At 39.7% G+C, this 144,179-nt stretch overlaps 6 protein-coding genes across 12 annotated transcripts in view; 4 read left to right on the forward strand and 2 right to left on the reverse strand.

Annotated features, from left to right (window-relative positions):
* The first annotated feature begins 11,038 nt into the window (after positions 1-11,038).
* On the forward strand, positions 11,039-24,144 carry LOC139746877 (BTB/POZ domain-containing adapter for CUL3-mediated RhoA degradation protein 2). Of its 3 annotated transcripts, XM_071658527.1 has the most exons (8): positions 11,278-11,303; positions 13,375-13,404; positions 13,636-13,771; positions 15,753-15,897; positions 16,135-16,235; positions 16,528-16,739; positions 17,845-18,043; positions 22,516-24,144. In XM_071658527.1, the coding sequence occupies exons 1-8, from the start codon at positions 11,293-11,295 to the stop codon at positions 22,726-22,728; spliced, it is 1,047 nt and encodes a 348-aa protein (XP_071514628.1). In that variant the 5' UTR covers positions 11,278-11,292; the 3' UTR covers positions 22,729-24,144. The 3 variants fall into 3 exon arrangements, with proteins under 3 accessions (XP_071514631.1, XP_071514628.1, XP_071514629.1); XM_071658530.1 differs by lacking the exons at positions 11,278-11,303; positions 13,375-13,404 and adding an exon at positions 11,039-11,192; XM_071658528.1 differs by lacking the exon at positions 13,375-13,404.
* Positions 24,145-28,523: 4,379 nt separating this feature from the next.
* Slu7 (Pre-mRNA-splicing factor Slu7) lies at positions 28,524-32,925 on the reverse strand. The gene is made up of 2 exons (XM_071658526.1): positions 32,768-32,925; positions 28,524-31,747 (listed from the first exon to the last, which is right to left on the reverse strand). The coding sequence occupies exon 2, from the start codon at positions 31,734-31,736 to the stop codon at positions 30,003-30,005; it is 1,734 nt and encodes a 577-aa protein (XP_071514627.1). The 5' UTR covers positions 31,737-31,747; positions 32,768-32,925; the 3' UTR covers positions 28,524-30,002.
* Positions 32,926-33,481: 556 nt separating this feature from the next.
* Positions 33,482-41,133, forward strand: mRpL39 (mitochondrial ribosomal protein L39). 2 transcript variants are annotated; one of them, XM_071658532.1, is made up of 9 exons: positions 33,482-33,663; positions 34,157-34,351; positions 35,541-35,656; positions 36,033-36,156; positions 37,276-37,349; positions 37,523-37,682; positions 38,742-38,914; positions 39,780-39,827; positions 40,962-41,133. In XM_071658532.1, the coding sequence occupies exons 1-9, from the start codon at positions 33,606-33,608 to the stop codon at positions 41,028-41,030; spliced, it is 1,017 nt and encodes a 338-aa protein (XP_071514633.1). In that variant the 5' UTR covers positions 33,482-33,605; the 3' UTR covers positions 41,031-41,133. The 2 variants fall into 2 exon arrangements, with proteins under 2 accessions (XP_071514633.1, XP_071514634.1); XM_071658533.1 differs by having other exon boundaries at positions 37,276-37,337.
* On the reverse strand, positions 40,009-48,167 carry LOC139746878 (uncharacterized). The gene is made up of 6 exons (XM_071658531.1): positions 47,873-48,167; positions 46,761-47,009; positions 45,876-46,004; positions 44,319-44,438; positions 43,364-43,561; positions 40,009-42,789 (listed from the first exon to the last, which is right to left on the reverse strand). The coding sequence occupies exons 1-6, from the start codon at positions 47,966-47,968 to the stop codon at positions 42,559-42,561; spliced, it is 1,023 nt and encodes a 340-aa protein (XP_071514632.1). The 5' UTR covers positions 47,969-48,167; the 3' UTR covers positions 40,009-42,558.
* Positions 48,168-50,480: 2,313 nt separating this feature from the next.
* Positions 50,481-95,681, forward strand: Tbc1d15-17 (TBC1 domain family member 15/17). Of its 4 annotated transcripts, none has more exons than XM_071658522.1 (14): positions 50,481-50,619; positions 53,825-53,911; positions 55,439-55,550; positions 58,196-58,272; positions 58,515-58,639; positions 60,308-60,549; positions 61,696-61,794; positions 63,491-63,642; positions 64,834-65,032; positions 65,220-65,437; positions 66,199-66,386; positions 67,804-67,930; positions 68,251-68,415; positions 86,107-95,681. In XM_071658522.1, the coding sequence occupies exons 1-14, from the start codon at positions 50,521-50,523 to the stop codon at positions 86,329-86,331; spliced, it is 2,115 nt and encodes a 704-aa protein (XP_071514623.1). In that variant the 5' UTR covers positions 50,481-50,520; the 3' UTR covers positions 86,332-95,681. The 4 variants fall into 4 exon arrangements, with proteins under 4 accessions (XP_071514623.1, XP_071514626.1, XP_071514624.1 ...); XM_071658525.1 differs by lacking the exon at positions 86,107-95,681 and adding an exon at positions 81,926-82,089; XM_071658523.1 differs by lacking the exon at positions 50,481-50,619 and adding an exon at positions 51,243-51,330.
* Positions 95,682-120,436: 24,755 nt separating this feature from the next.
* Positions 120,437-144,179, forward strand: part of LOC139746816 (kin of IRRE-like protein 1) — a 668,931-nt gene continuing 645,188 nt past the window's right edge. The window contains exon 1 of the mRNA XM_071658392.1: positions 120,437-120,839. Within this exon, the coding sequence (XP_071514493.1) occupies positions 120,791-120,839 (49 nt within the window). The 5' untranslated portion in view covers positions 120,437-120,790. The remainder of the gene's footprint in view (positions 120,840-144,179) is intronic.

Raw genomic sequence — 144,179 nt, forward strand, 5'->3', positions numbered from 1 at the left:
CAGCGAGGTAGCGCCATGAAGATAAAAAAGCCTCAATCGCTGACTCTCTCTCTCTCTCTCTCTCTCTCTCTCTCTCTCTCTCTCTCTCTCTCTCTCTCTCTCTCTCTCTCTCTACACACACACACACACACAAACATGCATATATATATATATATATATATATATATATATATATATATATATATATATATATATATATATATATATATATATATATATATACATATATATATATATATATTCCCCGGGGATAGGGGAGAAAGAATACTTCCCACGTATTCCCTGCGTGTCGTAGAAGGCGACTAAAAGGGGAGGGAGCGGGGGGCTGGAAATCCTCCCCTCTCGTTTTTTTTTAATTTTCCAAAACAAGGAACAGAGAATTGGGTCAGGTAAAGGCCCAGTCCTCTGTTCTTAACGCTACCTCGCTGATGCGGGAAATGGCGAATAGTTTGAAAAAAAAAAAAGATATATATATATATATATATATATATATATATATATATATATATATATATATATATATATATATTATATACGCTACCTCGCTAATGCGGGAAATAGGGAATAGTATGAATATATATATATATATATATATATATATATATATATATATATATATATATATATATATATATATATATATATATGTTTATGTGTGTAAAACAATATAATGTGAAAGTTTGTACAGAAAATACCATTCTTAACCAATGTCTCCCCGGGCCGGTCTGGGTCGCTCCGGCTGGCCAGATTACTACAGGCTTGTAATGGAGGGGGTAAGGTTAGGTTAGGCAACCGTTTGATCAATCTGAATTTTTTTTACGTCATTTTATTTGTGAATGAGAGTTATTCTTCACTTACTAATTAGATTTTGAGTAAATATTATATTTCACCGATATTCGGAGTATATGATATTCCTATCTTTAAACACTATATCACGGACAATTTTAAACATATAATGAAAAATTATAATGAGTAAAGTTACATTTTGAATCAAAACTCGATATATTCTGAAGATAATTGGCCTCAATTCAAAATATTGCCTTTTTCTGCATGTTCCGTTCGATATGTAAAAAAGCAATTACTAATTGTATACTTTTCAGTGAAGGCAGTTGTTAAACATACAAACGGCACTATTGTGTAGTCTTTCTCGAACTTTAAGTTTGCTAGACAATATTTCGTTCAAATTTCATTTCATCATCTATTGATGAAGGTTTACGCTGTCAGGACACAGTTAAGTATGTAAATCAATTATATTTTAACTTATGTATGTGCTCAAACTGGACTCATGTTAAATGCTACAGTCCCAATCACATTATCTGTTTTATATAGATTTCTGTCAACTAATACTAATATTTCAACTCCATTCTTTCAAATGTTAATATATATGTGTGTGTATATATATATATATATATATATATATATATATATATATATATATATATATATATATATATATATATATATTTATATATATATATATATATATATATATATATATATATATATATATATATATATATATATATATATATATATATATATATATATAACGCCTAAACAAGAAAACATACATATACATATTAACATATACACACATAGACATGTACACATTCATACTTCCATTCATCCAACCCACAGGAAATAACATTGCTACTACTCCCTCCTCCAGCGAGGTAGCGCCATGAAGATAAAAAATCCTCAATCGCTGACACTCTCTCTCTCTACACCCACACACACACACAAACACACACACACACACACACACACACATATATATATATATATATATATATATATATATATATATATATATATATATATATATATATATATATATATATGTATGTTTATGTGTGTAAAACAATATAATGTGAAAGTTTGTACAGAAAATACCAGCCTTAGCCGATCTCTCCCCGGGCCGGCCTGGGTCGCTCCGGCTGGCCAGATTACTACAGGCTTGTAATGGAGGGGGTAAGGTTAGGTTAGGCAACCGTTTGATCAATCTGAATTTTTTTTACGTCATTTTATTTGTGAATGAGAGTTATTCTTCACTTACTAATTAGATTTTGAGTAAATATTATATTTCACCGATTGTCGGAGTATATGATATTCCTATCTTTAAACACTATATCACGGACAATTTTAAACATATAATGAAAAATTATAATGAGTAAAGTTACATTTTGAATCAAAACTCGATATATTTTGAAGGTAATTGGCCTTAGTTCAAAATATTGCCTTTTTGTGCATGTTCCGTTCGATATGTAAAAAAGCAATAACGAAATGTATACCTTTCACTGAAGGCAGTTGTTAAACATAGAAACGGCACTATTGTGTAGTCTTTGTCGAACTTTAAGTTTGCTCGACAATATTTCGTTCAAATTTCATTTCATCATCTATTGACGAAGGTTTACGCTGTCAGGACACAGTTAAGTATGTAAATTAATTATTTCTTAAGTATTATGTATGTGCTCAAACTGGACTCATGTTAAATGCTACCGTCCCAATCACATTATTTGTTTTATATAGATTTCTGTCAACTAATACTAATATTTCAACTCCATTCTTTCAAATGTTAATAGAGAGAGAGAGAGAGAGAGAGAGAGAGAGAGAGAGAGAGAGAGAGAGAGAGAGAGAGAGAGAGAGAGAGAGAGAGAAGAGGTAGTAAAAGCTTTACGGAAGATGAAAGCCGGCAAGACAGCAGGTTTGGATAGTATTGCAGTGGAATTTATTAAAAAAAGGGGGGTGACTGTATTGTTGACTGGCTGGTAAGGTTATTTAATGTATGTATGATTCATTGTGAGGTGCCTGAGGATTGGCATAGTGCCATTGTACAAAGGCAAAGGGGATAAGAGTGAGTGCTCAAATTACAGAGGTATAAGTTTGTTAGGTATTCCTGGTAAATTATATGGGAGGGTATTGATTGAGAGGGTGAAGGTATGTACAGAGAATCAGATTGGGGAAGAGCAGTGTGGTTTCAGAAGTGGTAGAGGATGTGTGGATCAGGTGTTTGCTTTGAAGAATGTATGTGAGAAATACTTAGAAAAACAAATGGATTTGTATGTAGCATTTATGGATCTGGAGAAGGCATATGATAGAGTTGATAGAGATGCTCTGTGGAAGGTTTTAAGAATATATGGTGTGGGAGGCAAGTTGTTAGAAGCAGTGAAAAGTTTTTATCGAGGATGTAAGGCATGTGTACGTGTAGGAAGAGCGGAAAGTGATTGGTTCTCAGTGAATGTAGGTTTGCGGCAGGGGTGTGTGATGTCTCCATGGTTGTTTAATTTGTTTATGGATTGGGTTGTTAGGGAGGTGAATGCAAGAGTTTTGGAAAGAGGGGCAAATATGCAGTCTGTTGTGGATGAGAGAGCTTAGGAAGTGAGTCAGTTGTTGTTCGCTGATGATACAGCGCTGGTGGCTGATTCATGTAAGAAACTGCAGAAGCTGGTGACTGAGTTTGGTAAAGTGTGTGAAAGAAGAAAGTTAAGAGTAAATGCGAATAAGAGCAAGGTTATTAGGTACAGTAGGGTTGAGGGTCAAGTCAATTGGGAGGTAAGTTTGAATGGAGAAAAACTGGAGGAAGTAAAGTGTTTTAGATATCTGGGAGTGGATCTGGCAGCGGATGGAACCATGGAAGCGGAAGTGAATCATAGGGTGAGGGAGGGGGCGAAAATCCTGGGAGCCTTGAAGAATGTGTGGAAGTCGAGAACATTATCTCCGAAAGCAAAAATGGCTATGTTTGAAGGAAAAGTGGTTCCAACAATGTTGTATGGTTGCGAGGCGTGGGCTATGGATAGAGTTGTGCGCAGGAGGGTGGATGTGCTGGAAATGAAATGTTTGAGGACAATATGTGGTGTGAGGTGGTTTGATCGAGTAAGTAATGTAAGGGTAAGAGAGATGTGTGGAAATAAGAAGAGCGTGGTTGAGAGAGCAGAAGAGGGTGTTTTGAAATGGTTTGGGCACATGGAGAGAATGAGTGAGGAAAGATTGACCAAGAGGATATATGTGTCGGAGGTGGAGGGAACGAGAAGTGGGAGACCAAATTGGAGGTGGAAAGATGGAGTGAAAAAGATTTTGAGTGATCGGGGCCTGAACATGCAGGAGGGTGAAAGGAGGGCAAGGAATAGAGTGAATTGGATCGATGTGGTATACCGGGGTCGACGTGCTGTCAATGGATTGGATCAGGGCATGTGAAGCGTCTGGGGTAAACCATGGAAATTTCTGTGGGGCCTGGATGTGGAAAGGGAGCTGTGGTTTCGGGCATTATTGCATGACAGCTAGAGACTGAGTGTGAATGAATGGGTCCTTTGTTGTCTTTTCCTAGCGCTACCTCGCACACATGAGGGGGGGAGGGGGATGTTATTCCATGTGTGGCGAGATGGCGATGGGAATGATAAAGGCAGTGTGAATTGTGTGCATGTGTATATATGTATATGTCTGTGTGTGTATATATATATGTGTACATTGAGATGTATGGGTATGTATATTTGCGTGTGGGGACGTGTATGTATATACATGTGTATGGGGGTGGGTTGGGCCATTTCTTTCGTCTGTTTCCTTGCGCTACCTCGCAAACGCGGGAGACAGCGACAAAGAAAATAAATAGATAAAATAAATAAGTATATATATATATATTATCCCTGGGGATAGGGGATTAAGAATACTTCCCACGTATTCCCTGCGTGTCGTAGAAGGCGACTAAAAGGGGAGGGAGCGGGGGGCTGGAAATCCTCCCCTCTCGTTTTTTTTTTTTAAATTTTCCAAAAGAAGGAACAGAGGGGGCCAGTTGAGGATATTCCAAAAAAGGCCCAGTCCTCTGTTCTTAGCGCTACCTCGCTAACGCGGGAAATGGCGAATAGTTTAAAAGAAAGAAAGAAAGAAAATATATATATATATATATATATATATATATATATATATATATATATATATATATATATATATACACATATGTATATATATATTCATACTATTTGCCATTTCCCGCGATAGCGAGGTAGCGTTAAGAACAGGGGACTGGGCCTTTGAGGGAATATCCTCACCTGGCCCCCTTCTCTGTTCCTTCTTTTGGAAAATGAAAAAAAAAAACGAGTGGGGAGGACTTCCAGCCCCCCGCTCCCTTCCCTTTTAGTCGTCTTCTACGACACGCAGGGAATACGTAGGAAGTATTCTTTCTCCCCTATCCCCAGGGATAATATATATATATATATATATATATATATATATATATATATATATATATATATATATATATATATATATATATAAAACGCGTTTATGTATATACATGTATATGTGGGTAGGTTGGGCCATTTCTTCGTATGTTTCCTTGCGCTGCCTGGCTAACGCGGGAGACCGACTAGGTATGATAAGAAAATAAAGTATTATACACATACACACACACACACACACACACACACACACACACACATATATATATATATATATATATATATATATATATATATATATATATATATATATATATATATATATATACGCACATATACATACATATACATGAACATTATTCATACTTTCCTTCTTCCGTTCTGTCCCTACCCCGCCCGACAGGAACTGCATTGCTACACCTCCCCCCACCCCTCCCACCAAGCCCCCACCCCCGCTTCAACGGGGTAGCGCCTGGAAAACAGACAAAAAGGCCACATTCGTTCATACTCAGCCTCTAGCTCTTGTGTCATGCACCGAAATCACAGCTCCCTATCCACATCTAGGCCATACAGACCTTTTCATGGTTTACCCTAAACGCTTCACATGAAAGCTGGCAAGGCGGCGGGTTTGGATGGTATTGCAGCGGAATTTATTAGAATAATAGGGTGACTGTTGTTGACTGGTTGGTGAGGATATTCAGTGTATGTATGGCTCATGGTGAAGTACCTGAGGACTGGCGGAATGCATGCATAGTGCCATAGTACAAAGGCAAAGGGGATAAAGATGAGTGTTCAAATTACAGAGGTATAAATAAGTCTGTTGAGTATTCCTGGGAAATTATATGGGAGGGTATTGATTGAGAGGGTGAAGGCATATACAGAGCATCAGATTGGGGAAGAGCAGTGTGGTTTCAGAAGTGGTAGAGGATGTGTTTGCTTTGAAGAATGAATGTGAGAAATACTTAGAAAAACAATATATATATATATATATATATATATATATATATATATATATATATATATATATATATATATATATATATATATCATAAATCACCAGGGTTTAGATGAACATCTATGGTATCGTAAGGTGTCATATCAGAGTCCAAGCCGTCAAACCCAAAACTTAAATGTCTTTTTCAAGGAGTGTACCGTCGCTTAAGGGTTGCAACGTCATGTTCAGTGGTTGTACAGTCGCTCTTAAGGGTCGTTGCTTCGTGCTAAAAAAAAAAAAATCAACGTCGTATCATATGTGTTAACCACTCGGGCACAACCGTATGACCTTTGAGCAACACAGTATGATGGCGTGACCTTTGCCCTGACCCTTAAGCTTCAGGTCAAATGCCAGATTATGAAACCTAAGGGTCGTGCCGAAGAGCTTGAGGGTTGGACTGTACCGTTGTGCTCAAAAGGGGTAAGTAGCCGGGTAAGCGCCAGCCCCCATTGTGACTCCAGCTACACCTCATCTGCCTTTGTAGCAGCGCCAGGGGAGGGTACTGTTTCGCTTCTCTCCCTGCTCAAGTGGCACCAACAGTAGCTACCCTTTGCTTAAAGTGTTGAGCTTTTTGCTCTAATCTCGTCGTCATTGTTGAGTTTGTTTTTATGTACTATAATAGTAATAATAATGATAATGATAATAATAATAATGATAATAATAATAATAATTATAATATGATAAATTATTATTATTATTATTATTATTATTATTATTATTATTATTATTATTATTATTATCATTATTATTATCATTATTATTATTATTACTATTATCATTATTACTATTATTATTAATATAATTATTATTATTATTATTATTACGTAATTTTCCGAAGGCTGGAAGTAAATGTTAATGTTTAGTAAGACTCACGTACGCATGCCATTAATTTTTCATTAACCGCTTGTTGTCATTTTTTTTAGTGTGGGTTACATATACTTAGATGCATCACATAGAATGTTCCACGGGCTCAATGTTCTCACGAGCCGCTGTTAATCATGGTGTTTGAACACGTAAGAGCTGATCAGTTGTTTGAACACGTTGTTGAAAGGGTGTTGACGGACTCCAATATAGCCCCTGCCAGTGTTACTCGAGGGAGACACACTTGGCCAGTCTCGTCACACCGTCCACTGGTGTGTGTCGTAGTGTGTCATAAAACCATGATCCAGAGTACTATAGATGTAGTTACTTATTTTTCTGATAAAACTGTTAAGGCCACCTGATGTTTATTGAGTACCACGGAACGAAGAAAGACTCGATCTCCTTCTTACCAACTCAACCGTACAAATGTATTAAAGGAATCTCAAACAAGTTCATCTTTCCTATTCAAAGACTTAAGTTATACATATAGTCTTTGTTCCTGTATAAGTATCAGGCAACGAGACTGCATATATCTTGAACTAAGATACTGTAGTTAAATGTTTCAACAGAGTTGAGAAAAGAGAAATATCTTGAATTTAAACCAATAAGAAAGACGAAGAACGAGGGTAGACAAATGTATTTTGAGATTCCATACGACATAGTATCGACGGAACTTGAACGTCAATCATGTGCATATGAAGAAGGCCAACTGAAATCTGTTAAAAGTTACTCCAGCAGAAGGGAAGAGAGAACGCATGAAAGGAATGTTTTCAAAATGAAGTGTTCACTGTAGTGACGGTGAGCCAAAGAGACCAAGACCCACCACCGCCTGGGGATGGCATCGATCTAATGGTGTCTGGTGGCCCCGCCAGGCTACTCCTCCAGCCTGGGGTAAGATCCTGTTTGCAGATAACTGGCTGTCGACGCCATGGAGGGGGTTATGTAGACGTGGCAGACAAAGCAGAGCTCACACGCATATATATCTTTTAGCCGTTCGTGCATTGAGCGATATCATGTTCCGAGTCAATTATTATATAGTTATTTGGTGAGGTTTTATTTAAAGATGCTTAATTCCTTGAACGCGAAGGTACGACCCAAGGCTGGGTATCATGGAAAAGGTCGGGAGTATCTAGCTACCTTGTCCTCAAGGTGGTTAGAATTTTTTTTTTTCTTTTTTTGAGGGATGACCTTGTCTCTCAGATGACCCTTCAAAGACTCGCCCTTATAATACGTGAGTCGCAAAGCTAAGGTTTGTGGTCATTTCACCATGATTAGATACTGCATCAATTGACTTCAGAAATAATCCGGTATCATCATTTCCGGGACATTATCTTAAAATCAATGGCGGCCATCTTAGAAAATGGCAGAACCAACGAGCCTCCTTTTTTTTTTTTTTTCTCGCTCTCTCGCTTAAGAGTCTGAGGAGCTCTCATAGAAATTTCGAGGCAGTATCACCATCAATGCCACAAAAGTATCCGAAAGGTTATGGACTATCGATGGCGCTAAAGCCTAGGTAGATATCAAGAAAAAGGTAGGAGTTATTGGCTCCTTCTCGAGATGGTCTCGAATACGAATTGGTCTGTATATATATATATATATATATATATATATATATATATATATATATCCCTGGGGATAGGGGAGAAAGAATACTTCCCATGTATTCCCTGCGTGTCGTAGAAGGCGACTAAAAGGGGAGGGAGCGGGTGGCTGGAAATCCTCCCCTCTCGTTTTTTTTTTTTTAATTTTCCAAAAGAAGGAACAGAGAAGGGGGCCAGGTGAGGATTTTCCCTCTAAGGCCCTGTCCTCTGTTCTTAACGCTACCTCGCAAACGCGGGAAATGGCGAATCGTATGAAAAAAAAAAAAAAATATATATATATATATATATATATATATATATATATATATATATATATATATATATATATATATATATATATATATATATATATATATATATATATATATGGCATTAAGGGTGTTGACAAAAAGATATGTTTGTCTTCTCGATTTTAGAATCAATATGAAGGAAGTAGTCAGCATTTGTAAGTCACCTTCACAACACCATGAGCAATATCATCGGCACGAATGTTGCCAAATGGGAAGTGTCATAATGTGCCTGTGAGGAGTCGAAAAGGTTAGGATGTACTTAATCATGGGGACTTTGAATGCAGAACTTTTTTTTTATCATCATTCAAGGGGGTCGTGTGGTATCCAGGTGGGGGCTGATGCCTCACATCAGAGCGGGTGTACCAGGAAATAACGTCAATTAGATTGAAAGCAAGTGTGAGTAAAGTACCTGAACAAATTTAAAGGTGTGGAAGGAAATGGGTGTATGGTTGTGGAGACTTACGGCGGGGATGAACCAGATTGAATGCCAACACAACTTCTACCAAGGAATACTGTAACCTTAGGTATTGTGTTGTCAGGGGAGACAAAAATAACGAATTACAAATAAACTTCTCTACCACAGACAAGGGTCGGGTGATCATACGCAAGTGTCAGGTCATGGAATAAGTCATATACTTGTACATCTTGAAAATTCTTGTGATTATGAAAGGATCTAATTCGTAAATTCCTAAGCTAATGATGTGATTATAATGAATGCTGAGTTTAGTAACGCTAGATTCCATGCTATGTCTGTCTGCAGCTAAATGACAAGGTACAGTTTTGTGAACGTTATTTCATTCAGTAGGGTGGTTGAAGTCTCGCTTGTGCAGGAATAGAGCACTTAATTCTTGTCCACCACGAACACTACATACTGAAGCTGCATCATTCTTAAATTCAGTTTTTTCCACTTCGTTCAAAGTGAACTTCATTATTGTAACTTTTGCATGGTATCTGGTAAACACACCTACCTGAATTTCCAGGCCTGTTCTTAAAAGGCAAGTTTCTTACTGCATTACTCTTCTTGAATACAATATTGACGTCAGATTCCGTAAGAAATAGGGCATTCCAAAGAAGCAGTCGTGTTTCAGTGGTACTAGAAGGTATTTAGTGCTATAAAGTACCAATACTCTCACGTTGAAAAATATTTTTCTGGCACTATACAAAGATTGTCATTAAAGGTATTGGGGTATGTTAACGATGATGCAAGTTCATAAATTTTGTTGATTTAATAAACAGGAAATTCTGGGGGGGAAATTTATAACGGAATAATTATTTTGTCTCGGTTCCTCTGTTCTATTCAGATGTCCTCCTATCGAAACAAATCTTTAAATTTCTTCCATATAATCATTAAGCTTACTTTATTAGTATACAAATATATTAGATTTCAATGCCTTTGAAATTCAATAGTGTAAAGCTGTTTCCCCATATTGCAGTCATATTACCTCGACATCTTCATTATTTTCCTTAGTTTTGAGTTGCCATATGTTGCAATTTTAGGAAACGGAACCTAATTTAGGTACACGTGTGCTTGCTTGTTTTTGTGCAATAATTGAAGATATAGTACCCTAATGATATACAGTGAAAATGTACAAATATTCACGTGTGATATTGAAAAATATGGAAACCTTTTGACGCCACCTTTAGAGTGCCTCCTACACAGGTTTAACAGTTGGGCACTTGAAAATTCGAATAAGTGTGATGCCTTTAATATCACGAGGTACAAAGCTATGTATTCTATCAACCGAATATTGAAAAAGACGATATCGATCCGCTCGTCATTTCCTAAGGCCTATGCAAGAACATATTGAGTACGTCACTTGGAATTCATTCGGTCGTAAGGCGCAACTGTCTTGTATTTTTTCTTCATACTGATGACCCATGAGAAATCAATTTTTAGTTTAACTTTATAATTGTTCTGGAAGAGAAGACTAACATGAAATAATTGGAATGTCTAATATTAGGGGAGTGTCATCATTCAGGGACGAAGCAGTATTAACTCTAAATCCAGATTATAAAAGATGTACCAAGCATTACATTCATAAATCAGCCCAACTATGCTCGAAAAATCATACGAAAACTTTTGGAAGATAAAAAGATTATATTTATTATATATAGTGTGTTTCATAAAGATAAATATATGTTAAATGTACTGATGAAGATGATATATATAATGTAAGCCTGGAGTAGCAGGAGCTTCACCAAGATGGTCGCTGGGAAGTAAAGGTGTCTGCTATCTGTCACAACGTACCTGCGCAATTGCTGCAAATATTTTCGGGCAAGTTTGATCGTAGATTCCACGTGATATATACGTTTGGCACAGTAGAGTAGTAGTAGTGAGTTTGACGTGGGAATGTGACAAGTATCGGTAATAAAGGATGAAAGAAAGGTGTGTGAGATGGCAGGTCTGTCCTGCCGCGGCCCTGGCGTTGTCCTACCTTGAGAATCATCTCCTCATGTTTGACTGTTTTAGGAAATAATTTTTATGGGTGAAATGTGTACATCGTGTTCCCTGAAGTGTAGGGGTGTTGATGGTTATTGTTTTTAGTCAGGAAACGTTGTATATCGCGAGAAATGAATTACTCCCCCTCTTGATAGGATGATTATTGTATGTCCCGAAATTTCCTTAAGTGGGATTGTTGAGGTCGTCCTCGACAAATTTTGTTTATTCACCCATTTTAGTCTCCAATTTTCCATTTGAATGACCGATTTGATAGGATTTAAGGGGAAGTAAGGTGAATTTTAGCTTTTAACTCATAACATGACGTTTATAGAAGACAGTGAAGGGTGTCCTCATCTTTATCGTGATGCATCCAGCGACATGGGAATAGCCCTTGGTAATTTATCATGTGGTTAAAGGCAACGTAGCTCTGCATTGCCTGTAGCTTTGGATGTTAAGTGATTTTCTAGAACAATAGTGAAATGCATAATGAACACAGAAATTATAAAGCAGGAACTTGACCGTTTTGGTTAATGATTTAGAATAGGGTGATGGTGATGAGGGTAATGTATACTTTGGAATATTGTGAGGTTGATTTTGTGAAAAATGGGTAAACTTATAAGAAAAAAATCGATAGAATCTTTGAACAATCTCACACAGCTTCTCTGTTAGTAAATAAAATATGTACTGTAATTGAATTATATCAACATGGCTTATCTTCTGTTAGGGATCACAAGGATACTAAATCAGTCATTCTTTGTTGACATTCAGCGGTACTTAAGTATGAGAGGGATGGATATATTTTGACTAGAATGTTGAATGTGAAGGTTCTGGTATTAGTTACAGTGTTAACGGATTGTACTGATATTTTACATATATATTTATATATTTATTATTCACACATTTCTGTGATACATAGAACCCTCAGGACTACATCTGTATTAGGTATTTGATAGAATATGATGCTCAAAATGATGCTTTGTATCTTGTGTGTTCAGTAAATGCATCACTATCATTGCAGAAAATAACTCGGTATGCAAAGCTCAAAGCGATGCAGGGCTAAAAAATATTTATGGCAGTTGGTTAGCTGTGCTTTAAAACTAGCTTTGTGAAATGAGCGATACTGCTCTGCAAAACTAGTTTAGTGTTTGGTTTTGAAAACAGGAAAGTGGTATTGATTGATCTTAATGTGGTCAGACTCTTGTGTGGAATCACCAGAACTTACAGATTCTTAAGCTTATCTGCCATATTAAGTTACTAGTAGTTTTAGTAGAAGTATATATAAGGTCCCATTGTTAATGTGGTCTACTTTAAGGGACTATGTGGAATGTTTGCTTGTGGGAAGTTTAGGTTGTGACATGAATAGGCACTTGATTTATAGTGTATTAGCTGACGTTCATTAGCAGTTAGCTTGATTCCCAGTCATGAGCATGTTTTACGTATTTTACTAAAGATTAAATAGAGACAAGTTTCTCTTACATAGAAGGTTAGGTTGAGCATTCATTGGTGGAATTGATTTTTTTTTATTCACCTTTTACAGTGCTTAGACTCCTTTTCTCAGACAAAACACTCAACATTGTACCTTCGAGAGTATAGAACAAAATGTATTGCTCCAAATCGAGCTCTGCAACTCACAATGTATTATCTGAACACTGCACAAGCATTGTATGACAATATTACTCAGCATTCAAAACTTGTTTCATTGTATAGTTAAACTAATAGATAAACCAATCTTAGATACAGTTTCAGTTTAGTGCCACCACAGAAATGGCTTTGGAATCCCTCATGTTTTGTTTGGTATTTTAGTGTGTGGATAATAAAATTTGTTGGAATGTGATTTTGAAATTTTTTTCAGTAATGATTTTGATAACAGCACTCTTGGGTCCAGTAGTATTAAGCTGTTGTTAATTCTAGCAGGGATTTGGTTAGTGAATGTATTCTTAGGAATGTATCCTAGGACATGTGATCAAATTTTATTGGAAAATATGTCTTGATATACAGTTATTTGCTCTACATTCAGGATTTCGAGAAGACAGTGCAGATGTTTAAGGTACGAGAGTACTCTTCTCTTCTCTGCACTATGAGTTTTTTCGTTATGCCTTTCAAATATTTATGTGCATCAAAGTAGTTTCATTTCCTGTATACTGCACAATGATAAGCATTTGAAAATTATTTTGAAACGAGAGTGCTAGGTTATGTATACATAGGAATTTGGGTTCATTGGAAAAGAGTACTGAAAGGTTATGGATTTCTGAGCTTTATAGAAATTCTGTGTCGGTAGGTGTGTAGGTAGCAGCTGTGGTGTCGTGGTGGCGGGGGTGAAGGACGTGACGCGGGACGTGACACTGGAGTCGACACGGACGGTGGTGGTGGCGCCACCCTCACCCACCTCAGACATGTCAGGAGATCATAAAAAGGTGAACAGTTAATGTGTGATTTCAATTTTAGTTTTATAGGAATAGAGTTTTACACTCATGTTGCCATGTCTTAACCACGGATGTATATACCATGTATTTACTCCTAACTTATATGCACACACACACACCAAGGTTATATCAGGTACTCATTCTATCTGTTAGCCCCTATGGGAGGATGAACGATGTGGTGGACTGTGTACTGGCTGCTACAACCAGGATTTGATCTTATGTGAGTTTGATCCCAGGCAACCCCTAATGCTAACTACTATACCATGGAATGTGCTGCATACCATACTCTGGATGTAATGTAGTATATGTTATGAATATTTTCACAAATATCTGTGCATATTAAGGCAATTTTGATATTTACACCATATTAGTAATTTACCACAATAATAGTTATCATGTCATGCTCTGGGTATAGGCTTAGTACTATTTCAGTCTCTTAAGAAGACTGCATTATCACCATTAGCACCTTTTGCTTGCTACTTAGTACTTCTCCATATGCCCTTTTCACTGATGCACCCTGTTGTTCTCTCCTTAAACTATTTACCACTTCCAGAACATTCTCTTGACCCCCCTGAACTTTGCTGATACTCACGGACCCCAACTCTCATTTGCTCATTTTTTAAGCCCTTACAACTTCCTCTTTTCATCCTGCTGTTTCCTTTTGTATACCTCTTGCATATTTCCCAGTATGTAATATCCATACAGCTCTCTTTCACTAACAACTTAATTTCCAAATCCCTCCACACAAACCTTTTCTCACATTTCCACATCCCACCTGCATGCTACTTACTTCTATCATGCATATAAGCACAGCTTCCCTTAATACCTTCTATTCTTTGCCCTCTCCTATAGTTTTTCCTTTCACCTTTTGCCATTTTTCACTCAAGTCTTCCCTGGTATCTCCTCACATTAGCGTCTTATCCAAGATCATTAGCTATCACTGTCTTTTTCCTAAAACCTCTGCAAACTTTCACTGTAGCCTTCACTAAAAGGTGATCAGACATCCCATCAGCTGCCCCTCTCAGCACACATATATATAAAAAAACGTCTCATTGGCACACATGCACACATCCCTCGATTCATGAGTGGATTGCATTCCTGGAAACTGTTCTCAGAAACTTTATGTATTGACACCCATTTCTTCATTGAATTCCAAAATGAAATGGATGTGTTTCTAATCATTAAAGCCTGATTCAGAATATTTTTGACATCAAGATGTGATGGAAATTAAATGTTTGAGGACATTATGTGGTGTGAGATGGTTTGATTGAGTAAGTAATAAAGGGTAACAGAGATGTGTGGAAATAAAAAAGAGTGTGGTTGAGAGAGCAGAAGAGGGTGTGTTGAAATGGTTTGGACATATGGAGAGAATGAGTGAGGAAAGATTGACAAAGAGGATATATGTTTCCGACTATGAGGGAAGAAGGAGAAGCGGGAGACCAGATTGGAGGTGGAAGGATGGAGTGAAAAAGATTTTGAGTGATTGGGGCCTGAACATACAGGGGGTTGAGAGGCATGCAAGGAATATAGTGAATTGGAACGATGTGGTTTACCGGGGTCGATGTGCTGTCAGTAGACTGAACCAGGGCATGTGAAAAGTCTGGGGTAAACCATGGAAAAGTCTGTAGGGCCTGGATGTGGATATATATATATGCGTGTGTGTGTGCGTGTGTGTGTGTGTGTGTGATTGGATGGGCCATTCTTCGTCTTTCCTGGCACTTCTTCACTGACACAGGAAACCGATTAAGTATGATAAACAAATGAATAATATAAGAGTATTTAAAGTTTCTGTAAGGAATACTTATAAGAGATTTATGTGATTTATGATTGAACTGAGAGGTTTTTTGCAGTATATTTACCTTGTGGAAATTGGAATGGAGTTAAGATGAAAAATGGGGTGAAAGGTATATTTATTTATGATAAATTCTTTTTTATTTATGAACTGAACAATAATACTTTAATACATTTTCAGGTTATTAAAGGGAGTCCATCGCAGTATGTGAAGCTAAATGTTGGTGGTTCTCTACATTACACAACAATTGGTACACTCACCAAACATGACAACATGTTAAGAGCAATGTTTTCTGGTCGCATGGAAGTACTTACAGACTCAGAAGGTTAGAATCTGCTACTTTATCATAAATATATATGATTTCTTGTGTTACACACCTGTTTGGCATTTGTTACTCGTAGACCTTGCTCCGTTTCAGGCATATCTCTTGGTTTTTTTATGCATGCTCTTTCCCTGTAAGTAAGATTGAGATCAGTAACCAATCAGAATTTTGAATTTGTGTTTGTCCTTAAGTATTTAAAAGGTCTCACATATTTGTCATCATTTATCTGTCTTCCTTTAGGATGGATTTTGATTGATCGATGTGGGAAACACTTTGGCACCATCCTTAATTACCTTCGTGATGAATGGATCCCAATACCAGAAAACCAACGAGAGTTGCAGGTGACAATCTTTATATGTTGAGGAGACTTGAGTATATCTTTTGTGGGATTTTTATCAAGTATTTCTTTTAAGTGCTCGTAGTAAAGAAGTATTTGACTTTTTAGTGATTCAGTATTGATAATCTTTGACAGAATCTGAGAGGATGATTTAAGGTAAATGTTCCTTCATGTTCTGCTGGAAGAAAGTTTACCTTTTTTTTTTTAATGCAGTTTTTGATTAAGAAATATTTTGGAAATTATTGGATATTGCTTGTGATTACACTGTTTTATGGTTCAATCTTGTATTCCACAAGGAATTACTGGCAGAAGCAAGATATTACTGTATGAGTGACCTAGTGGAAGTATGCGAAGGGGCAATTAAGCAACGAGAACCAGAGAAAGACCCAGTTTGTAGAGTGCCACTCATTACATCACAGAGAGAAGAACAAATGCTCATACAGTCTACCAGTAAACCTGTGGTTAAACTTTTAGTGAACCGCCATAATAACAAATACTCTTATACCAGGTAAAATTATCAGAATGTGTTTGTTACTACCTTATAACATGTATTGATAGTATTTCAAGGATGCATAGTAGATCATCTTTTTCTGTCAGAATAACTGGACACAGAATACAGAATGCCAAACTACTTTCCATTTCTTGAACAACTCATGCTTTGGCGGCCAGTCATTCACAACAGTGAACTCTCATACTTTGTGGTTATTCACCACTTACCTTAAGGCAACTAAATTCACAACATAAAACCAGCTTGCTGTCTTTTGAAAATCAACTTTAAAGTTTTTGTAATACATTTATCATTATAGTGCAATTAAAATGCTATGATGTATTTTTCTTTCTCAGAAAGTACCAACGAGAGACATGCTTGATAGCTGTTGTGCATTGATATTGGTATACTAACATATCTTACTATTAGGCAAAGTTTGTCTTGCCATAACTATGAGATGAGTTGATAAAAAAACATTTGTTTCAGTTTGTCTGAAAAGCTGTATGTTATGAGTGGAAGGAAAAAGCTATTGGGAAGGAGGTGGAGGATTTACAAGGAGAGTGTATGTTAGTACATTTAATGGGGCTGGTGTTAGAAGAAGGCCACCTCTGGCATAGGGAAATAGATTGGAAGAATACTGGAGGAGAGAAATTGAGGATGAATGCATGGAATAGTGCATGAGAGAGACATGCAAGGACAGGGATACGTGGAGACCCTTTTGCTATGGCCACCCCCTTGGTGGGAGTTCCCAGAGGGAAATAGGCATCATAGATATAGATATAGTTAGATACTTTTAGTGGTGGAAGATATGATGAACAGACTGACTGTAAATGGGGGAATTGACAGGATACTGATGATGAGAACTGAAACATTAAGTAGTGCTTTTGGGTTTAGACAAGTGAGATGTAATGGGCTGATTTTACAAGACTGACCCTAAAACTATCTTTAAAATAAGAAGGGCAGTGTCAAGTATCTTCAACGTGTGATGATGTGTGAAGGGACATTGTCAAATTTTGTTGATGTTTTTGGCCATTGTTATTGTGCTGGACTAGTGGCTTACATATAATTCATGAAAAATTGTTTTTTGTGAAAACAAGGTTTAACACAGATTTTTCTTGATTTACAGCACATCCGATGATAATTTGTTGAAGAATATTGAACTCTTTGATCGCTTATCTCTAAGGTTCAGTCGACGAGTATTGTTCATAAAGGATGTAATTGGGTCAAATGAGATATGCCTTTGGGCCTTTTATGGACACGGTAAAAAGTTGGCTGAAGTCTGTTGTACATCGATAGTGTATGCAACAGATAGAAAACATACAAAGGTAAGAATTTATCTAACTTTTCAACCCCAGTGACTTTTTTTTGTTTTTAATACATCTGTTACTAGGATGATTGGCAGGTTTATAGGAATTCATGTTTTTTGGGTGTTGTTGAGGCTGTATTTGATATTCTGTATGACAGTTCTACAAAACTGGTATGGTGTGACATGAGTCATCAGCAATCCAAAACTGCCTCAGGAAGAAAAGTCCAGTGAAAATCACCCAAAGCATGGTAAGGCTTGGCATCTCCGACGAGTCTTCAGTTGGGTTGTATAATGATCAACCTACCTGCTGACCCGTGGTGGAAGCCATGTCGAATGATCTACACATAGAACAACAGTGCAAAGTTCTGCTGGAAATATATAATGCATGATTTCATCATCAAAGGTAATGTTAAGTTTGAAAATTTGTAATGAGTAAACAGATCTCTGAGTAGATAATGTTGTCTAATTAAAAATTTTGATGTCAGTTCTTCTAAAAACTGTTTTGTGACACTGTCTTATTTAGATTGTATGATATGACATGAAATGAACATGTCCATCTTCTGTTGTAATTTTAATAGTTATAAAGAATATTGTGGAGTTATTGGTTTGTCATTATACACACTGGACATAGATTAAGAATTGCATAAGTGAACTGAGAGGCTTTATGTACTTGATTCATCACAGTTGAATGGAAATGGTTAAAGAAAAATTGAATGTTTTATTTGGAAGCATACTTGTCATCCTAATTTATAGTGGTAAGATATGTGGGATGTAATGTAGCTGCTGGTATTAGAAGAAAGAATTACAAGACTGTATTATTGAATTTGTACCATAAGTGAAAAATCACCTTTAGTGTGTCTGTATCATTGGGAGTATTGTCTCATCAAAGAACTTTCTGACTTCAAAGGAGTCCACATATACCAGCTCCTGGAAGTAACTAGGCTGCAAGAGGCTTTAGAAAGTGGTCCTGGGTAACACCAGGAGTCTTTTTTAGAAAGAGGTATTAGGGTACATGAAAGAAAAAACATCCATATTTGAGAAGCGCTAGGAAATTTATTTACTGGCTCAGAGGGTAAATGATTTGCATTTACAATATTTTATAACTTTCATGTCCTTTCAGCTCTTAAAGTGTTTGCTTAAGATTTGTATTTTGAATGTAGTTTATATGATATTGATGATTGTGTTATATAAATGATAAAGTGTTGAGGGAGAACAAATGGGTTAAGATATAAATGGATACTTGAATTGGTTTTGAAATTGGTTTTATAGGTACTTTGAGATACATATGTATAAAAATTATAGTAATTGAAGGGAGGAAAGAGATTATTTAAGTAATGAAACTTTGCTGAAAAGCTATATATAATGATTTTAAATGTACTTTTTAATGCCTTTTTATTATAAGCAAGATGGTGCATGCACAGTCATCTCCAGATGTTTTTGGCATTGAATCTCAAATCATCATTTGTTGAAGACCTGATGTATTTGCTTTTATGAAAATGATTAAGGTGCTGCATTCATTATTATATGAGATGTGAAATGAGTTAGTTAAGAACAGATGACAAAGCCTTAGAGATAGTGAAATGGAATTACAAGAAGGGAAGGGTTTCCAGCCCCAGCTCCTGCTCCTTTTAGTCACCTACAACACTTGGGGGAATACATGGGAAGTATTCTTTCTTCCCTATCTCCAGGGATAAGGGAAACAGAAGAAGGAGTCGAGGAGGAAGCACTCATCATCCTCAAAGGCTCTGATTGTGATGTCTGAATGTGTGTGGATGTAACCAAGATGAGAAGAGAGAGATAGGTATTATGTTTGAGGAAAGAAACCTGGATGTTTTGGCTCTGAGCTTCAGGTATTATGTTTGAGGGAAGAAACCTGGATGTTCTGGCTCTGATTGAAATGAAGCTCAAGGGTAAAGGGGAAGAAAGTTTTTGAAATGTCAAGGGAGTGAAGTTGGGTTGGTGAGAGGACAAGAGCTAAGGAAGGAGTAGCACTTTGCCAGAAGCAGGAGTTGTGGGAGTGTGTGATTGTTTTAGGAAATTCTAGATTGATGTGGGTAAAGTTGAATGTGGATGGGTTGGTGCTTATGCACCTGGTCATAAGAAGAAAGATCTTAAGAGGCAAGTTTGTTTGGGAGCAGCTGAGTAAGTGTGACAGCAGTTTTGGTGCACGAGTCTGGGTATTATTGGTGGGTGATTCGAATGTGAAGGTGAGTAATGTGGCAGTTGAGGGTATAATTCGTGCACATGGGGGGTATTCAGTGTTGTGAATGGAAATGGTGAAGAGCTCGTGGATTTGTGTGCTGAAATCTTAAAAAAGATATACACAAGTATACATATGTGAGTAAGAGATGGTCACTGGGTATTATTATATTATGTATTAATTGATATGTGTGTTAGAGATTTTTGGCCGTAAATGTTCTGAGAGGGGCAGCTGGTGGGATGCCGTATCACTATCTTCTTGAGGCAAAGGTGAAGGTTTGTAGAGGTTTTTCAAGAAAGAAGAGAGAATGTCAGGGAGAAGAGAGTGGTGAGAGTAAGTGAGCTTGGAAAGGAGACTTGTCGAAGAAATACCAGGAGAGATTGAGTGTAGAATGGCAAAAGGTGAGAGCTAATGAAGTGGGGGGGGGAGTGGGTAAGGAAAGGGATGTATTTAGGGAAGCAGTGATGGCATGTGCAAAAGATGCATATTGTATGAGAAAGGTGGGAGGTCTTCAGATTAGAAAGGGTAGTGAGTGGTGGGCTGAAGAAGTAAGGTTGTTAGTGAAAGAGAAAAGAGGGGTGTTTGGATGATACGAAGAAGGAGTGTAGATGACTGGGATATGTATATAAGAGAAAATTGCAAGTGGTCAAAAGGAAGGTGCAAGGGTTGAAAAAGTGGGCAGATGAAAGTTGGGGTGAGAGAGTATCATTAAACTTGAGGGAGAATGAAACAATGTTTTGGAAGGAGGTAAATAATATGCGTAAGACAAGAGAACAAATGGGAATATCGGTGAAGGAGGGAAGTGATAACAGGTTGTGATGAAGTGAGGAGGAGATGGAGTGAGTATTGTGAAGGATTGGTGAATGTGTTTGATTATAGAGTGGCAGATGTAGGGTGTTTTGGTCAGGGTGGTGCATGAAGTGAGAGTCAGGTGGTGTAGTTTAGTGAAGAGAGAAGAGGTGGTGAAAACCTTGCAAAAGATGAAACCCGGCAAGGCGGCAGGATTGGATGGTATTGCAGTTGAATTTATTAAGAAAGGGGGTTACTGTTTTGTTAATTGGAGAAAGGGGGTTACTCTTTTGTTGATTGGTTGGTAAGGATATTCAGTATATGTATGGATCATTGTGAAGTGCCTGATGATTGGCAGAAAGCATGTATTGTGCCATTGTAGAAAGGCAAAGGGGATAAAGGTGAGTGTTCAAACTACTGAGGCACAAGTTTGTTGAGTATTCTTGGAAAATTGTATGGGATGGTATTGATTGAGAGGGTGAAGGCATATACAGAGTATCAGATTGGGGAGGAGCATTGTGGTTTTAGAAGTGGTAGAGGATATGTGGATCAGATCTTTACCCTGAAGAATGTACATGACAGATAATTAGAAAAACAGATGGATTTGTATGTAGCATTTATGGATCTGGAGAAGGCATGCAATAGGGTTGATATTAAGGATGTAAGTCATGTGTAGGAAGAGAGGAGAGTGATTGGTTCCCAGTGAAGGTCAGTCTGCAGCAGGGGTGTGTAATGTCCCCATGGTTGTTTAATTTGTTTATGGATGGGGTGGTTAGGGAGGTAATTGCAAGAGTTTTGGAGAGAGGGGTGAGTATGCAGTCTGTAGGGGATGAGAGGGCCTAGGAAGTGAGTCAGCAGCTGTTTATTGATGATACAGCACTGGTGGCTGATTAAAGTGAGAAACTGCAGAAGTTGATGACTGAGTTTAGAGAAGTGTGGGAAAGGAGAAATTTGAGAGTACATGTGAATTAGAGCAATGTTATTAGGTTCAGTAGGGTTGAGGGACAAGTTAGTTGGAATGTAATTGCTGTGGCCTTGCGTTGGTGATGTACCACTAGGAACAGATGAAGAAATGCTGCATCTGCTAACATCATACAAGTTGTATCAATTTCACTCAAAGAAATGCAGAATAACCATTTGGTGTTGCTTTACAAATTCATGAGAATCAGTTCAAATATCTCTATAAATATTTGAAACATTATTGATTGCCCAGAGCAGAGATTCAGAAGCTGAATGCTTAAATTATATATATCCATGAATATGCAACAAGCCAAGTTGTGATATGTAAGCCTACAAGAACACAACCTGACTGATCAGTTTAGCAACACTATAGCTTTGTTTTAGGACTACTACCATCTAAAACCAAGTAAGTATTCATAAGTCTTAAGTAAGGTAAAGCCTGGAGAAAATGAAGCATTGAAATGAAACAGGGTGGATTTGTTTAACTTTAAAAACATTCTTTTATATTTTACAGACAAACTGAATCGTGATTTTCCTTTCAGGTTGAGTTTCCAGAAGCAAGAATATATGAAGAAACTTTAAATGTTTTGTTGTACGAGAATCGCACAGGGCCAGATGCTGAACTAATGCAAGCCACTTCCACTCGAGGAGCTGTTGCACCTGTTGTTTGCACCTCTGATGATGAGGAAGAAAGGAGAGGTGGCGCTTGTTCCCAGTCGGGGTTGGGGAGATTACGCTCGAACAAGAATAATTAGTTGAATACAAGAAAGGAGGTACAGAGTTTGGCTGAATTAGAACTCTATTTGCATCCATCATCTAGCCACCAAAACCAAAGTTTTCAGAATTATGGAGGCTAGAGGTAAGTTCATTGTAGCCCTAGAGGCTTTGCTCAAACAAACAAACATTTGAAGCTGCCAGTGATAGTGGAAATTTTTTTATACTCTTTTTGTATTTGGCTTCGGCGGCTCTTTGACAATAATTGCTGTCATCAATCTGTGTACAAGCTCGTATAGTTATTTACAAAAGTCTCTCTCTTTTTTTTTTAGGGTTACAGTTAAACTTACGAATGAGTATAGAGTTAAACATATAAATGAACATAGAGTTTGAACACTGTCAGATGGAATTTTTTTTTAAGGTTTTTAGGTATCTCCAGTAATTACTATCTCAGTACTGAGAAATTTTATTCCACTTTCATAAATTACCTTTTGGCACAGTTTTAGGTAATAAAGATAATACTTCAGGTGTTATTTATAACTAAAAGCTTTGTATTCTGTAATGATCACAATAAGTATGTTGCTTTTTCTGTTTGAGATTTATACATCCTCAAAGTTGAGAAATATATTTTCCTTCGGATTTTATGATATTGGGTTCTTAAACCAAGTAAATCTCCTAATTGAATATGCACAGATGTGCTTTTTTTTTTTTTTTTTTTTTTTGGATATGAGCAAATGTGAATCTCAGCAAGTTCTATATTTGAATTTATAGCTCATGTCAGCACTTTAATTATGGAGTGCCTTGGTTTGGAACTGCAGCCCAAAAGTTTTCCAAGAAGCGCTTCTGTGATGAATTTTAGTGTAGATTGTTTATAATCAGGGACACTGCAACGTAGCCAGGAGTGTTCTTGTCCGACACCCATGGGTTATTGTAGAGGTAATTTTTTTTTTTTTCATGTAACTCATCCAATAATCTGCCCATTTTATGCAAGTGCTCTTGCTTGACCAGTGTGATGTATATAGGCAAAATACATGTAGAGACTTTATAAATCGACAGTTACTTCCAGGCATTCTCACTTGGTCTTTGTTTACATAGTTCTTGGTCCTAACAAATAATGTTCTCATACAGGAGAGGTAAACCATTTTAACTGGAAGTATACTGTTTGTATGATTATAAATGAATGTAAAAGTCTTAATTTTTAGGGGACTAGATGTCCATTTTGTTTCCAAAATAATTTGTTCCTTTATGAAAAATGTCCAGATGCCAAAGTTTAAGTTTTTCATCACAAATGTCATTGACATGGCCCTTGTATTCATAATTTTTGTGTATCATTGCTATGGTAGCTAATGTTGAACTGAAACTTGTATCCATACATAGTGTATTTGGTTTGTAAGGGCTAGTCTTCAAATACCTTTTTTATATGATGTGATGTATATAAAAAGATTTACATATATAAATTGATTATTATCCTTTAGGTATACATATTGGACTCCAGTGCAGGGAGGTCCTTGACAAGATTTTACACCATATCTAAGGGTTATATTTTTCACAGTATAGAATATTGCTTACATATTTGGGATGTCTTTTCCTCAACTCTTTATTATCCAGAGGGGAATCAAAAACTCAATTTTTCTTTAATTATTCAGTCATGTCCTCTCCAACCATTGCTCTATCTGCCATGATGATGCTGTCCTTACCCAGTTCTGTGATCTGTGTACATTACCCTGCTGTCAAGGATTTGATTCATGACTTGCATCTGGTTGTTACTTCCTTTATTTTGTGGAGACCAACCACATGAGAATAGACATGAAGGTTTTCCCTTGACCACTGAAAGACATGGAACTCTCCTCTCTTATTTTTCATCCAACCCTTTCTATTTTTAATGCTTAAACAGCAAACATGGTCCACAAATTCTATCCCACTGCACTGAAAAATTAGAATATTTCTCCTATGAAATGATGAATTCCCATTTAATAACAACGGAATCGCAGAGTTTTTATCTTTGAAAAGGCATAGTCCTGCACTATGTGAGCCCCTAGAGGGGTGTGGATGATGTATTTGACAACTGATCACAGGAAGATGTGGCAGATATGTTTCTGCTGAGTTTGTCTCTGTTGTACTCACATTATATAGTTAGAGTTTTTAAGACCAAATTTATAGGCAAAAAATTGGGGGTTGACCTATGTGCATAATAGCTTTGTTAGGTTGAAATCTGTACATGATGGGAAGGGCTAGGAGCTACTTTTAGCTTCAGACATGAAAAATATTTACCATTTATTGCCAGTAAACAATGGAGATTTAATATATGTACCAGTTAGTACTGAAATGCTTTGCAGTGCCTTCAGCAGATGAAGCTCACCAACTTACAGTAGGCTAACTTGCAACTTGGTTTCAGTAGTCTATGTCGAAGTTTTTAGATCAGATTAGCTTGTCATATCATATACAGTATCATAGTATGGCACCCATAGATCTACAAAAAATACTGGTAATAACCTTTTCGATATTTCACCCTAACAAATGAAATTCAATAAACCTTGTCAAGTTCTTGTGAAAAACGCTGTGATATTTTCATTTTCCATCTCGGTAAAAATAATTTCTTTTCTTAAATTTTGTGCACCAACCATGGCTTGCCTTAAAATCTGTGGTGCATAATTTCCTTGCTAGTTTCAAGGCAAAGATTCTTGGGAAACACCATATCCATTCTGTCAGTTTTCACTGATATACTTTGCCACTTCAACTTCTAACTGTTGCCACTCGTTACACTTTCCTCAGTTAGCACATTTGTTTTACTGCATATGCTTAAATTGCGCAGAAAGCTTTCTCCAGTCTCTATTATTTTTTCAGATACCTTAAATCCCAGTGCTACTGCACAATTGTTAGTCTATTCTGCATATTCAGTCACTTGGATCATGAACTTGCCAAAGAGTATATGAGTCAAGTGTGTTTGGTCTTTTTTGGCAGGAGAGTCACGCAATTACCCATACTGGTATATGTTTGGTGTCTTCTGTATTTTCAAAAATGAATACTTGTAAATTAAAAGTACCATACCATTGTATTATATACAAACGTCAGATTTCTGGGAAATAGCAAGACAATAAGATTATAAATACAATTTCAGTGTACAGTATTATTAAAAGGCTGCTTAGGAAGGACTGATGCAAAGGTAAAGCCTCTGCAATATGGGCTCTGATGTATCAGTTAGATGGTACGTTTTTTCTAATCACTTGCAGTTGAAAATCTGTTATGTCAAGTATATTTTACCTGAACAAATATTTTATCAGAAATAGATATTAATTTTGCTGAAATGTGATGTATTTTGATGTAAAATAGGATGAAATACATGAAAACAAGAGACTTTACCAAACCTTCTGATGTTCAAGAGATGTTACTAGTTTTTTAATAGTTTCCTGTTATATAACAATGATATTCTATTCATAAAGTGCTTGATATAATACATTCATGGAAATGTAATATTTTTGCTGAAGTGATGTATGTTTTACCGTGGAAAGTAGGATAAAATCATGATGAGAACATTCAACTCTCATTTTTCAAAAAAGTGTTACCATAATTGTTTTTTTAGATGATTTTCAGTTAAAAACTGTTTTATTACAATAATATTCTATCCTAATTGACTTAGGTGGCGGGTTTGCATGGTATTGCAGTTGAAGTTATTAAGAAAGGGGGTGACCGTCCTGTTGATTGGTTGCTTAGGATATTCATTGTATGTATGGACCATGGTGAAGTGCCTGAGGATTGGCAGAATGCATGCATAATGCCATTGTACAAAGGCAAAGGGGATAAAAGTGAGTGTCCAAACTACAGAGGCATAAGTTTGTTGAGTATTCCTGGGAAATTGTATGAGAGGGTATTGATTGAGAGGGTGAAGGCATGTACAGAGCATCAGGCTGGGGAGGAGCAGTGTGGTTTCAGAAGTGGTTGAGGATGTGTGGATTAGGTGTTTGCTTTGAAGAATGTGTGTAAGTAATACTTTAGAAAAAGATGGATTTGTATGTAGCATTTATGGATCTGGAGAAGGCATATGATAGGGTTGATGAGATGCTTTGTGGAAGGTCTTAAGAGTATATGGTGTGGGAGGAAGCTGCTAGAAGCAGTGAAAATTTTTTATCAAGGATGGAAAGGCATGTGTATGAGTAGGAAGAGAGGAGAGTGATTGGTTCCTAGGGAAGGTTGGTCTGTGGCAGGGGTGTGTAATGTCCCCATGATTTAATATGTTTATGAATGGAGTGGTTAGGGAGGTAAATGCAACAGTTTTGGATAAAGGAGCGAGTATGCAGCCTGTTAGGTATGAAAGGGCCTGGGAAGTGACAGTTGTTGTTCACCGATGATACAGCACTGGTGGCTGATTCGAGTAAGAAACTGCAAAAGTTGGTGACTGAGTTCAGAAAAGTGTGAAAGAAGAAAGTTGAGAATAAACGTGAATAAGAGCAAGGTTATTAGGTACAGTAGGGTTGAGGGACAAGTTCTTTGAATGGAGAAAAATTGGAGGCAGTGTGTTTTAGATATGTGGGAGTGGGCTTAGCAGCAAATGGAACCACGGAAGCAGAAGTGTCAAAGGGTGGGGGAGGGGTCAAAGGTTCTGGGAGTGATGAAAAATGTGTGGAAGCGTGGAAGGAAAGAACATTATCTTAGCAAAAATGGGTATGTTTGAAGGAATATTAGTTCCAACAATATTATATGGTTGCGAGGCGTGGGCTATAGGTAGGGTTGTATGGAGGAGGGTGGATATGTTGAAAATTAAATGTTTTAGGGCATATGGAGAGAATGAGAGGAAAGGTTGACAAAGAGGATATGTGTGTCATAGGTGGAGGGAACTAGAGAGGAAGACCAAACCAGAGGTGGAAGGATGGAGTGAAAAAGATTTTGAGTGATCGGGGCCTGAACATACAGGAGTGTGAGAAGCATGCAAGGAATAGAGTGAATTGGAATGCTGTGGTATACTGGAATCGACGTGCTGTCAGTGGACTGAACCAGGGCATGTGAAACATCTGGTGCAAACCATGGAGAGGTATTTTGGGCCGGGATGTGGAGAGGGAGCTGAGGTGTCAGCATATTACACGACAGCTAGAGACTGAGTGTGAACAGATGTGGCTTTTTTTGTCTTTTCCTGGCACGGCACTACCTTGCTGAAGCAGGGGGTAGCGATGCTATTTCATGTGTGGCGGGGTAGCTCCGGGAATGGATGAAGGCAAGCATGAATATGTACGTGTATATATGTATATGTCTCCATTCTTATATGTGCGTGTATGGGCATTTATACATGTATATGAGTGGATGGGCCATTCTTTGTCAGTTTCCTGGCGATACCTCACTGATGTGGGAAACAGCGATCAAGTATTATAAATAATTAGCATAGTTGTCCCAATGTTGTTTGGATGCAAGGCATGGGCTTAGGGTAAGGATGTGTGGAGGAGAGTTATTGCCCTCCCAGATAATGACCTTTTTGTATATACATATTATTTATACAAACTTATCTCCTATCCTAAGATTCCATTCTTTAGAGCTCCTGCAGCACTTGGAAAATCAGCCATTTCCACTGGGTTGGTTAACAGTTCAAGAAGTATGGTGAAGTAGAACAGACATCACCTAAGATGCTACGCCTGAAGAGGGATGTGAAAAAGCCCTTCCTTTCACCATTAGAGTAGAGGTCAAGTAGAATAAGCTTGCCAAAGATGATACATATGCAAACAGAACTGGAAAATTCAAGTCAGTAGGATAGAAATGTGAGGTTGAAATATACCCTATGGCTTTAGATCCCTCACCAGTTTGCACATATAGGTAGTGACATATACATAGGTCTGGGAAATGAAAGTAAATGCAAATGTAAGCTTTATTAAAGTTTAAAGATAATATTTCTGTTCACCCCTACTCTCCCCCTTGTTCCTCAAAACTTATAGAACTTAGACTGAAATTCTCTTATATAGCTTTTGCAGAATAATTATGGGACTCATCTCTTACATTTGTACAATTTTCTTTACATCTTACCCTATCTTTCTGCACACATCATGAATGCTTTTAAATCCTAAATCCTGTCTTAACAGCAACAGTAAATTAGTATAAGAATACCACACACTGTATATGACTAAATCTATGCAAAAGCTTCACATTTTTTTTTTTTTTCATATATAATTACCCCAATGTCAATGAAAGAGTCCTGATGCTACGCAGGATCTTTTTAAACACTCCTGCAGTCCAAGACCACACTACTTCCAGTAGCCAGGAATTGTAGACTCCTTTGGAGTGAATTTTTTTAGGAGATTCTACTCCCAAAGTTACAGCTTCAATAAAGGTGACTTTTCACTCATAACCTCAAAAGGTTGTATATGAAGGCCTGGGAAGTGAGTCATTTATTGTTTGCTGATGATACAGCTCTGGTGGCAGATTCAACTGAGAAACTGCAGAAGTTAATGAATGAATCTGGAGGAGTGTGGGAAAGGAGCAAGTTGAGAGTAAATGTGAATAAAAGCATGGTTATTAGGTTTAGCAGGGTTGAAGGACTAGTTAGTTGGTTGAGAAAGAGGATATTTCAGAAGTTGGGGACAGTGAGGAGGAGACCACATTGGAGATGGAAAGATGGAGCAAAAATTTTTTGCGCAATCATGACCTGAACATGCAGGAGGGTGAAAGAAGTGCATGGGTTATAGTGAATCAGATCAATGTGGTATATAGGGGTTGATGTACTTGCCATTGGACTGAACCAGGGCATGTGAAGCAGTCAGGGTAAACTATGGAAAGGTCTGTGGGGGACGGGGAGCAGGGATTTCAATGCTTTGCACCTGACAGTGATAGAACATGACATCCAGGCCCCACAAAACTTTCCATGTTTTACCCCAGACGTTTCACATGCCCTGGATCATTCCATTGATAGCACATCAACCCCGGTATATCACATCATTCCAATTCACTCTATTCCTTGCATGCCTTTCACCCTGCTGTATGTTCAGGCCCCGATCGCTCAAAATCTTTTTTCACTCCATTTAAGTATTAGCAAGATAAGTCCAGGAACAGACAAAGAAAGGCCACATCTGATCACATCCATTCTTAAGCCATCATGTGTAATGCACTGAAACCACAGCTCCTTATCCATAACCAAGCCTCACAGACCTTTCCATTATATACCTTGGATGCTTCATATTCTGTGGTTCAGTCCATTGACCCCTGGATACATCATTCACATTCCCTCTATCCTGTGCATGCCTTTCAATTTCCTGGATAAATGGGTGGGTTTTCTGTAGATTTTAAACATACAAGAGGATACTGGACTCCAGTGAAACTAATATATCATGAATATTACTCTTCATTTTCCAAGGAATGCAGCCATAGGATCATCCTCCCTCTGCCTTCTTATTTGATAAGCTTCAATCTCCTCCTCGGTAGGTGCCTTGAAATTGTACATGGAGTTGTAGCTTCTCTCACGTTCATCCAACTTCATCATTTCACGAGCCTCATCTTCTTCCATCTTGGCACGAATTAATGCCTCACGTAATTTCTTCCTGCGTTTCTCTTCCATTTCTTCTTCATTTTCTGATTCACTGCTAGAATCACTACCACTGCTACTATTGTTCTTCTTTCTTTTCTTCTTTTTCTTCATTTTCTTCTCTCTATGAATTTCAAGTAGGGTTTTTGCACATTTCTCCTCATTTTCTTCAGAATTATCCTTGCTGAATGTGCTTTGTGCAACTATAGGTAATCCATCAGGTAATAATAATTCTGATTTTGCTTGTTTTCCAGCTTCACCTGTACAATATGAAATCTTGACAAAAGAGTGGCAGCAACTATATCCCCACATGCCATCTCGCCAGTAGCTACCCCAAACACTTGTGTGATTTCCATGATATATATCTTCATCATACTTTGATCGAACAACCTGTTTCTCGGCACCTTTGATGATCTTACCATGCCGTGAGTACTCAACATAATTTTCTGTTTGGGAAAGTAAGAGTTCAGGTGGTGGGGCATCCAGATGTTCTTTTCCACCATATTTTTCTAAAAGATCATCTGATACCTTTTTCTTGAACTCTTCTTTCTTGCCCATGAACTGGTTTTGTAGTAATTCAAGTTTTGTTGGTTCAGCTTGAAGACTAACATCTACACCTTTTTCATAAGCATCCCAAGCAAAGAGCTGAGCCTTAGCTTGGGTAACAGTGTCTCCAGTAAATCTTACAAAGTTTTCTCCAGCAAAATCAACTTCTTCTTCTTTCCTTCCTGTACCTTTATATGGATTATCCCTCATGGAACGTGTCTTTGGATCATAATATGCTGAATTGGGGTCCAAATTTCTCAAGTACTTAGCAGTGTCTTCACGTATACGCAAGTTACGTACTGTAATTCTCTGCTTGCTGTCTACTTTGGTACCTGGCATGTCAACACTTTCAGCATATTTATCTTCATCTTCATCATCATCATCTGGTTCACCATCACTCATCTCTTCTCCTTCCTTAAGTTTTTTGGCCTTTATCTGTCTCTTAAAGTCTTCAATTTTTTTATGTTCTTCAACAACAGCTGTATAATCTGCTGGGTCAAACCCATTCCATCTATCTCTCTTTCCATCAAAATCAAGCTTTAGTGTGGGAAGTAATATATCATCTGCTGCAATATTACTGGCATCATATTTAGCACCAACCTTGCGAGGCCTCTCAAAACAATCCTTCTTTTTGTGACCAAAAGCCCCACAGTTTTCACAAGCACCTTTTCTATAACGGATGGCTGTGTTACCTTTTTGTCCCCTAACGTAGTGCTCATTGAGATGAGTAAATGAGAGGATTTTTTCTGGTTGTGGACGTTGATGTTTTAAGGTTGGACCACCTGCACCAAAATACCAAGGTGCTGTAGCTATATACTGGGGGATATGAGGATTAATGTCTTTACCCTCTTCATCAACAGCAGCTGGGACAGTCCCTGCTTTTCGGGCTTCTTCAAGTTCCTTTGCCTTCTTCCATTCTTCGCGTGTTTTCTTCTTTGGTTCATCACCTTCAGCTTCTTCATGTTTAGTCCTTAATACAGAGGACAGAGGTAGACTTGGTGTGCTCATATTTAGGAATTCTGAAAGTAAAATACAATATTCAATAAATAAATAAAACAAGAATTGCTCAAAGAACCAAATGAAAAGATGTCAACTCATACTGTACCAGCCAAAAGAGAAATGGACACAAATGGATCATAAAATATTTACTTTCCCTATGAGCGAAAGAAGTACAGTTCTAAGATAGTTATGCAACTACAGTTGGGAATGCCAGCTTTTGCTTGGGTAGGAAAGGGAAAATCTTGTTTGGTTAAGTATAGCTGGGTTGCAATGGGTAGTAATACTATGACTGAAAGAAAGTTGGCAAAGCAAAAGTGATCTCAGCTGTTGAACAATGGAAGTGGGTTTTATTGGGTTATGCAAATACTGATATTATACTATTTTGCAATAGGTAATATTATACTGTATTACATCTGGATGTATGACTGCAATATGCAAACACTGATATCATACTATTTGAAGAAAAAGTACAATGGTTTGCAGTTATCCTGCAGCAAGTGAAGCAGGTTAATTTCAAAAACTAACATGAATGAATATATGTGCAGTCTGTCTTATCATTATATGATCTTCATTTTATAAGAAAAATAATTTACAATTTCCGTAATTATATTACATTTCTTTTTAAATATATTGATCTGGTGAAAGGATCAGGACCAAATGATATTTTTCTTCTGAAAATACAGCTCTTCTTTTCTTTATATCAAACTTTGTTCTGCCAGTCCATTTAAACATACCCTGGACAATGGGAATTCTGGTATATGTCGGCATAAATTAGAATTTTATATTGATGTCTAACCTCCACCCCTTACGTGCCCGCCTGAACTTAAAACATATATGAACGACTTCGATTATATTAAAGGTTAGGCCTCATACATCCAGAAAAAACAAGTTTGGCGGAACACTATGTGACCCATCTGTCGGCAAAATAACCATTTCCTATATGTTAAGATCCTGCAGGGTCATAATATACATATATCGATATAAAATTACTCCTTTTTGACATTAACACAGTATACCTAAACATTCGGTAGTATACTCACTGTTCTTGTGTTCAATTAATTCCTCTTGAATTTATGCATTCTTCTGTTTTGTTGTGCAACAGAAGCCCAGTTCTTTTACGCAGATTGTTTTGGAGATTTCGTTTTCATAGTAAGACATAACACTAGTGGCCAGTAGTGAGTATTTGATGATAACACAGCCAAACACTACCGCCATCTATTGATTAAAGTTTAAACGATTTTCTTTTTCTCCTCTACTGTATTTCGTAACTATTTCTCTTACATACTCCTTCATGATCTAATGTATCTCATATGATAAATGTGTAGTATTTTGTACCTCTTGCGTCTTGCTAATCTGACCAGAAGAGGCCGATAGAAGAGTAGTTTAATACGGCATCTGCTGCTTCCATGATTATGAAAATGGATTTTTTTTTATCGTCTGCATATGCTGCTAACTTATGGGGACGGGATAGGTATACAGGGAAGAATGTTAGTTTGTGTTGAATTCTTTATGCTTTCCATAGAGTTTTTACAGCTTTGCAATAGCCAACAGTATCGTCGTAGTGTCATTAATCATACCATACCCTTCGTATTATTTCATTCATTGATGAAATTATTAGCTAGGTAATAAATACTTTATATCATCACTGCAGGAAATACGATATGACGGTGTTTAGGTAACACAATTTAAAATTTCTAGTATATAGAATGCGAATGTAATGTCGTATATTTTCTGAACATTTTGTGCGTCAGTGAATGTATGTTCCATGTTGTTGTTGACGCCGACCATCATAAATGGTTGTAGACAAACGTTGTTATTTCCCAAGTTGCTTTGTTTTGTCTTGTAGTTTAGGCACGCATTTAGGACATAGTCATCAATATGCAGTCTACTAGGAAGCAATTACTGGCATTGTTACCAATCCGTAATGCTAATGGAGGTAAGTTGGTTTGTTAGGTATTTATAGTTAATTAGCTAGTTGAGCTTCAGACTCACTAGTATGATCACCGATTGGTGTCCATAGTAAAGCTGCGTGACACTGAAGGGCTCAGGAAAGTCTGATGCGTAGTTCATGTAAAGCAGTGTTTATGAGTTGATGGCATCACAGACTTGCCCTTCTTCCATGGCAAATGACATGTTATCAGTAGCTGCCGTCTGGGGGTCGGGACTGTAAAACTGTTAATTACTGGCTCTCTGACCTTCATACTGTTAAGTACTAGCTCTCTGACCTTCATGCTGTTAAGTACTGGCTCTCTGACCTTCATACTGTAGCGATGATTGTCCTGGAGGTATTCCAGTTGTCGGCCAACCACTTGCGGAAACTCTAGTCCCATAGTATTAGTTAGTAGTAGTACTGAAAATTTTGAACGATTTTATAAGCTCACACATAGAATGGACAGTTTTACTCAGTTATTTTTAACCTTCCCTTCCAGGTTTTTTCCATAAGAGAGCTCTCACTAATGCTGCGATCCAGAAGAAACGAACAGAACTTTTTACAAAGGAGGCTAAACGCCAAGCTGCTCTCATTACCGATGTTGAAAAAATTGAGGTTAAATATTATGGACATCCAGATGAATGTACCTTGATAATGAATAAAAATATGTCTACGCCGTATAATTGTGCACAGCGTAAGTATAGTTTCTTGTATGGGATAAATAGGAAGATGATATTAACCTGAAGCTTTATGAAGGTATATGTTGCATAGAGAAGAATAAGATATGATTGTTATTTTAGCCATCAAGACACTGTATGTAGATGTAGGAACAACCATATATTCAACAGCTAGGCCCTGTGAATCAGTAGAGTTATAAGGCTCTCTGAATTTTGATCTAGTATTATCCCAAAGGTTAGGGGAGAAACAAAGGTACTCGCATATCTCCCCTGTGTCTTAGAAGGTGACTAAGAAGGGTGGGAGTGGGGTGTTGGAAATTGTCCCATCCTTTACATCACATATTCTAAAAGTAAAAGGACAATCAAGGGAGCAGGTTTTTCAAAGATTTTGTTGCTTGTTCCTTACGCTTCCTTACTAAGGCAGAGAGAGGTGAACAGATGAAAGAAATCCAGGATGAATTTGCATTTGTGAATGAGATATAGTGGAGTTGCATATTATGGGTTTGTCATTAGAATCATTACAAGTATATACAATGAAGCCATGAGACAAAACATTTGTACCTTGAGTAGGTACAGCACTGGCCTTAAGGCTTTGTGTAATATTAGAAATAAACAATCATATAAAACTAGATTAACAGGAGTTCGTTGATGCCTGAATACCTTAGTTGTGTAAACGCTTATGAAAATTCATGCTGTATATATGCACAAGAGAATGTTTGTGAAAAAGATGTCAGTTAAGGTAACCTAACAGTAAAAACAGTATCTGTAAGATATATGTAGCTTAATCATAGTTGTTTCATCAGAGAATAGCTAAAGCTCAGCCATACAGTCACTATTATGGATTCCCAAGCTTTTTTTATTTTCTTGTCATTGGCTTTGCTATACTGTGTTATTTGTGATTGAGTGTGGTAAGACTGATAATTGTACAAGTCCTAATCGTGGGTTTCAAGGTGAAACAGACATGTGTGTACCTACTCTTCCATGTACACTGCATAGTACCTGCATCTACAGTAGTTTTTCCTGACCACTGACTAGATTTTTTCTTTATCTTACATGTTCAGATTAACATTCTTTGGTAAAATACAATGGCAGGGGCAAACAGTTCATTCCAAAGTGGCTTATATGTTTAAGAATATTTTTATAAATGATGTGACTAATATGATTTATATTGAGCTCAAATTATATTTTATGCTCTTTTCTTATCAGATTTAAACCAAGTACTTGTAGAACAGTCTGTGATAGCTGAAGTAGATGGTCACGTATGGGACATGCATCGTCCACTTGAGGATAACTGTTCTCTCCGCTTTTTACACTTCAGACAGGTGAGGACCATATGACTGTACATCTCCAACTTTCTTATAAGTGGATGAGCCTGTTGAGTCTTATAGACAGGTTTATGGGTAGTGAGAGGCCAGTGCTAAGAAATGCATGTGTTTATGGGTAGACATTTTTTTCTTGTTCAGTTACACTAATGAGTAGTTGCACATATAATTGTTAAGTAATTGTGCATTTAATGAAATTATATACGATGACTTAAAAATTGTAGACAACAGCTTTTTAAGAATATGCTGGGTTTTCTGGAGGGTTTTTAGCATACCCCCATGTAAGTGAAAAGTAATGTTCAGAGTGAATTAAGTTAACACTGTTCTGTTATAACTCTTCACCGTCTAATTTCACGTTCTTATTATTTCTCCACAGCAAGATCCGTATTATGCCAATAAGGCATTCTGGCGGTCTGCTTCAGTTATGCTTGGTGCAGTACTGGAATCTGCATTCAAAGACAACATATATGTTGAACTCTGCTCCTTTCCTTCTCCTACTGGTATGTTAATTTTGATAAAGGTTTAGAGTTAGCTTTTTTAAGAATGGTTTTTGTAACATACTGGATGCTTGTGAAGTTCTGTCATATTGTGTATGCAGACAAAAGCTGCAGGACTTTACCTGTTGATTTTAATTACTGACCATCTCCGTATCCTTTGCTGTTGAAAACCATGAAGTAATGCTTGAAATAGTTACTTGGCAATTTTTCATGTTGTGATTCTCATGTGATTTTCATTGATGTCTTCAGAAAACAGAATATTTGAAAAGATGGGATTATTTTTAGGGGAGGGTTAAATGTTCATTAAGAGAAACTATCATAAAACTTATACTGTTCAATGTTCTTTAACCAGCATTAGAAAATCAAAAAAGAATGAATACATTTCTGTTTCCTTTTCTGAATAGCTCACAAGGTTGCAAAAAAGCACATGCAACCTTTCTGGTTTGAAGAGTTGTGTCCTGTCACCAATTCAAGTGCACATTGAGAACAAAATTAAATTTTCTAGGAGTGTGCAAAGATTTAATGTCTTTACGGGACAAAAGAGTGGTATTACAAATGAACAGATTGTTACAACATTAAACATAGATAATTTAAAGATATACCACATAAGTTGTCTGAATATCTGATTCAGTGGGCTAAGAAAAATCTCTAGAATCCCATGGCTTGGAGAGCCTGTAGATCCACCGAAGGATTGAACAGATGCCTCAAACACCAGCTGAGGCCTCTATTCATGAGAGAGGCCTTTTTCTAATGGATAAGATGACAGTTGTTCAGTGTTTAATTCAGAGGTTCATTTGCATTTACTTCCTCTCCTAGAGACAACCAATTTTTTTTCAGTAGTGTCTGATTCTTTTCTGACCTGTATTAGGCAACACTGTTTGAGTTTTGTATAAATATTTGCTCCTCTTTGATAAGTGCTTTTCCATGGAATAACATGCTTCCTGATATTGATTTGTTGTTGCACATGGAAGTTTCATTACAAATCCCACATAATATTTTTTTCACTTATCAGTTACATTTGTTTGCAGTTTTCTTAATCAGCTGATTGTATGATGCTAACGTAAATGGGTTTCTATCTTTGAAGGACAACTCAAGATTATTTTGTGATTCTTTCTTTCACAGTACGAAGTGGCAGTTTTGTCTATGATGTTGACCTGAAGATCCCCCAGTGGGAACCTACCAAAGTAAGAAGTGATGTGAGTTTGCTTAACTATGCATGTTTTGGATTTTTGCAAGTTAGGAGGTACTAATTATAATTATATATGGTCAAATAGTTTTGCTAAAGCAGTATAATCCCAAGTTGTAATCTGCATAGTGTAGTTTTAATTTTACCTTGCTTGTATTAATGTTTCTGTGTTTCAATTTACAGGAAGAACTTCGTGTATTATCTGGGGGAATGGTGAAACTTTCCATGGCCAGTCATCGTTTTGAAAGACTAGAAGTAGATGCTAGCTTAGCTTTCAAGATGTTTTCTGATAATAGTTACAAAAGGACCCAGATTCCTCAGATTGCAGCTCAAAGCTCCTCAGGTAATAGTACCTATTGTATAATGAAAATGTAGGGTTGAAAATTCTGAGCTGGACAACTATATATGTTACATTATTTGATCAGGTTAATTTTTGTTAAATAGCAGGATGACTTGGGAAGGTAGAACTTAACCTTCCTGCATGTTTATGCTTAGAGCATTTGAATGTCATTCATTCCATCCGTCCTTTTCCAATTAGGTCTCCCTCATCTTCTTGTTCTCTCCACTTTTGATACATATATCCTCTTTGTCGACCTCTTTTAACTCACTCTTTCCTTGTGTCCCAACCATTTCAGTATGCCCTCTTTAGGTCTCTCAACAATACTTTTCTTATTAGCACACATTTTTATTAACCTGTTGTTTCTTACTCAGTCAATCTTCTGCACACCACATTGTCGTCATTTATTTCATTTCTAACACATTCACCCTCTTTCATATACTATCACTGGCTCATGCCTTGCACCCATAGAGCTATATCAGTACTACTATACCTTCAAGCATACTCATCTTCACCCTCCCAGATTGTGACTTCTCTTTCCACCCTTTGTACATGTTGTATAGTTTATTATATATTTTTGTACCAGGCCTATTTCTACCCATTTCAACCATATCTTTGACTTGGTGGTGGAATCTGAACCCATGCTTCCTGGTTCACCCCAGTCAAACTTACAATTGAATTCTCATGTATCATCCTCCAGCTTCACTTCATTACTTTAGGTTTCATTCACTCTTAACTTTCACCTTTCAAACGCCATCCTAAACTCTGTCACGAGCTTCTGGGTGTTTCTTTGGAGTCTGCTACTAGAACTGTGTCATGCAGGCAAACAACTGGTTGACCTCCCATACTCCCTGATCCCTAGTATACTGAAGCTCTACCCATCACCGTAAGACCCTTGCAGTTACCATCTTACCAACCTGTTTAACCAATTAATTTTTAATAGTATGACAAATATGGATATTTGTTGGTAGACTTGGAGATACTGAGTTTCTTTCAAAATGATAAGCAGCTTGTTGGAAATCAGTGTAGATGGACATTCCCTTTAATGAAAATATCATCTTGCAGGTAATAAGGTGGTGATGTACAGAATGGGGAATTTTGTGGAAATAAGTTGTGGGCCAATGATTAGCAATACATATCACCTAGGAAAAGTTTCTGTGGTAGCAGTGCACCCTATCCAGACCAATAAGGGACACCTTTTTCGAGTACAAGGAGTGGCCCTCCCCAAAGGAATATTGGTGAGTAGTAAACATAGTCTTTGATATAATTCAATCTTTTTTCTTTCTTTCATACTTAATTGTCATTTCTCATCATTAGTGAGGTAGCATCTCGAGCATATTAAGGAAGACTGCTTTCATTCATGTCCATACTCTATCCACAGCCAGGCCCCACAAACCTTTCCTTGGTTTACTCTGGCTGCTTCAGATACCCCCAATTCAGTCCAGTGGCAACATGTTGACCTTTGTATTCCACTTTGTTCAAATTCACTCAATCCTGTGCATGCCTTTCATTCTCCTTCATGTTCAGGCCCCGATCACTCAAAATCTTTCTCACTCCTTCCTTGTTTAATATTTTCCTTTTCTATAGAATTCCTAAGGCAGCTCTGATTCTTTTCAGTCTTAATTTTGAATGTAGATGTTTAGCATTGGCAGAAATGATATAATAACCAAATTAATTCACTGCAAATGTTTTTAGCATTACTGTTGATTCAGAGATAGGTTGTAGAGATGGTGAAAAATTTACCTCTAGTAATGATTTATGTAACATTTTTCATTAAATGTAAGCAGAAACTTGAAATGTAGAAAGAAAGAAATTTTATATATTTTTTTTCCGAGGTTTATACTTAGATGACATAGTATTCATCACTGCTTTACTGGTGTGAATTTCAGGCCAAAAATGCAAAAGAATGGAAGAGGGAGGATGTGTTGGAAATAAAATGCTTGAAGACAGTATGTGGTGTGAGGAGGGTTAATCATGTAAGAATGACAGGACAAGAAAGATGTTTGGTAGTAAGAAGAGTATGATAAAGAAGGCTGGATAGGGTGTGCTTGAAATATTTTGAAAAGTCTCAAGTTGCAGTAATTTTTTTCTTTTTTGTCTCAGCTGAACCACTTCTCCTATGGGCTGCTGGAGAAGAGAGCACAGGTCCTGGTGAGTAGTCTACTAAAAACTTTCTGGATGTGATAATAGATGTACTCTTTCATTGCATTTTCTGTTGAGCAGTGTATGATTGTTTTCCTAGTATCATGTGGATATAATCAGGTGTTTTTGTACATCATGTGACAATTAATGTTTTCCATAGCTGTAGAATATTATTCAGAACAATCACACCTAAAGTAAGATTTCATTTATTTTAACTTCATTACACATTGATGGAAGGAAAATTACAGTAGGTCTTCAACATATCACGAAACTAATCAAAAATTAACACTTTGCATGTATGTCTGCATTTGTATGCGAGAATCTCTATTATTAGAATTGATAGAAAGCCTGTGTATCAGCATTTTGATAAAAGCTTTTTTATTATTTCTAATTTATATTCTTTTTTTCTCACTTGTAAACCTATCAGTGAGAACAGTTGTATTCTGATAGGCTAAAATATCGCATTTCCCTCTAAGTTAGTTGTATCCATGAAAATTCACTCTTGTGACTGACATAAAACATGTCCTCTTTCTTTATCTTTGGGATTCTTGAGAATGTAGGTTTTGAAGGATGAAAAACTTTCTCTGCTGTAGGCATTACCCTATGAGCATCCATATATTTTCCCTTCCCTTGTCTTTTTTCCTTATCAGAAAACCAGTTCTTGATTCTGTACAGTATCAGGTCTGAAGCACAATCACCAGCAGTCACTGAATAAATATGGGTGAGAGGTCACCCAGCCTTACCACTCCTACACCCTGATGTAATAGATCTGGAAGGTGCTGGCTTGTATGGTGAGTGAGTATATGTTAGCCTCATATGTTTTATGATGGTTGAAAGGGTTAAATTCTCATGGATACACCTCTTTTTGGTTGTAAAATAGTTTATACCTCTCAATGAGTAACTTCTCCCTCAGATACTTCTACGACACAGCATACAGTAGAGAAGTGGATTTCCATTCTTCAAAACACGTAGTTTTTGATATTTCCACCTTTCTGTTTTGCATAGTGATTTGTTGTGTATTTAATCGTAGGTAAATTTCACAATTTACTTAAAAGTTTTGTACAGGTAACTATGTACTGAAGATAGGGGTTTTGAAAAAATCAGTTTTGTAATCTAATGATACTCTTGTCTTGTGTGTTTCAGAACTCTGGACGTATACCAGTCGTACCCTCACCTGAGGCTTTGCCGGAGCAGCAGATTTCTGCAGCATAGTTGGGGAATAGTTCTGTGATGTGTCTCGATATGTAGAGTTTGTTATATTGTGTTATTGTGTATTTTATTGTTATGTGTAAATAAATCTTATGCCCTTAATTATTATGTTGATTTTTTTTTATTTTAAGAGATGCATATGCTTACTGTAACATTACCATTATACAAAAGGAAAAGTTTGACATTTTTGTGAGCACCGAAAGGAATTAGTTCACTGAATGAAAATCATAAAACAATTAAAGAAAAGTAATGATGAGAGCAATACAAAAATCTGAGATACAGTTGAAGAGATATGAGTGTCTTTTTTATACCCAGTTGCTTCCCTGTCCCTAGTGAGGAAGCATCAGAAACAAATTAATAATGGCCTCATAAAAACATCTACTCAGTAGCTGTCATTTATGATATAGTAAAACCAGAGTCTACAATGTACAGCAAAGCCCTTTTTCAGTGGAAAAGAGGTCACCAAAGACAGTGACATGGCGAAAGTTGAGTTCCATGGCATGCGAGAGGATATCATGCTGAAAACAGACCAGGATTCTGACCAGGCAACCACGTGGCAAAGATGATGGTGAGTACATGGAGTAAATAGCATTTAAGTTGACCAGTGGGTTGGTCAGTATATAGTTTGAGTATTGGAGAAAATAGTGACTGTTAACTTTTCAACTTCACTCACTTTCATCCCTCATTTAGAGTTAACCTTAGAAATCCAACATTTCACAGACAGCAAAATCTGCCCTAAAACTTTTTCATGTTCAAATACTGAAGCATACTCTCTTTTAAGCAGTCACTCTGTTTTCACGGAGTATTGATCAGTCCTTGTATGTAATACTGTTCATATAGTTTTAAGCATTGGGTGAACACATCTTACACAGTTCTTATACAGTCTGGCTTATCAACTCACCCATTCTTATCTCAAAATTCACTCAGTTTCCTTTTGCCACACAGTTAGTTCTCTTTCACATTTTATTACTTTGATTTTTATTCCTGAGAGTTGGGTGCTTGCAAGACTCAACCATTAGCTAAAATCTTTTCACAGCCAAAAGTGTGCTGTTATCATGTTTCTTTCCTAACACTTTGGAACTCTTTACTGTTTTCAATTTTTTTTAGCAACTCCAACTTGACCCTTTTTAAATGGTAAACTTTCCAAACAACTTCAACCTGACCCTTTTTAAATGTTAAATTGTCCATCTCAAAGCCTTTTTCACTAGTTTTTTTCAATTTTCCTAAATCTATTGTCTATTGTTTTTCTGTGTCCTGGCTTTAAGTGGTACAAAAGTCCATGAATGATATCTTTAATGTACAGAGAAAAGGTAGTATTACAGAGAAACTTTACTGTACAGTGTTGACTTGTGCTCTTTCCAAGTAAGTTTTAGTGATGGATTATCTGCAGTTTATTACATGTTATGATGATTTTGAACTAGATAATAGGTAATGTTACAGTTTAAAGTGTGTGTTTAATGTCTCTAACAAAACAGAAAGACTACTTTCATGGCTGTGGTAGTAATGAGCATATTTATGATTTATCAAAAAATTATATAAAACCCTTTTTAACAAATATGTAATCTCCAATGTTATCTTTATCAATATGGTAATCATATAAGTCATATCCTCTGGCCTCAATGCTTTCAACAAATTTTTGGTCCTTTTTTCTGATAGCTCCATGGTTCTCCAACAACAGAATTGATATGTTAATATCATCCCAAGGTAGAGTGTCTAGGATCTTCTGTTCTGCACCTTCTACATCTAGTGAAAGGAGGTCAATCTGTGAACAAGAGAATGCAGATGTTGACACTAATACAGTACATCCTACATTCTGTTAACAGTATCTTTGTTTGCAATTTATTATTCTACTGTTAATGGAATTACTTCCTACATGCGAAAACAAACTGAAATTACATTTCTTCAAATTTAATATTTCAGTGACTAACTTGTTAGCTTTAGTCTAAACAAGTAGAAAAGCAATTGTAAACTAAACTTTTTGATCAGAACAAGGTTTTCCAGTGTCTCTTTTGATTATTCAGATATTGCCAGAGACTAATGGATTTTTTTAAGAACCCCCAAGCTGAGCAGACAGCAAGGCCCATATCTGCTTATTACTCTGTATGTGTTGAAGTTCTGCACTGCTGGCAAGGTGATATTGCATAATACTATTCATGAATTGTAATCACTACACACCTCTCATTTGCTAACAGTAAACCCAACATTCATCTCAAAATACATCCAGTCAAACTTTCAAATATTTTTATAAAGAGTTTTTGAATCTGGATTTTATCATTACCTGCCACCAAATAAGGAAATTATTTTAATCAACATACATATGTGAAGGAGGCACTGACCTTCGTTACATTGAGTGCTCTGAGGTAAGTAATGAGAGGAAAGCACTGCACAACAGCAAAGGTAGTCTCATAGTGATTGGCCTGATAACGTTGGTCTGGTCCACCAGCCTCTGTCAGGAAGGAGCTTCCTCTGATCACCCAGAGGGCCTGAGATGTGTCTGTATGCTCATGTGTATCCACCATTTCCAGAAGCATCTCCTTAGAAATGAGATATTTCACTAAATTAATTAATGCCCAGATATATTTCTTTACTAACCTCGTCCATCTCCACTCTCCCCCTAAGCCATACAAATACTGCTTGAAGCGATGGTTACCAACTCTGCACCACAGCCATGACAGGCCTTGTCAGGCAACGTCTTGTAATTCAGCTCAAGTTTACCCATAAGTGTCCACTTCAAGGGGCATGGCCCTCACTGACAGGCCATTGAGCCTGACAAGCATTGGTACTGACTTTTTAGTTGGGTTCCTTCAAACATTGGAGATGAGTTCATTTTAGATAATTCCAGTGACCTCAGTATTACTGAGGAGTCTACTGTGAATATTATAATTGGATGAATTTTCCTTTTACAGTGTCGATGATTTTTTCATGCATACTACAGGTATCAGGGATTTGCCCATCTTTCTGTAGATGAATAACACATTACAGATGAATTTTCCCTATGCAATTCAGATGATATAAACTAGAGAGATGATTTTCCTGTACACATGATTTTCAGTAAACACTTCAAATGACAAATTACTTTTTGTTATACAAGAGTTTCCCCTGCTTATTGTAGATGGGTTTTACCTTCATAGATATGTTTGCTTTTACCTGTGGGTGATTTAACCCAATATAGCATATATGCTTTTCCCCTAAATGTTTTACATGACTATCCACAACACAGATGAATATCTCTTAAACATTCTGCATCAATTCTACCAACACATTACAGATGAGTTTCCCCTGTATGGTTACCTTTGGGTAGGATGTGATTGCCAGGCATGTATTGGAGGACCAAACATGCCGATTCTTCTTTAGGAGTTGTCTATAAGAGCTTGGGTTAGCCTCGACCAGCAGTCCTTGCCATCCGTACTCCTAGACAAACCAATAGTTTTGTATTAACATAAGTTTAGGAACCCCATCATGAAGAATACAGGTTTAGATACACCTTGGGCTGCCAGCAAGGGAGTGCAGTACAGTAGTAGCCCATCAATACTCCTATGGATATCAGCAATAGGGTGTTGGACATGATTACCCATAGGGTTCCCAGCAAGAAGGCAATTAGGTGTGGATACTTAGGTGGGTTCCAGCAAGAAAATCTTAGGACATGGATGTACCATGGATGCCACTGAGAAAATCTTAGGACATGGATACACCTCAGGTTGTCAGCTAGGAAATAACAGGGAATGGATGATTGTTGGGATAACTGAAGGAAGTCTTTTGCTTTAGGTACACTTTAGGATGCAATTGAAATATCAGACCACAGATACATGCAATATCTGCAAGATCACAAAAACCACAGTGCACAAAATTATAAGTTATCTAGAGAATAAAAATCATGGCAGTTTTTCCACGTCTTAGGTGATAAATGGGTACATATCTAAATAAGAGAGGGGTACCTCCTGGTAGTCTAGTATTAATTGCAAGTCTCAAAGGAAAGAGCCTTTTCAGAAAGCATTGAAAAAATCATCCTGTCTCTCCCTCACATACAGCACTGACAAGGGAAAAGCTGCACTAGAGCTTATGAACCAAAGGAGGAAGTAATACTTTTGAAACTCACTGTAATCATGGATACCTAGAAGAATAAAGTGCTGTAGTATATTTTCACAGACATACACTGTTTTAGAGTGTGCCCATTTCTCTGTCCACAAACTATACAATTCATATTAACATCAGATGAGCTAAAGTGCCTGGTCTTACAACAGCAATGACTATCTTGTAGTATCATCGTCTAGTTACTTCTCCTTACACACATTTCACATGATACATTTTGAGATGGAAAGTGGCTCTAATTGGTAATCATTTGCACCTGTCGATTTCCTTAAATCTGTTAAGTTTTAGTTCCTCCCTTATTACAGTTTTAAGACTTGTAAATAATTCCCCAATATGTTCAAGTGCCTCTTTATCAGTACAAATTTGATTAAAGCATCAGCTATGTAATATTTGACCCTTGCAGTAATCACAGGCTTCTCTACATAGCAGATTTAATTAGAGGAATTACCAACTTTCTGCAGAGCTCATTAGGAAATGTAAGTACCATTGATAAGGGGAACAGACATAATTATAGAAATTCAGCCTTTCAAACAATTTATCAAGGAAATTTCAGATAATTTATAATAGGCTAAGGGAAAATATAAGCCTGGCGATTGAGAATCATAACTTTGGAACATATTAAGGTACAACAGTTTGTGACCAGGATTTGCCCCATTAAGTTTGACACAGATCAGACAGTTTTGACAGTATACCACGGTATGTAACAACAAGAAACCATTACATTGAAATGTGACAATACAGTGAGAAAGGAACACTAACCTTCTCCAGATGGAGTGTGTTTGAGAGATACTCGCCATCAAGGGCTCCGGCCTCAATGAAGAACCCAGGAGAGGAGTGTTCTAAGAGCCTTACCACCCTCTCGTGTAGAAATTTCCATGATTCCATGTCCTGTAAGAATCACGTGGCTTGTTCAGATTTTATATATGTATATGTATATATTTTTTTCTTTTCTCCAAAAGAAGGAACTGAGAAGGGGGCCAGGTGAGGACATTCCCTCAAAGGCCCAGTCCTGTTCTTAGCGCTACCTTGCTAACGCAGGAAGTGGCAAATAGTATGAAAGAAATATATATATATATATATATATATATATATATATATATATATGGATTTCCAGCCGCTCGCTCCCTCCCCTTTAGTCGCCTTCTACGACACGCAGGGAATACGTGGGAAGTATTTTTCTACCCTATCTCCAGGGATAATATAGGAATATACATTTATGTATTCGTAAGAGTGGAAACTCTGAGACCCTTTACTGGAGTTCCTGCATCTTCGAGTTGATCTACTGGAAAAGAGGCAGTGGTGAGACATGATTACAGCCTTCAAGCATTAAACCATAAAGTGTTTTGAAATGTTAGTGAGGCAGAGATTTGTCCAAGGGGAAGCTTATTGGTGATGGTCCTTGTAATTCGTCTGCAGCAGTAGTCAGGTGAAAGTGAGCATCCATAAATTTCTTGTTTAGTAAAAAGGCAGTCCAGTAGTGAGTTATAGGAGCAAATGTCCCATAAAAACATATAGGTAGTAGTATGAATGGTCTATTACTAGCAGCGGTCTAAATGTAGCAGAAGCTCAGCAGCAGTGTCAATATCAACTGTCCATTAGTGCTAGTGGCCAACTGGTGGTTCAGAAAGGACCATATTTGTGTACCTTGTAGTTGAGCCTGTTGGAGTAATTGTCGAGGTTATAGAGCCCAGTACCAGGAGGATGTAGGTAGTGATCACGAAGGGCCCCCACCACACGAGGGTCTTCAGCCTCCAGGGGCCCACGAAGGCGCTCTCTCCAACCCTCAGAGGTTCCTATGTGCACCTCCTGTCCCTCTGTATGCACAGTGCCTATACCCAAGTGCATGCGGCCTGCATCACTCTTCACATGCACTCGTTTACTGCAGAACAGCACCTAGGAGCAAGGACAGTTATGTCTCAAATAAGCATGAAACATGTATGATCTGTGCAGATACTTCAAAGAAATATTGATCCATGTTGATATATATATATATATATATATATATATATATATATATATATATATATATATATATATATATATATATATATTACACACTATGGGCTCACTACAGAAACTGGTATGCTCTGTGAATTAAACATAGATGAAATCTTTGTTACTGGGGCTGGCATTCACTTAAAGATTTATCAAAGGAATCACCGGACCTAAACTTACAATTAAAAAAATCTGTTTACCTATTATCTGTCCTAATTTCTCTCTCTCTCTCTCTCTCTCTCTCTCTCTCTCTCTCTCTCTCTCTCTCTCTCTCTCTCTCTCTCTCTCTCGACCTTTGACCTAAACCATATGGGTTGTATCATCGTACTCGTGCTGTAACATAAGGGACGAACCGTCGTGTGCAAGGGTTAAATAAAATAATATATGAAATCGAAATGATAGGCAGTTTATGTGTCATTAAATAATAGACAGGCATCATAATTTCTTATAGTGAGAGTGAATACTAAGGATATGTTACACACATGCACTGACGTAATAATGAGTTTCAATTTGAGAGTCATGAAAAGTAATTTACATAAAAGATTAAAAGTCGGCCTTGAAATAGCTAATATACTAGTACGATAGGTTCATTTCAAGAATAGAAAAAGCAATGGTTCCCATTAGCAGTTAAAGATAGCGTTCGTCCTCGGAAAATATTAAGAAACCGACCAGACTGATTAATGGTAAATCACAGGAACAATTAAGTTGTTTCATGTCAATGGCTCAAGTCATCGTAAACGAAAAGTTACGTTCCAACTCACCATTAAACAAAATGTAGTGAAAATCATGAAATTTTTCACTATTTTTCTCAGTCTTCTGTTTAGCTGGAACCAAGAACGCAGGTGCCAACTACCCATGACGTAAACAAACTACAGACGCGTCCAGAGAATGAGTATTCTTTTTTCCCTCGGTTAAATTGTGCAATTATAGAGGAACCTTTTTGTACCTTCGAAGGAAACGGGTGTCCGAAGTCTCAGAGGAACCATATATTGCACAAGAATAAAAGTTAGGAAGAAAATTGGCGGATTAATGTGACTGATTATGGTTCGCTTTGAGGACTGCACACCAACTCACCTGCGCGATATTTACGGACATTTTTTTCCTGGTAAGTTTTCCTCCTGCCGTAATCATACGGGCTCCACTGTTTTAAATATCTCACGTAAAATGTAGAATTGAAAAAATGGGTTTCTCTTTACACAAATGACAGGTTGAACACCAATGGTGTACTGGACTTGAAACATCCTTAGATCTCACTTCTTTAGGTCTGCCTTAGTATTTCTACTTTTTCCTTAATGAGTTAAGTCTATAAACCAAACAAATATGGCACAAGATGTTTCGTCCTTTGACGACCGTGACACAGATGAGCTAACCTGGTGGTTATTAAAGCCTGTGCACTGATCCATATATGCCCGTGCCCAGATTCTGAAGTGAAATTGTTTAGCTTCTGTTCATAAAGGTATCTTTGCCATTATGTATTGGTTACACCAATTAGTTGCATATATATATATATATATATATATATATATATATATATATATATATATATATATATATATATATATACATATATAAGAAAGTTAAGAGTAAATGTGAATAAGAGCAAGGTTATTAGGTACAGTAGGGTTGAGGGTCAAGTCAATTGGGAGGTGAGTTTGAATGGAGAAAAACTGGAGGAAGTGAGGTGTTTTAGATATCTGGGAGTGGATCTGTCAGCGGATGGAACCATGGAAGCGGAAGTGGATCATAGGGTGGGGGAGGGGGCGAAAATTTTGGGAGCCTTGAAAAATGTGTGGAAGTCGAGAACAGTATCTCGGAAAGCAAAAATGGGTATGTTTGAAGGAATAGTGGTTCCAACAATGTTGTATGGTTGCGAGGCGTGGGCTATGGATAGAGTTGTGCGCAGGAGGATGGATGTGCTGGAAATGAGATGTTTGAGGACAATGTGTGGTGTGAGGTGGTTTGATCGAGTAAGTAACGTAAGGCTAAGAGAGATGTGTGGAAATAAAAAGAGCGTGGTTGAGAGAGCAGAAGAGGGTGTTTTGAAATGGTTTGGTCACATGGAGAGAATGAGTGAGGAAAGATTGACCAAGAGGATATATGTGTCGGAGGTGGAGGGAACGAGGAGAAGAGGGAGACCAAATTGGAGGTGGAAAGATGGAGTGAAAAAGATTTTGTGTGATCGGGGCCTGAACATGCAGGAGGGTGTAAGGAGGGCAAGGAATAGAGTGAATTGGAGCGATGTGGTATACAGGGGTTGACGTGCTGTCAGTGGAGTGAATCAGGGCATGTGAAGCGTCTGGGGTAAACCATGGAAAGGTGTGTAGGTATGTATATTTGCGTGTGTGGACGTGTGTATGTACATGTGTATGGGGGGGGGGGTTGGGCCATTTCTTTCGTCTGTTTCCTTGCGCTACCTCGCAAACGCGGGAGACAGCGACAAAGTATAAAAAAAAAAAAAAAAAAAAAAAAAAAAAAAAAAATATATATATATATATATAGAGAGAGAGAGAGAGAGAGAGAGAGAGAGAGAGAGAGAGAGAAAAGGCCGCTCCTTCATGTAAGTTTAGGGCCGCAAAAGAGGTTAGGAACGGCCTTGGGAACAGAAAGTAAATTGTGAGAAGCTTAATTCCTACAGTGTTGAAATAGAAAAAATTCGTGTATGAAAATTCTGGAGTAGTTACGTGGTAACTTGCGTTGTTTGTCGTGTGTCACATGACTGATAAAATGAGTTAAGATAACGTTAACTCGTGTTGCATGCTGGAGATAACTGATACAAATTCACATGACTCCCAGAGTTTTGTGGTGGGAAAAGAGAGGCTAGACTACAATTGCTACTGTTAAGGAGAAAGTTATAGAATGATATTAAAAGTGGGAAGCTTCATGGCTACAAAAATATGTGAAAGGTTTGCTAAGCTAGGCTATACCATAAATGTAAAAGAAGAAAGGCTAGAGTATACCAATGGGTCCTCGGAACATATCCTATGTAGGATGTTTTTCCTTGTGAGTACAATATCTTTGTAGGATGTATCCACACGTGTGAATACAACCCCTTTGTAGGACTGTCTACTCATGTGGGTACTACACATCTGTAGGAATGTCTACAGGTGTAGCTAAAGCACCTTTACATGACAATTTACATGTGTGGGTACAACAGAGTATGAAGTGTCTGTACGTGTGGGTAAAATGGACTTGTCTAGACAATGGTCAGCTTTGGCTACACCTGTGAGCTGTAGATGCATCTAGCCATAGGCAGGTGTCTGTGCGAGATCATGTGATAAAATAATGAGACGTCTTCACGTGATGTGATGCAGCACGTTGAAGTTACGTGTCTACAAGTGTGGGCACAATGTTGTGTTGGTGATAAGGGTCATTGGCGTGTGTGTCGTGGAGCTAACGAGACTGAGAGGTGATGAGGTGCCGGAGGAAGAAGCAATGGGTTTGGGCTATCTACTGGTTGAAGCCGAGTACAACGATCATCCGCCCCCTTCCCACAGACTACATCCATATAGTAACTTGGCTCTGCTTCTCTCTATGTTATTCATAGGATAGTCAGTTACTTTGCTTAGAGGACTAAGATGTGTTTTTTTTTTTCTTGGTGAAGTTTATAGGCAATTAGTTTTTATTAGATTTTAGAATTAAGTAAAATATTCTAATATCTTTCTTTTTGCGTATTCTCGTTTAATGTCTTTGGAAAGAGCAGCCAATTTAATAATTCTCCGATATATTGCTTAAGTTAGGAATACAGATGATCATTAAGACCTTGAAATACATCAGTTATGTACAAAACTATGCTGGAAGACATTCACATAGAATGGGGTGAATGCTGCGGTTTTTGCGTAATGTCCTTGATGACTGTCTACCGTTGGAGAAATTTCTCTCCCTCTCGCAACCTTGGTGTAATCATGGCCGAGGTATATGTGTACGTTACACAGCGGGTGTTCTTGTACAGAGCGTGTCTTGACGCAGGTCCATTAGGATTTACGGGACTGATGCAACAGACTGCTACTTGCTAATCCAAATACCGAAAGTAGTTGTGAAATGCGATAGGGTTTGAGATAATGACGTTTCAGCGATATTATGATAGGTTATACCATATCCTCAGTTCCCACGCACATGCAGCTTGCAAGTGTCTACGAACGTCAGCGTTAGGACCTTTTAGTCACTTTATTTCGTACAACACAGAGAGGGAATGCTGTCTTTCTTCTCACGCCGTTTATCGGTATGTACTACACGGCCTGTGAATCCTTTGACATGACTTATCAGCCTCCTGGTATGTAATTCACTTGATGAAAGTGAGTAGGATCGCGGAGACCTATTTACGGTCCATTTTAAAACAAGCTGTTAGCTTAAAGGTGCTGAAGGACAAGCAGGCAAGACGTAGGAGTTCCCTATGTCAAAACTGGTGTTAATTAGCAGGCTGAGATACCCTTTAGCAGAGAAGCCCAGTTCAAAGAATATATGAATTTATGTACATAGATATACACACATTTGCGATTTTTTTCACGTAAAGTTTCATAGGGTAAAGCGTGATATATCAATGACTAATTCGTATATAGATAGCCACAAAAAATATCATTAGTGGCGGAATTTATGCGACCATATACTTATTAAAGACTGATGACATGAGCCTCACCACATAAACCGACCTTAATCACATACAGGTTACGATTATGATTATATATATATATATATATATATATATATATATATATATATATATATATATATATATATATATATATATATATATATTTATATATATATATATATATATATATATATATATATATATATATATATATATATATATATATATATATATATATATATATATATCACTGTAGATATAGCATACACCCTAAACGCTTAAGAAGAAAAAAGACCTGGAATTTTCTGCGAATTATATTTTTCCTGTGTAAGACTGACTATTAGCACACTCACAACTCTAGATTTATATAAGATGAAGGAAGTGAGAGAATTCCACATGACTCAGGAACCTCATCAGGAACATTACCTGTTGAGCCACAAGGTCACACTTCTCTTCCTGTCCTTAACCACATACACAGAGAAATATTTCAAGATGTTGGCGATGGGGATTTGCATTCACCAGATCCACTGTTTGTCTTGAAGGGAAAGAAAAACATATAAACAAATAGTTGGGCGTGATCTACGTAGTTTTTCCTGGTAACTACGAGGAAAAATGAAACGTGAAAACTTCTCGTACAATGTCGTGTGGTTAGTATAGTGTCATAATAGATATGAGAATCATTACTGTATCTCCCCTGATGATGTATCAATCACACAAAAGTGCACTTGGGACTTATTGTGTTTTACTCTTCCTCTTGGAAATGAGCACATACATACATACACGTATATACTACATTTATAGTGTGTTTCAAGGAGAGAGTTTTACACTCATGTGCGTTACAGTCAACGCTCGCACAGATGCTCTATATATAGTTTATTCATGGTGTTGAGAGACCGGAGAGGGACAAAAGCTTCAAAGCAATAGATTTCAAGCATCTAATGTGGTGGAATTACAATATAATCCCGCGGGCTCTCTTGGGTATGTTTGGGTCTGGTTTGGGTGGTGTTTCCCTCTCGGCCAATCACATCATAGGATGTGGTGTGCTGGATTGTGATTGGTTAAATTCGCTCAAGTCACAACAACGTTAGTCATCACCTGTAGAACGTAAACAAAGATGGACGAAGAGCTTGTGAGTAGACTGTTTAAGTTCTTTTTGCACGGTAATATTAGGAAAAATTACTTTTTGAGGCACAGAGGAGCTATATTGAAGCACATTACTTCCTTAGGTGTAAATAAGAGCAATAAACCACCTTTCCTTTTGTTGTAATGGAGCATCCACTGCTCGGGACGTCTGCTGTGTCAGATTTGATATCTTTGTGACGCAGATATTATGGTAGGTGGTAGAGTATCTCCAGTGGTTCATGGAATACTGGATTTCCAAGGCATGACGATTGCATGCTGAACTTTCACTAGATGTTTTGATTCATAGTTTTGGATAGTGTTTTTGTTACTTTTGCATGATACATATGTGCTCAGAAAACGAAGTTTGCCCTCTGATTTCAGTGTTTTATAGTTTTAGAATTTAAATGTTTAAATCAGTGGGAGTAATTTATCAGAAAATTGACTCATGGTGCGAATAATAACACCATGCAGTGCTACTCTCTGTCATCAGACAATTTGAATGTATCATTAGACCACAATAGAAGTAGATATATATTTTGCATATACCTAATGTGACAGCTTACGTAAAGCACGAAGATATCTTGAATGTCCTTGTATTTTGCCAAATTATACATAGGCTCACTTTTGACTATTTGCATTGCATTAATATTAACCTTATATTTCCCCTCATCTTCATAACACACCTCGTTATTAGGTTACCATCGAAAGATGAGTATTCAAGCTAATGAAAAGCTTACTCCTGCTGTTGTTTTACCTGTTGCCAAATGAAAAAAAGATAATGATACTCAAAAAAACCACATTCATAATTCATTATTTGTATACGACTCATCAGTTCTGTAAGAGTATAAGGAAGAACTCAAAGCTAAAATACATGTCCAAGTTTTCCTCATTCCCAAAGTTCCAGACACTGATGAACCCTTTATAAGATTTATTGACATATATCTGTACTTCATCTTTTGCTTATTTTTAGTTTTGTAAATAACAACAGGAATTTTTCACACAGCTTGTATATGAGCAGGATGAAGTTTACACACTTCCTACATCACAAGATGAGCTGTCAGTCAGTGGAAAATTACGCATTATAGAAAGAGTGAGTATGTTTGGCTTTTTTCAGTACTGTTTACTTTTCATTTGAATATGGCAGTACATTTTGATTTTTTAAATTTTTGATATTTGAGATTCTGTTGTGTTAGTCCTTTTATTGCAACCTAAGCGTTTTACATGGAGGTTGATATATAGTCAGAGCCTATATCCATATCTAGAAAGATATATGTGAATATATCACGGCTCAGATTCAAGCAGTGAGAGGGGTGCCTTACCTTGATCGCATGGAGGTGAAAAGACAGCCTCTAGAGGATTAGTTTTTTTGTGCTGTGTCCCAGCCGCAACTCAGTTGGGGCAACATGGACTTTGATTTAATGTACCCCCGATGGTGTGACATATATTTATAGGAAGACAAATGTTTATACACCATAGGTTGTATGTGAAACCTAGGATGTATGTTTTTCTACCTTGGCCACCTTGAGGTTAAAAGACAGATTTTAAGGAACTTGTGTTTTTGTGCTATGTCCCAGCCTCAGTTCAGTAGGGGTAACATGTACTTCAGTGTAATGCATTACAGATGATGTTGCAAATGTATCTTGTTCTATAGTGGCAGTCTTTTAACCTCCATGTAGCCAAAGTAACTAGACACCCCTCTCAGGGTTTGAATGTGACTCATGGTTTATATACATTTGTCAAGGCCTATTGTAGACATGTTGGTAGAAGTAGTGGGTAGGAGTATTAGGTAGAAATAGTAGGTTGGAATGAAGGTAGAAACATATGGTAGAAGTATTAGATAGAAACATTAGGTAGGAGCCTCTGAAAACACTGCTCTAGAGTTGCCCTCTGCCAGTGGCCTGTTAAGGGTGAGACACTAAATGCTAAAAAGTGTCATTGGGTTGTGCCAGTTATGGAGACTCATGCTGTGGTCACCTTCTTGTGGGAGTTCCTAAAAGGAATAGGCATCAGAGACACAAATTGATTAAAGTGATGCATGGATTTTGACACTCATAAAAGTGCATGTTTCTTTTTCACTTTACATGATATTTGATTCTTCAAGTGAAATCAGTGTCTTTATCTGTACTACCTCCATATATAATGTGCTTTCATTGCACATTATCCTCACTTGTCAAATATTTTCATCGAGAATATCATTTGCCAAAACAAGTTCTGTCACTACATTTATCCATGTTCTCTCTCTTGTATATCTCTCCTTCTAGTAATTCTATCATCAGCCATGTGTTGTACTTACCATCTTAAGAGACTTGCATACATTTGCCTTTTCAATGACTTCTTCCCACCATGCAACCTTCTTACATCTTCATTTTTCATTTTGTCTGACCTGTAGGTTCAAATTATATTGCACTAGTTGTTCTTTTTAAAGTGACTGTAGGAGTGTTGCTTTTGTCCAAGGCCACAAATAATTTTTCTTAGGAATAATTGCTAGCAAAAATGGCTGGATGTCTGATTTGCAGAGGTATAATTACAATCCGCTACTGTTTAGATATATGATATATATATGGTTAGATTTATGTTGTTTTTGTCTTAATTCACATCACTGTTATTTTTACATCAGAGGCATGGAGTGGTTGTGGAGTGGCGTTGTTCTGATGATGAAACTTGGGCAGACAGCGAATGGGCTGTTATCAACTCTGCTGCTGTTACATTCACTCATCACAATGTGTCAGGTTTGTATATATTTTTTTTTCATTATTTGTGGCCATCTGTTGCTTGAGTGAGTTCAAGAAAGAGAATTGCTTTTGGTAGTTCTTTCAGGAAATAAAACATTCAAGGAACATTATCTTTGAAAGTTTGACATTTACAAAATTATGATTTTTTAAGAGGTGGATATACTGGTTGATAAACAAATAATACTTGAATGAACAATAGAAATCTATAATTAGAAAAGTCATCCCATTGAAGTTTAGTACCAGAGGTTGAGAGTGTGACAAGTGTATACAATTGTTACATCGTTTTGTATGTTTATCGCATGTTTGCTTAACATTCATCCCCCACGCCCAGATTTGCAACATTCTTCCAATGCTTTTAGATGTTTTGTCTTGTATTATTCTCAACTATGTGTTGTTCATCTCACTTATACAAACAAAATTTTTCATGATTTGCTCATGTTTCATTTTTAACTGCTTCATCACTCCCATTTACTTTTTCAGTGTCTTGTTTTACTGCTACTGTGCCTCCACATGTCACCAAAACCCTTAATTCAAGAAATTTTATGTAAGTGTTATTCACAACCTTCCGCCTATCTACTGTCCCCCTCTCATCTCTCTTCTGTGTCTTACTCTCTTCTTCAGCAACACATATTTTTGTTTTGTTTCTTTTCAGATTACTGTTTCATTGGTTCTTGTCAATGGGGCTGACAGAATGCGTCTGGAATGTGTATAAAAGAAACTTTAATGAAAATGTTTTGAATCCTCATATTATCCTTTATTTGTTGAGGATGTAGATTTCAGTGCTAGCAAGGTTTTTTAGTTTATGAATATGGGAGAAATTAAATGAAATGTGAAGTCAAGTAGATAAAGAGATGAAACTTTTGATGAAAGTTGATTATACTCTAGTTACTCAATGTTATTATTTCCATTGGGTTTAGTCAGAAGGAAAATTTGTCCTTTAATGGATATCTTTCAGATTTTGTTTCCAATTTTTGGTTACTTTCAGAATTATCTGTCCTTTTATAATCTGCCTACAACCATTACTTGATCCTGTTTGTGTTGTTTTGCTGCTCTAGGTGAAGTAGGTAGATCAAGGAGTTTCTAACAAACTATAAATAGAAGTAGCAGTGGAACTACTGTTAAAGAAGTTTTGTTAAGTGTACCATAGGTAACAATATTAGCCTCAGTTCTGTGTATGATTATCATGTCAGACATAGACAAACTGATAACATGAAGTTTAATAAGGTGTTTTTGCAAATAACATCAGAGTGAGATGAGATCAGAAGACAGAGAAAATGCAAAACTGTGTAAGCTTAAATGATGGATGACTTACAAAAAGTTCATCATGACATGGACATAAAACCAGGTCTTCAGAATTTCCCTCACATTTAAGATGAAAGAAATACATGTGAAAGTAAAGGATATGTTAGTGAGCTAACACATCTTGTATATTTGTGGCATATATCTGAAGTAACACACAAATTCACATGGGAGTGTCATCCATTTACCTGTTTTCCATTAGAAATTTAGTAGAAATAGATGTAAAAGCAAAAGACATTTAGAGAAAAGTGAGCTTACATATTTTATGTCTGTGATATAATGCTGGTTAATGTGTAGATCTCCCAAGGAGAGTGTTGCAAGAAGGGTTTTGGAGGGTGTGCATCATTCACATTTTCTGTTTCCTGTTATAAAAGCTGCACATGAATGAGTAAAAGGTATGTACAAAAAAGTGAGCTAACATAATTCATATATGAAAAGCTGGAGTTTGGAGGTCACCCTAGAGAAGTTGATTTTGTGAGATGAGTATTACATGGTGTGATAAGTTTCTTTGCGAATCGGTGGAAAACTGATGATGGAACTGTTCATTCCATTAATAAGCTGAATTGAATGCTGTTCTGTTTTATATGGTCACCAGAAAAACGAGCCAAAATTGATAAAGTAAAGAGAATTCAGAAGTAATTTACTTGTAAAAATGAGGGAATTGGACATATGAATTATCATGAAAAGTTGAACACACGTAAAAGTATAACCCTGAAAGAGTTGAGGATGTATGATTATTTTTGCATGACATCAATTCAGGTATCAAAAGAAAACACAGTTGGACCAAAGAATTCACAGTATGAGAGAAGCAGAATCCCAGGAATATCTAAAAGGTACTGAGCAAAAAGAAATACTGGTATTTATTATGCATGACTGTGGAGAATGACAGTATGGTAAAACAAGTGGCAAAAGCTCATCATAGGTACTCATAGGAAGAGAGGTACTTCTTCTTAATACAGACTGATTTGTTAGGTATTTAGTTATGGTAAATTAATCAAAATTGAGACCTCTACTTTTTGTTTAGTATATGTTAGTTAACTGTTTAGAGCAGCTTCATTATTTTTCAGATGTATTCAGAATTTCCATTGTGTATGTAGTTGGGACCCACTTTTTAAGTAGCCAAACCATTTTTTTTATGAGAATGCTTCCAGCAGTGGTGGTTGGTTGACATGGAGATCTTCATATCCCCCAGTTTTCTTTGTGGGAATTAGTATACAAATGAATTAATACATTGATGTAATATATTGGTTTCATATAATATATTGATACATTTTTGACTCATGATCATATAGTTTAGCTTAACAGGTCTGTCTGTAATGGGCACTTCGTTTTATTCTTTACAGATTCGGTGGAGATTGCTACACCTCGGCGTAATGTTCGGCCCATTTCTATAGAGCTGGTTGATCTCCGTAGCTATAGGGTATGAATCTCCTCTTGTGTTATTATATTGATAGTACTGTATAACTGACTTACTGGAATATGAGAATCTTTCATTGTTTTTGTAAGTTTTTGAAATGTTTGTTTAATGATGAAAACTTAAAGTACTGTAAGGCATATTTGCTTATGGATAAGTTAATTGTTTGTTATATGTAACTGTTTCATGAGATTTTTGTTATCTCTTCACTTGCATCAAAAATGTAAATGAAAAATTATTGCTTTCAGCTTGGGAAGGATGGCTCTCTTGTGCTGATCCAGCGAGATGGTACAACTCATCCAGCTTTAAAATTCCATTCAGGATCAGTCTCAAATTTTGTTGAGGTCCTTCATAGATATGTAGCTGTCAGAAAGTTAGTGTTATGTGTATTGTAATTTTATTTTGATAATTTGATTTTTATGTAATATATATTGTTAGGGATACAGAGGATGCCAAAGTTGTAAGGGAAGATGTGCAATTCCCAGGAAGCTCTTGAGAAAGTTCCAGAGGGATGTTAAAGAACTGATCTGTCATTGTGAAATAACTTCGTGAGAAGTTTCATGGCACTCTACCCATGCAGTTTTGTGTCCTAGTTAGAGGCCCTTGACAGTGGGAAAGTCTGGCATAAGCAATGTATGAAAATGTGGGGATTTTATTCATTCCTTCCTGAGTGTGTATTCATTACTACAAGTGAAATAAGATGTATCAAGCCATAAGGAGCTTGTTAGAGCAAAATCATCAGAGCTTACATTACTTCTGGATTTGTGATCACCATTTAACCTTCTCTTTTCTGAGCCAAATGAATTGTAGTTGTTTTGTCACCTACCAATTTGGGTAGGTTGTGTAAAGGGAAAAAGTTGAAAGTAGAAATGAACAAAGGCGCAATAATTGGGTTAGACATGATTGTTTGATTGTTTAAGTATGGTGACTTGAGGAAGACTGACGAAGTGTTATTTTTAAGGTACCTTGGAGTGGACATGTTAGCAGATAAAACTATAGGACTGAAATTGATTCCAGAATGGAAGAGGGGGTTTAGTTTTGTGGGTGCATTAAGGAATATGTGGAAGGAAAGGTCAGTTTCTAAGGGCAAAGATGGATTTGTATGAAGGTTTACTTTTAGCCCTGCATTTTGGCAAAATAGATTGAAGTAGTAGGTTGTAACATTAGGGATGAGAGTACAGTATTTATGATTTAACGTGCATGTAAATGATTATCTTTTTTTAATTGGAGTGATGCATGAAAGTATGCTGCCAGAGAGAGAATTAGAATCTTTTTATTTTGCATATAGTTTTACCCATCTTCATGATTAACAAGTAAAACTCAGGGAATTATATGCCTGTGCTCTATTGCCAGCCTTTAGTGCTGGGCTTGGGTCATTGAGTTCAGCAAAATTGGTAGCCACAATAGGTGCCTTCTTATATGCACTTATTCAAATCTTCATGATAGGAGTAGTTTTTAAAATGATAGAGTGAACAGTGATCTTTGAGCATTTTTAATTGTGAAAGATCAAGTCTGCATTGTTGCACAATGTTTTGACTGAAAGGTGAGTGATGCTAGTTTTAATGTATCTATAGTGCAAATGGTTCTCTTTTGTAATTAGTTTACAGAGCAAGTATGACTCTGGGGAAGTGATGGCTAGTGATTGCTTCATCTTTTTCTTGGTGTCAAATGACTGGGAACCTAGACTTTCACATACAAACAAAAGAGTTGCATCATGTACATTCATAAAGCAGTCTTTTCACTAGGGCTCTCAAGTAACCTCCAACTTACCATTATGCTGTAACTTGATGCTTGATCTTTATTTCTACATTTTCATGTTTGCTGAAAGTCTTTCCAGAATGTTTAGCATAGAATTTTTTTTAACACGTCAACAGAGGTAGAGTTATGTTGATAATAGCTGTATTAAGTACATTTGATGACAGATACCATGTTATGGTAATTAAGACTTTCCATTAACAGGATTCCAAGCTTGTTTCCTTGAAATATCTTTAGATAAAGTGCAAAAAATGAATATGTAGTGTAAAGCTTTTTATTCTTACAGGTCAGAGAAAGATAATAACCTGTATTTGGTGAGTGACAAGCGACAGGCAGCTATGGATGATGAACTGTCAGCTATGAACTTGGTTCCTGCACGTCGTGGCATTGGTGGAGGATGGGGAGGAGGGACTGGTCATGTGCCATGGGCTAACACGCAACAACGAGTTTGGGGCTTCTTCAATATTTTAAAACGAGATCCATACACAACTACTGTCAATGCTCTCTCCAAATTTTATGATGCAGTTTGTAAGTTTGGCAACCAGTTAGTACCACGTAAACAGCATCATAATGCAAAGTAGTTTCTTTGTTGTTATAGCACCAGTACTGAAATGATGATTGTATGTATCATTCTTTCATTTGATTTCTTTACTTTTCTTTCAATTTCTAATTGTGTTATAACTGCAGTGTTGAGAACATATGAACATTAACAAGCCAGGATGATGAATTGTGAATGTTCTCAGTGATTCTTTCTTATTGTAGATATGATTCTTCACTGCAGTCCTTATCATCCTTTCAGCTAAAGTTAAAAGATGAGATGAAATTGACATGCATTAGAAATTATGTTGTATGGAGAACTATTTAGTTGAATTTCAGGACCTGTAAAGGATCTTTCTTTTTGATACATATGAACACCATTTTCCATTCTGAAAGCTGAGTAACTGATGAAGAATTTTCCCCAAGCACTTCATTTATCATATACCTTTAAATCTTTACAATAAGAATTCACATGCTTTTCACATAAGATGATAGGTAATAGTTGCCTTTTCACATAATTCAATTCTGCAAATTTGTTTTGTTTTTCAGTTTGTCTTAATGTACTTATGTCTTTTATATGTTTCAGATACTTTAGAATTTTATCTATCTCAGTCATTCCCTCACAACACCAACCTCTGATTAGTTTCTGCAGTGTTCCGTATATCTATGTTTCTTAGGTCTATGAATTAGAATTGGACGTCAAGTGTTACAATTCATTGTAAAATGACGAGGTTTATTTTGTGCATGTCCTTGATATGTATAACGTATGCATCCTTTTTTTTTGTGTATTTTTTGCCTTTTTTTACATTCAGAGCAGATTTGATACAAGACCATACATTTCAGAACATTAAAGTGTCAAAGGTCATAAAGAATAAAACAAATTTGTGAAAGATGTAGCTTGTTTGTCAGCCTTATACTGTAGATATTTATGATGTGGAAAGCAGGTACATTACTGCTTTTGATTTGAATATCGTAGATATTTACAATAGTGATTTAGTTTTAGTTATGTTTAGTGATGTTATTTACTCAGACTTAGATACATTATTTGAATTATAAAACATTCATTCCTCCTGCTCGGAAGAAAATAACTGAATAAGAAATAAACTCAAAAATCTCATTCTTGTTGTTTACAAACAGTATACACAGGGGTTGAAGGGTACGTCCGAGAGAGTGATGGTGAGGAAGATGTGGCAGAACTCTTCAACAGCCTTAATGTCCTTGAAGATCTTGAGCCCGGTAAGTATTGTATGAATTTTAAATGGGTGCAATATGAATATGTATCCAGTCTTTCAAAAGAACTTGTAATAAAATTACATACCATATAAGTTAGAACTCTCAGAACAATCACTGGTTGTTAAGAAATCACAAGCACTCAACATCTGCATAAAGAAGCAAATATATTTCCAATGCAATCCCACCTCAATATGCTTAGCACCTAATTATTTGCATCAGCACATTATCCCTACCACCCTAAGCATTTCTTAACCAACCTCCATTCTCCAGACAGACATAGAAAGTTAACCATTGGTTCACCATGTAGCAGCCTGTAGTTGTTGACCCCTACCTCCCCAATAGACACAACAGTGACAACAAGCAAAAAGGGACCACTTCTTCATTGCAGTCTTAAACTCCTCTCCTTTCTTTTTTTGTATTTGTTCACTGTTTCATGCCATACCGAGGTAGCTCGAGGCATAGACAAAAGAATGGCCTCATCTGCTCACATCACTTTCTTGATGTCATACATAATGCACTTATATCAGACACCACTCTCCACAAACAGAACCTTTACATCTTTTCTTGGTATCCCCTAACTGCTTCATATGCCCAGGTTTACCCCATTGACAGTATTTCATTGTCAAACATTTCTAGTAATGTCAGCTCTCGTCATATCATATATTATCCTCAAACATTTGATTTCCAGTACTTCCACCCTTATTTTGGCATCTAGGGTAGTAATCTTACACCCATACAACACTGGTGGGTCCACTATATCATCCGACATACCCATCTTTTCCCACATGTTCCACAGTGTGCCCAGGCTCTTTTCCCCCTCCCACCTTACAGAACAGTTCAGCTCCCATGGTTCCATTCACTGTCGTATCCACTTGCGAGTATCTAAAACTCTGCATTTCATCCATGTTCTCTGTGTTCAAACTCTTACACCAACAAACCTAACTCCCTTAACTGCTAAACCTAAAAACTTTGTCTTTATTCACATTTACTCTTGACTCTCTCCTCTCACATGCACTCGTAGACTCAGAAATCAGTCTGCAGTTTCTCACTAGGATCTGCCACCAGTGCCATATCAATACCAAACTTGTCCCTCCATCTCTTACAACCTGCCACTCTTTCCAAGACCCTCACATTCATTTCCTTCATCACCCCATCCATAAACATTGGTAACATAACACACTCCTGCTGCAGACCTACTTTCAGCAAACTATACTTACATATCCCCTTCCCCAACAAAATATGACAGATAAAATATGTATCCACTGAAATGACAGATGCAAGAAATGACCGCCCTCATAATCCAATTGTAAACATTACTACACCAGATATACGCCCATCTGAAACCATACTCCATAGCCATGCATATGTCCCCCTTTCTCATCTGCATTCTGGATGCAACGTATTACAAGACCTTTTTTGTCCAGTATGATATCTCCACCCTAAAGACTGATAACTTACACCTCAGATGTCCCAGACATTGCCCTCAAAGACACACACAGTGCTGCCACATTTAATGAAATGTGGTTCTGCCTGGTGGATGTAGCCAGCTTCCTAAGTAATGCAGGAAGGGTATCCTTGGGTAAGAAGTTAAAGATATATATATTTGAGTTTTTTTGTATCTGTATGTAACTTTATATTTGAAATGAATGCATAGAGACTCTATTTAGCAGTTGCTTATTAAACTTTCTCTTTTTTGTAGGTTATGAGCTGTTGACTAAGAAGGGCACACTTTCTGAGAGACCAGAGGTGGAAAGATTAGCTCCTCTTACACATGATGAATTCCAACAGTTTGTAGATGATGATGGCCGTATTTTAGATGTTGGACCACTAAAGAAACGGATATTCAGAGGGGTAAATGATTATTGTAAATAGAAAATTATTTTCCTTAGCTGTCTATATGCTCTCTGTTAAAGAATATAGAATTCATATTTGTGTTTTAGGGTATGTAGTATGAACTGATCTGTGTGCTTGCTCAAGTGGTTCATTTATATACCAGTGACTGGACAACTACATATATTTTCTCCAACTTTTACATATATCATGGAACTTATTGACGAAGAGTGTTGTAGTAGAGAATACCTGCTATGCTATTGATTGTTCTGACGCATATCTTGAGTTTTAGGTGGCTGAACTATGTAATATTTTTCATTCGCAAACATAAATTTATGAACTTGAGACTATGTTGATATGATTATTATATGCTTATTGGCCTTTATGAATGTATAAATATTTAGGTATTTAGTTAACATGAATTCTTAATGAATCTATTGTTTGTGTTTCTGTATGTTTATCTATTATCATTACACCATTCCAAGTTTAATAGGTTGGATCAGAAGCTTGCTGCCTCTGGAACATTTTTCACACACCCTCAACCTGTGCCCAGTGTTTATGTGAAACCTGAACTTACTTATGAAATTACCTTTTACAGTTTCACTATTCAGACTCAGTTGATTAGTTGAGTTAGACTAATGTCCTCATTGATAGTACCTTCATATACAAAATACTTCCATTGCATTAAATCCCCAGTTATTTGTTTTATATCTTTCATCTGAAATATCCTTAGCCTCAATCAGTTCTATCACGACTTTTATCCATCCATTTGTATTACAGAGTACCTCTCAATCTTGCACCTCCTGCAGTAACACTGTATGTTTTCCAGACCGGTTTATTATCTGCCATGTGTTCTAATTGAATTTATAGACATAAAATAGTATCATTCATGTGTCTTTAATTACCTCTTCACACTGCTTGACCTTCTCATCTTCCTTCTTCATTCTCTGTCCTCATAATTCCAACTGAATTATGCAGATCATCTTTCTCTTGTACTTATGTTTTTTGAACAATTCTGACCTTTATACATTTAAGTTTCATAGCAATACATCAGCAGTGGGTCAGGTATTCCATCCAACCTTCTTGCACTTTCTCATGTTTGAATCTTTTTCATTTGCTAGAGCTTTTATTGCACCTCCCACTTTTTTTCCCACTGCAGGTCACCCTTTTCATTCACACAAGTTATTCATAATATATGTCTTTATTTCACAGGGCATTCATCCTAATCTTCGCCGAGAACTTTGGTGTTTTTTACTTGGTCATAACATTTGGAATTCAACTTATATCCAACGGGAAGAGAGACGGCAAGAAAGAGAAAATCTCTATTATACCATGAAGCAGCAGTGGAAAACCATCACTGAGGATCAAGAAAGTCGTTTTAGTGGTTTCAAGGAACGAAGAAGCCTCATAGGTGTGTGACTAGGAAAGCTAGTATATGGAGTAAATTAAGCAACATTAGGGGTGACTTTCTTGTGAGATCAGTGATTTAACTCATTTTTAAAGACAGCTTTAGCGAATTGATTTTGATAATGACTTAGGAATACTTTAGTTATTTTCTTAAGTGAATATCAGTGTTGCTTAATACTTTCTTCTTACAGAGAAAGACGTAAATCGAACAGATCGAAATCATCCTTTCTTTGAGGGAGAGCATAATACCAATGTGACTCTCCTTCATGATGTTCTTATGACATATGTGATGTACAACTTTGACTTGGGCTATGTTCAGGGTATGAGTGACCTTCTCGCCCCCATCCTCTATGTAACACAGAATGAAGCAACAGCATTTTGGTGCTTTGCAGGATACATGGATATGGTGGTAAGCATTTTGTATGAGTATGTGATTTTAGATTTGTAAATCTGATTTCTTTTTTTTAGTTTGTCAAAGCAAGTTTCAAAAGATTGATAGTGATGTTCCTAATACTTTGGCAACATATCATTATAAAACTGAAGTACTTTTTGTTTTGCTACTTAGTTTTTCAGAGCAACTGATCAATGACAGTATATACCTTAGAACAACTAATCAACAGTGATATATACCTCTTGTGTGGATTGGCCCTTGTTGCTGTGAATCTGAGCACTTTTGTATGTGCAAGCCTCACTGCTGTCATCTACATACTCTTACTCTTCCCTGAAGTGTATCCTCTACTGCTTCTTTTGTATTCTATCTTCAAACATTTTTTCCTCTTGTTTTTTCATCAGATCATCGAAATTTTCTGTAGATCACTGCTTTTAATCACTTCTCTGAAATTTTCCCCCTTTATTCCCATCTCCCATCTGTTTTCTTTTTCTTTTCATAATTTTTTATGCCTAAGAATAGTTTGAGTACTTTATTTTGTGTGGTTTGAAATAGAATATAAGATTTTTAGTAAAACAAAAATGATGAACTTTGGAAAGTAAACAAATGTGAATGATTCTGTACTAGAAATTACAGCCATACATTGAACAAAAATTCCAGATAGCTCTAGACTTTAGAGAAGGGGAAAGAGAGAGAGAGATTTTTGAGGAAAAGGTTGTTTCCACCCATACAGTTAGTTTTTATCTTTATACTATTATTAATGGATTATTTTTTATCACCAGTACCGAAATTTTGACGTAGATCAATCTGGAATGAAGCAACAGTTGAAGGATATGCACCAAATTGTACGTCTTGTTGACCCAGAACTTATGTCATATCTGGAAGTACGGGACTCTGCCAACTTCTACTTTTGTTTCCGTTGGCTTCTAGTTCGTTTCAAGAGGGAACTCAATTACGCAAGTACTTTAAGGTAAGTATTTGGTTTCTTATCATTACTAAGTGTAATTTAGATGTGAAAGACTATAGAATTTTTTCTTAATTGCTACACAAACAATTAATGGATTATTTTCATTGGCATTTTTTGTAATCATTTCTGTATAAGTGTATTATAGTGTATCATTAAGATATTATTTTGGATTTTTGTAGCTCATCCATCTCTTAGATATTTACTTTTTCAGTATACAAATGTTCCTAAGTGATATACATGGGTGAGTGAACTTTTAGTGATAAATTACGGACTAGCAGTTCATGAATTTTCCTACCATGGTGCTTGATTGTTATAACACACGATTCATCTTTTTAACTATACTTCTGCCTCCTGTTCCCTGCAGGAAATCCCATCAAGTGTGTGGCTGCAGTTACAGATTCTCCTCATATATCTAACCTTACATGCCTCTTTTAGAACAGTATAGGGTATAGGGGCCATTGGGTCCCATAATAGAATATTGAAGGGTAGAGGTGTAAGTATGAAAGTAAAGAAAGGATGAAGGACAGCATAGTCCTGATTCTGATTTATGCAGCTGAAACATGGACATGGGATGAGTCACAGAGGTCAAGAATCCAGGCTGTGGAAATGAGTTATTAGAGAGGAGCTTTTTGTATGACTAGATGGAATGAAGAAAGTAATGAGGGGTATATGAGAGACTTGGTATGGCAGGGAATGCAAAGGGAATGGTGGAGGTGTATAGTGGGTGAATCGTAATACTTTGAGGTGGTCAAGGCATGGTGAAAGAGTGCTAGATGTGGAGTTTACTAGGAATTGTATAATAGTTTGCTTAAAAGGGTTGGTGTAAGAGGAAGACCACCTGTATCATGGGGAATAGAATGGAAGAGTACTGGTGGGTGAGAAATAGTGGAAGTGTGCATGGAATGGTGTATGTGAGGGAAGGATGCTAGGACAGGGATAGATGGAGACTTCTCTGTGGCCATTTCCACACTCCTTGATGGAAGTTTCCAAAAGAAACTGGTGTCAGACATATAGATAGATTGACAGATAATGTATTATCAACAATAAAGCTCCATGACATAGCATATAAATTTAACACGTTGACTGTTAAAAACCCAGAATTACCTCTCAGCATTTGTTGTTGCTCATTGTTGAGATATTTTTGATAGAGTAGGGCATATAGTTTAATTTTGTTTACATTAATATCCCAAATTTCCATATGATTGGAAAATGAAATTGGAGATATATGTAAGTGTTAACATTAGAATTTATTCTACAGTGATTGTATTGTAATTAATTTGTTTTAGCACAAGTTTTTGTGTATGGATTAGATTTGTTAGAATATAATTTGTATGCTAGTTCACTGATGTGAGTACAGGAATTGGCAAGCTTATTTTAAAACAGAAGTAGTTGATATTAAGAGGTAAATTTGTTGACCTAGATTATGGGAGGTGCTGTGGACGGGTCATCCTTGCCCCAACTTTCATCTGTTAGTGGCAGTTGCTCTCCTTGACACAGAGAAGAATACAATTATGGAGAACAAATTTGGATTCACCGAAATCTTAAAAGTTTGTAATTTGTTAATTTGTGATAACTCAATTGTTATACTAGTATATTAGGTGATATTTATTTCTTGGTAACCTCTATACTGACATTTTATAATATCATAGTTTCTGTTGTTTTTTCTAGTGTTAGAATTATCTTGTGTTTGTTCTCTACTGATTTCATTTGCTGTACTTTTTTAGCTGATGTACAGCACATTAATCATCAGTACTGATTTCTGGTAATCATTCCATATATTGATCCTTTTTAGTTTGCATTGTATTGTCATTACTCTTACATCATGATTTCTAAGAGATTGAATAATTACATTGTATATAATTTTCAGCATATCAATGACATTTCACTTCGTATTGACTTGGATGCCACCTTGAGAAAAGCGGAAGCAATACACCTGCAAATTGCATCTTCACCTAACGTACCTGACTCTGTACGGATAGTGTTGGGCCTTCCTGTGCAGGAGCCTTTGTCTTCTCCCCACAGCACTTGTAAGGTGAAGTGACCAAATTATACTACATATCCTTCATCAGTTTGCATATTTGATATATTTCTGTAGAAGGTTCCTTACAATATGTGTCACAATTCATACTGGGTATCTTTTATTATAGTACTTCCACTTGTGCCTTATTTAAATGTTTGGTTATGATATTTGTGAATTTTTAGTTGTTTATCAAACTGGTGTAGTTAATTGGAAAGAGAGTTGTTTCGGAAAAGGCATTATCATATGCATGACACAAAGGAAAATTTAAAGTACTTGCTTTAGTTTTCATTTTGGTGGTATTTTAGAAAATTTTTAGTATCTGTTGCTGTCTTATTTAAGAATTTCATTTGGCAGTAGAAGTTACTTTCTGGGTATTATATTTTTCTTTAGTGATATATGCATTTATCAAATGTTTTAGAATGTTAGTCAGAATAGATGTGTAAGCAATATCTGTCTTTCTGTTTGTTCAGCCAGTAGCAAGCTTTAAACTTTTCTTATATTTACTTTTATGTTTATTTATAATATTAGGAGACATTATGTTTGAGTAACTTTTATATTTGATTGTTGATCAGTGATATGAGATGGAGATAATGCCTTTGGATTGTAGTAGGGATTCTTGTTGCATTACAGCAATAAGAATTGTGTTTTGCACCAAAGGTCCATAATCACTATTGAAAATATATTTAGTTATAAGCTGTTCAGTATTCCATTTTCATTATCGTCATCAGGCAGTGATCTCTGAGTGAGAAATGTAGTCTTGAGACTATATATGTGTAGTGATGTAGAATACTTTTGTTTTAAGGGTGGTTGTACAGATATTTTTTGAAAATGAAATCATATGTCTGTGAATAAAGTGTGTATAGTTGTACATAATAAATCTAAGGTTTTCTAGGTAATTCCTATGGGGATATAGGGATGATATTCTTGAATGAGTCATGAATTCAGATATCTGTACTTAAAGCTTAAACAAAAAATGCTTTGCAAACTGCTGAAATAAGGCAGCTAGATGAACAAAATGATAAACCAAATTAAGCCACCAGGTCATTTGCCATCTCCAGACAGCTACTTAGTATAGATTAGCTAACTCAGGTTTAGGAATGCCAAACCACTTCTCACAGCAACCGTACCAATCACGTTTAAAGATTAGATAGTTTATACTTGAGGGGAGGATTTCCGACCCCCTTCTGGTTTTGTCCCCACCCATAATTATCTTGTGTAACACATAGGAGATACATGGATGATATTTGACTACTGTATCCATGTCTGTTGAATTAGGATAATCTGTCATGACCCAAGAGTTAGATGAATGATCAGTTACTTCATTCCCAAAACAGACGGCAGTGAAATACATTTGTGCCAGTTCGAAGTACGCAGACTCAGTTAACAGTAATTACAATGGCACCTGTGAAACTGATATAAAGGAGAATGGATTATGTTTTTTTTCTCAACTTTGCTAAGGCATTTGACAAAGTAAACCATAGAATTTTATGAGAAATAGTGAAACAGAACATTGAAGGTAGAATAAGGAGGTGGGCTGAGGAATTTTGAACCATGTTTGAAGAACTGTTGGATGTACCACAGTGAATAATACTAACTCCAGTGTTATAGGAATGATATATGACATGGAAATTGAATTAAAGTGACTTTTAACCTAGTAGGTTTGGGTGTTACAACAACTCATGCTTCATTGGGTTATCAATTGCTTTACTGGTCTTCCTTGGTTGACCAGACCCAGCTTTTCTGCAGGGGGGTGGGGGAGATGATGTTACAAATAAGAGAGAAAAAAAGTGTCCAGTTGGTGAACTTGGCCTTGCCAGTATGTCATGAAATCTTGCTTTAAGACATGTCTGTTCTTCCAAGCAAGAATACAGGCCTTTTCTTTCTAGGGACCACTTAAGTTCCATAGTTACTTACTGGTAGAATAAAATTATCACCCAGATCAGAAATTGTGAAAACAGGGACAATATGCTCAAGTTGCATCTCTCCACAGGGTAGCTGTGGTAAATCTTTTTATCTGACTTGTTGCTGGACGTACAATATTCCTGCCATAAGTGAACAATAAGATTTGTTCCACAAATAAAACATGATGCAGGGGAGCCTTATTTTAAAAAGTTATATCAGATTTTATTTGCAGAGACTTCCATGGACTTCCAATGAAATGTTTGTCAGATCTATTTTTAATCATATTCAGGTTATTGTTTTGAAGTTCTCTGTTTCTTTAGTTATTTTGTATGAACAGTAATTTTGGAGAAAAAGGAATTTGCCTCGTTTGAAATAAGTCATTCTCGTACAAGCTTGCTTGTTACTATGTATGAAATCGATTGATATGTGTTATGAAAATAGCTGTTTCAATCATGGCTCAGAATCTTTGATGATGTGGATTGCCTGTGTTGAATTGCTTCAGATCATCTGTTTTAGGTTAGGTAGATAAAGGTTGCTGTGCAGTTGGTTCTTTTAGAATTCAATGCTCAGTCTTGGAATCATCTTGCCAGCTTGCCATTGTGCTCAGTCTATTCCTTCTGTATTTTTTTAAGGTAGGGTGACCAATACTAAACTCAGTATCTGTATTGACAGTGGATATTCAGCAGTGAATTGTAAAGAATAATGGTTTTTCTCAGACTTTTATTTGGATATGCTGAATACAAAGCCAAGAATTTTGTTTATCTTTTTTGTGCATCTGTGCACTGCTTACATGGCTTTTTAGGTCAAGAGATTAAATGCATATGCCTCTCTAATCAGTATTATGGTATTCAACTGTTCATGGTTTATTTTTTTATTGCTGTTATGTAAAACTTTGCATTTGTCAGTATTAAGATTTATTTTTTTTCTTGGGAGCCTAGTTTAATCTATCTGATGATGTTTTCCACTAAAGATGTTCAGATATTGTTATGGCTTTATTTTCAAGTTAATTGTCATCATTGAATGACAAAGCAAAAAAAAAAAAAAAAAAAAAAAAAAATATATATATATATATATATATATATATATATATATATATATATATATATATATATATATATATATATATACATTTCTCCCCTATTCCCTGGGGATAGGGGAGAAAGAATACTTCCCACGTACTCCCTGTGTGTCGTAGAAGGCGACTAAAAGGGGAGGGAGCAGGGGGCTGGAAATCCTTCCCTCTCGTTTTTTTTTTAATTTTCCAAAAGAAGGAACAGAGAATTGGGCCAGGTGAGGGTATTCCCTCAAAGGCCCAGTCCTCTGTTCTTAACGCTACCTCGCTAATGCGGGAAATGGCGAATAGTTTGAAAGAAAAGAAAGAAAGAATTTTTATATCTTCGATATTTACGTATCAGAAAGAGAGTAGGACTCAAGACAGCACTTGTGATTCCCAGTCATCCAGGGGCTTGACCATAGATCATTACTGTTTACAACGAGTCAGCCTGTTACTGTCCACCAAAATACCATGTGACAACTTGTGTTGATTTTCTTGGTTTCCAGACTTTTATCAAATGCAGTCTGAAAATCTACAAATGTCTGCAAAAAACCTTGTCCATCACCCCCATACATTTTCAGAGGTGATGTCACATACTGTAGTACTTTGTCATCACTCCTTTGGCTTGCATTGTAGTATTTCGTTATCACTCCTTTTCCTTGATTACCATCTGGTGACATCTGGGGAGAGAATTGGCAAGGTTCCTGAAGTAGTGTAGGTCCATGTTTTGGGTCCATAGGATTTTGATACCTGAATGAGGTAAGGCATTGATGAGATATTGCAAGAAGCAATCGTCTTATTGTGCATTAGGAGCTTCCACTGTGCATAAAAATCTCGTGTACACGCATTTTATGCTTCCAGGCAAGAATTTGGGCTTTTCCCTCCTTAGAAACTTAAGAGCCAGCCATCATGAAGCACAGGTAGAAGGCATGCAGTGCCCAGAATCAAATTCCCAAAATTAATTGGCAGCCAGGAAAGGTACAGAAAGAACATCCTTACCTTAAGATAGCCAGAGGCACACTAAGGTGGGTTGCTGATGCTTGCACAGTTAGAAAGCATCGTATGCTTGTACACGTAATTAACTGTACCCGTGTATTGCCTTTGAAAATATGTGTGGTTAGAATTTTTTTATTGACACTGTAATAAATGGAGTCACCATCTTTACTTTCATCATACATGTTAATTACATTAAGCAGATTTGTCAGAGATGGATGATTTCATCAATAACCATGCCGCATTTTGTTAACTAGATGATGATTCTTTAGACGATTTACATTTTTTTGAGTGATGGTTTTATCAAGTTTGCCATTTTTGGTTGTTTGGCTAATTTGGCAAAACTTTTTAGGCAAGGACTTAACTTTTATGAATATTACTGTTACATTAGCAAACTTCAAATTCTGAGGAACGTTCCCTGTAAGAAGTGACTTAACAAAAATAGATGTCATTGGCCTTACTGTGTCATTTTTAGCTTTTTTCTTTGTTCTGAAAAATATTACTTGGTCATAGATTTATTTGATATATGCTATCGCGGGAAATGGCGAATAGTATGAAAAAAAAAAATTCTTTTTAATGTAAATAATGTAAGTGGACTTAGTTTTATTTGATCTCTTTCATTCTTTTTCATGTAAATAATGTATGTGGCAAAGTGTTATTAGTTGGCAATGGCACTGTAGTGGGAACACAATATGTGCCTTTTGAGGTAAATTAGTATGAAGAAAAAAGTTATTCAGATTTTTGCGATATTTTTATTATCATGAACTAAGTTGTGTTTCAGAAATAACGAGCCAGTTTTTTGGGTAATGATTCTCTTTTAGGGGTAACTTTATAATTCTTTAGGATTTAGCTAATTCTTGGCCAGTAATAGTCTGGCTTGTAACAAATAGTTGGGGATGGCAAATATGTTTTTGAGGTAATTTAGCTTGCTGCTTTATGGCTCAGTTGCCTTGATTGAGCATTTTGCAAAGCACGTGTTGTCAAGTACAGAGTACAAAGAAGGATGCCTATTTGATTTTCATTGTTAAGAACTGTTATGTATTGAATTTGTCTTTCATGTGTGATGTTTGTTTGCAAGCACATGACATTGGTTGTGAATAATAAGAACCCATGACGGTATATTTTCCAAGAAAATGTTAGACACACTCCATAGTGCTCCACTCATGGAAAGTTGTATAATGATCATGGGATTATTATATTGAAATATTTTAGTATGCCAGTCCTTGATTCTTAATGGTTAAAGATGATTGAAATGATATCCATTATTGAGATGACAATAAGGATGCCCTATGGGATTTGAATAAGGGTTACATTCAGAGGGTGAAGTTTTGATAGACAGATACTGGTTGATGATAATTGCAGTAGCCATGTTAGAAGAGATTGATACCACACATAACTTTAGATTCCTGCTTCTCTATCTGTCAGCCTATCAATTGTTTTGTCTTTAATTTCATTCCCATTTACACAGGTTGGATCAAGTACTTATAGGCCTGCATTTTCACTCACACGAGAGTTATCAGACTCTTCTTGTATGTGGCAACACCCTGAGAGAAAAGTCATCTCTGGTGATGTATCATTATCAATAGGACAAAATGGAGTATTGTATTGTCTAGGAATTTGTTATTCCAAAGGATTCTCTCATATCTCTGCTCCTGATTGAAGCACAGCCTTTAAGCTATGGGAACCCCGTAAAAGAGGTCCTGGGATTGTATAATGAGTTAAATTAGTTTCACACATATTGTGAACTCTCATGGTGCCCAGGTGAAATGTTTTTATTATTAGTACTCTTGTGTTTTCACTTTGTTTACTGAGTTCAGTCATCAAGTGAGTGTTACGAGAATCCACCTGCTTGAGGCTGTATCATGGGCACAGTCTTGTCAAAGAACTTCTCACTCCAAACGAGTCTACATTTCCATGCTACTGGAAGTAATGCAGCCCTGTGCTGCAGGAGATTGGATTCTTTCTGAGACATTGGTCGTTGGGTAAAAAAAAAAATCACGTTAGATTAAAATTTCCATTCATACCTCCACTTCTTCGCACAAATCATCTCTGTTACACATAATGGAAAATCACTTATTTGTTATCCTCATCTAAAATACCCAGTGTCCTTGTCAGTTTACTGACTGCATCTTCCTGTCCCTTCCACAGTGAACCTGATCTTGTTCCTTTGGTTTTACTACCACATATCATGACCATCGTATCATTTGCCATGCTGTCTCCATGTCAAAACCATTTTAGAATACTTTATTCCTGCTTAGATATAACAGTTTAATGACTCTTCTTGCCCAAGATGCAACTTTCATGCTGAGCACTTGCTCCACAGTTACCTTGCATTTACTCAGCAGAGACATGCATCACCCACTTTATGAACTTGTGGTTCCATGTGTTGGATGGACCCTGTTTCCTGAGTGCTGTGTAAGCTTCATGGAAGTGACTCATGGGGCAGAAAGGTAAGGTAGGGTATACCATATGTATTAATAGACTCTTGACTCTGAGCAAGATCCCATCTACAAGGCTGTATCATTATCTCTGGGTAGAAAGGAGTACAGCACAGTCTCGGTGAGGGCCTTCTCTTCTGAGGAGTTGATCATCTTCTTGCAATGTGGAATGTGCAAGAGACCTGTTAAAGGTGTCCTGGGGTTGTAAATACATTGATAATGATAATTCTGTTAGTTCCTGAGGGGTAGGGGGGAAAGATCAATGCCCACATATCTCCTGCATTGCATAGGAGGCAACTGAAATGTGAGATGGGTATGTGCAGGGGACTGGAATTCCCCATTCCTGTGTAACTGATTCTAAATGCTTTTACAAAAGAAGAAAAATGAGGATCTTTCATGGAAGGCAGTTCCTTTGCTGTATTGTTAAATCAGGGAAGGTGGGTGCATTTGAAAAATTAAGTACATTAGTAAGTGAAATACATGCATTGTACATGCTACCTCACTCCCGCAGGAAATGGTGAATATGTAAGAAAAAGATATAATAAAGATCATTAATGCACTTGGTTAAATAGTAAGTGATGAATAGTTACAGTAATGCACATAAGTTGACATACCACAAGGACCAATTAACATAAAACTGAGTTGTTCTCTTGCATAGCTATGCACTTCTTCACAAACTGTTTATGATGGTCACAAAAATAGGTGTAGGACTGTTCATATATCTGTCATAAAAGGTGGCTAAAAGGGGAGGGAGGAGGGGGTTGGAAATCCTCCCCTGCCATTTTTGATTTCCAAAAGAAGGAACAGAGAAAGGGACTGAGTGAGGATATTTCCTCTAAGGCTCAGTCCTCTTTTCTTACTGCTACCTTGCTAATGCGGGAAATGGCAAATCTGTTTAATAAAAAATATATATATCCTCTATTCCCCAGGGATAGGGGAGAAAGAATACTTCCCATGTTTTCCGTGCTGGTCGTAAAAGGCGACTAAATTGGGAGGGAGTGGGGAGCTGGAAACCCCCTCCCGTCTTTTAATTTTACAAATGAAGGAACAGATTAGGGAGCCAAGTGAGGATATTCCCTAAGGCTCAGTCCTCTGGTCTTGGCACTACCTCGCTGATGTGGGAAGTGGTGAATATGTATAAAAGAATATATATATATATATATATATTGGAGGAAACAGTGATTAAGTATGATATATATGTATGTATATATTTAGCATTAATGAAGTGGTATTGATAAAGGTGTTCGGTTTCCTGTTCCATTTCAGATGAAAAAAAAGTCATAGGGAAAAAAGTTTGTTTAAAGGCCACTGAGGTAATTATGTATGAAATTTCATGCAATTATAACTTTGTAGATATTTTTCTTGTGTTTGTATGTTATATTGATTAGTAGCATTTCAAATGTATTATAAATTCATGGTTAAAGTGATAAAGTCTGATTACTTGATGTTCAGCATTGGTTTTGCTGAAAGTGTTACCTCATTTCCATACATATTTGTAACCATTTTGTTTGTAACCCTTTCACTACATATGTATGAGTACTATATATCTTCATTCTCCACCTTTTTATAATTTTGTATACATTAGACAAGGAAAAAATGTATGACGAAGTGACATGGTTGAGCTAGGTAATGTTTAGGACACAACATTCTTATGACCTCAGTACATACATTGTCCCAATATGTTGATAAAGTTTCCCTTTTATAATTAATTAATATCTACTTTTGTTTTCAGGCATTTTTTCTTTGTAAATTTTTTAAATGAGCCTTTTGAAAGTTGAATTATGCTGTAACGTGATTTATATCTGAAATATGTTTGCCCATGCCACATCCTTTTTAAAGGTGCCTTGTTTTTGAATGATCAGTATTACCTCTGTTTTTTATTTTCACCTGAAAATGTTTTGTTTCACATTTGTTTTTATCATTTATTCCATTCATAATAAATACTTGATGTTTTATATTGTCTTGATTTTCTGTTCAGTCATAGAAAGAAAAGTTCATACATCTACATCCTGCACATATTCTGCTCGCACTTTGAAGACTTCAAAGTTGTGATTCTTCCTGTCTATCACCATTACTCCAGTCCCAAGTTCACTGAGTGTATGAATTGCATACACTACCTCTGATGCTCATACATATCTTCATCCCTGTCCCAGGGTGTAAAAGTGAAGACATGGATATCCACACTTATGAAAGTACTTCTTACTTTTTTGCACTTGCACCTAAAGTTGATTCATGAAATTAGGAGACCTAAAGTCTCCATTTATACCACCATTGTGCACAAAATGCTTCCATAACATCTGGCCCCAATCATTCCTGCAGCATCTAAAAACCTTATCAAAAACATAGCTGGTCTGTTTCCCCTTTAAATATTGATAAGTTTAATGGTTTTTTGCTTTTACACCTAAAGCTTATTCGTAAAGTCAGGAGACCTAAGTTTCCATTTATACCACCATCATACACAAAATGCTTCCATTTCATTAAATCCCCAAACATTCCTCTAGCTATGATATCTGAAATCTTATCAAAAATATAGCAGGTCTGTTTCCCATTTAAAGGTTGATAACTTTTTTCTGTTTTGAAAAATCATATAGCATCCTTGAATTTTTTTATCATTGAACTCATAGATTTGATTTTATTTTCTATCCTTTTACTGTATTTGTTTTCTTTATTTTTCACTTTATAAACCTGCTTGCCTTTCCCATCTTCAGGAGGTAGTGTCAGGAACAGAAAACAGTATTTAAGGAAAAATTATCCCATAGCTCCATGTTTAGTTCCGTTCTCCTGATCCCCTTACTTGCCTTTTCTGACATGCAGGTGATACGTGGGTAGTACAGTGTTCTTTCTTCCCTGTCTCCAGGTATGTTAGATTTTGTACATTCTTGAAAGAAAAGGAAAATTTACATACATATATCATTTACAAAATTCACATTGAAAATCATAGTGTTTTACAACAATAAAGCGTATGTTATCCCTGGGGATAGGGGAGAAAGAATATCTTCCATATATTCCCTGCGTATCGTAAAAGGCAACTAAAACGGGAGGGAGTGGGGTGCTGGAAATCCTTCCCTCCAGTTTTTACTTTTCCAAGAGAGGGAACAGAGAAGGGGGCCAAGTGAGTATTTTCCCTCCAAGGCTCAGTCCTCTGTTCTTAACACTACCTAGCTAATGCGGGAAATGGCTAATATGTATGAAAATGAAATGAGATAAAGTGTATGTGCTTTTAGAACGTATCCATTTAAACTAAATGATTCCATTTCCTATGTAAACCATAGATGAATCATCCTAGCATGCTTTTTGTTGCACAAATGAAATGAAATGATGTTTAGCTCCAATTATTCAATCAAGTTGTTCATGTTGAATTTTCTCAAGCTCTCTGGTTTGACTTTAGAAGTCAGAAATTGCTCTCTTCTGCTAAACTTTTCCTTTATGATATGTTTATGATTAAAAGTCATTTCTACTTTTATCTTAACTGATGATCGATAATTATTTTTTTTTATAGCATCTTTTTCTTTATTTAGAGGGTCTTCTTTAGCTGAAGTTGCTGATGGTTTTAAGAATTGTTGATCTTGTGTTATTGCAAACTTAAGTCTTTTTCCATGTCTAACTTTGTTTTAATATTCAAATTATGTTGATTGCACTATAATCAGATTGGAATTTGAAAGAGTTTTGCAGTAAACTTTTTTTGGCGTTATAGCTAATGAAACTTCCAGTTTCAATAAATGAAACTAGTCTGAAAACAGATTACTCTGTTTTGCATTTTTAAATGGTATGATTTTTAATATAACAAATGAATGTAATAGCCATTATTATTTATTTTTTCTAGCCTGCTGGGTCCATTAAGGCCCATCATCATCTCTTCCTGAGATATATAGTATAAACAGTATTATAGATCAATAAGTATGTAAGTAAGTAAGTAAAGCAATCATTTGTGAGCAAATTTATTTTTTGAAGCAATATAAGCCCAAAAACATCATAGATAAATTGTTGTTGTGTACATGATTGAGGTAGCTGAGGGACTGGGTGTGACATTTTTTGCTGCATGATGAAGTTATTGTATTTACTGTTTGGTGTATAGACTTCTCATTTACAACCAAAGTATGTAAAAGTGTAAGATTTATTATTATCATTCACAATTACATGCCTGCTGAGGGATTAGGTTTGACATGTGTAGAGCTGCTGATTAACTTTTTCTTTTTCTTTTACTCTTTTTCCCTTGACCCTAAATGGATTTTGACGGGCACATTTTTTTCCATGCCATGTTGGTCACCATAAGAAAAAAGTGAAATTATGTCTAAAGCACTTTCCTATGTATCATATGCCTTTTCAAAGTCCATATAGGACTTTGAAAAGGATGCATAAATTTTCTCATCCAGTTTCTTCAGAAATATCTGCACTGCTTGCTAAAGAACAAGAATCTGGTCTGCACATCCTTTTTCCTTCTTAATCCACTGTGTTTTTTACCTATGCGGAAACTAATCTTTTAATTGGGATCACTTATCACGTGACTGTATACCTGACCAGCTATTCTTAGTGCACTGATTTAGTTATCTGTTTGTTGCCAGTGGGAACCATATTTTCTTCTGACCCTTAAAACTTATACTGTATGTTCACAAACTTAAAAGTTAATTTTTCACAGTATATTTATCTAGTTATTTTAGTGAATTAACCCTTGGGATATAGAAAAAAGAAGAGTAAGAGGGTTGTTTGGCAGGCTTGAAATCATTTATCATTTGCCTTTTGTTACCTTTTTCTAAAAGTAGAAATAGAAGGATGAACAAAGGATGTTAAAGGTGAGTATGTATAAAAAGAAGTGGATAGTGTTATTTAGGGTACTCACCTGCTTCTAATTACTGGTTAGTCTTGCTTTGACTGGCCTTGTTGTCATGAATTTTTGGCACAATTACTGGTTAGGATGTATTTGTCTGACTTTGCCTCATGAATATGTAGTACTTTGTGCTTTCAATTTGTTTTCAAACAACAAATTGACTCTGCAGTGAATAGTTATCATGTATGAGATTTACAGTATTTTTGTGTATGGTTAAAAATGTTTTGTTTGTTTATATGTTTATTGATACTATGAAGTTTTTCGAGAAGCAAGAAGACAGTATATTTTTTATAACCGCCATTTTCTGCACTAGTGAGGTATCATCAAGACAGATGACTGAGCCTGCATGGAGTGAGATTGTGTTATTTGGGTACACATGCATTGAACTTTGTCCAGAAGAGTCCCTCCTTTCCCTGCAGCTGATTGTAGCATAGCTTTCAAGCTGTAGGAGCTCCTGGAGAAGCAGTTCTAGGGTTACATAATGATAATAGTATTAGTTTAGTATCAATGATAGTAATAGATGTATGAAGCTGACAAAACCAAGTTTACTGCAGATTATCAGAGAAGCTGCTCATCATGTTCTTCTTTCCCTATTTTGTTTTTGAGTTGCCGTGTGCTTGTGGGGGCTTGCTAATAGATCTGTAAATGTTAATTTTGATTTTAGGTATCTTTCATGGGCACATATTTGGAAAATCGGTGATATATTATGGGTTGTTTAAAATAAGCTAAATTGAAGTATTAACTAATATATATTCTCACTTATTTAGTCAGTAGTCATCATATTGGTGAGCTGGCTGTTTCTGAAAGCAGTGATGAGTTAATGAAAGTAGAAACTACAACCAGAAACATGCTTGGTTTAATGTAATTCAAATGATGCACTGTTCAACATTTTATGATGTTAATTCAGAGGTTATAGATATTCCTCATCCTTATTGCTCTGCCTTAGTCTGGCTCATTAGTTATACATAGTGGTATAGTGGTAGAAGGGGAATCTGTACAGTAAATGAGATGGATAAGATTTTACAGTAATCATGGTAATGATCCTCAGACTGGAATAGTTAGAATAACAAATGTTTTGAATTTATTTTCAGAACCAGAATACATATTTTGAAGCAATTACATAGCATTTCATGGTAAAATTTACTCTTACTTTTTATACTAAGATAATATACATTACTTTTTACCAAGCAGTACAAGGTAACTGTGCATTGCCACTTGATTTTCACTTTTGGCCTCCATATTATGACTCTTGAGGGCCAGCTGGCTCATAAAAATAGTTCCTAATTTTGAGCCGACCATTTTCCAGGAGCTTCTTCAGCTCCAGGGCTACTACTTTCACTGTCAGGGAGATGGTGGAGTCTGCTCCTTAGAGTGAGAAGTCCCATGTCAAGAGTGGATTCCTAATGATACAACCTCACCAAAGGTGGCTTTTACATGCAGTGTAACTTCATGAAGGCAAAGTTCAATAACAGTTGCCCAGTGTAAAGAAAAGATGCTGATGTGCTTGGAATGATTTTTACTCTATCATTGCATTCATCTAGTCATTATTTATTCGATATGAAAGCATAATGGTTTAGAAGGGAATTACTAAACATGATGCAGTATTTTTTACACTAAATTGCTTTTTCCACCTTGATAAGGTAGTATTAGGAGTAGAGGAGTAAAACGGTCTTTGCATACTTTGTCTCTTGCTGTCTTGAGCTTATCAACAAATCCAGAGTATGTATTATACTGCAGTTCCAAAGCATTTCATGGTATACTTTACCATTGATTTTGATGCTACAGCAGTCTACAGTATTACTGATTATACATTACAAGGTAACTGTGCACTGGTCCCAGGTTTTGATGTAAGGCCTCCAGATGATTCATGAAGGCTTACTAGCTCATAATGAAAAATTCTCATTTCTTTTCCAGTGCTGAGAAAATAAGCTCATCTTTTATTTTCGTAATAATATTTTTTTTTTTTTGTACTCTGTCATTGCCTTCATCCAGTCGTCTCATGCTAAATATGACAGCATAATGTTAAAGTGGGTAATGTGCATGATGTAGCAATTTCTTTGACACCAAATTGCTTTTCCCATCTTGGTGAGTTAGTGTCAGGAACAAAGGAACAAAGTGGTCTCCATTGCAGACATCCAGTTTCTTGCTGTCTTGTGTAATGTACTAAAATCGAAGTCTGTTATTATTATGATTTTTATTATTATTATTATTACTATTACTATTATTATTATTATTATTATTATTATTATTATTATCATTATTATTATTATTATTATTATTATTATTATTATTATTGTTATTTAATCACAGGATCCCCTTCAATCTGAAGAGGCTTCTGCAACCATAATAATCTCTTAGTTAAAGAAGCGTCCCTGCATGTGGAAATGATTCCTTGTGAATGGACCCTGCATGTGGAAATGATTCCTTAAAAGTACTTGTAATAATAGCTGTCTGCATTAAAATGACTAACAGATTTTCTCTTTTTCCTTTTCCCATGCCATGAATGTATGTTTATGTTACAGTATGCAAAACATCTCCAAATTAATTGCTTTTACTAAGAATATCCATAAAAGCATCTCCCTAATGACTGATTTAGAGAATGAGTGAATTTATGAAACAGAGATGACACTGGCTAGTCTGAACCCAATCTAAATCCAAATATTCAACAGTTGAGGTTCAGATTCAGATTTGCACTGGTTTATTTGGTTTGGAATTGTACTGACTACTCATACGTTGGGTTCCTGCAGTTTCAGGTTGAAACTCAAAGTAATCTAATAAACAATGGAGAAAACTGGTCACTTTGCATGTCTCCTGTTTTTACCAGTAATACTCTCTGTATGTACCTATCACTCTTGTGTGTTTGTCTGTCTATTTATATATCTGTCAGTCTCCCCCCCCCTCTCTCTACATACATATATATTATTTTTTATGATTATACTTGATCACCGTTTTCCGCATCAGCAAGGTAGTGCCAGGAAACAGACGAAGAATGGCCCATCTGCTCATATACACATATATGTATACATAAATGCCCATACATGCACATATACATACATAAAAGCAAGGTTATTAGGTTTAGCAAGGTAGAGGGACAGGTTAGTTGGGGTGTGAGTTTAAATGGAGAAAAACTGGGAGAAGCGAAGTGTTTTAAATATCTGGAGTGGACATGGTGGCAAATGGGAGTGAGAGAGAGTTATAAGCTGGTTGAGGGAATTAAGGTTTTGAGATCATTGAAGAATGTGTAGAAAGAGGTCATTATCTGGATGGCAAAGTGGGTATTTTTGAACATATAGCAGTCCAACAATGTTGCATGGATGTGAGGCATGAGCAATAGACGAGGATGGGCAGAGGAAGGTGGTGTTGGAAACGAAATGCTTGAGGACTGTGTTTGGTGTGAAGTGGTTTGATTCAGTAAGTAATCAAAGGGTAAGAGAGGGGTGCCTGGTAATAAAAAGACTGTGGATGAGAGAACTGAAGAGGGTGTGCTGAAATGGATTGGTATGTGGAGAGAATGAGTGAGGAGGGGTTGACAAAGAGGATATGTGTGTTAGAAGTGGAGGGAGCAAGGAGAAGGGGTAGACCAGATTGGAGATAGAAGAAGGGAGTGAAAAAGATTTAGAGTGATTGAGGCCTATAACAGTTGGTAAGAGTAATGCGCAGGATAGAGTGAATTGGAACATTGTGGTATACAGGGGCTGACATGCTGTCAGTGGACTGAACCAGGGCATGTGAAGCTGCTGGAGAAAACAATGGAAAGATATGAAAGGCCTGGTTGTAATTAAGTGGCTATGATTTCGGTGCATTACATATGACAGCTAGAGAATAGAAGTAAGTGACTGTGGCCTTTCTTTCTTTCCTGGCACTACTTCACTAACATGGAAAACAGCTATCATATCTGTCTAATTATCTGTTTCTTTGTCTATAAATCCATTGACTCCATGAGCGTTAAATTACCCCCTTCCCAACCTTGTCTTGAATTCCAATTCACCAGACTTATTCCCATTTGAAACTGTATTCCCCAGGCATGTTCAAGTTATGTTCTCTCATTTGTATTATGGACATTACCCACATCTTAAGCAGTACAGATGCTAGTTCAACACAACATAAGACTCATCATGCCCAAGAGGTAATGGCCTCTTTTTTTTTTCTACAGTATTATTACATAACAACAGCTACTTCAGAGCTAACACAGTACAATAATAGTGCAAGTTGGTCATGTTAGTAGCGATGATGATTAAGGAGTAATAGAGGTAGAAAACTTTTGCCCTTGAAAATATCTCGGTTCAGGATGAAAGTATTGGAAAACTCTGTTTAACGTAGTTGTACTTAACCGTTTCTGGGACTGTGTTTAGTATATTAAGCAAGGAATGCTAGTATTCTGACGTAGGCTTTGGACATATGGAATTGCCATATTAAGAAGGGAATGCCTGTATTCTGATGCAGGCTTTAGACCATGAGGCTGCTTTGTTCCCTGTTCATACTCTGGTTAGACTGATAGTTTTAGCTGATTGGCTTTGAGTTTCTGGCTGACTTGTATGCTGAGAGAGGTGTGTTCCTGAAAAATTATTAGTTTCATCTTAAGTTAATTTGTTTATTTATGCATAGAAAGGAGACTAGGAAGGATTTGACCCAAAAGGCATTGATTGTTGATGGAGTAAGAGATGAAGAATCAGGATGAAAGTGCTGGATGTGAAATTAGTAATTGAAATGTTGAATTCAGATCATTATTTGATAAGTGCAAAAGTGAAGATTGAAATAATAGAAACATAACTCTATAGGGTAAACGATAAGATGATAGAGAGAATGAGTGAACAGTCAGGAAATGAGGCTTAAGTACTGGAATACTGTAGAGGAGAAAATGACAAGAGTAGAGATGGTGGGGTATGTGGAAGCCACAAAGTACTTGATAAAGGAAAGTATTATAAAGGCTTCACAGGCTGTGTACCATGAAAGCAAAATGGGGAGGAGGGAGACCTGGCTGTATGTTGTGAAATGGTGAGGCAAAGAATGCAGTTAAAAAGAATATGGAGCATATATGGAAACCTTCAAAAGAATTTGCAAGTAATCAAGAACTGGGTGAAATAAGAATAAAAGGAGTGTAATAAAGCAGTAAAAAGGGTGGTATGCAAGAGAAAGAAAAAAGATGAAGATGAGTAGAAAGCTAAGAGAAGTTTAAAGACCTGATGGCATCAATGGGTGGAAGTGATATCATTAATTAGATTGGAGAGATGGTAGGGAAAATTCAGATACAGGAAATTGTGTTCGTGTATGAAATAAGTCAGCTATAAGCTGGTTAGAAATAGGAAAAACCCCTAGAGTGAATGAGATAACAGCAGAAATGTTTAACAAAGATGTAATAAGATGGATGCAATACTACATGTGCATGTGGAATATTGAAAGGATGACTGGACAGGGACAGTAATAGTCTCTTTGCAAAGGAAAAGATGAGGGTGAGAGTAAAAGCTTTGGAGGAAACAGCTTATTATACACACCTGGGAAGGTGCGCAGGAAACAGCTTATTAACCACATCACAGAGGATGTCAAGAAAACAGCTCAGCCACACCAGGAAGGGTGTATGGAAATCTTATTGTTGAAAAGGTGAAGACAACAAAGTGCAGAACGACTGAAGAGCAGGGAGGCTGAAGAAAAGGTAGAGGATATGTAGATCAAATTATCTTTGTGAGGATGGTTGCAGAAGAGTATACAGCAAAAAAGATTGTTCAGTGCAAATTTCATGGACTGGAGATGCTAGCAGAAAAGTATATAGCAATAACAAGAAGGTTCTGTGCCAATTTTATAGGCCTTGAGAAGGCATATGGTAAAGAACGTGAATGAATTGTGTGAGATAATGAAACTATGGCATGTATGTGGGAAAGCCAATTAACAGAAAACCTAATGGTGTACAATGAGGTTATCAGCTGGAGGACTGCAGCAGTATCATAAATTCTAAATCTGTATACATTTACAAGATGAAAAAGCTCCTTCCTGCTGCAGCTTCCTCTGCCGTATTAACCAGTACAAAATTGTATATCTCAGACCTGACATCCTTGCAACTCCCTTCCCACCCACCTATTTATTCACTTTCTAGGGACAAGCATTCCAAATCTTTAGGGAGCATAACCTAAGATAGAAATGTTATCACTGATAATTTTTGCTACTGAGAAATATCTTTGTGTATCCTGTGAAGAGCTACATATCATTAATCATTTTTTGCCATGATTTGACAACACTGTGCAGTTATTTTTTGGGCTTACCATATGATATGTAACCAAAAACAATGTGTAGACAAGACATGAAAGCTGCTGTACCCTAAGCTTGTGTCATGGTTCAGGAATATATTTTTGATCTGAAGACTTTTCAGGTTATCAGGAAGAGTATTACACACATAAGTATTGTCTTTGTACATAGCTGGGGTACTCCAGCCACTGGCAATTAATCTGCATTATTGTTAATAGTTATTGGATTTTAATGATCTCTCTTTGTGATTACAGGATATTGTGAGTGATGATAGAATATCAAATGGTGTGGATGTAACAAGTGATGAAGGCTTGGTTGGCACCGTTGGGCTGGTAGGAGTGGTAAGCAGCATGATTGGGTCAGCTGTGCGGCATTTGAGTGGTGATGATTTGATTGATGCTCCACTTGAAACTGTGCCAACACAGGAGCAAGAGGAAGAAAAGTGTTTTGAAACAGCTCTCAGTCATCAGTTTGTATAGCATATCCCACCGAGGGCATTAGCAGACAGACTTCATAGTTATAGGTAATTTTGTACTGTATACTGTATGTACCATTGATATACACATTACATAGTATGGAATCATATGAAATACGGGTGGTTGTAGAAATCATTTAATGCAAAATTGATTACAAACAGGTTGGAATGAGACTCCACTTGGTGTCAAATTGAATTCATGATAATTTGATAAAATCATATATTGGAAAAGCTGAGACATGTATTGCTAAGAGTTGTTTTTGGATAGTACATGTACTCTTCACTCCTATAAAAAATTTTGCAGTGTGTTGTGTAGGCTTTCTTTTGTAAGGTGAAGGATCTGAAGCTATGTTTTCTGTTGTATTTTTGATTGAGTGTTTTTTATGGCTTGACTCGGTAATTTGATGTAAAGATAATTTTATGTTTCTGATCACATTAGTTTTTCAATAATTTTTTTTATAGTAGATGATTATCTTTTTAAGATGAGGTACAGAATTAAGGTGGCAGAGAGGAATGATTCTGCCTTAGTGTCCATAAGAAAATAAATTTTATAAAGTGTTTAACCATACACTTCTATTTTGAAAATTTGTAAAGTGCACAATTTCTGGATTTCATGATAATTGTAATCTAGGTTACTAATCTGAATAGAGCAATTTTGTATTTGTGCTCTTTCCTGTCATTCTGCTTGTTTGGATGAGGGTGGTTACTTTGAGAAGATTTGCAAGATCAGAGTTCATTTGAATTGGCCCTGTAAAAGTGTCTGTAAATGTAGTTGGATTTTAACAGACATTTGTGGTTCAGAGTACAGTAAATTTGTATTATATGAAATTACATATGAAGATGAGATAACCATTCAATTGCTCAAGGCTTGGTGACATCATTGGTGATTAGGAATATATATCATATTTTGTGTGGCTACTAAGATAAAGGTGTGCATGGTACAGAAATGTTTAGTGAAGCAAGAATATGTTTGACCCTTGTGTTTGAAATTATATAAAGAAACAAATTTCAGTAGGTTAATGACAGCATGGTCATATTAAATGTATCTGATGTGTGTGTGAGTAGTTAAGGATTAGATTGACCAGTACTTGGTTACTGGCAGTTGCCTATATTCATGGTGCTTTACAACTGGTTTTGGATGGTTCAGGTATGCCTTACACATCATTAATTTTCACAGAGTCATAAATACAGTGGAAATTGTCATAGACATTGGATCTTTGTTCATGTGCTGTGGTTGTTCTTTTGTATACTCTAAATCTTAAAACGAAATGATGAAAAGCCAGTTTTGTCAAGTACACAGTTCTCTGAGTAGGTATGGAGTTATGTGTCAAAAGAAAATGAGTGCATGTGCACTGTTAGCTTCATTTCTTGTTTCAAAAAGAAAATCTACTGACTTATTGAATTGTATCCTACAAAAGTTGTGAATATCCCTGATATTTTAAGACTACTTAGAAAGAGATATAACTTAAAAATTGAATTGTATAGGTCATACCACCGAAGTATGGTAATTTTGAAAATTGAATTGTATAGGTCATACCACTGAAGTATGGTAATTTTAATGGTACTTAAGGAATTGATGAAATAAGTATTTTTGTTATATCATACCTGAGGTTCTTTTCATTATTTCTCATCATTATAGTCTTAAAGGATTTGATGGATTTTGAGACTGAAAATTTTCTATGTGCCACAGTATGTTGTGAGTAAGTCTTAGCTAGTTTTGTAAGTAGTGGTGTACATAGGTCATATATGTATATAGCAAGAGAAATTCTTTGTGCTCTCAAACACGTTTTTCTATTATTTGTATTACTTTGCTGTACTGCTGAGTGGTTCTTACCAGTCATATTGTTATATGTCTTTTACTTTGGTGTCTATGAGGATTTTATATCCATTTCTCTGCATGTCATGCAGATAGACATTATTATAGCTTTCAGTATCATGTCAGCTTTTCCGTTTGGAACTGGATGGCATGTTTTATTCATGTATATTCTTTTTCTGTTAATTGGGAAACATTTTCATTTCAGTTTTTTGTTACCAGCTGTTTCTCCATCATACAGTTATCCATACATTTCAATTTTGCATCACTTGATACTTTTTTCACACTTTATTCTTACAAATACAGTTAATTGAATAATTACTGTTTTTATGGTACACCTTTCCCTTCTGTGCATAGGCTCAGTAAGCACAGTTTCACTCTTGCATGTTTCATTATTTAGCACAATTTTCAGAAAACAAGGTGTGGGTTTCATTCATAAATGATGAGTCTTTGGATGGGTGGAGTGCATTGCCAAAGCCTGGCCCATGGCAGGGCCTCAGAAGAACCATCTCGGGCCGTGGTGCTACTTTTGATTTCAGGCCTTTTAATTATCTCCCCTTTAGCATGCCTTATTATGGAATATTTTCGTCATGTCAAAATGTTTCAGTCAATTTTTCTTGCCTTCACTTTGACTGCTATTTCAGCATTTCCTAATGTCTGCTATTCTGGTGAGGCACCCAACAATGTAGTCAAAATGTTTGAGCTCACTTTGTATTTCCTTCATGGGTTCTACCATGGGAATAACTTATAAGGCAAAAGTGTATTCATGATTGGAAAAAAGGTTTTCCATGAGTGAATATAGCTAGTTAGATATCAAAGCTTATGGAAAATGTGAAAATACTTCTTTTTCTAACAAATTTCATGATTTCTTTTTTTCTTAGGATGTTTATGAAATCTGACGTGTAATGGTAGAATTCAGACAGGAAAAGAAAGTATTTGGTGTAGACAAAGATCAGGAAAAAGATTGATTTATTGCTATGGTATGGTGTTCATTGAATTATGTTCTCAACGTTATAACAAAGCACAACTTGTCCCCTCCTTTAGGGTGTTGCATATGCATAGTTCAAGAAAGTATAAATGATGTAGACATGAAAAGATTGAAGATGTTTAAAAACCTGCATGAGGCAATAGCAGATTGCCCTGATCAGTATTTTTTGTTTGCTCGTAAATGACAGCATTCACTAAGGCAGGCATTCTGACATTTGTGGCTGTTGAGTGTGGTGGTGATACAACCTGCATTTCTACATTGTGAAATTGTGCATCACCCTCAAATCTCTAACTCTAAAGGAGTCCATCATAACTGCATCTGTATGGAGTGCAGCCCTAGAGCTGTTGGAGCCCCATAAAGGGGTCCTGGGGTTGAATGATTATACAGTTATAATTACTAATATCATCAAAGATGTTATTATTTTTTTCATACTTGATCGCCATTTCTTACGTTAGCAAAGCAGTGCCAGGAACAGATTAAGAGAGGCCATAGTATTATTATTTTTAAGTTATTATTATAGTTATTATTATTATTATACTTGATTGCTGTTTCCCACATCAGCAAGGTTGTGCTGGGAAACAGATTAAGAATGGCCCATCCACTCATATACACATATGTATATAAAGCCCATACATGCACATATACATACATATACATATCAACATATATACATACATATACATATACATGCACAGACATATACATATATACATATTCATACTTCCTTGCTTTCATCCATTCCTGGTACTACCCTGCCCCACAGGAAACAGCATTGCTACTCCCTGCTTCAGTGGGGTAGCACAAGGATAACAGACAAAAAAAGACCACATTCTTTCACACTCAGTCTATAGCTGTCATGTGTAATGCACCGAAACCACAGCTCCCTACCCACATCCAAGCACCACAGACCTTTCCATGGTTTACCCAAGACGATTCAAATTCCCTGGTTTCAATTCACTCTATTCCATATTATTATTGTTATTATTATTATTGTTATTATTATCATTATTATTATTATTATTATTATTATTATTATTATTATTATTATTATTATTATTATTATTATTGTTGTTGTTGTTGCTGTTGTTATTATTATTATCATTATTATTATGCAACCCTAGGACCTTTTTGGGGGGCTCCTTCTGCTTTAATTTGCACTCCATGTTGGAGCATGATAAGGTGGTTTATTTTCAGGTAAGAAGATTCTCAATGATGTGCTACTTTTTTTTTCTTTATTGACAGTGATACTGTGGCCTGAATGATAGTTGTGAAGGAAACTAAAAGCTTTAACTAGACTGCAGTGAAACTCATACGTGTTACATAAAGTATGATACAACATACAGTAATGGTATATTCATGGCCATTCACCAGTACAGAATGACAGAACATCCAAAGTAGTTGTTGTAGGGAGAAAGTTGGAGCACTGCATAATATGAGGAAATGGTGGTGAAGGGACATATGGGTCAAATTGAATCTCACTAGAGGTGAGCAATTATATGGGCTGGAGTGTGATTTAAGCTGCACATTTCTTGTTCAGTGCACATTGCAAAGGCAGTGCTGACATGAGATTTGTGAGGTGTCACTCTTCTTGTGAAATGTAGGTAAACATGTGAACAAATTAATGAGTGAAAGTTAAAGGAATTTATATCACAGACATTATGTGGGTGCTGTTGCCATGGGTGCTATGTCACTTGTGGCATGTTTTGAAAATCATGTTATGCCAGTTTTATCTTGATTTTGAGTCATTTCATAGGTATTTTATCTTTTATGTGAATTATGTACATATAAGTGTGTTATTGTCCATAAGTACAAATGTATCCTTACAAACTGTAGTTTCCTTTGCTTGTCATCTACTTGTTGTTTACTTGCCTTATACTTGTTTATGGTATCAACTTTTATCATTCTATTGGTATTTAAAAACCTGCCCCTGATGTGCATTACAAAAATGTACAGATTAGGTTGTGGTCTTTCACTATCAGTATTTATGATACTGCTTCCACTCAGCTTTTGCTAGCTGTTGTAACTTTAACAAATTTATTTGATTATTGATTTTAAGTTAATGGTTATCTTGTATACAAATGCTCAGCATCCCAGTTTTATTCTCATGACAGTAATTTACTTTGAATTCCTAATAGTAAATAAATCACAAACATTTTCTTTTTTTTTAACAATCTTCTGATGTTATATTTTTAAGTAACCATTTCATTGTCATGATGTTTTGAAAGCAACTGTAGCATTACAGTGCTCTGAGGACATTATTGCAGCATAATGATGTTTTGGTAGCGTCCTCACATATAAAAGTTGCCTGCATGGTATTGGTGTGTTTTGTTGACATGCAAAGAGTTCCTTGATAACTAGAATTCAGCGATGAATATTTTTCATGTTACTGACAGTAATGTTATCATGGGTGTTATGGGACTTAACCATTTTCTGACAGATGTGATTGTTCTTCAGCTTCATTAATTCTGCAGAAACACCAATGTTGTGTACTTGTCTCCTTCATATGTGAGCTTGTGAGCCTTTGAGAGAATCTGTAAGATCCTTCAGGGTTAGAAATCTTAGTACCCCAGCCCTTTGATGAGGTAATAGCCTCTCACCCCTTACTCATCATCATTTTGTGGCTAATGGCCTGCTGGTTTAGCCAAGAACTTTCCACTGACCCAGCACCCCCACATGGCAGTGATAGTGTATCATTGTCCCACTGCAGCCACATAATTCACTGGATTCTGGTTGTGTGCAGATGTCTTACTCCAGCATTTTGATTTTTAACAAAGGGTCCATAAGGTCCATAAGGTCCATCAATTGTCCCTTGTCCTCTTGTATGTTCCATAGTAAACCTCAAAGATGAGGTCATAGCCTCTGCCTCACCCAAGAGTTAGGGCTTCACTACTTCTTTCCTTACTTGTCAAGCTTGTGAAGTTGCCATACAATCTTTACCCAAGGAGAGGTGCTAGTGTCATGAAGAATCTTAGACATGTTAATAAAATGCTCTATGACTGTGCAAACCCTGACAAAACAATCAGCATTTTTGTTGGATGTATGAAAAAATTGCTCATACCTGTTGTAAGGCATGGTTGTAGGTATGAAAAAACTGCTCATACCTTTTGGAAGGCATGGTTATGCCAAAGAAGGGCATAGGGAATGTCTCATCCTTTCACCAGTACTGCCTGATGGTATGCATTTTGCAATAGTCATGACACAAAAATGGCACCAGAGATATAATTGCAGATATGCAAGGAGAGGTTAGAGATTATAGATTTGCCTATAATAGAAAAGAAGGGGAGACTTAGCTGTAACCATCATGCCTCTTACTCAAATTGACGAAGTTGATAGTGAACAGTTCTTTGAAACGTGCAGAGAAATGGCAGAGGTCATAGGAAGATATAAGCAACAATCATGGTAGAAAAGATTTAAAAAGATGTTGAAATAGTACTGGGGTTGTGAATGTGTGAAGCACGATAAGTGACAAAACTGAATATTTGAAAGTATAGAAATTCTAAGAGATTTTGCTCCCCAAGTGTGGAATCCCCCCCCATCCCCTCATGTATTGTTTAAGTAGGTCATTACATCATTAAGGTAATTTGTGGCTTTATAGCAACCTTTGGAACTTCATTGTAGTTCTTTTATGTTTTTTTATGTGGCTATTTCATTACAATTGCAAGCTGGTACTATTTCTTCATACAGGTCAGTTCTTGTTCTACCACATAAGTTATACTTTAACTAGAAGTCTTCTTTTAAGATGAACTAAATAATTTTTCAGTGAGATCATACCCTGTCAAAGAAGAAGCCTATTTTATGTGTTTACAGTGTCCTAAAGTTTTTGCAAACCCAGAGGTTTTGTATTAATCTGTCCTGAGGAGGTGTAGTGTTGCAGATCTAGTTCTGGGAAGGGATGGCTACTGGAACTAGGGTCAGTGAGTTGGTTTCCCTCAAGAGAGAGGAAACTTCTCCAACCTTTGGTAGGAATGGATCATTTTTGAAGTTTACATGAACCCATATCTTTGCTAAGAATGAAACTGCAAAATTTCAATATCGCCTTCTAGGGAAGGGCATGGAAGCTTTCTTGAGGGAGAAGTCATTGCTTTTCCCAGTTTATACAGATCAGCAGTGCTTGTACTATCCTACGTATATGACAGCTGAAAATTTTTTTTTAATCAAAGTCTCATGTTCACAGTTGCTGAGCAGAGCTAGTCCAGTTACTGACCGGTGAGTTGATATAAGCACAAGGCTTAGAAAAAGTCTTCCTCAAACTGAGTCTTTTTGTTGTCCTATGAAGTGATCTGACAACAAAGGTTTTGGAGGTCCAATAGATCTTTACTTTTATGATTTTGTTCCCATGCTTTCCTTATTTGTGAAGAGATGCAGCTTTGGAAAGGTTGAGCTTTATCTAGACTGCAGCTAGAGCAGTGTCTGGAGTGATCCTCTTTAGGGGAAAATGAACATGGATATGTTGTTCTACTCTTGAAGCATTTAGTTATTTTTCTTGCTGTGTAGACATTCCTTCTCTGTAGACTATTTTGGTAAGGGAAAGTGAGGGTTAAGCTTTAAAAGTTGGCTTGAATTAGTAAAGAATATGCTTTTAGGCTAGACTTTTCATTTTCCCTGTGGAGGTTGTGCATTCTTCTGAAGACCTTTAGTATCAGAAAGTGGGCTGTAGTGACAGCTTAATATCTTGGCTATTTGCTCAAGATGGTTTAAGCAGTAATTGGTGAGTAAAACATTGTTTTTAGGTATTTTTGGCCAACTCTCAAGTCTTTAAAACAAATTCTTTCAACAATCAAGCATTATTTCTCTTGTGATTTCAGTCATGTATTGGCCTTAACTACTTGTGGGATGACCAAAAGTTGTAAGGTAGGGTAAACAAGTAGTCAAGCCTAAAAACATGCTCTTCATGGGCTTAAAGTTGACATTTTTAGGACCCTTAAGTTTAAGTTAGCTAGCATTCCTAACCATTTTTTTCCCAATTTTGAAAAGCTGGATTTTCAGTGTTATAATGTCTGAAATTTTAGCAATACCTCCATTACCCTTGTCTGCAAACTTTTATTTTAGATTTAACATTGCTAAATACTGTAGGTTTTTGCATAAAAAGCATAAAGTGACACAAATGATGGTGTACAAAAAAAAACACACAAAAAAAGCACTATGTTATCAGTTAAAGAAAAGACAAATTTTACTTTAGTAGTTAGAGTAGGGGTCTACAGACACTGTAAATAGTACAGATTGAAGTAGCTTTTATGATTAATTGGCTTAGAAATTATAGATGTTTTGTATTAAATAGTTTGTAAATAGTCTCTATTTTAATAAGAAATTGTTGTAACTGGATGGATTTTTATGCTTATTTCCATTTATACCAGATTCATTACGTCATTGGTCATTAGACTGAGTTTATGCATGAAACATAAAGTATCAAATAAGAGTCATGGGAAGGCTGACAAGTAATTGGTCTGCTGTAAAACCTGAATGTTGCAGTGAACAGTCAGTCAGTCATTGAACAAAATTAGAAGTTTTGTTTTTTGTGTTTAGATTAAGAGATATTAGATTTTTTTTATTCATTAGGTCTACCAAATATGATTATATTTGCGAAGAAAAGAGAAAAGGAAAGATTACTATATATGAATGTATGAGAGTTTATTGATCATATGTAAATTATTTTGTTAATGACAGAAACTACTAAGCTATATTACAGTCTGAGTGCTATGGACTCAGGCATTACATTATTGTTCGGAAGCTGCTTCATGTTTTGCTAGAGATAGAAACAGTTTTCTTTTTCTTTGTACTGTACAGCTATCTTGAAAATTTTGGTTGTAATTTGGATATGTTTTTCTGTATATTCCTATTTTTTATAAGCACTCGTGTTGTCAAAGTGACTCACATTTCTTCAGAATTTTTCATACACTTTTCTCAGACTAAACTAATGCAAACTTATAAGAAGCAGTATTAGCCTTGAGTTGGTTTCATTTTTCCATTTATCATGTTGATGAATTAATAGTTTCAGAAATGAAGTATGAGTATAAACTGATTTGACTTAAGATGGTTGTGCTGTGTATTTGATTTGTATGTCAGTTGAACACAGCTTCTTAACAACAACCTTTTCTTAGACTTTAGGACAGTTTGATATGGTATATGAAGTTACATAACTGGATAATCCTTTTCAGTTGATGGTAACTTGAATTACATATTCGTGTCTATACTGTACTCTGACACATAGGTTTTGAAATATAGTTTAATAAGGTTAGCATGTTATTTGGTATACAGAGATGTTCTTTAGTGAAGTAATTTAAGTATTGTATTAATATATTCTCAGAAACTTGAAGCACAATATTGAGTAAAACTACAGATGGCAGCCAATCATCTTATCAAGAAAGAATTAAGATTTTAGAACGTTAAACTGTAAATAAGTCATCCAAAGACTAATATTTGTGTACCCAATTCCTTTAATTAGTTATGTGTTACATAATATTATCTGTTACAGTTGTCTTTTTTAGTTTGTATGTCAAATATCTTACGAAGGTTGAACTCCTGCCATTGAAGAAATAAATGGTTTATACTTCCATTTACCCTTTTGGAACCTAAATCTCTTTTGATGTCATGCTCCAAAACAGAATAAAGAAATTGTAAGGAACTATGTGAAATGTTCTTCATGTTTAAGAAAACTGTGCTGCCTCATGTGGATTGCAGTGATCCAGGAACTAAGGGAGACTAATATGTTTATGACAGGTTTATTTAGAGGAGGAGGCACACCACACTGTCAGGCTATAGTCCTTTATTGGAGGTGTTAATTCATTTAAGGAAACAATAAGAGGTATTCAACAGCAAGGAGCAACAATATAAGAACTGAATAAAGCAGGAAAATATCCTGATGAATGTCAAGAAACTATTGTCAATTTCATTTAAATCACAGTGGTAGTTTTGCAATTAAGTAGAAATATTCAGAGGGAAAGTGAATACGAATGTGCTTTTGGAGTAATGCTAAAAGATAAATTGGAATAACTGTAGTGGAGATTGATTTAGTACTGTATGTGCTTGCCAGATAATGAGGTATTTTGAATGAGTCCTTGTATAAGGGCAAAATTTTATAAAGCAAAGACATGACCAGTAAGGGAGGGAAAAGAATAAGAAGGGAGAAATGAGAGGAAGGGTAAAGGATAGAAGAAGGAGGAAAGGAAAGAGGAAGAGAGGGTGGGGAAGAAATGATTTATATAATGCTGCACAAGTAAGTTGATGTTATGAAGTCCCTATAAAAGCTCTGAATTGAAAGTAGCCAAAATTATGGATTGGTGCACATTTGTTGGGTCTAGGTACATGGTAAACCTCCTCCTCTGATCCAGTGAGTGTAATTGGTCCTTAATGAGTTGACTTTCCATCTCCATTTCTTGGAACAGTGATGTTTCATGGAATGCATAAGAAGATCGTGTTTGAACCATGTGCTCTGTGATGTGGCACGTTTTAGGGTAACATATAATTCATGTGCCAGGGCGTTGATATTTCACATAAAAGTGCATGGTCATATTTTAGTATCGTTTAAATATAGTACCCATAGCATTTGCAGATAGTCTAAGGTGATTATCAATTGCATAATTGCAAGAACTTGAAGCTTCACCTGGTGTCAGATATTTTTTTCCCCACAATACCAGAAAGCGAAAGGTTTTGGCTTTATTTTCCTTTAATGTATTAAGAGAAGGAACTACTTGTTTCACATATTGTATTAACTTTATCAATTTGCCATAATATATATATATATATATATATATATATATATATATATATATATATATATATATATATATATATATATATATATATATATATATATATTTCTTTATTATACGTTGTCGCTGTCTCCCCCGTTAGCGAGATAGCGTAAGGAAACAGACGAAAGAATGGCCCAACCCACCCACATACACATGTATATGTACATGTATATAGATGGCAGTAAACGGCGAACTAAGTTAAAAATTATACCAAGTGAACAAGTTAATGAGGAAAACTAATTCTTTTTGACATTACTAACAAGCAAAGCGTATCGTGGAATAGTTTGTTCGGGAAAACTATATATTTTGAATCCGTTTTCTACATAACGAGCATTGACCTCGCTCATTTCGCATGACCGAATTCTTTTGTTTTGCACACGATCATTGGCCTTAAAATTTACGAAGAGTAACCTTTCACTTGTGTGGCTGCGACAATGCTGTATTTTGCATAAGAAAAAAACCCTCGAGAAACAAGATATGATATTAGTGTTGTGGAACTGAACTTCTGGATTAGAAATATCCCCACCTGAAGTCATCTAGCCGCAGGTATTGTTTAATATACGTCTTTCTTAGTGCCAACAGCGCCATTGTGGAAAGTTTCTTTGATGTAACTTTAGCTAAAACTTTTCGTGTGTGTGTGTGTGTGTGCAGACTGAGTTTAAACTTTGAACGGTATGGATTTTTGTTAGTGTAAGGCTGAAACTGAAGCGTATATAAGATAACTAGTGTAAATGGAGAACACTGTGCCAGTTTGTAAACGTAAACATTGTTAGTCACTTCGAGGAAAGACTTTTTTTGTTTTGCCGTGCTTGTAGACTTGTTTCACTTTTCACAATGTAAGATTACTAAATTTGGTTCAGAATGGTATATTCTTATATTGGTTTGACATACTAACCTTTAACTTGATGTTGGTTTGAACAAGATTCGACTTTTTTGGGAAGTTTCACAACATTAACAGGATCCGACGTGGAAACTTCTAGAACATTAACCCATTCGCACTGAGTTAAGTATGAAATGGTCCCCATCTGCGGTTATCTTTACGTTTTCCCCCCATCTTCCAGTTTTATTCTGTTCTTTTCTTATTTTATTTTGTGTTCTTATTTTGCAAAACTAAGCATCCAAAATAATGTTTACGAAATCTCAAAATACAAAGAAACCGGAAAGAATAGATTTTTCTATATTTTCTTTCTCGCGATTCAGACGCTCATTATTATTATTATTATTATTATTATTATTATTGTTATTATTATTATTATTATTATTATTAATGTCATTATTATTATTATTATTATTATTATTATTATTGTTGTTATTATCATTATCATTATTATTAGTCATTATTTTATTATTATTATTATATTATTATTATTATTATTATTATTATTATTATTATTATTACTTTGTGTGTTAACGAATACCACATGATTAATGCGACACCATAAATTGCCCATTATCGGAGTAAAACCTTCGTGTTTTTTTGCTTTGTACTATTCATTTAATAAAACTTTTAACTGATAGATGATAATAAGACTCAGGTAGTGCGTCGCTAAAGAGGCATTCCACTCGAGAATGAGACCAACCCAAACTGACTTGTCACAATTTTAGCAAATAAGAAAAACAAAAAAAGTCTCCAGCTCTTTCCCCGCCAGCTGTGATCATGTTGGCTTTGCTTGGAAATGCTGAGGTGAAAGTTCAATAAATACTAAGGTACGAGGTCCTATTTATAACCACCATTCTTTGGAAACAAAGTTGTAAGTCCTGCTTCTCAGGGAGTCGTTTATGCAGGAAGAGAACTCGATATTTTATTGTTCTTGACGAGTGAGTGATGTCGCTCCTGAATGAAAGGATTCCATTGTTTTTGCCAAATTTATTGGTTTCCAAAGTTCGGTAGAATAATCTTTAGATCTAATGTGGCTACGGGAAATTAGTATTGTCTTCTAAGGAAACAAGATATAGAAATATCCACTTACATAATTTAGCATTATTATTATTATTATTTTATTATTATTATTATTATTATATGTAATTAATGTGACATCATAGGATAGTCCATGAAGTACAAGTTAAAAAGCTCGCTTAATCCAGTGTACATATGTAACAAGATTTTTAACCGTGAAAACTAGAATATAACTTAGGTTAAATGTGAATCAGTTCGCCATATTTCACCTTATTTGTCAGTCTTTTATAAGATCGTAAAAATTATCCGGGTGTATTTATTACGTTGTGGCATTGTCCCCGGTGTTTGCAAACAACTGGTCTCTGTGCTAATTGTACGTTGACCAGTTATTTGAGATTTTTGGTCAATTTATACCCGTACCAATATTTAATAAACTTTGCTTTCGTTTAATAGTATTGTCATGGCAAGGGAGTCCTCGTACGTAAACAGTGTCGTTTTCTTTTGGTTCGTACCTAATTGGTTTTCTTGTATGAATATCAGTTTGCCGAGAAAGTGTATGCAGTTTTAGGACTTTTTTTTATGTTGGAGACTCCATCCATGGACAAAATTCCACTTTGAAGTCAGGCTTGGAAAGAAGAGGAAAAAACCCAAGGTTTTGAATTAGAATCAAAATTCAAAGTTTAATTTTGGGGGTTCTGGATAAAGGAGCGAAAAAAGGGTCAAGTTTGGAAGTTTATGAGAAGCATATGGTTGCAACAACAAATGACTTCTATGAATATAGAAGTGATAGTAATAAGGATCGTAACCTTATCTGGTTAGAAATAAGGGACGAAATAAAGGCTGGATTTCGAACATACACAAAATTAAAGTTGCTGTATATGATTTGACCGCTGTGGCCGTTTTAACTTCCCATAGACAAATTATCTCGCATTACAAATAAGTAGCCTGCAATAATTTCACTTTGTAGTAGCTACTGGCCATGTTAAGCAATGCATCCTTGATCTAAACATTTACCTTAACATTTAAAGTATTTGCCATGTCATGTATTGCGTAAAGCAAAATTCGAACCGTGGTCAGTGGATTGTACACAATATTTTTACTTGATTTTTGATGAGTTTTTTTTTCATTCGACTGTTTTATCATGTTTTTTGCTTTTTCAGTGTCAAATATAATGCTTACTAGTTGGTCAAGTTTGTGTATTTTTCGTCTTATTTTGAAATAAGACGTGGATTAAGTAAAACGTCATCATATGTATATGGCCCACGCTCAGGGGAGGCCAATGTGTTTGCTTTTCATAACGTGCCTGCACAGGCATGATTTATTTTGTCCTGCGCTATTTATATAAGGATTTCGTTTTTATTGTTGTATGTTAAATGCTTGTAAAATGAATGCTTCATAATTTTGTAAGTTATTACTTCACGGTATCCATGGAATTGATATTTTTTGTCATTGTTTACTATCCAGCAGGAACTCATATTTGTGTAATTTACTGTTACTGTGCGAATATATATATATATATATATATATATATATATATATATATATATATATATATATATATATATATATATATATATATATATATATATATATATATATATATATATATATATATATATATATATATATATATATATATATTCGCTCTCCATCGACGAAGAAAGTTTTCAGTAAGAAAAGTTGTCTTGTTTCAGTGACAAACCTTTGATAGGACAAGCGTCGCTACAAGTTTACCGGATGATGTAAAAAGACGTGACATCGCGCACCTTAAAGACGGGTATCTCTACGAGAATATATGTATATATATATATATATATATATATATATATATATATATATATATATATATATATATATATATATATATATTCTCGTAGAGATACCCGTCTTTAAGGTGCGCGATGTCACGTCTTTTTACATATATATATATATATATATATATATATATACATACATACATACATACATATATATCGGAGAGAATGAGTGAGGAAAGATTGACAAAGAGGATATATGTGTCAGAGGTGGAGGGAACGAGAAGTGGGAGACCAAATTGTTGGTGGAAAGATGGAGTGAAAAAAATTTTGAGTGGTCGGGGCATGAACATGCAGGAGGGTGAAAGGCGTGCAAGGAATAGAGTGAATTGGAACGATGTGGTATACCGGGGTCGACTTGCTGTCAATGGATTGAACCAGGGCATGTGAAGCGTCTGGGGTAAACCATGGAAAGTTCTGTGGGGCCTGGATGTGGAAAGGGAGCTGTGGTTTCGGTGCATTATACATGACAGCTAGAGACTGAGTATGAACGAATGGGGCCTTTGTTGTCTTTTCCTAGAGCTACCTCGTGCTCATGCGGGGGGGGGAAGGGGTTGTTATTTCATGTGTGGCGGGGTGGCGACGGAATGAATAAGGGCAGACAGTATGAATTATGTACATGTGTATATACGTATATGTCTGTGTGTGTATGTATATGTATACGTTGAGATGTATAGGTATGTATATGTACGTGTGTGGACGTGTATGTATATACATGTGTATGTTGGTGGGTTGGGCCATTCTTTCGTCTGTTTCCTTGCGCTACCTCGCTAACGCGGGAGACAGCGACATAGTATAATGAATGAATAAATATATATATATATCGGAGGTTCGTTAAGCCACCGACAAAATAAGATTAATTCTTTTTAAAAAGTCCTTGAGTTAGAACTGGCCCAGCGGTTCGTACGTGTCAAACTACTGGTGTCAATAGTGGTGGTTGGAAGGTAATTCCTGTACCCGCTCGTCAGACCAGGCCTGCACCTGCATGAATGGCATATAATGATGTTGAAACGATCAGTTTGTGGTGTGAGGAAATCACTCTACCATCGGAAGCAAATACAGTCGGTAGCTGTATAAACAAAAGCATTCGGTTAAGCCCTACGCGTGAACCACGCCTCCGGTATGATGTAATCGGTACTTAAGTCGATAGGAGCAGGTATTTTACTCTCTGAACTAGGTCGCAAGACTTGGTTTAAAAAAAAAAAGAAGAAAGTAATGGCATTTCTGGTTTGTGTCCAGCACGGCATGATCGGTTGGGGCCAGCGTGAGATAAACGGCCTAGAAATTGCCAAACCTGCTCACGGAGTTTGGGAGCAGGGAACTCTCGCCTTGATAATAACGTCATTTTGTTCAAAATGAGGTTGTATTTAGTCCATTTCAGACTGCTGTAACTTGACTTGGATTATGTATTTTCACTGGATATGTGACATACCAAATTTATAGGTATATCTATGGATCAATATATTTAAGGCAGTAGATAGCGTTCCGTACGTTTGACAAACAAAGGTCCCAGTAAAGGGAAATGGACTGATAGAGTGATTGGGTTATTCCTTTTCGGTCGAATTTGGTTGGCCCTTATCTCGCCGAAACTTTTCACATCGCCCGCAATCGATCCCTCGCATGCTTCACTTCGTGTGCATTCGGCCGCTGGAGAAGTCCCCCCCCCCCCCCGCGTGATGGTAAGTTAGCGATCGTCCTGATTAACTAATTCTGAACAATCACTTGAGCGAGCGAACATGTAAGGGATCTTCCCAACTCCCCCGGGGAGACTCACAGCGCCTTGACAAAGTTGCGTCCGTTACAGCAACTATGCCGGGTAGTATTGCTCGGAGCCCACTTCCGAGACGGCTTGGTATTCGCTGCACGGGGGGGAAGAACCCCGTCCGTACCTGTAACGAGTTTCACAGAACGGGCAAACGATCGACCGCTGCGTGTTACACCGCGGCTGCGGTGGTAATAGCGCGGACCCGTCGTGCCCCGGTAGTAACTCTTAGTGCGTCGATGCCTTCAATTGAATGGACCGAGGGAGGGGGGGAAAAAAAAAACAGGTGATCATTTTTGCTGAATGCCCCAGTTATGCACACGGCTTGGCGCACCTTCCAGCTGTCGACAGGTATTCATTACGGCCACACACACACACACACACACACTGAAGAACAAGACTCCCTCGGTCGGAATTCCTCCTTTCATTTGTTGGGAAATTGGTGGATGGATGCGCAACTTGGGTGCGGTATTAGCACAGTGGCAGCGGCCTCAGACGAATGGGGGACTTAGTTCGGAGGTGGAGATGCGAGCGGCTGGTGACCGGTCCTTTTCTCTCGTTGCTCACTCCAGAACAGCAAACCAACGCTGGGCAGAATTTTAGTCACCTCAAGGTTGTCTCTTGTCTTACCCATTTCATTATGTTAATCCGGTAATCTTTCATATGCTGACAGAATGATCGTCCTCAAAGACGTCCGTAGAAACTTTATTATAAAACCCGTCTTAGCCTGAGAGATAATGAATACTCTACTATAGACTTGCTGGAAAGGAAAACAAAATCTGTGGTAGCATTTTACCTTCAGCAACAACTGATTTACAGCAGCAGGATCCTGAAAATCGTGATGGAGAGGGTCGACAAAATCGTCTTCGAATGTAGGACAGACCTTTGGCATTCGAATGTAGGACAGACCTGCTACTGAGAACTGAGCCAATAGAATGCATCATGATTATGACAAGGTGTTTGTTGCCTATCCTCGGGTCATACCTCGAGAAATGATTTGTGATGATATTTATTATTGCAAAGGGTCACGCTCGCAGGTGGAATCGAAAATCAGTATTCAAGTTTCATGTGGCTAAAGATGTACGGTGCAGTTCGACACAGAGTATGAGTTTGAAAGTTCAGGTAAGCACAAGTTTGATAACTAATGGCGAAATAGACACGCGAGAAAAATGGCTTCTTCGAAAAGTTCAAATTTGCATTTGTATAATAGCCTATAAGTTACTGGGAAGATCAAATATGCATTTCTATGACGACCTATAACTTGTAGAAAAGTGTGAATATGTTTTCGCATTTTAGCCTTTGGCGGAATATACCTATTCCGGAGAAAGAACGTTGTCAGATATGATAGCCTGTGACAAAATACGTATAACCAATTCTGTTGGAATAAGTTTATATATGATAGCCCTGGGTGGAATAAATCAAGTATAAACAAACTAGCTTCTGGGGGAATGGCATGGAATAGGCTATCATAGGAATAAACAATGTACCGTGTATATATATATATATATATATGTACATCCTGTGCCTGTCTGGCTAGGATGGAGGGAGTTACGCGTCTTCAAAGACCCATTTCGTCAGAGAGAATAACAAATTTGCATTACGTATATCTTTGACACGTATGATATAACACGGGTACAAAACGAATGTTTATCGTAACGGAATAGTAAAATAAGATCGATATATGAATTTTATAAGCAAGTGCCTACGATAGGAGTCATTAGAGGTCAATGAATGCCCCAACATTAATAGGTTAGCGTTGATAGCTGTGTGTGTGTGTGTGTGTGTGTGTGTGTGTGTGCATCCATAAGGGTTCTGCTACCTCCTGTGTCAGCCACCCGGGTGGACTTCCAGTCACTCGTTCGTCCACTGCCGCTAGCGCACAACGGAGGTGACTCACGTGTGAGTCGCCGATTTTCAAACATTGAAAACCCATGGCTGTTATTGTATTATGGATTCAGGCCTGGCGAATAATGTGTTTTGGCCCGGTGTCCGTGGTGAATTACACTGGTTCTACGAGTGAAGGAGTGGTTGTGCGGTAGTAATTTACTTGCAATGCATTACAAGACACGTGATACTTGTCGATGCCCGAAATCTTCTCTTTGACAAGTATTTTACAAAACATGGAAGAAAACATTTTTGTTTCGTGTGGCCTCTTTTTTTTTAAGCTAAGGGAGATACAGATGCTTTTGGGTAACGGGATGATTACGAAGGAACAATAAGGAATGTCTCAAGCATATTGAATGATAAGGTACTGATAATAGCGTTCGTTCGAACCCTATTATAAGCAAGGAAGCCCTTAAAACGATCGTTACAGAAAATGCTGATCGCCTCTTTCACAGAACAAAAAAGGTGGGAAGGTTATGTGGATTGGACCTGATTTCATTCACGAAGTATTCTATCATATATCACCTTTTTTTTTTTTTTTTAGCTTCGGCCAGCATTGATCCTTTGTACTGAACCAGGGCTGTTTAGCTTCGCCTACACAGCAACGGAAGTCCTCAGAGAGAAAGAGAGAGAGGCTCGAGTACTCGTGTTCACATCCCAGCGCCACTGTGCTGACAGTGGTGGGTGTCTTCAGCACGGTAGTAGGTAGCTCAAAGATGTGTGGTCAATTCACAGGCCATGATGGGGTGCATAGCTCGTCTCCAGCATAAAATGCATTGCACATAAAGATGGTAACTTGACAGTTAACGCTGTCATTCCCCTCTCCTATATATATATATATATATATATATATATATATATATATATATATATATATATATATATATATATATATATATTTACGGGTGGGAGCATATCCTAACATGATGTCCTCAGTATTCAGCCCGTCCGGCGAGGCAATGTGGCTACCCTTTCGAGCACAAACCCACGCGGAAAACGTGATTTTCCAATCTTCGTGTTTGGGGCTACAGTATTGTGGAACCTTTCCTGGTGTGTGTAGCGTCAGGGTTCTTACTGAATTTACAGGTACATGCTAGTCTGGGACAAGTGTAGTGATGTATATATATATATATATATATATATATATATATATATATATATATATATATATATATAGATAGATAGATAGATAGATAGATAGATAGATATTGGTGTTACCTGGTTCCGGGCTCTGCCCGTGAAAGATTACACTTGTGTGAAAAGTCATGATTAGAGTCGTTAAAGAACTTTCCGCTCCAAAGGAGTCTAGTTTTCCCTGCTACTGGAGGTAGTGCAGGTTTTTATTGATGTAGCTGTTTACATGTTTGTTGTTTCAGTTTCATGAGTTCCACTTCAAGTACGGCTCAACATGATTCAAGGGAAGGGAATTCTGTGTGAACGTATTCCGTCATCTATTGTTATTTATATATTCATGATATATAAATGATTCGTTATATCATCATTTCATTTATTGTGTAATCATATGTAATGTAATTTTACGTGGTATTGATATTTATGTTTAAAGCTATTTACGTGTCCGTATCATTCATGTATTTTAATGGTATGTTGTTGATGATGTACAGTCATGACCCCCACACAGCTGACGCCCTGGGGGGGAAGGAAGGGTTGGCATTTGATAGACCCCAAGGGGCATTCGGGAGAGAGAGAGAGAGAGAGAGAGAGAGAGAGAGAGAGAGAGAGAGAGAGTAGCTGGGGGTAGGATGGGGTCACACGTAATTACGTGAAAGACGGCAAAGAATGATAACTCTACGTGAAAATTTGCATACCACTCATATTCTTCCCGCTGTTTAGCAACTTTACTCATGATTTTAAGTTTCATCTCTCCTCGTCCAGTCCCTAAAGGGGGTGGGGGTCTCTCTCTCTCCACCAGCCCCTCGATGGGGCTGTATATCGTAATAGACGACTAACACCTGCGATGTGATAGATAAGGAGCCGGGAATTTACGCACAAGCCGGAGGTGTGAAATGGCTATAAAAACAGAATGAAGAATAGACTAAATATTTTCCAGTGTCAAAAAAAAAAATATTACTAGACTGTATGTCTCTTCGGTTTTCATACGTCGTAAGTTTTTTTTTAAAATGTAAGTGGACAGTGGGTGGAGAGCAGTGTTTTTCATTTGGAGTGTCCCGGAAACCAAAGGTCTCCTTCCGTATGCGTACTTCAAGGGCTACGTAAAATTATATGGAATGGTTTAGCAAAAAAAAAAAAAAGACAGTCGAAGCCTAGTCAGTATTTTTTTTTTTGTTTAACTAGAGCTTGGCTGATGGCTATACCACAAATATTCCTTACGAAGCTTATGAACTCTTGCTTAGGAAAGAGGAAGGAGGAGAGGGGTGGATGGATGGTGGGGGGAAAGAATGCATCGGAGCGCCGGAAAATATTACGTGTTGCTTTACGTGGTTCCACCGTGGCCACGGGAAGAGGTTGAAGAAAAAAAAACGAAAAGAAAAACAGGAAAGGTGGTTCCCCCGAACGGGTTCGAACCCACGTTGACTCCCAGCGGCTACAGCCACGAGCCGCTGGTGGTGTTGTTAAATGTAAAGCAAAGTTCTCCTGGCGGGATTTGATGGAAAAATGACACACGAGAACGGAAATTCAGGGAAACTGGAAAAGCGCGCGACACACACACACACACACACACACACACATATATATATATATATATATATATATATATATATATATATATATATAATTGTATTGTAAGGATCGTCACCAGTATTACTATTACAATAATCGAGGCGGCATTAGTAACGGGTCACTGAGAAATTAGCTTTTGAATTTATATGCAAATGTTCGTGTGTGTGTTTGTGTGCGTATATGCCACTGTGTCTGTGTATGTGTTTGTGTATCTATGTAAGTTTGTATGTGCGATTGTGTGGCTGCGTACACTTGTGTGTGTGTGTGTTTTGGGGGGATACATGTTCCTTGTGTGTATGTTTATGTTCATTATTATTATTATTATTATTATTATTATTATTATTATTATTATTATTATTATTGTTATGTGGGGTAAGCCTTTCAAAGCAGCATCCTTGAAATCTCACGGAGCAAAGGCTGGGTGGCCGTGTTAACGTTAGACTTGGTATGTATATTTCAGTTCAAGAATGATAAGAAAATGGAAACTCCTAAAATGTATCGCACGAATCTATACATGTATGTGTGTATGTATGTATGTATGTATGTATGTATGTATGTATCTATATATATATATATATATATATATATTTCTCGCTTAGCAGAACCGAATTGAATCCAGGAACAGGGGAGGTGGAGGGTGGATTCCATGGTTGCATGAGGAGGAGGTGGGCTTTGATATTGGGTTAAACAAAAAAAAAAGGGGGGGGGGGTGGACGAGGGAAGTAGCTTCGCTGTAAATAAAAAAATAATCCAACTTTTCGCACGATTTACACCGGTAAAAATGATTCGTTTGATGGACACAGTCCGCTACTGTGCGACTGATTGAAGTTTGTGATTCTCAGCTTCTGTTGAGAGGCTGTGTATTGACGGCTATCGTGTGGAGGGGGGAGGTATGGGTTCCCGAGTTTACCGTCTGTCATGACAAGAGGGTTCTGAGTTTACTCTCTGCCCCCAGAGGGGTTCTGAGTTTACTGTCTGTCATGACAGGAGGGTTCTGAGTTTACTCTCTGCCCTCAGCTTACAGTGTAGCCGCGCCGAGGTGTGTGGCTCAGCGTGGCGGCCGGGGGCGGCCAGCAGCATGATGATTTAGTGACCAGCATATTTTCCCAGTCTGAGGGATGTCGCAAATTCGATACCGCTTTGGGAGGTGCGGCTGGAAATGCCGTGCCATGAACAACACCGCCAGCAGGACTTCCATGTTTGTGTGTGTGTGTTGTGTGTTTGTGTACACACTAACACACACACACACACCCACACACACACAGGTATATGTATAAAGAGAGATTAGTCGTCTTCTGTGCATTCGGGGAAAAGTGTCAAAACTTGCGAGAGACGTATTGTTAAAACAGCTCACGATACGCCACGTCTTAGGGCAAAGTTTGTATAGATATCAACTTGTAACAGACGAGATCAGGCTATCATGTAAAGTGCCCGGGGCAGGAGGGGGGGATGATAGGGAGGGATAGTGGATTGGAAATTGGGCGACGGTGAAGGAAATTGGGTGTGGTGGAGGGGAAATGGGGTGGGGGTTAGTGTAGGGGAAATAGGGGATAGCGGAGGGGGAAATAGTTAAGGGGGGTGTGTGGGATGGATGGTGGATGAGCAAGGGAAGGGGGGGGGGGTATGTGAATTCGTTAGAAAACAGAAAACAGGATATGAGTGAGAACTTATATTTGCATTTTCTTTTCTTTTTAATATTAGTTGAACACAAGACCTTCAGTTTAACGACCCTCATGGTGAATATACAGGGTCTCGCGTAGTCCTGATTGCTGCCGTCAGCTCCTTGAAAGGTGAGGGGGGATGTCTCGTCGCCTCTCTCTCTCTCTCTCTCTCTCTCTCTCTCTCTCTCTCTCTCTCTCTCTCTCTCTCTCTCTCTCTCCCTTAACACTTGGGAGTTCCCTGGGCCCGTAACTCATCATGTATAGAAGTGCACTCCGGTCTTCATTTATCTATTTATTCCTGCCACTCCCCCCCATCCAGTTTTCTTTAAGTCGGAGAAGTGATGGTGATTTGACTTCGAGGTTGGGTTGGGTTGCATTTAAAGTTCTCACTTTTTTTTTTTTTTTTAATTTCCTTCGGTGTTAGAAATGTTTTGTTAGCCAGGTTTCGTAAGAAAGAGAAAAGAAATAACACTGCCATTATAAATGCCGTGAAAATATGGGAGTGTGGAGAGAGAGAGAGAGAGAGAGAGAGAGAGAGAGAGAGAGAGAGAGAGAGAGAGAGAGTTCAGGCGTAAAAATCTCATACGTGTAGACGAGAGCAACAAACGAGCCATCTGTCGGCCAGCGCCTGCATCGCTCCATTACGCTCGCTAAGGGACCAAAGGCGTAGCGACGCCAGAGACAGAGACCCCGGATGTGTCACCTGGGAAAGCGTACCGACGAACAACACACGGAACGCGAAAATCGCGTTGAATATACACACGGGGCGCGAACATCGTGTTGAATATACATACACACGGGGCGCGAACGTCGCGTTGAATATATACACGGGGCGCGAACATCGCGTTGAATATACACACGGGGCGCGAAAATCTCGTTGAATATACACGCGAGGGGCGAAAATCGCGTTGAATATACACACGGGGCGCGAACATCGTGTTGAATATACACACGGGGCGCGAACATCGCGTTGAATATACACACGGGGCGCGAAAATCTCGTTGAATATACACACGGGGCGCGAAAATCTCGTTGAATATACACGCGAGGGGCGAAAATCGCGTTGAATATACACACGGGGCGCGAAAATCGCGTTGAATATACACACGGGGCGCGAAAACCTTGTTGAATATTCACGAAGGGCGCGAAAATCGCGCTATATATATATATATATATATATATATATATATATATATATATATATATATATGTATATATTGGTGGCGGTGGTCCACAGGTGGTGATTGAGAGCGTTTCTATTTCCCATGATTTATAGGAATTAATGCCCAAAGATCCGAGCCTGATCTCCCTCAATTTGAAATATGATTCGGTACCGGGAAAACATAAATTTATGAAATTACTAATTATCACCAGCTGACACTGGCTCACCTTTAGGCCATACTGCAAAAAAAAAAAAAAAATAGATATATAAAAAAGTACACTTTTGGATACGTATATATATTTTTTTTTCCAGCCAAAATCTCTCATGATTTATTAAAGAGGATGCAGCTTCAGTATCATGTATCGCTGGCGTTTTTGTGCTTCAGTACTGAAGGTTTCAGTGCTTCAGTTTCCTCAACGATTATCAAAAAAAAAAGAAAAATAAATCCGTTTAATGTAATTCGGGAATTATATCGGTTACATCAATGTGGGTGGTTGGGTGATCGCCAGCGGATCAGGTCGCGTGATTCACTGACAAGAATCATTTATCATTTATCACATTTATCAAGTAACAAATAAACACGGAATTCATTTATCACATTTATCAAGCAACAAAGGAGGTGATGAATCTTATTGTGGACAATGACTGAGCATCGCTAATTAATTTTTCTTTCTTTTTTTTTTCAAAATTATTTGGAGAATTTTCTTTTTTGTGTGTGTGATATATAAGATGAATTTTGATTCCGTATGTTTCTGTGGATGTAAGGGTGTGTGGGGGTTGGTGTGTGTGTGTGGGGGTGGGGGGGTGAAGGCTGCATAGAAGCCATTGGTCATATGCGCGGCGGCCACAGGGGACTGTGGAACTGTGGGGGAAAGGGGGGGGGGGAGGGGTACGTAGAGGAATGAAGGGGAACATAGTGGGATGTACGAGAATACGGGAGACATAGGGGAAAGATACACGGGAACGCGTTGGAACGGAAGAGAACACGGGGAACAAAGAGATAACGAGGAACGAGAGAACGCATAGGAATACGGAAGAACACGGGGGACATAAGACAACACTTGAAATGAATTGAACTTTCTCTGTCATATAGAATTTATAAACTTTTTAATTTTTTTTCCCGCCCGGGAGCGTTCACAATTTCATCACGTGAATGTTTCTGTTCATCCACTACACATACACTTTGGAAGTAATTCCTTGTGTATTTACTAAGAGTGTTTTGTGTGTGTGTGTGTGTGTGTGTGTGTGTGTGTGATGTACCTCTGCAGTTTATAGCACCAGCGTTACACGTGTATCAAGGCTGGACAGTCTTTATCAACAGACGCAAATCCGTCAGCGTTAGCCGAAGACAAGTATACAGGAGGGACCTGAGACCTGCAGCTTGGCCACGACAATGGTTGGCGAACACTTCAACTGCGGGACCATTCACGTGCGTCGTCAGCGCCAAGGGTGTGTAACCCCTTGCTCTCTGGCCTCTTGTACATGTCGGGCGTAACCATATCCTTCCAACTCTATCCTTGCAAACCACAACCCCTCACATACACACACACCTACACACACACACACACACACACACACACACACACACACACATCCACACACACACCCACACACACGCGCAATTAGCATCACAAAGTCTGCTTCCCACAAGCCTGGGCGCTTGTGTGCGAGCAGTAATGAATTTTCTTACGAGCAGCTGTTTCATTATTTACATGGGTTTTATTCTCACGTACAACTGGGATGGGTTCTTTTCCTCCTTCCCATCCCTCTATTTCCCATAGCGGGGTCAGAACCCTTACCGTCTCGCGGATTCCATTTGCATACCTCTCTCTCGAACTTCATTTCTTTCTCTCCACCGTGGCGTTGCCGCCCTCAACCTGTTCTTCAGGTGTTATTTTGTCAGTGTTCTTATGTGCCGTATATATTCCAGCCACTGAGGGTTGGATGCGTGGCACACACAACGTCCGGCCGCTGCTTCCTATAGTTTCCGTGTGGAGACTAGCCACACGAGGATCGGCCATTATGATACCTCCTTCTTACGTCGAGCAGCGAGGCTTTTTTTCTTCCTTCTTTCGTTTTTTCCTCTCCCCTGTAACCCTTTCCGCTTTCAAGAGTCAGGCCTGAGAAGCTAGGATTAATAACGTTCTCTCTCCTCGTCTTTTTTCATTCTTGTGTTTCTCTTCACCCGAGGCGGCCGGGATTAAGATGCCTGCCCTTGTCGTGTGGGTTAAGGGATGGGGGGACATCATACCCACCCAAGGACGTCGCCGGCGTCGTGCTCAAGGGTGTCACAGGCGTCGTGCTCAAGGTGTGTCACAGGCGCCGTGCTCAGGGATCTTACCGTCGTCCTCAGCGATCGCGCCGTCATGCTTAAGGATCGTAACGTCGTGCCCAGCGATCGTACCGTCGTGCCCAGCGATCGCATCGTCTTGTTCAGTGATCGTGCCATCGTGCTCAAGGATCGTACCGTCGTGCCCAGCGATCGTACCGTCGTGCCCAGCGATCGCATCGTCTTGTTCAGCGATCGTACCATCGTGCTCAAGGATCGTACCGTCGTCCAGTGATCGTACCGTCGTGCTCAGCGATCGTACCGTCGTGCTCACTGATCCCACAAGGATCTAATGACACGAAAAGAACACCCAACTTTACCGTCGACCCAGGGGAGGGCATTCCCGTGGAGAGACAAGACAGGTTCCTGCAGGGACGCTAGACGGTATGCGGGAGGGAAGGGCGCCCGCACGCCCGCCCGCCCGCCCGCTCGTGTCGGCCAGGCTCCGCGGTGCTCTCGTCTCTCAGTAAATAAACGAAAAAGTGGAAAAAAAAAATCATGCAAAAGATTGAAAGAGGGAAAAAAAAAAGAGGTGGCTGAATTTGCGAGATAATTTTTCGGGTTCACGGCTTTGATCTCTTGGATTAATGTCATTATCATCAAAAGAGGGAGGGTTGGAAACTGTGCTCACAACATCTGTACAGTGAGCGAAGTTATTTGGAAAAAGCCATGACGCAAAAGAGCCCGGGGGGTGGGGGGGTGGGAGGGTGAAGGGGGTGGGGGGAAGAATGTGTATTAGTGAAAGACGTGTGTTTGATGGATGTGGTGTGGTAAGGGTGTGTTACAGAGAGAGTGCTCCTGCCGGTTGGAGAGAGAGAGAGAGAGAGAGAGAGAGAGAGAGAGAGAGAGAGAGAGAGAGAGAGAGAGAGAGAGAGAGAGAGAGAGAGTCTGAAGTATTTAGGGGACGGGGAGAGGGAGGGAGGGGGGGGAGAAGGCTCCTTAAGTGAACGGGTTGAGGGTTGTGTTAAGTGACTGCGGTAAGTGTCGGTTAAAGTGAGCGGGAATGGGTAAACGCGTAAAGAGACTGGAAAAAAAAAGTGACGTGAGTTAAGTGGGAGAGCTTAAGAGTAAAGTGATTGAAGTACGGTGTAAAGTGACTTGAGTTAAGTGAGCGGCTTGCACAGTGTCTGGATTATGTAAGTGACGCACTGAGTGGGTTAAGTGAGTCTCATAAAGTGACTGGGGGATAAGTAAGTAACGTACAGTTACTAGATTAAGTGAAGTAAAGTGACTGGGGGAAAAGTTGAAAAGTAGACCTTGTCAGGGAGCCGGCCTACCAGGGACGGCCTAGCGTTGCTTGGGGTAGAGGAGCTAGGACAGGGCGTGGTGCTGGGACGACGCGTTTCGGTGCCGGGAGGTTCGATCCTGGGAGATGGGACTCGTGCGAGGCGGGCGGTAGAAGGGACCAGGGCTGGAGGAATGGGCTCTCACCCATTATGATTACCCCGCCGTCCAGGATGTTGAGTAGCATGGTCACCTCTGGCGAGACGCCACCGCGTACCATGACCAACCACGGTCACCTCCGAGACCTCGAGAAACACCTTGATCGTCTCGTAAGGTTGGTAGGAAGTCTTGTGTGTGTGTGTGTGTGTGTGTGTGTGTGTGTGTGTGTGTGTGTGTGTGTGTGTGTGTTTGGACACTTATGGCTACTTTATGGAGGGAGTCATAGGTACTTTATGTACTTTATGGAGGGAGTCATAGGTACTTTATGTGTGGGGAGCGATGTGTGTGTGTGTGTGTGTGTGTGTGTGTGTGTGTGTGTGTGTGTGGCCTCCCTCCGGCAGACCTTCCCTCCTGCACTGTTATTAAACTCGTCACGAGTCAGAGGCTCTCGGGGGAATGGTTATCACTGCTGATGGATGGCAGTGACGTGACTGCTGATTATACTCGGTCACTGGGACCCGTGCCGTGCGTATGTGGGGTTGGGGGGGAAGCAAGGCTCTGCACGGAGATGAAGAGGAGGAGGAGGAGGAGGAGGAGGCAGTGCTGTTCACTTGGGCCATCCTGTGAAGGCAGGGAGGAGGAGGGAGAAGATAGTGGGGTTAACGCTCGTACGGAGCTTTACAGAGGGCAGGCCTGGAACCATCGAAGACCGGAGTACCGCAAGGGGGGGGGAAAAGGAGGGAAGGGAAGGTGAGGTGCCGCTTGCGAGTTGATCACCTCGCATGAGAGGGAGAGGGAGTCCGGGCGTGTTATGAGTACGAAGCGCCCGCAGCAAGAAGCCACAGGTGATCTCCCTGTGCGAAGGCACATATTTTCGGTAACGAGAAGGTAGGATGAAGGGTGTGTATGTCTTCTTCATGACCCCCTCGACTGTGGATGACAAGGTCGTGCGCACATCGGCACATTAAGCCATCCCTTGTCGTCATCAGAACACGTCCTTTGATGAAGCATGACGGAAATAGAGGAATTAAGTGAAATATAGAAAAATGGAAACTGTAATGAATGGGTTAATATAAATGATGGTAATCAAATATAATTCCGGTGGCGGTAATTATTTTGTATTATAACAATAGAACGATGAGAAAATAAATTTCATAAATGATGAATAGCTAAATTCATAAACGGGTACATTAATGCATAACTATATTATCATGAGGCAGTCAGGATAACCGGAGATTTATTGCGTTTACCAAATACGAATCAAAATCCTATTCATTCCTGAATGACAGAGTGTATACAGCAAAGTGAATAAAAAGAAACAAACAAACCAGCAGTTGGTAGTTCGTGCTACAAACTTTGCGAGTGGCTGTGTCTGTGAGGAGGGCAGGAATAAGGCTGTTCGTTAGTGCAATAGCTTAACCCCGGCAATTTACGTGTCATGGATCGTGATGGTGTGTGTGTGTGTGTGTGTGTGTGTGTGTGTGTTGGGGTTGTTTAGGAAGGGAAGGGAGGGGAGGAGGTTAGGGGGGGGGGATACTGAGGCCACCTGCAGAAGGTCCGCTGCTTGCGTAACTCTTTCGTTAGTGAATAGTCTGTCCCTCTGCGTCATGCATTAAAAACGTCTTCGCTCCGAACACGTATCATGGCAGAGCCTCGTCGTTGGTGCTCGTCGGTAGGTGCGTGGAGTCTCTCTCTCTCTCTCTCTCTCTCTCTCTCGGGTTGGAGGAGGTGCCCTCTTAGAACTGGGGTTGAGCAGCGTGACGGTGGGTAGCGGGCGTGCTGTACCACCTGGGCCTGAGCCAGCCCTTTTGGGTGGGTTGCTCCACTTGGCGGTGAGTTACCGAACTCGGCCGAAATTGGCGATAGATGACATCGCATTGGTCATCATGACGTGGTAACTTGATGAAGATGTGACCGCCCCCCTCTCTCTTTTTGTTCCAGTCGGATATAAGAACTATTCTGTGGTGCTTACATGAGAAAGACAGACAACAGGAGGCCTGATTGGCCCACGACTGGGTTGTCTCGTAAAGAAAAAAGGGGAAAAAAAGGGTTTTAGGTTTATATGAATTCAGATAGGTTGTTTTATGATGTCATAGTTGCATAGTTAGTGTTCATTATAATCTAGAAAGTCTAAATTACACTTAGATAAGTAGCGCCTCATTCTTACAGTTGAATTTTTATGGAGATCGTAGAAAACGTGTTTATGAAATAGTGGGTCAGGGATCCCCCGCTTACTCCAGCCTTACAAACATATGTGGCTGATCTGCATACAAGAAAAATGCTCCTGTAGGGTCGTGGGTGTATGTGGACTGATGGTGAAAGTAATTATGAGGAAGAGCAGTCGTTTCGCTCAGCCACCCAGGTATGCTAGCTCGCCTGTGAAGGCCTTTTGGTTATACCTTGAGATTACATGAGAGTGGACAGGTGATCAGTGACAAGGTTAGCTACTGGAAGAGACCGATAAGAGCCTACATTTCTATTCTGGACAGAAGGTAAGAGGATAGTTAAGAAGAGAGATCTCGCCCACCTATCATTATAGATGGAGACAGGATAGTGAAGCCAAAAGATCCTAGTTAGCTAGTGGGTCAGGGAGGATAAAATAACTTTCCCCTGCTTCAGGAGCAGCTGGTCGTCCTGAACCCTAAAAAAAACCCGTGGACCCCAGCACATGGACCCCTCATGTCACTGTGTCACATTTCAGACAAATCGACGGATCGTGTGCACGGCGGGAGCCGGGGTGGAAGGGTTAGAACCATCGACGTCCAGGACGAAATGCGTTAGAAATGGTTCTTGTCCAAGTCTGAATAAGTTGCGCATTTTGAATCACGGGGGGAGCTAGCGAGAGGGTCTCCTTTCGAACTCGCTAGTGGGATGCGAGGCTTGAGGCACTGGGCCTTCCAAGGTGGTGGCCCAATCGTAAATCAAATGTTTTCCGATATTGTGCCAGAAAGTTACTTTCTCAGATGTCTGACGGTTAAGCAGATACGTTCTCTTGCTTCATTTCGAACTGGCATCTCTTGATTTTAAATACAGCTGTGAGAGGATGTCAACATATTGTTGAAATAGTTGGAAGTATCGAAGTATTGTTACTTCGTAATTTGCCATAGACTTTTTTGATATGTTGGACACCACCATCGTTGCGACTGATCCAGAGTGATTTCCTTCGGAAAGCCAACAAAGGTTTTCTGCGGTTTAGAAACAGTGGGCTGTGGGGTGCGGTCGTCGGCAGGTTGTGATGCCATTTGCACTTAACCAGCGAAGCTGCAGCGGCTGATGACGAAAGCGTTTGTTGAGAGAGGTGGCAGATGGCTAACGGACACCTCAGCTGGTGGGCGCCGGCTGCTGGGTATGTGTGTGTGTGTGTGTGTGTGTGTGTGTGTGTGTGTGTGCGCGCGCGTATGTGCTGCGTGTGTGTGTGTGTGTGTGGGGGGGGGTCTCACTTGTGAAGCCTCGAGCCATCGCTACAAGAACAGTGGAGGCGCTAATTGTCCCCCTGAGGCACACCTCCCCCCCGCAACGCGTCTCAGGAAGAAAACGAGGGCATCCCTTCTTTTGCCCGGATGAGAACCACGTCCATTTAATCTGTGGTTATTTACTTTCCCTTCCCCTCGCCTTGGGAGTTATGAAGGCCGAGTGTTTCATCATCACCCCGCCTGGCGGCGCTGCTTGCATGCTTTGTGTTCTTTTTCTTACATCTGTCGTTGATACTCAGGACTGCCTTCCTCTTTTTCTTCTTCTCTTGCCACTGACGAAAGCTGGAAAGAGAGCGCGTCAGCGCACGTACGTAAACACACTTAAACATCAATGAAACTGTTCGTTCGTTACTTCGACCTGTCAGAGGTGGTGCACACGGCAAGGGGCTGTGTGCCAGTAAGGAAGGCTCCATGTTATGTGCTCATGGAGTGGAGTTCGATAGCGAGTCATGCTTAGGAAGGCTCTTGAACTCGATCGTTGTGTAGGGATGCCGGAGCGACCCAAAGAGGTACGCATGCCAGAGATCGTGAATTAAAGCCAGTTTTCAAGTCTACCACAAGTAGTTGGGTGGTATCGTCTGGGGTTTTTAACGTAAGTGTTTACGCGACCAGCAGCATCTTGTCTGTTGCTTGATCCGCCGATCGCAACGCGACGGTACGACCCTTGGGTGTCGTGGTGTGTGTGTGCACTTTGACCTGACCCCTTCCTTACCTTAAGTCTACGACCCCCTAAACGATCAGGTGAAAGGTCACGTAATCATACCCAGAAATCGTGGCGTCGTGCTCAAGGGTCGTAGTTTCATGGTTAAGGGTCGAATTGTCTTGCTTAAGTAGTTTGCCACTACAGATTCAGTATCATATTGATGATGATAATGATAATAATGATGATGATGATGATGATGATAATATTAATGATAATGATGATAATAATAATTAGATATGTATCCTTCACCCAAACTATCACTGAAATAATTTGTCTCTGTAACATATTAAAACCAGAACTCCGTCCTTGATCATTGACATACGTAAAACCAACACATGTCCCACCTTACGATTTCCTTAAACCCTGCAACACTGCGTTTCGAAAAGTGTTGGAACATCGTAACGACACAACAGCCCCTCCGCGCCACCCCACTTTATGAATTGATTGTTCAATCAGACTCTGGTTACTAGTAGGTGTGTGTGTGTGTGTGTGTGTGTGTGTGTGTGTGAGGAGGTGCCTTGAATATATATATCTAAAAACGTTTACGAGATCAAGAAAGACTCATGAAAAAAAAAAAAGAGAGAGTCAAGGTTCTGTGAAGACAAAGGCGACGTGGATTCTCGCGGTTTAAGAACGCGCGTGAGGAGAGCCGGGGTGTGGGGGAGGAGGGGCAGAGAAAACTCCGATGAAACAGAACCGGCCGGACAATCAGGGTTAAAGCGAGCGAAACCAACGGGACTTCACGCCAGGGTTACTCTCTCTCTCTCTCTCTCTCTCTCTCTCTCTCTCTAGCCTTGTGAAGTTTAGAAAGAGAGAGAGAGAGAGAGAGAGAGAGAGAGAGAGAGAGAGAGAGAGAGAGAGAGAGAGAGAGAGAGAGAGACGCTTAAGCCAATGATTGAACTTCATGAATCTGAGAAATATAGTTGGGATGAGATGCTCTCAAGAGGAAGGGGTATGAGTTCATGAGGAACGCAGGAAGGGTATGAGTTCATGAGGAACGCAGGAAGGGTATGAGTTCATGAGGAACGCAGGAAGGGTATGAGCTCATGAGGAAACGGGAATATGGTAGAGTAAGATATTGAAGTAGTGGACATACCTCTGTATGAAATGAGAACTTTTCTTTTTTTGTGAGGGGTCCCGCGCCTGAGGACATGAGCGGTGGGCAGCTGCAAATATGAGAACATGAGTTGTGAGGGGCTACTGATATGAAAACACGAGTTGTGAGGGTCGCCAAAATATAGTTTTGAGGAGCTGTAAACTTGAGTTGCGAGGGTTCACTAATATATAAACGAGTTGTGAGGGGCCATAAATATGAGAACAGGTTGTGAGGAGCCGCAGACAAGGGTAAGGAAACGCAAATAATAGAAACTGAGATAGGGTTGTGAGACAACATTGCATTTTCTCTACGAAATGTCGGTAAGAAAGTGAGTTTTTGATGAAAAACTTGTGAATGTAGTTTGAATATTACGTAAAATAATAGACAGTTTAATTTAGAATCGAAAATAAGAGAAAGGCTGTACGTTAGGTTAAGTTAGGTCAGAAAAATATGATTTGTGAAGAAAATGAAAACCAGAAAGAGTAAATTTGTGAGAAAACTTAAATAACTGAGTAAAAATAAACAGTTTTAGAAAACGGAGATAAGAGAAAACGAATTTGTGAGGAAATCTGAATAAGAGAAAACGAGTTTTGGGGGAAATAGACGGGAAACAGTTTCTGGAGAAATATGTATATATATATATATATATATATATATATATATATATATATATATATATATATATATATATATATATATATATATGGATAGATAGATGGATAGATAGATAAGAGAAAACGAGTTCGAGGAAAATTGGATTAATGTTGTGGAAAGACTGATCAGAGCATTCAAGTTTGTGGGGAAAACTTTGAGGAAATGAATAAGTAAAAAAAAAAAAAAATAGTGGAAGAGCAACTGCGAAATATCATCGCGTTTAGGGGAGTAAATAGACAGGATGAATGAGAGCGAGAGGAGGGGTTGTGGCGAGTGAGAGGACAAATGAGAGTGAGAGGAGGTGATCGTCGTGAGTGAGAGGACGAATGAGAGTGAGAGGAGGGGTTGTGGCGAGTGAGAGGACAAATGAGAGTGAGAGGAGGTGATCGTGGTGAGTGAGAGGACGAATGAGAGTGAGAGGAGGGGTTGTGGCGAGTGAGAGGATAAATGAGAGTGAGAGGAGGTGACTGTGGTGAGTGAGAGGACGAATGAGAGTGAGAGGAGGGGTTGTGGCGAGTGAGAGCGAAAAGCATTCGGGTGAATGGTGATATCATGATCAGAGCTGGGTGTGATTAATGAGGTGGGGAGTCCGAGCGAGGTAGCCACGGGCAGTGGCGTAACCTCCCGCACAGCTAGTGATAATGGCCAAGTTTCGCGGGGACGTTCGAGTCCGGCAACTGAAAAAAAAAAAAAAAAAAAAGTTGGCGAGTGTTTCGTGAGGTGAGTTCCCCCCCTCCAGGCTGAGGTCGAACTCACGGTTCCTCCGCCCAATGGGCTTTTGGAATACGTGAGGGTGGTACTGTCGTTCGGTGGTTGGTGTGTTGTTTGTGTTAGCTAGACCAATCAGAGGCGCGCGTCCCTAGTGAGATGTCTGTGGCGGGTACACCGTCGTTATATGGCGAACTACCCGTTAAGCACCGGCTAACTACCGGCTTAAAACGAGCAGAGGGGGGCGGGCGGGGGGCGTGGATGAGGCTGGTGTGTCAGCGGACTCACAAGAGAGTTTGGGTGGGCGGGTTGCCTGCCGTGAGGGCCGTGTTAGGGGCAGATGGGGAGCGGCGGCAGTGTGCGCCAGGCAAGCGTTGCGAGTGGAGCGAGATTCGTCCCGTTGGCCATCCCCGTCTCACTGAACTGACTCCTCTCACTCACATCCTCCCTCCTCCTCCTCCTCCCACCTCCCACCTCGTGCGTCGTGCCCCTCGTCCGTGGCAGTTGGTTTTACACCGGTGGTGTTGGCAGAAGGAAGGGTTGGTGGGGGCCTCTTTCGCTCTGTGTGGTGTGTGGATCTTGTAGCCAGAAAGTTCAACTTTGGATTGGTGAGACAGATCACTGATTCGTCGAGACTTGCAGGTGCCGCCCTGATCGCCAGTGGTTCGTCGACGTGTTTGCCAAGATGCTCCTCAGGTTAGCCACGTCCCTGGCTCTCCTCGCCCTCTTACAAGGTAAGTAGCCACTTGGTGTTCCCGCTTCTGATACCCTCATTGACCCCATGTGGTGGCGGGCGTGGGGTTTGTGGTAACGTGAATGGGGCGTTTGCTAGTTCGTGTGTGTGTGTGTGTGTGTGTGTGTGTCGGGGTGTTCGTCAAAGTGGGTGTATGCATGTGACAGTGGTTATGGGGGATTTTGGCAGTGGGTGTTGAGCATGTGACACTGGGTGTTGGGACTTTTAACAGTGGGTATGATGTTTGTGGCAGTGGGTGTTAGAGCTTGTGACACTGGATGTGAAGCTTGTGACACTGGGTGATGGGGCTTTTGACAGTGGGTGTGAGGCTTTTGACAGTGGGTGTGAGGCTTTTGACAGTGGGTGTTGAACTTGTAACAATGGATGTTGGGACGTTTAGTATTAGGTGTGAGGCTTGTGAGAGTTGGTGTGAGGCTTGTGAGAGTTGGTGTGAGGTTTGTGAGAATGGGTATTGGGCTTGTAACCGTGGGAGGGAGGCTTGTGACAGTGGATTTGTTTGTCTTGTGACAGTGGGTTTTGGGTATGTAACAGTGGGTGTGAGGCTTGTGACATTGGATTTTTGGATTGTGGCAGTGGGTGTTTGGGCTTTTGACAGTGGGTAAGAGGTTTGTGACACTGGGTGTTGGGCTTGTGACAGTGGATGTTGAACTTATGACAGTGGGCGATGGGGCTTTTGTCACTGGGTGTGGGGCTTGTGCCAGCGGGTGTGGGGCTTGTGACAGCGGGTGTTGGGCTTGTGACAATGGGTGTGAGGCTTGTGACAGTGGGTGTTGGGTTTGTGACAGCGGGTGTTGGGATTATGACAGTGGATGCTGAACTTGTGGCAGTGGGCGTTGGAGCTTTTGACACTGGGCGTGGGACTTGTGACCGTGGGTGTTGGGGTTTTTGACACTGGGTGTGGGGCTTGTAACAGTGGGTGTGAGCCTTGTGACAGTGGGAGTTGGGCTTGTGACTGTGGGTGTTTGGGGCCTATGACACTGGATATGAGGCTTGTGACAGTGGGTGTTGGGCTTGCCACAAGTAAGCGTTGGGGTTTGAGTACGACGGACATACACATGTGTCGCACCGTCGCGGTCGGGGGTTTAAGTAAGGTCTTCATGTAATTTGAAAATGATTTCATCGAATAAGTCGCGATTCACTTGTTCGTCACTACGTATTTCAGTACAGTAACAGTTCCTTCTTCTGAGACGGCAGGCTCGCTTGACGTACGAGTCGCGCACGTACACTGCACGGGCCTCCTGGGGTCAAACCAGCATAGGTTCGACTCCTGGTTGGTGGCAGTCGGTCCACAGTCCACCCAGCTGTTCATCCTCCGCTCAGGGGCTGGTCGATCAGATGGGTTGCTGGTATAGGCTAGGGTGTGTGTGTGTGTGTGTGTGTGTGTGTGTGTGTGTGTGTGTGTTTGCAATAATGCAAGGAGTAACATACAGGGTACATATATACAAAGTAAATTGATGTTGTAACACTCTTACTGTAACACACAGATGATATTCCCACAAACTGGTAGGGAAAGATGGAATTCACCCTTCTCTCTGACGTTTGTCCTGGACCTGAAATTCATACAAATTGGTCATATTATACTTAGCTGTGTGTAAAGCCTCATGCTCTTCCAACACAGTGTTCCAGTAACTGAATATCTTGCCCTGCGAGAGGGCCACGGGAGGGGTCCCAGTGGTCGTGGTGGCAAAGGGAGGGGAGAGAGAGAGAGAGAGAGAGAGAGAGAGAGAGAGAGAGAGAGAGAGAGAGAGAGAGAGAGAGAGAGAGAGATTAAATGTAGGAACAGGGGCAAAGTGTGTCAGGGGTGAGTGTATTGCAAGTGTGCCCCGCGTCCAACGCGCGTGTTTGGGCGAATAATTCAGGGGTGTTGCGACGCATTAGCCTGTGCCGAACGAGGGTGACCCCCGGCACACTCCAAAGTAGCCCAAATATAGATGTGTTTCCTGGGTATTACCTCAGCCCCAGCACCGTCCAGGGCTGGAGTCGCTGTGGCTCTTAGGGCCGAGACTCGTTCCTCCGGCAGCAAGACTAAAGGAAAATTTGATCCTCTTTTTCTCCGTAGTGATGCGCGTTCGGCCGTAATTAATGTAATTCAAGGTGTTTTCGTTTCCTGGGTGTTTGTGTGGTCCTGGTGCTCTGTTGGTATTGACGCTGTGGTAGTGTTGAACCAGGTGCCGCTCGACGTGAGAGGTGTCGAATCTTCTCTCCTCCTAGATGACAGTGGTGTTGAAACCTCCCTCCATAGTCTCAGACGATAGTGGTGTTGAGCCCTACACCGTCCCAGATGACGGTGGTGTTGAACCCTCCACCGTCCCATATGACAGTGGTGTTGAACCCTCCACCGTCCCAGATGACAGTGGTGTTGAACCCTCCACCGTCCCAGATGACAGTGGTGTTGAACCCTCCACCGTCCCAGATGACAGTGGTGTTGAACCCTCCACCGTCCCAGATGATAGTGGTGTTGAACCCTCCCCAGATAACCATGCTGATGATAATAACTAGAGTCAGAACTAAGTTGTGGAATGATTTTCTCGTGCATACATGCTTTTTTCCCTTAAATTCTCCGTCAGTGACAGATGGTTGGCAAATAGATATTATGTTGCAGAGGCAAACGGCTCGTTAACTCATCTGAAATACGAGCGTCGTGATGTACAGTTGCCTTGTACACAAGTGGGACTGACAGTCGTCAAATATTTTCCTCTTTTTTATGGTTCCTGCGAGCTAGCTATTTATATCATCTGTGGTAACATTGGCTCGTATTTTTCCTCTAACCTGACCCCAGCAGATTAAGAGGCACTCTTAGATATAAGCATAAGGTTATTGCTAATGTGTTTTACGAAAGAAGTTTGATATTTATAAGATTAATAGATAAAAGTCCCGTTCTTAAATCACATTTCATTTTTTGTGAGTGTGTTTTTGTGTTTGAATTGTGGGTAAAGATAAGTCCCCCCCCTCACGTCGCGTCGTTGGCCTTCCGTCGTGTTTCGACACTGGCACATGACGTATTTTTAAGAGAGTGTATCCTCGTGTCGCATCGGGTTTGTATCCCTGTACCGTCGTGTTAACGCCTCTTGCATGTGTCTTGTTCAGGAACACGGTGCCTGACAGTGGCGGTACGTACACGCTCCACTTTCCCTTTTCTTTTGTCGCTTTTCTTTACTCCCTCGAAGTGTGTGTGTGTGTGTGTGTGTGTGTGTGTGTGTGTGTGTGTGTGTGTGTGTGTGTGTGTGTGAACAGGGGAATCGGGAAAAATGATATAAAAGAAAGGCTGTCTTTCACCATTTTGAAACACCAAGGAATGATATTTTGTTTCGCGTATTGTGCTGTCAATATGCCTCTGCTATTTTCAGGAGATTTCGTAAGTTTCAGTGAAAGTGCCAACCCCCCACGAGAGTCGTTTTTCCTCCCTGTTGGCTTTTAAAAAATTTTTCTTTTTAATTTTTCGTTAACTTGGCTTTGTTGGATGTTAATGGGAAGCGATGTTTTGGGAGGGAGGCAGGCAGGCCAGAAGAGCTTTCGGTTTCGTTCTCTTGTTGGTGGCCCGTGGAAGGTTTCTACCTTTATCTAGAAACCTTGCTGGTGGGGTTTCTAGTCCCTGCAATAGACGCGATGGGACCCCCACCCCACACACGACATGTTTTTGGGGTGTGATAAACTTGGCCTTTAACCTCGCCCTTAAATAGTTGTCGGATCAGAGGCAAGGCCATGATGCCCATGGGTCTTACCGTCGTGCTCAAGGGTCATATCGTCGTGCTCATGGGTCGTACCCTCGTGTTCAAGGGTCCCACCGTCGGGTTCATGGGTTGTACCGTCGTGTTCAAGGGCCATACCGTCGTGCTCAGGGGATCATACGGTCGTGCTCAAGGGTAGCACCGTCCTTGCTCGTGGGTCGCACCCTCGTGCTTCGGGGTCGTACAGTCATGCTCAAGGGTCGCACCGTCCTTGTTCATTGGTCGCACCTTCGTGCTTCGGGGTCGTACTCGTCGTGCTCAAGGGTCGCACCGTCCTTGTTCATGGGTCGCACCCTCATGCTTCGGGGTCGTACCGTCGTGCTCAGGGGGAGGTCACACCGTCTTGCTCGTGGGTCACACCGTGGTGTTCAAGGAGTTTCAGGATCCACGCCTCTCCAGTCTGATCTCTGACCGTCCCACGCTCTCATCTGGAGATGTGTCAACGCTGCTGACGCGTTCTGCTGGGCCCAACAACCCTCCTCGCGATGGCTCCGGATGCAACAGTGCCCTTGTTACATCCACCGTTCTGCTACTCTGTCAGGGAAGCTTGTGATGCCCCTTCCTCCCTAATGTCTGGTCAGCTCTAGGTGGAAGGTGACGTGCTGCCGTGTAGTGCACCTACACGATTTTTTTTTTCTCTCCTCCAGGCTTTGTAAACTTTGTAGATGAAGTTGACAAAGGTATACATATATATGTATCCTGAGAGATCCTCCGTGGCACTCGTGTCTAGGGCATTAGAACGAGTGGTACACACACACACACACACACACACACACACACACACACACACACACGAGACCATCGACCACTAGATCAACTCTAGTTTGTGAGGCCAACAACGTTCACGAACTAATTTAACAATTACGACAATTTCTCGAGAGTAGCAACGAGTTGAAAAGATTACGTGAGGGCTAATTGATACCCCCCCCCCCCGAATGAGCAGTATCAGTAATGCCTGTGCTTGTGGCCTGAGTTTCCTTGCACGCTTAACTCCTGCCGTGGAATTAGTTCAAATCTGCAGGGAGCATGTATTGAATAACCGTTACTGACCCCACAAAACTCTCTGTGTGTGTGTGTGTGTGTGGGAGGGAAGAAAAAAAAATACTCAAAGGAACCACATTAAAAGGGAGGGTATTCTTTCTTCCTCCCTGGGAGACTGAACGGTTCAACATTTTTTTTTCCCTCGTCTTTTTTTCTTTTTTTCCCCTCCCCTTCCTCCCTCTCTTGGTCGTAAGTGTTCCGACCTGGTCGAACCTTTGAGGGGGTTGGTGGGGGGGGGGGAGGGGATAAAGTGCGGTATTATGCAGCTGCGAGACGTGTTGCACCCGTGATGGTGAGCGATTGTCAGTGTATCGATCACCATTTAATGCCACGGTTTGTGTGAATAAGCCCAGAAGGACCCTTCGCCAGGACTATCACCTTCAGTAGCGACAACCCCCCCGCGGTAATCACTAGTCTGCCGGGGCGCAGGCTTTTAAAAGGTGGGGGGTTATTGGGGGCCGGGTGGCAGAGGAGGCATTAGTGCATGTCCAGCTTTGAGGCGAGGGGCTTTTGAAACCAGTGATACAGGTAATTGCCCGGTTGCACTAAACGCGATCACCAGCTTTTGTGAACGGTTATACGGTAATCACCACTGTACACACACACACGCACGCACACACACACACATACACACGCTGTCACTTGGCTATGAGCAAGAACCCCGTCAAGTTTCCATGGCAAATTTATCGATGAGGGAAAGTATTGGAAGCGGGTGTGTACGTACACTAGCGCCTGGTGGCTGGCGCTACATCATTCAGCCGCAGGAGATGGATGGGTAAGGCAGGTGTGTGTGTGTGGGGGTTGGTGGTGTCCCTTCGGTGCGCCAGTCACAGGGCCAGCCACTGACAGGCCGCCACCCCTTTGAGGCTTGGGGACTGGCAGGGTCACTTTACCCCCCCCTCCGGTAGTCACCAGTTCATCTCGAAGGGGGGGGGGGGGATCCTGGGAGGGTTGTGGGTGAGACGGCTCCAGTTACTGGCCCACACCGACCCCGAGGACCACCCCAGGTGCCCCCAGACAGCATCCTGGACGGAGACCACATCATACTCGTCACCTCCGTCATGTTTCATTTTCGGATCCATAAATACCATTTCCACTTTTCCTCCTCCTCCTCCACCACCACCACCACCACCGCCTCTTTTTTTTTTTCTTCTTCTTCCCCTGAACCGTCGATCTTTGCGGTCGATGCTGGCTGCAACACACCCACGCTCCTCGAAAATCCTCCCTTCTCATCTCTTACTTCGCCGCAGCCTGTGTTTTATGTCCTCCCCGCACCACCACCACACTCCCCGCTTGCGTCTGACGAGCTAATCCACCCGTGAGCTTCCCCCCCCCCCCCCTTCTCTCGTGAGAGATCTTAAGACACATTTTTCTTTGGCTGTAGACAGAGGTAGTACAGTCCTTGCGTCCGCCAATCCAGTCTTTCGTCAGGGATGCCTTTACCCCAGACCACCAAAACATACGACGTGGAAGTGTGTGTGTGTGTGTGTGTGTGTGTGTGTGTGTGTGTGTGTGTGTGTGTGTGTGTGTTTGTGTGTGTGTGTGTGTGTGTGTGTGTGTGTGTGTGTGTGTGTGTGTGGCACCTCACCTCACCTCTCGCCCTCACAAAGCATCCATTCCCTTCACCTTAGCCTCAGCAGCCTCACCATGTCTCGCCTTTCGTGTTGCCTTCGACGTCCTTAGGTGATCACGCCTAGCATGAACCCCCTCCCGCCGCCCCAAGACATTTGGCGCCTCCTCGAAACGCTCCTCCCACCCCGTTGCTTATGTAGCTCCCTCCCCCACACCTGTCGTGTCCTCTCCTGCAGTTAATTCTGCTCTCGCACGTCCATTCATTTTCATTAGATTGCACTCTCATTTTTCATCCGGAACTTCCTTCCCCCCCTCCCCTCTCTTCTGACTATGCTAAATATTGGTTTTGGTTCGTTCTTTCCTGTTTTACCTTCGTATTACAGTTTTGGTCTGTTTATTTTCAGTGCGAACCCTCCTGTTGCATACTCTCGTGGTAGATTATATTTTACATTTGATTTCCATTTCAGACCTGCATTCCACACTGTAATTCCCATATTTCTCACGTCTTTCTCTCTCTCTTTCTCGGGCCGTATATTTCTCACCATCTTTGTCCTCAGCTTGTCCAAGAATATTTCTTCCTCAGTACATTCACTCCACTGTATTTTCTTCGTCCCTGCAGCACTTTAGCTTCACATTTAACGCACTCCTTTTGATACATCCCCTCTTTACCCTCTCAGCTTTTTTTTTTTTTTTTTTAATTTCTCACCCTTCTGACTCCACATCCCCTGTACTTTACTCTCCTCCATTGTCCATCCGCCTTTCTCTTGTCCTTACCCGGTCTGCCCAGCACCGGGACGAAGCGTTGCCGTAGTGTGCATCCGTTCCGTCATTACCCGTCAGGTACGTCCCATGCCCGGGTTGGGTTGTCTCCTACTCTCCACAGTAACCACTTCGACAGTATTTTTCTCTTACCTCGACCCCCGCCACCGCCCTTGGGGTAGGCTGCGACTCCTCCTCTGTTGGTGAACTGAAGATTTCAGCAATGCGTGTTCTACAAGGGAGGGAGGGAGGAGGGGGGGTGGGTGTCGACTTTTTCCAGTGCAACTGGTGCGTGCTCTCTCTCTCTCTCTCTCTCTCTCTCTCTCTCTCTCTCTCTCTCTCTCTCTCTCTCTCTCTCTCTCTCTCAGACGCTGTTCTCACCATCTCTCTCTTTCCATCCCTTACCGTCGTCTCGCTCTCCTCTTACCCCCCACCCCATCCAAGACAGAGAATAGTTTCCCCCCCCCCCTTCCTCCCTTGATGGCGATACTCTTATTCTTCTTGTCTGCGTGGACGTTGACCTTGACCCTCATCGCATCGACCTCCGTCCGACCTGACCCCCTCTTCACGAGTGACCGACCGCGAGCGGTGGGTCAACCTCGTCTTCCTCCTCACGACAGCATTGTTGCCGCCAGCCCCCATCATCTGCTCCTCGCGTCAGCCAGTCAGCCAGCGGTGGTGCCCGGCAGACCCACCTCCGCTTCATACCACCTCCGCTTCATACCACCACCGCTTCATACCAACTCCGCTTCATACCACCGCTTCATACCACCTCCGCTTCATACCATCGCTTCATACCACCTCCGCCTCATACCCACGACCAGCAAGTCGTATTGCCTGCCACACCAATATCCTTTCCCACCGGGCACGCAACCCCCCGCCCTCAGTGTCAAGGGTGGCGTACCACTCCCTCGAGCTGCTGCTGCTGCAGCTTCCTCACTCTCACCGCCTCCTCCTTGTGTCTCTTAATCGTTAAAGTCCTCAGAGGCTTATTTTTTCTTTTTCGAATTTCTTTTCCTGTGGATTTACTGCCGCAAAAAAATTCGGGTTTCCGGGCGGGCGAATAATCTGGCTGGCACACTCACGATATCTGGGCGGGCGGGGGGCCTGTAAAACACCAGGTTTAACAAGCAGTAAGATATTACGTATTATGAATAAGGAAAAAAGAGATAGACACAAATTTGCCGGTAAGTAGGGATAGATTTCGCCTAAGCACGGATGGCTTTTCGCATGTGTTGGTGGGGGATCGGTTTTTATGTTCCATGTTCTGAGAAGAGACGGGAGTGTGGGGGGGGTGTGTGTGTGCTGGATGAGGTGTGCTATACGGATAAGGATGCTGTGCGGATAACGGTGCTGTTCGGGTAACGCCTCCTGGGATAATTACTGATGTCCGGATAACAGAATGTCGTTTGTTATTGCGACTAATGATGGCTCTCTTGTTAACCTAACGAGCGACTTAGTTTATCACACTTGCAGCTGTTCCTGTACCTTTCCATCCGTCTTTGCACCTTTCCAGCTGTTTCAGTATCTTTCCAGCTGTTTCGATATATTCTCGGTTGTCCCTGTGCGTTCTCAGGTGTTCCTGTACACTTCCCAGGTGTTCCTGTACATTCCCAGCTGTTCCTGTACATTTCCAGGTGTTCCTGTACATTCCCAGCTGTTCCTGTACATTCCCAGCTGTTCCTGTACATTTCCAGGTGTTCCTGTACATTCCCAGCTGTTCCTGTACATCCCCAGCTGTTCATGTACATTTCCAGCTGTTCCTGTAAATTTCCAGCTGTTCCTGTACATTCTCAGCTGTCACTGTACATTTCCAGCTGTTCCTGTAAATTTCCAGCTGTTCCTGTACATTCCCAGCTGTTCCTGTACATTCCCAGCTGTTCCTGTACATTCTCAGCTGTCACTGTACATTCCCAGCTGTTCCTGTACATTCCCAACTGTTCCTGTACATTTCCAGCTGTTCCTGTAAATTTCCAGGTGTTCCTGTACATTTCCAGCTGGTCCTGTACATTCTCAGCTGTTCCTGTACATTCCCAGCTGTCACTGTACATTCCCAGCTGTTCCTTCACCTCGCCAGCTGTTTCCCCACTGATCCTGTGCCTTCCTCGCTGTTCCAACATCCTTCCCTGCTGTTCCTTTTGGGGGAAGACTGATAGGGGGGTGAGGGGAGATTATGGGGTGGGTAAGGGGAGACTGTATGAAGCATGGGGGGGGGGGACTGGGAAGGGTAAGGGGAGACGAGGAAGGACGAGGGGTTGACCAGAGAGGGGTAAAGACAGACAAGACAGGATGAGGGGGGACAGTTGGCAGGGGGCGGGAGTAAAGACGATGCTGCCGTCAAATGCTTTGCCATATTAGCCTGTATTCTGACGGTAAGGGAATGACAACATACAGATGGCAAAATACATACAGTGACGTACCTCAGGTACGCTTGGTAACCCACACAACCTATTTTGAAGGCAGGGATTTTAGTTCTCTCGGTAGCTTCACACACACACACACACACACACACACAAACACACAAACACACACACACACACACACACACACACACACACACACACACACACACACACACACACACACATACACACACACGCACGCACAGACACGTCACATTAAACCAATTACAACGAGATTTTATTCGCTCATAAAAGTTATACGACATATCTAGAACATCATGCCATAAAACATTCTAAACACCATATAAGATAAGCATTGTACATATTAAACATGGCATTTTGAACCTGCTTCTCTTAACGTTTTGGATGTGATATTGTAGTTAAGTAAACGAACACATTAGATACGAGGGGTGGGAGGGGGTAGATATATTTATATATACATGTATATATGTACGTCTATTTGCCACGAATACATGGCGGACCTTTGACATGATAAACTGTACTAAATTAAAGTTTGCATGATAAAATCACATTGACCCATGAACTGTGCTGATAGGTTGGGTAAACGCTACTGCAATAAATAAATCGGGATGGGGGTTTGGTTAGGTTGGCCCTACGGTGGCTTGACGAGGGAGGTTGTAAAAGTGGACAGGTTGCCTGGTGGTTGGGGATAAGGACCAAAAATAAAAGGTGAATTTTTTTTTTTTTTCTTTCTGTGGGCACTTCAGTCGTAGGTGTAGTTCATCATGATGGTGGAGACGTGAGGTTACACAGTGAGAGGAACGACACCACGTGAGGACATAAAGATGGGACGAGACTCGCGACAGCCATGTTGATCAGCAGACATGAATGCCATCACTCCGAGGTCGCCTTCGTCAGGAGTGCCTCTGGAAATGACCTGAAGCTGCCGACCCCATGATCCCTCCCCTTCTGGATGCCGGAGACATGAACTCCATCCCGGTCATCTGTCTCACGGTATCCTACCGAGGCGCCCTCAGAGGTCTGGGTTGAGGGCAAGAGTGAAATAACCCCAAGTAGCCCAGTCCCCCCGATTGGCGCCTCCAATTTCAATCCTAAAGTCAAATGGAACCCGAAGGTCTAGCTTTCTCCCGAGGGTGCCAGACGGCTCGCCCGTTCGGCTTGAGGAAAAACAGAATTATGGTATTTCCCGTAGAACCTCGGGCCAGATACTAGATCATATTACCACAGACCTCCACCTTGGAATCTGGACAAAGGTTTGATGGAGATGGAGAATAATTCTTCAGACGCCCACGAGATTGCAAGTAAGCTGTTCCAGAGATAAAGGATTGACGTGCAGGTCAAAGGAAGAAGACGGAGCGGATGTAGGAGAATCTGATGTAGTGTCTGGACTTGAATATGGCGCCTCGCTACGACAGAAGAAGATACGGATGTAGGAAAAGCCATGTCGCGATCCGACTTGTATAAATGTCTCCTCACCACGACTTGGTGATGCATTTTGATGTGACCAGAGGAAGGGTAGCGTTATCCCCTCCTTTATTGTGTGACTTGTAAGTGTGAACTCACTGTAGGAGGCAAACTCCGCCCTGTGGTAGTAAGGTAGATGACCAAAATGCTTTTTTAATTTTTTCTTTGTAAATATATTATATGTATTTACTGCCACTGTGATGATCTCAAGGAACTAGATGCGTCTTACTTAATGGCTGTATTGTAGAAATCCCAGCTTAATGGTTGGACAGTATCATTAATTGTAGGGATTCGAGTAGAGTGGTTGGACTGTGGGTTGGAGGGGTGGCGGCCAGGGACCGATTATTTTCCATTTGTGAAAGATTACTTAATGGGTCCTTTCCGGGCTTTGGATTTTGCTTCTTGCCGGCTGGATGCCGAGGACAAGCTGCCCGTGGATCGCCGGGGAGGTTAGGTGGGTGGATGAGGCTGTGGGACCATCTGTAGGGAGTATATTCTGATGCTCCTGGAGGACCCGGCCGTCTCCTTTATGTATGGTAAGGTGATGTAGGGCCGTTGGGAGACATTGCCTTTCACACGGCATAGGGGGATAGTGTGCCTGTTGGACTGAGGGGAGTCGATAGATGCACGAGGAAGGAGATTAACAAGGAAAGAGAGATATGAGGAGGACAGAGGATTATTATAAAGGTCTTTGAAGAGACAATGGGAGAACGAAGAGCGATGATGGACGAGGGAGAAAGAGGGAGACGATGGGCCGGTAGGGAGGAGAGAGGACGACAGAATACGAGACAGGAAAGATGGAGTAAGATTTGAAATAATGAAGGATTGTCTCAAGACTTGAGGGGTGTTGATGGGCGAACGAGGAGGGGAAGACGATGGTGGTGGATAAGAGAGACAAGGGAGGGGTGGAGAACGAAGGGAAATTGGTGATAAAGGGAAGGTAGTGATGACACGGGAGGGTGTTCGAACTGTGAGGACATGTTGCTGTCCTGAAGTGTGTGGCAGTCAGCTAAATGGTCATGAGAACAGCTTATGGTAGTGAGAAAAGCTGATGGTAGTGGGAACAGCTGATGGAAGTGGGAACAGCTGATGGAAGTGGGAACAGCTGATGGAAGTGGAAACAACTGATAGAAGTGGAAACAGCTGATGGTAGTGAGAACGATCCTGCAGTTGTTAACGCATGGGAAGGATTGGCCCGACCACTGACCCAACCCTTAAGGGTCAGTTCGGAGGTCGTTACGTCGTGCCTAAGGGTCGTACCGTCATACTCAAGGGGGTTGAAGATAACAGCCATGTGTAAAGAGGTTGTTAAAGACGATCAGTGCGAGGCTAACTTGTTTTTGATGTGTGGTTGTGTATAGGAATAGCCACTCTCGTATTGCTTATGTGTATGCTTGTGTGTGTGTAAGCGATGTTTACTGTCGTAACGAGGTTGTTAGGCAGTTGTCAAGTGGCTCAGAGGCAGTATAGTGTAGTAATATAGTGGATAAAACAATTGTTTACATTTATTTTTGCGTTGATGAAGACAATACTTCTCTTCTGTCTTTGGGGGTTGTGCAGTGTTTGTTTAGATTTTCGCCTGTAAGGGATCCTTGTGTGTTTCCAACATCTGTTTTTATGTTTCAGAAACTTTTCTTTAATGGTTCTTTTTGTAAAATTTCTTTTGGGTTACTTTACGTTCTTTTTCTTTTTTCTTAAGGTGTCCTTTTGTAAAAGTTTGCTTTTAAGACTCTCCTGTTTGCAAAGTTTATATTTTACGCATCTTGTCTGCATGTTTTCTTTCAATGTCTTGTTTGTAAGTGTAGGTAAATTATTTTTATTCTAAACCGTACGTGTTTTGCAAAGGTTATAGTCGAACAAGCTTTCCTCAGAGAATGTTTTTAAGTAGTTTAGGTTGAAGGTGTTGAATTTGGCAATAAGAATTGTTGGTAGTTACGATGTTTTCAGTTTATAGTTTATATGATGCCTGAATGTTGATGTAGTGAGTAGAATTTGCATGGAGGAAGTCTTCGCTTATCTAGTGGTCCTGTTTACTTGTTTGGAAGTTTTGCTTTGGCTTGGTTTTGCTGAGGCGTTGTTTGCTTGTTTGAAATAAGTGTTCTTTGTCGACTTTAAAGAATCTGATGATTCACTGGATAAAATTAGTTCTTTGCCAAGATTTTTTGTGTGTGCTTAGTGAAGACAGTGTTGTGTGCATCCTAACTGTGGGCTAATGGGAGAGGGTTTTGCACTTGTGTTGCCCCGTCTCTTAACCATGTATATATGTACGTCTTTACACACACACACACACACACACACACACACGCTACCATCTGTCACGTACCCATTTTTATCAGCCAGCTCTTAGGGGAAGATGAACAGCTGGGTGAACTGTGGGCCGGCTGCCGCAACCAGGATTCGAACCTATGTGGGTTTTTGTTCCCTGATGATCCCGTACATGCTTGGTGGTCAGTAAGGCTAGCTGCTACACCAGGAAAGTCCTTGCTTGATTGTTTTACATATTATGTCTCTCTTTTTTTAAACTTTTCACTTTGCTATGGGTAGTTTTAGGTTGCCTCGTCTGATCGTTACATTGGCAGATATATTCAGCAGTTTGTGATGGTCTCCCTTGACCCGTGGTACAATGGGAGAGGGTCTCTGTTAAAACATTTTTTTTTTTTTTTGGTGTGGTTTGCGAGGCCTCTGTTTTGTTGATGGTCTGTGAAATTGTTTATGGTCTCGTATTTGTGTTTCTATGCAGGAGGAGTGTGTAGGTCACGGCCCAATGACCGATGGGCCAGTCTGTCGCAGACTTTGTGGCAGGAAAATTGTACGCTAAGCTGGTCCTGCTCTCTGTGTGTGTGTGTGTGTGTGTGTGTGTGTGTGTGTGTGTGTGTGTAACCAAACCCACACGCCCCCTCGTTCGGCTCTGAGCTCAGCTGTTACGTCAGCTTTTTGACTTTGGTTTAGCTTCACGTTCGAACCCCCCTCAGCTCGAGAGCTTGGACTGCGTGGGAACTGCTTCTCTCTCTCTCTCTCTCTCTCTCTCTCTCTCTCTCTCTCTCTCTCTCTCTCTCTCTCTCTCTCTCTCTCTCTCTCTCTCTCTCTCACGACCCAGCTGTGAGTGGGTACCAGCTCATTATGTGTTGGGAAGTTTAAAAAAGCCGAGTGGACGTGACGCTGCCTGGTTCACCCTCCCGCGTGCCCATGGCCGGAGATGTTTACTACACTGTACAACACTGATACCTCCCCCCAACCCACCACCCCAACCCCCATCCTCCCCGTGGCATCGGGCCTCAAGAGGGGAGTCTTTGAATAACTTGGACCTTAGATACACATATCTCAGAGTTAGAGTTTAGATACAGTATCTCAAAGTCAGACTTTAGATATACAGTATCTCAAAGTCAGACTTTAGGTATACAGTATCTCAAAGTTAGACTTTAGATATACAGTATCTCAAAGTCAGACTTTAGGTATACAGTATCTCAAAGTCAGACTTTAGATATACAGTATCTCAAAGTCAGACTTTAGGTATACAGTATCTCAAAGTTAGACTTTAGACGTACAGTATAGTTGTAATCATTTGGCCTCAGCTCCACATACTGTGCTAAGACGGGTTTTGATTGCCTATATGACCCTGTGTTCTATGGTCGTGCCTGAATATATAGAATGAACCTCTGTGTTGAGGATGAGTTTGCTGAGGAAAACGTTGTGTTCGATCCTCTAACCTTCTTGAATGTCGACTCGGAACCCTTAACGGTGTTATTCGTACGCAGTGTTAGATCGTTTGAGTGTGACATTTAAACTCGGGCGGGTATATGACTTTGCCTTTTTAAGCCACCGAAACATACGTGGCAGACATAGGACACGTTACTATACATATCTTCTATGTATTGTATACAACAGTGGAGCAGTGTGATCCTCGAGTCTAGATAAGTGGTGAACCCACGACCTGTCTTGCCTCTCTCTCTCTCTCTCTCTCTCTCTCTCTCTCTCTCTCTCTCTCTCTCTCTCTCTCTCTCTCTCTCTCTCTCTCTTTGAATTTAGATTGGCTAGGCTAGCATGGCGTTCCCCCTGGAGGGTAAGGGCTCCGCTGCGTGTGGTAGACGAGCGGTCAAGTGTGGATGTGGCTGGTGCAATGCTGCCGTCGTTGGGGGCCATCCATCCAGCATCACCCCCTGCCTGTGTCGCCTCCTCCTCCGCCGCTGCTGGGAAATGATGGAGTTAATGAAGAGTTTCCAGACAGGGAGGAATTAGCAGGGTTTTCGGCGGGAGTTTGTGGCGGTTCCCAGCTCTTTGCAAGGAAGGAGGTGGTCTCCGCTGCCTAATTAGCTGGCGGCGGGAGGGGGGTCTTGAATTTGTCCCGTCCGTTTACCACGGTCCACGGACGCGAGGCAGTCAGTTGTCTTACGTGGGTAGGTTTATTTAATCCACGGGGGAGGCTGAGAGTGTTCGAGGGATCTCCTTCAAGTCTCCCTGGTGTTGTAGGAGGTGGGTGAGGGCGTCAGTGATCACCGAACATGTCGACCGCTTCAGCTAAACGATTATTATTTGCCTCCCCCCCTCCTCCCACCACCCAGTGGCGCTGGTTGTCAGACTCATCGGTACGACGACTTACAACCCACCATCCCTCCCGGTGTAGGACGACTTGAGTCGTCGCACTCAAGGGGTCAAGTCATCGCAGGGAAGGGACTGAATGGTCGTACTCCAGGGGACAGGTCATTACAGCCGCACGATCGATAATCCGATGTTCTCAAGGGTCAAGTCCTCGCACTCGAGGGATTAAGTCGTCGTCCTCAAGCGATGAGTCACGGCGCTCCAGCCAGCAGGTCACTGTAGCTCAGTAGGTTGAATCGCCGTTCTTAAGGGTGAGGATAAACACCTCTCCTCCTCCTAGGAGGCGAGGCTCTTCTCCATAGTGCATACATGAAATACATCGCGTCATCTCTCGTGTTGTGGAAAGCTGTGCGATGTTCCTCCCCTCCGCATCCGCGTAAACCTGTTCCTCTCCGTCGTTCACAGTGAGTGGCAATCATTCTCTCAGTCGTATGTCTGTGTAGATTATCTAAGGTCGTTGGATCTGGTGACGTTGGATGCCCGTGTGTCATGGTTCGGCCGAGGAGGTGGTCACGCCCGTGATCGGTTCATTGATTGCTCTCAGGGTGTTGGGTATGTGACGCGCGATGGTACGTGATTCGGTTCATGGTTATGCATCGGTGAAGAATGAGAGGCTTTTCTTGACCCGTTATGCTCCCGAGGTGATAGGGGTCAGAGCATCATCCCCAAGTGGTCATACCGTTGTGCCTAAGGGTCGTACCTCCGTGCTCTAGGGCCGTGTTGTCGTGTTCTAGGGCCGTACTGTCGTGTTCTAGGGCCGTACTGTCGTGTTCTAGGGCCGTACTGTCGTCGTCAAGGGTCACACCATGGTGCTCTGGGACTAGACTGTCGTGCTTAAGGACCTCACCATCGTGTTTCAGGGTCGTATTTGTCATGCTCAAGCAAGGGTCGTGGCCTCGTGCTCTTGGACCGAGCTGTCTTGCTTAAGAGTCGTACCTTCGTGCTCCAGGGTCGTATCGTCGTGCTCGAGGGAGCGTACCGTCAGGCTCGCGAGGTTAAATAGAGCAAGCAACCTGGGAACGGCTTTACACACACACACACACACACACACACACACACACACACACACACACACACACACACACACACACACACACACATCCACTAGGTGCCAGTCGTGCGATAAGCGGCAGTTTATGACATTGGACTTTAAGAGCAGCTGTTGCGTCCACACGTCAAGACCATCAGTATTCAGCAAGTCCCTCCTCCCCTACGAAGAAGGAGGCTGTCATGTCGTTTCTCTCCTGTCTTAACCTCCGTCTGCCTGCGAACTGGAGCAACACACACAGGTGACTCTCCGGGGAGGGGGGTCATCATCTCCCACGAACCAGGGGGGGGGATGAAAATGTAGAATAATGGTAGTAATAGATAAATGAATAATGATAGAGAACAGTTTATTGAATTTAGCCAATCGGCTGAGTGTGCACACTCGAGGTGTTTATTAAAGATTTTACAAAACTAGGAGGTCATGAAAAGGTATATATATATATATATATATATATATATATATATATATATATATATATATATATATATGTGTGTGTGTGTGTGTGTTCTGGAAAATGTTTTGCCAAGTGTGATAGGGATATTTTTTCTTTATGTATTCACAAGTCAATTTAGTATCCATCGAGGGCCATCGTGAGTAAGACTAAGGCACAGGTTTATCTGTTACCCTGACTGCTTGTCTTCACGTCCGGGGTGAACAGGTGGGTGCTGGAGGGTCGCGTCGCGCAAGGGTAAAGCCCTTCGTCGGGAGAGGGCGCAGGCGGGCAGGCCGCCCGGCGCCCCGTGGGCGCTCCGGCATCAGCTGACTGGGCGGCACATCTGGCGGGATGGAGGAAGTGCACGGGTCGACAGCGATGCATCTCCGCACCCTCCCAACCCCACCCGCTCCGCCCTGCCCTGTTGGCCTGCCCCGCACTTGCGCGGCTGGTTCAGTAAGCTGGAGAGAGAGAGAGAGAGAGAGAGAGAGAGAGAGAGAGAGAGAGAGAGAGAGAGAGGGAGGAGTTGTAGCTCTCGTTGTCTTGTTTCCACCGTCGTAAACGTTCGCGGTTTGTCGTTTCCACCATTTCCGGGTGACGAACGTTTGTGATTGACAGTTTGTTTCTCCTTTTCTAAGGTTCCGCAAACGTTTCGAGATGTTTATCCTCTCTAACTTCTTTCCTTATAGATTGTAAGCGTTTTTAGTATAGCTTTTGTTTTCAGGTATGTCAGCACACACGCACTGAAGACTTTGGTGACGGTTTTTTTTTTGGGTCCACTTATGAACTACAAACGTTCATGATGTGGCTTTTAATGCTAATATCATGGGCTGCAAACGTTCTTGTAGTATTTCTAACCGTGATTATGAACTGCAAACGTTTGTGTTGTGCCGTTTGTTTTCTCTGCCACAGATACGTACGTTTTCTCTGTTCACGGATTGAAAACGTTCCTCATGCACACTTTGTTTACTCTGTGGGGTGCAAACGTTTGCAAGTAAAACGCTATTTTACCACCAGCACAACTGCTGCTACTACTACTACTACTACCACCACTACATTGCCACAACTCATACTGCTACTGCTATCACTACTACTAGTGACACTACTACTACTACTACTACTATTACTACAACTGCGATCGACTACTATTACACCACGATCGATGAGTCGTACTACGGAGCTCAGTGGTCGTACCTCCCTGCTCAAGGGTTGTTCTGTTCTGCTCGAGGGTCGTACCGACGTGTTCAAGGGTTGTTCTGTTCTGCTCAAGGGTCGTACCTCCCTGCTCAAGGGTCGTACTATCGGTCTCAAGGGTTGTTCTGCTCTGCTCAAGGGTCGTCCTGTCGTGGCCATGGGGTTAACCTAACCAGGTTGGTCGGTGCCGTTAAACACCTGTAGAAGGAACCCATGATAACTCCGTGGCCTGTGTCGTGGTGGGACAGGGTCGGAGAACGCCGGGAAGAGCATGTGTAGAGTTCCTGGTGGTAATTACCTATCTGTATGGGTAATGGAAATGCGTGTGTGTGATTATCTATTTGTACTGTACGTGGAGGGATGTTCTACACGTGTAAGTGGCGCCCCGTCCTTTGAAATTTCTCTCATGTTTTACAAATTTTTAAAGTTTCTGTATGCTGTGTATGTGTGTGTGTGTGTGTGTGTGTGTGTTGTGTGTGTGTGTGTGTGCGCGGGCGCCAGACCCGGTCAACGACAATCAGGCACAAGTTCAAGTGTCGTTAGGAGAGCCGGTAAAGATTTTAGCGACCTCGCCACAAGACGCAACGACAGATTTTGGCTAATTTGAGACCCGTTGGCACAGCTGGCTCCATTCTTAACCACTTGGTTGGTCCTTCAGATTAAAGCCATGTTGTCCCTTGGCAAGAAAGGATATACGTTTTCTGTCTATATACATACATATATATATATATATATATATATATATATATATATATATATATATATATATATATATATATATACAGTATGAGAAGTGAAATATAGCAGTGTTCATGCCTTCGCTTCCCACACGCGTGGTCTTCGGAAATTACAGTAGAAAAAACTCTGGGGGAAACGTGAAAAGATATTGCAGTAGCTGTAATCGCACTGATATATTTATTGCCTTTTTTTAGTTTGTGCACGCTCGTGGATGACCCATCCGTTCATCCTCGGGGGACCACGATGATGATCTGTAGGGTAGGAGGTGAGGAAACCCGGCCACACCGAAACTTGTTATTCCACGAGCAGATCAGCGAAAGGATCAGCTGGACGAGATATGCGAGTCAGCTGTGCCTCTAGCAGCAGCGGGAACAGCAGTAAGGTGCAGCTGCGCCAGCAGGAGGCTGTGTGGAAGGCTTGGACGCGTTGTGGGAGCCTCGACAGCGGCGGCAGTAGGGTACATCTGTTCCTGCAGCAGCAGCAGCCGGCTGACGGAGACAAAAGCAGGAGGAACAGTTTGGCCCGTGATGACCAGCGTCTGCCCCAGGACCCGTGACGAGGAGTGTGCCGGGTAATGTATTCATGTATTCCCAGGTAACGCCTGACGAGGGCTCTCTCACACAGGAAGCGCCCCCCAGCGTTAAGTTCCTCCTAATTCGCGGCTCTGTCGGCGATAGGGCCGCGCATGTGAGGAGGAGGAGGAGGAGGCCGCCCCCTCCCCTTCTCCAGCGCCGCCTCTGGACAACTCGGGTGCTCCATCGGATATAAATGGACAGGAGAGGAGTTTGTTATCGCGGGGTGCGCGGGCGGGTGCGGGTGTGTGCGTGCGTGTGTGTGTGTGTGTGTGTGTGTGTGTGTGTGGGTAGGAGGACCTGGTAAAGGTTGGAAGGCGGTTGGCGCAGCCCATCCCGGGCGTTCTGCTTTGCATTACGTCCCGCATTGTTGCAACGGATATTGCTACAGTTAGTTGACGCGGCTGGGTGGGATCAAATTCTGTGCTGCACGCGAGACAGAGAGGATTTTAAGTAGCATTCCAATTCCCCGTCCCTTTGTGGAATACGAGATGAAATTACCTGGAGCATCCTGGCAAACGGAGGAGTTGTGTGTGTGTGTGTGTGTGTGTGTGTGTGTGTGTGTGTGTGTGTGTGTGTGTGCACCGCTCCCCCTCTCCAGCTTCTAAAAATGCATTCCTCGTACATTTTCTACTTTATCTCCCCCCCCCCCCCCGCCCCCACCCCCTTGTGGCAGTTTGTTGCAAGCTCAGTAGGTTGCGTCGCATCCGCTGTACATTATTCCGCAAAAGAATTGAAATGCATACAGGACCGGTGCTCGGTGGGTGGGGAGAGAGGTGGGTGGTGTGTGGGGGGAAGAAGAAGCACCACCTCGCCATTTCGTAGTTCCTCAGAGTTTGGGGAAGGCGGTCACGGGGCGCGTCGTGTAATGACGGGCTCTCCAGCTGTGGAGGTCGTCGTGTTTGCGTCGTTCCGCTGAATTATGTAGAAGTCGTGGAGGGCGGAACCATCGTAAACACCGCACTATCGCCCCCCCCCCCCTCTCTCTCTCTCTCTCTCTCTCTCTCTCTCTCTCTCGCGCGCGCGCCACAGTTTTCTCCCAAGCTAAGGATTACACTTAACAAGAAAGACTTTTAGATCTCAGGTATATATATGTATATGCCTCATCCAAAAGACAGACAGACAGACACACACACACAAAGGATCCTTTCGTGTAACCAGTTATAACCCTCGAATGATCATTGTCCTACAGAAGTGCAGCAGAAGGGGTGAGGGTCAGCGAACTTGAAATCAACAGACTAGACCTTAATGAATTAGGGATCATGTTCAGGAGGTACAGTGAGGTGTTGATGCAGACCTCGGCGGTCTCCGTGGCACCTAACCAGTGGGTGGCACTCAAGGGCTGCTGACCCATGCTTGGCCCTCAAGGGATGACCCCATGCTCTGCGCCCAAGGGTTGGCTCATGTTTGGCACTCAAGGGCTGAATCTCATGCCTGGCACTCAAAGGTTGGCTCAAGCTTGGCACTCAGGGCTCAAGCTTGGCACTCAGGGCCAGGCTGTTGCAAGCTCAGTGGTATTTTACCGGCATCTCCTGGCCTCTCGATTCCATTTATTGCAAAAATTTCTTTTGAAGTCAAGCATCCGGCAAGCTATACACTAAATCGAAACAATATTTGATTCGTCAAATAACAGCAGAACAATGAAAAAAAAAAAAAAATCCGGTTAAATATTCCTCAAATGAAAAATGTTTCCCGCGTTATTATGCGACATGAAAACTGTTAATGTTTTTTAATATCGGGCGATCATAACAGCTGCTGAAGGACATGGTATTAACGTGAGAAACACTGGTCATAATGTCAGCATTATATCACGGACTACAACGGTAATTCTGTGATTATCAGGAGGGTTCAAAATAGTGGGGGGCGCCAGATGGGTGAGGGCAGATGTGACGCGGCAGTAAGGTGCTGCGCTGGGTGGATGTATGTATCGCGAAGCGCAACTGATGGGGCGTGGAAGGTAGGTGAAGGGAGTTAGGGGTCTGGTTGGTATTCATGGGACGCTCGGCTCCTTGGACACGGCGGTACGACTTACGAGCACGGAGGCACGACGCTTGAGCGCGACCTTTGTCCACGACGCTGCGACCCTCGAGCACGACGGTTGCGACCCTTGAGCACGACACGATAGCCTGACCTTTTTGGCCCGATTCCCCAGGGTTATTAGGTCTGTGGTTGCGCCATCGTAACCAAGGCTTGTACCGTCATGCGTTTTCCCTCGTAATAGCGAGACGTGATTGTCTCTCTGTAATTCACTGCCTGCGACACAGTGTTTAAGCAAATGATAAAGAAAAAAAAGAGCTTCATTCTCAAACACACGCTGATGAAGGAGGCAGGAACAACAACACGGACGACCCTTGGGATACGATCCCCGACCTCGACCAGACAGGCTTTGGCATGCAAGCCATCGGTTGTGTGGGGTGGGAGTGAGGTGGGAGGACAGTCAATGCCCCGCACTGAGGGCGGGACGTCAAGGTGTGGAAATGGTCTGGTGTTTCCAGATACCCCCGCTGTGTCGTTCTGTGGGCCACGTTAGGTAGAGTGCAGTAGGGCAGGTCGTCGGGATGGTTGGTGTCGAGAGGTGTTACTTGTTCGTCCGGGAGACGTCCCCCTCCTGGCTTGGCTGAGCAACTCTAATGCTATATTTACCTGCGGTGACATGACAGTTCTGATGGGTAGAGGTCCAAGGAGGTGTGGGGGCTTTGCTCAGACGTCAGCCTCTGTCTCAGCCAATCGGACGACTAAGAGAGGGCTGAGTGATCCCCCCCGGTGATTGCCTCACTCCGGAGGTAGAAGGTGGCCATGTCTGTTGCGCAGAGAGTGCCGCCTGTCCACCATCAGTGACCCAGTGTATATATATATATATATATATATATATATATATATATATATATATATATATATATATATATATATATATATTACAAACCTTTGTTTTGAAACGGAGGAAGATTGAATCGTTGTAGCGAGACGTCTTGAGGGGGAGGGGGACGATGGAAGACGTCTCATGTGGTGTGTCAGACGCTGGTGCTTCTCCGTTCATCGCCACACGTAATGTGGCCAGATACGCGGACGACATTGATAGGGTAACGTTATGATTGTTACTTCTATATTCCAGCCACTGAGTCACGCAGAAGACTTGCAGTGTTACAGGGAACACCACCGCGTCACTGATCTCTTTGAAAGTGGAGAGGTATGATTTGGAGGAGGTAGGTGTGCCGCCACTGGCATACACACTACTCCAGATTCGTACCTGTGCTATTGATTGGTAAATTACAGCTTAAATGTAATTGCATGATCAGCCAAATTGCCTGAGGAGAGATCCAGAAATTCTGTCATACTAAACATTCTTGATGGGAAGGCACGGGAGATCTCATTAGGGTGATCTTCATAGCCAGGGACGTGAGAGAAGAAGTGGTATGAGTCAGTTGTTCAGTGAGTCTGATGATGAGTAAGACGAGTCAAAACTTGAGAGGCAAGACACACACGACCATGTCAACGTGAGTGTGTGTGTGTCCCCCCCCCCCCCCACCCTTCTAATTAACCCCTAATCAACATGATAGATTAGGGACGCCATAGTCGTTCATCAGTGGAGGGATTGTGGCCCCCCACCAGTATATCCTCGGGGACCTGCAGACTCATGAGAATTTGTTGTTTTTAAGGGTAGGGAGCAGTAGGTTCGTGCCTCCTGTGTAGAAGTGGACAGTGACCACCGTCAGGTAATACTGGGAGAAATAATTCTCTAACCATCGTAAATAATGAAACACCTTTCATATATATATATATATATATATATA

Source organism: Panulirus ornatus, chromosome 66 (genome assembly GCF_036320965.1).
Source record: "Panulirus ornatus isolate Po-2019 chromosome 66, ASM3632096v1, whole genome shotgun sequence".
In the NCBI taxonomy this organism is placed as follows: domain Eukaryota; kingdom Metazoa; phylum Arthropoda; class Malacostraca; order Decapoda; family Palinuridae; genus Panulirus; species Panulirus ornatus.

Excerpts from the sequence above, each read along its gene's own strand:
- Slu7 (XM_071658526.1), bottom strand. The coding sequence starts at position 31,736 with ATGAGCACACCAAGTCTACCTCTGTCCTCTGTATTAAGGACTAAACAT.
- Tbc1d15-17 (XM_071658522.1), top strand. The coding sequence starts at position 50,521 with ATGAGGTGCCGGAGGAAGAAGCAATGGGTTTGGGCTATCTACTGGTTG. Across the intron at positions 60,550-61,695 it reads CAAATTTTATGATGCAGTTT|TATACACAGGGGTTGAAGGG; the intron begins GTAAGTTTGGCA and ends GTTTACAAACAG. Across the intron at positions 67,931-68,250 it reads GATTCACCGAAATCTTAAAA|CATATCAATGACATTTCACT; the intron begins GTTTGTAATTTG and ends TATAATTTTCAG.
- mRpL39 (XM_071658532.1), top strand. The coding sequence starts at position 33,606 with ATGCAGTCTACTAGGAAGCAATTACTGGCATTGTTACCAATCCGTAAT. Across the intron at positions 34,352-35,540 it reads GCCGTATAATTGTGCACAGC|ATTTAAACCAAGTACTTGTA; the intron begins GTAAGTATAGTT and ends TTTTCTTATCAG. Across the intron at positions 38,915-39,779 it reads CCCTCCCCAAAGGAATATTG|CTGAACCACTTCTCCTATGG; the intron begins GTGAGTAGTAAA and ends TTTTTGTCTCAG.
- LOC139746878 (XM_071658531.1), bottom strand. The coding sequence starts at position 47,968 with ATGGGTAGTTGGCACCTGCGTTCTTGGTTCCAGCTAAACAGAAGACTG. Across the intron at positions 47,010-47,872 it reads TCACTACATTTTGTTTAATG|GTGCTGTTCTGCAGTAAACG; the intron begins GTGAGTTGGAAC and ends CCTTGCTCCTAG. Across the intron at positions 44,439-45,875 it reads ACACACTCCATCTGGAGAAG|GAGTACGGATGGCAAGGACT; the intron begins GTTAGTGTTCCT and ends TGGTTTGTCTAG.
- LOC139746877 (XM_071658527.1), top strand. Across the intron at positions 13,405-13,635 it reads AGACAGTGCAGATGTTTAAG|GTGTGTAGGTAGCAGCTGTG; the intron begins GTACGAGAGTAC and ends CTGTGTCGGTAG. Across the intron at positions 16,740-17,844 it reads AACAAATACTCTTATACCAG|CACATCCGATGATAATTTGT; the intron begins GTAAAATTATCA and ends CTTGATTTACAG.